The sequence below is a fragment of the Mus musculus genome, chromosome 1, assembly GCF_000001635.26.
Source record: "Mus musculus strain C57BL/6J chromosome 1, GRCm38.p6 C57BL/6J".
NCBI classification, from domain to species: domain Eukaryota; kingdom Metazoa; phylum Chordata; class Mammalia; order Rodentia; family Muridae; genus Mus; species Mus musculus.
Window position 1 is genome coordinate 144,062,806 of NC_000067.6, and position 124,665 is coordinate 144,187,470.

Below are 124,665 nucleotides of genomic sequence, written 5' to 3' on the forward strand. Positions count from 1 at the left end.
GTATGGTGTGGGGTAAAGGCTGGAGCTGGCATTCATTCAGTGTTGTCTCATTAGACATGAGATTAAGTCTTTACATAGGCAGTATATGTAAAAGTCTGGAGAAAAGGTTTGGAATAAAGATAAGTGTTTGTGAGGGATCCCTCATGTGTGGGTTGTATTCAAAGTTCTTATCAAGAGACTGAGTATAAGAAACAAACAGGTGACTTGAGGCTAAAAGAGCAGAGAAGGAGTTTATAGAAACTGAAGAAGGTGTCCACAAAGTAGGAGGAAACTAGGAAGATGGGTGAGATAGTTCAAACACCAAGTAATTACCCATGTCCTGTGCTGAACTTCTATAAAGTAACATGAGGATAGAGAATCACATATGGGCTCAACTTCATGATTATTAGCAGTCTTTAAAGGAGCCATTTCAGGAACAGATTTAAGACAGAATGAGAGGTAAGAGAAGATGCATTGGAGGTGGTGACTATTGTCTTTAGAAATCTGCTATGAAGAAATCGGGCTATAGATGGCAGAAAATGGAGCAAAATGAAAAATAATAATGTTAGAATATGGATATGAAAAATTCAAAGATTTGCATAAAGGAGTATTGATAGTGGACGAGTGAGAGAGACAGGACACAAATGATTGGAGAAGTCATAAGGCATCCATGGAAAAGGTGGCTGTGACTAGGTATACAGCTATTTCTAGGTAACTGGAGAAAAAGAAGGGAACGTGAATCCAAACAGACTAATATAACCAGGTTACAGCGATGGATAGTATTTTCTTATTTTTAAAAGTATTTTATTATTTACTTATGTTATTGTTTTAATTTTAACTGATAAATAAAAATATAAAATGGCATACAATAATGGGATAATGTGATATTTCAGTGTGTGTGTATATATTGTGTAGTTATCTATCAGGTTAAAAATACTTGTTTAATCAGTCATATATCTGCATTTCTGTGACTTTTTTCTAGCTTTTTGAGATATTGAGCACATTCTCTCTCTCTCTCTCTCTCTCTCTCTCTCTCTCTCTCACACACACACACACACACACACACACTTATAGTCACTCTATCATTTATTGCTACACCCCAGTGTTATGCTTAAATCTGTTGAACTGGGAGGAAGAGTAGAATTTCCTTTAAAACTGGAATTTGGACCCGCTATATGAAATAGTAACTCTTCTGCTGAGAATATATCTATTGGAAATTAAATAAGAATATTGAAAAAACACTTGAGCTCCTGAGTTCTTTGTAGCACTATTAATGTAGACAACATATAGAATCAATCTTGGAAATCTTGGAATTGATCAGCTAGTGAGTGAAGGGCATACACATCAAACTAGTGTGAAGGCAGAAGAGAGAAGGAAGTCCCACCGCATGTGAAAGCACAGATGGAATTGGTGATCACTGTGTTAACTGAAGTAAGCGAGACACAGGAATAATAACTATCGCCCGATCTTACCATAATGCAAATCTAAACAATCTGCTTGATCTTCAAAGAAATCAGGATGGAATGACAGTCTACAGAAGTTGGGGCAAGAAGAAGAAGACAAGGGGAAAGGTGAGAAGTGGGACACTTTCCCTTGTAAGGGAAATAGAGAATGAGAGTCTCAGGTGGGAAAAATTGTTAGAAACTTTGAGAGCAAAGTAGGTATGAATTAGGAAAATGGGCAAATAGGAAACACTATTGGGCTGAGCAGCCTAGAGTGCAAAGCCAGGTAGTACCTGGCTGGTTTACATTAGCATTCAAACCATTTATTTATTTATTTATTTATTTATTTATTTATTTATTGCTGCTGGGGAAGGAACCTGCGGCTTTGCTGTGCCAAGGGCACAGTCTCTCACTTAGTTATCTACTACCTGTAGCTTTATTCTGATGTCAAGAATTTCATTAAAAAAACCAAATAAGGTTTATAGACTCATGCCTACAGTTTATTCAAGTTCTAAATGTATAAGGATATTCTAAGATTGATACACTCATTTCAAAGTTGAATTTCTAGGAATTTAAGAGTTTACTCTCAGTCTTCATTTGAAAGATGAGTCAGTAATGTTAATTCAAATGGCTTCTAAAGTAAGTTCAAGAAACATACCTACAAAAATTTAAAGATGATTGATACTCAAGTGTGACTCATCTGTCAAGTTGTGTTTTTATTTTCTGTGGAAAGATCTTAAATTCTTCAAAAATCTATTGTTCTACTGACAGCAGAGCCTTTAAGCGATGGAAAAGAATCCAGCTTTCTGCTGCCAGTGATTGATCTACACACCTTCTCAACCTGAATATCTGTATTACTTTTTGAACAAATCAACACTTCAATTCTCTCTATTGCTTGAAATTCAGTGCACTCAGATCTCAGTCATGTTAATCTGAAAGTATGGCTGAATAATCACTCATTATCCCAAACTGCTTTTCACAAAATCATTTTCTTCATATAACCCGGTAATTAAGATTAAAACATCTTTTTTGACAAGTCCCTTCCGCTCGACTCGTGACTCGAGCCCCGGGCTACCTTGCCAGCAGAGTCTTGCCCAACACCCGCTGCAAGGGTCCACACAGGACTCCCCACGGGACCCTAAGACCTCTGGTGAGTGGATCACAGTGCCTGCCCCAATCCAATCGCGCGGAACTTGAGACTGCGGTACATAGGGAAGCAGGCTACCCGGGCCTGATCTGGGGCACAAGTCCCTTCCGCTCGACTCGAGACTCGAGCCCCGGGCTACCTTGACAGCAGAGTCTTGCCCAACACCCGCAAGGGCCCACACGGGACTCCCCACGGGACCCTAAGACCTCTGGTGAGTGGAACACAGCGCCTACCCCAATCCAATCGCGTGGAACTTGAGACTGCGGTACATAGGGAAGCAGGCTACCCGGGCTTGATCTGGGGCACAAACCCCTTCCACTCCACTCGAGCCCCGGCTACCTTGCCAGCTGAGTCGCCTGACACCCGCAAGGGCCCACACAGGATTCCACACGTGATCCTAAGACCTCTAGTGAGTGGAACACAACTTCTGCCAGGAGTCTGGTTCGAACACCAGATATCTGGGTACCTGCCTTGCAAGAAGAGAGCTTGCCTGCAGAGAATACTCTGCCCACTGAAACTAAGGAGAGTGCTACCCTCCAGGTCTGCTCATAGAGGCTAACAGAGTCACCTGAAGAACAAGCTCTTAACAGTGACAACTAAAACAGCTAGCTTCAGAGATTACCAGATGGCGAAAGGCAAACGTAAGAATCCTACTAACAGAAATCAAGACCACTCACCATCATCAGAACGCAGCACTCCCACCCCACCTAGTCCTGGGCACCCCAACACAACCGAAAATCTAGACCCAGATTTAAAAACATTTCTCATGATGATGATAGAGGACATCAAGAAGGACTTTCATAAGTCACTTAAAGAATTACAGGAGAGCACTGCTAAAGAGTTACAGGCCCTTAAAGAAAAGCAGGAAAACACAGCCAAACAGGTGATGGAAATGAACAAAACCATACTAGAACTAAAAGGGGAAGTAGACACAATAAAGAAAACCCAAAGCGAGGCAATGCTGGAGATAGAAACCCTAGGAAAGAGATCTGGAACCATAGATGCGAGCATCAGCAACAGAATACAAGAAATGGAAGAGAGAATCTCAGGTGCAGAAGATTCCATAGAGAACATCGACACAACAGTCAAAGAAAATACAAAATGCAAAAGGATCCTAACTCAAAACATCCAGGTAATCCAGGACACAATGAGAAGACCAAACCTACGGATAATAGGAATTGATGAGAATGAAGATTTTCAACTTAAAGGGCCAGCTAATATCTTCAACAAAATAATAGAAGAAAACTTCCCAAACATAAAAAAAGAGATGCCCATGATCATACAAGAAGCATACAGAACTCCAAATAGACTGGACCAGAAAAGAAATTCCTCCCGACACATAATAATCAGAACAACAAATGCACTAAATAAAGATAGAATATTAAAAGCAGTAAGGGAGAAAGGTCAAGTAACATATAAAGGAAGGCCTATCAGAATTACACCAGACTTTTCACCAGAGACTATGAAAGCCAGAAGAGCCTGGACAGATGTTATACAGACACTAAGAGAACACAAATGCCAGCCCAGGCTACTATACCCGGCCAAACTCTCAATTACCATAGATGGAGAAACCAAAGTATTCCACGACAAAACCAAGTTCACACAATATCTTTCCACGAATCCAGCCCTTCAAAGGATAATAACAGAAAAGAAGCAATACAAGGACGGAAATCACGCCCTAGAACAACCAAGAAAGTAATCATTCAACAAACCAAAAAGAAGACAGCCACAAGAACAGAATGCCAACTCTAACAACAAAAATAAAAGGGAGCAACAATTACTTTTCCTTAATATCTCTTAATATCAATGGACTCAATTCCCCAATAAAAAGACATAGACTAACAGACTGGCTACACAAACAGGACCCAACATTCTGCTGCTTACAGGAAACCCATCTCAGGGAAAAAGACAGACACTACCTCAGAGTGAAAGGCTGGAAAACAATTTTCCAAGCAAATGGACTGAAGAAACAAGCTGGAGTAGCCATTTTAATATCGGATAAAATCGACTTCCAACCCAAAGTTATCAAAAAAGACAAGGAGGGACACTTCATACTCATCAAAGGTAAAATCCTCCAAGAGGAACTCTCAATTCTGAATATCTACGCACCAAATGCAAGGGCAGCCACATTCATTAGAGACACTTTAGTAAAGCTCAAAGCATACATTGCACCTCACACAATAATAGTGGGAGACTTCAACACACCACTTTCTTCAAAGGACAGACCGTGGAAACAGAAACTAAACAGGGACACAGTGAAACTAACAGAAGTTATGAAACAAATGGACCTGACAGATATCTACAGAACATTTTATCCTAAAACAAAAGGATATACCTTCTTCTCAGCACCTCACGGGACCTTCTCCAAAATTGACCATATAATTGGTCACAAAACAGGCCTCAATAGATACAAAAATATTGAAATTGTCCCATGTATCCTATCAGACCACCATGGCCTAAGACTGATCTTCAATAACAACATAAATAATGGAAAGCCAACATTCACGTGGAAACTGAATAACACTCTTCTCAATGATACCTTGGTCAAGGAAGGAATAAAGAAAGAAATTAAAGACTTTTTAGAGTTTAATGAAAATGAAGCCACAACGTACCCAAACCTATGGGACACAATGAAAGCATTTCTAAGAGGGAAACTCATAGCGCTGAGTGCCTCCAAGAAGAAACGGGAGACAGCACATACTAGCAGCTTGACAACACATCTAAAAGCCCTAGAAAAAAAGGAAGCAAATTCACCCAAGAGGAGTAGACGGCAGGAAATAATCAAACTCAGGGGTGAAATCAACCAAGTGGAAACAAGAAGAACTATTCAAAGAATTAACCAAACGAGGAGTTGGTTCTTTGAGAAAATCAACAAGATAGATAAACCCTTAGCTAGACTCACTAAAGGGCACAGGGACAAAATCCTAATTAACAAAATCAGAAATGAAAAGGGAGACATAACAACAGATCCTGAAGAAATCCAAAACACCATCAGATCCTTCTACAAAAGGCTATACTCAACAAAACTGGAAAACCTGGACGAAATGGACAAATTTCTGGACAGATACCAGGTACCAAAGTTGAATCAGGATCAAGTTGACCATCTAAACAGTCCCATATCACCTAAAGAAATAGAAGCAGTTATTAATAGTCTCCCAACCAAAAAAAGCCCAGGACCAGATGGGTTTAGTGCAGAGTTCTATCAGACCTTCAAAGAAGATCTAATTCCAATTCTGCACAAACTATTTCACAAAATAGAAGTAGAAGGTACTCTACCCAACTCATTTTATGAAGCCACTATTACTCTGATACCTAAACCACAGAAAGATCCAACAAAGATAGAGAACTTCAGACCAATTTCTCTTATGAATATCGATGCAAAAATCCTCAATAAAATTCTCGCTAACCGAATCCAAGAACACATTAAAGCAATCATCCATCCTGACCAAGTAGGTTTTATTCCAGGGATGCAGGGATGGTTTAATATACGAAAATCCATCAATATAATCCATTATATAAACAAACTCAAAGACAAAAACCACATGATCATCTCGTTAGATGCAGAAAAAGCATTTGACAAGATCCAACACCCATTCATGATAAAAGTTTTGGAAAGATCAGGAATTCAAGGCCCATACCTAAACATGATAAAAGCAATCTACAGCAAACCAGTAGCCAACATCAAAGTAAATGGAGAGAAGCTGGAAGCAATCCCACTAAAATCAGGGACTAGACAAGGCTGCCCACTTTCTCCCTACCTTTTCAACATAGTACTTGAAGTATTAGCCAGAGCAATTCGACAACAAAAGGAGATCAAGGGGATACAAATTGGAAAAGAGGAAGTCAAAATATCACTTTTTGCAGATGATATGATAGTATATATAAGTGACCCTAAAAATTCTACCAGAGAACTCCTAAACCTGATAAACAGCTTCGGTGAAGTAGCTGGATATAAAATAAACTCAAACAAGTCAATGGCCTTTCTCTATACAAAGAATAAACAGGCTGAGAAAGAAATTAGGGAAACAACACCCTTCTCAATAGTCACAAATAATATAAAATATCTTGGCGTGACTCTAACTAAGGAGGTGAAAGATCTGTATGATAAAAACTTCAAATCTCTGAAGAAAGAAATTAAGGAAGTTCTCAGAAGATGGAAAGATCTCCCATGCTCATGGATTGGCAGGATCAACATTGTAAAAATGGCTATCTTGCCAAAAGCAATCTACAGATTCAATGCAATCCCCATCAAAATTCCAACTCAATTCTTCAACGAATTGGAAGGAGCAATTTGCAAATTTGTCTGGAATAACAAAAAACCTAGGATAGCAAAAAGTCTTCTCAAGGATAAAAGAACTTCTGGCGGAATCACCATGCCAGACCTAAAGCTTTACTACAGAGCAATTGTGATAAAAACTGCATGGTACTGGTATAGAGACAGACAAGTAGACCAATGGAATAGAATTGAAGATCCAGAAATGAACCCACACACCTATGGTCACTTGATCTTCGACAAGGGAGCTAAAACCATCCAGTGGAAGAAAGACAGCATTTTCAACAATTGGTGCTGGCACAACTGGTTGTTATCATGTAGAAGAATACGAATCGATCCATACTTATCTCCTTGTACTAAGGTCAAATCTAAGTGGATCAAGGAACTTCACATAAAACCAGAGACACTGAAACTTATAGAGGAGAAAGTGGGGAAAAGCCTTGAAGATATGGGCACAGGGGAAAAATTCCTGAACAGAACAGCAATGGCTTGTGCTGTAAGATCGAGAATCGACAAATGGGACCTAATGAAACTCCAAAGTTTCTGCAAGGCAAAAGACACCGTCAATAAGACAAAAAGACCACCAACAGATTGGGAAAGGATCTTTACCTATCCTAAATCAGATAGGGGACTAATATCCAACATATATAAAGAACTCAAGAAGGTGGACTTCAGAAAATCAAATAACCCCATTAAAAAATGGGGCTCAGAACTGAACAAAGAATTCTCACCTGAGGAATACCGAATGGCAGAGAAGCACTTGAAAAAATGTTCAACATCCTTAATCATCAGGGAAATGCAAATCAAAACAACCCTGAGATTCCACCTCACACCAGTCAGAATGGCTAAGATCAAAAATTCAGGTGACAGCAGATGCTGGCGAGGATGTGGAGAAAGAGGAACACTCCTCCATTGTTGGTGGGATTGCAGGCTTGTACAACCACTCTGGAAATCAGTCTGGCAGTTCCTCAGAAAACTGGACATAGTACTACCGGAGGATCCAGCAATACCTCTCCTGGGCATATATCCAGAAGATGCCCCAACAGGTAAGAAGGACACATGCTCCACTATGTTCATAGCAGCCTTATTTATAATAGCCAGAAGCTGGAAAGAACCTAGATGCTCCTCAACAGAGGAATGGATACAGAAAATGTGGTACATCTACACAATGGAGTACTACTCAGCTATTAAAAAGAATGAATTTATGAAATTCCTAGCCAAATGGATGGACCTGGAGGGCATCATCCTGAGTGAGGTAACACATTCACAAAGAAACTCACACAATATGTATTCACTGATAAGTGGATATTAGCCCCAAACCTAGGATACCCAAGATATAAGATATAATTTGCTAAACACATGAAACTCAAGGAGAATGAAGACTGAAGTGTGGACACTATGCCCCTCCTTAGATTTGGGAACAAAACACCCATGGAAGGAGTTACAGAGACGGAGTTTGGAGCTGAGATGAAAGGATGGACCATGTAGAGACTGCCATATCCAGGGATCCACCCCATAATCAGCATCCAAACGCTGACACCATTGCATACACTAGCAAGATTTTATTGAAAGGACGCAGATGTAGCTGTCTCTTGTGAGACTATGCCGGGGCCCAGCAAACACAGAAGTGGATGCTCACAGTCAGCTAATGGATGGATCATAGGGCTCCCAATGGAGGAGCTAGAGAAAGTAGCCAAGGAGCTAAAGGGATCTGCAACCCTATAGGTGGAACAACATTATGAGCTAACCAGTACCCCGGAGCTCTTGACTCTAGCTGCATATATATCAAAAGATGGCCTAGTCGGCCATCACTGGAAAGAGAGGCCCATTGGACTTGCAAACTTTATATGCCCCAGTACAGGGGAATACCAGGGCCAAAAAGGGGGAGTGGGTGGGCAGGGGAGTGGGGGTGGGTGGATATGGGGGACTTTTGGTATAGCATTGGAAATGTAAATGAGTTAAATACCTAATAAAAAATGGGAAAAAAAAAACATCTTTTTTTAGAAAAACGAAAAAAGAATAAAATATTTGACTGCAGAGGCAGCTTAGTGAGTTTCCCAATAAATTTATACCTAGTATCATTCTGTATGTATTCAATCTCATTGTCTACAATGGCTAAGATATGGATCCAGCCTAGATGCCCATCTACAGTTGAGTGAATACCACAAGTACTCCCCCCTCTCTGTTTCTCAGTTTTATTAGGTCAAACGAATAGCTGGGTAAGAAAAAGTCATTTAATTTTCAGCAGAAGACACGCATCCACTGAAAATCATATTTACTGCAGGAGGTCAAAAGAAAACTTGTAGGTTCTGGAAGCTGAATTTGTGTCATTGTATATGATGAGAGATACCTTTATCCACAGAGTAATCTCATTGGTCATCTTTCTTTTTTTAATTTAAAAGTAACTTTATATAATGGAATAAATTGGCCACTATTCAATTTATTCATGCCAGTACCTATGGCGAGATCACCCAGGTACATTTTATTGTTATAGAATTTGAGCTGACATTTCCCTAGGTAACCTGCTCCTGGAGAGATGGTGAGGGCCTCAGAGTAAGCCTAAAGGAGGTCACCTGTTTTAGAAAATGCTTCAGGAGGATGTGGAGTTCTCCAGTGTAATCACCAGTCCTTCCTCTGTTTTATCTACTTGGCTACCATAGATGATGTCAGTCTCATTAGAGGTCCTAATGCACAGCTAGATTAAAACTAACAGCTAAATTGCTCCTCAAGTCCTATCTATCACAGTCTCTTTAAGTTTTCTCTGATTGGTTTAATGGACACTAGATATCCGGGTGGTGCTGAACACTACAGTGGATTATAAAAATACAGTCACTGCACTCAAAAGGGACTTTAATCCAGCAGCAATGTTTAGTGGTTCTAACTGCCATATAAGTCAATGGTGTTGGGATCATTCTTACTAGCTTGCCGACACACAGTGAGCCCTTTTCGTAATTTCTGCTACTGAATTAGATAGTGTGCTCCTCAGCCAGCAGAGAGATTCCTTTTTGTTCTCCAGTCAGTGGTATTGAAACTTTGACATGTGGCTCCTATTCCAGAGATAATAAATGTGCCAAGCACTTTCTGAGATTCTATCTATCAGAATGAAGATGAAACCAGTTTGTAAGGATGAAAAGTGTTTCCACTACTGTCCACGGTTGACTGTGGAAGGTCACTGTTTCTGAGCTCTGTTCTGAGACCGGTGCTTTACCACTTGTAGTGCTGTGTTTACTGCTCTTCAGTGCTGGGTCAGGGCTTTTTGGAACCAGAATGAACAGAAACTGAGTCTTTCTTTAGCCTTGGGCTGTTTATAGAGCTGTCCAGAGTGGAGTGATTGCTGCTACCCTTGACGCAGTCCCCCCACTAAAGGTAGGGATAGAATGTTCTCATTCCCTCTAATAAACAAACAAACAAATAAATGGTAGTAGTATTTTTTTTAAATTAGCTTCAAGTAGATTTGACTCTTTTTAGATAGAATGAAAGTGGGGAGTTAATTATAAACGATATGATTTGAAGAATTCTTCCAGAGTTTATCTGTGTTCACCCTACAGTTTTTAAGGCAGCAATCAATTTTCTCACCCAATGGTTAAATCAACTTGTCTCAAAACATATCTATTGAAACTCGGATTCTTCATGCTCATGCTATCCCAGGTACAGGTTATATTTTCATTATAGATTTCAATCTTGTGACTATTATTTAATTTATTTGACAGGATCTTGAGAGCTAGGACAGAGTGAGTGGGAAGCAGAAAATTGATTCTGAGCACAAAGCTGTGTGTATCAGGACATGAGGATATTGAGAGCATACATAATGACATGTAAATCATTTTTTATTTTGAATTTTATACAATGTGTCTTGATCATGTTCACTTCCCTCTTCCAACTCCTCTCAGATTCAACCCCTTTCTCTACCTGCCCAAATGTAGTTGTAGACCTGAAGGTGTTGTAAAATGCAGCCTTACTCTGTCAGGCAGTGGCAGGTGAATGGGCATACAGGTGACAACAACATATACTTTATTTTTAGTTTCTTTTATGGTCAGTGCTAAGCATACTTGTTACAGCTTTCAGTTGTAAGACACTGTAATTTCACTGGTAAAAGTTAACGAATGTTTTCTTACCTCCATATTTAGGGGCATTTTGTATGAATTTCTATTTCTTTTTATTGTTATTATCATTAGATAGATCAGGATGGCTTTAGGATCTAGGAGCTCTTATTTAAGCCCCTCCAGTGCTAGGATAACAGGTGTGTGTCTCCATCCCACATCATATTAATTTTAAGGTGTGGTCCTGAATCCTTTTTATCCTGATAACGACTTTCTTTATCCTGAAGGAAAAATAATAAATTCAGGATCAAGAGGATGTATGAGAAATTCCTGCATGTTTACTATTAAAACTTATTATACTATAAAAAGAAATTTCTACTAAAGTAAAAACTGATTTTTCAACATCTGTTGAAGTCAGTAGTTGAACTGAAGTATCATTCTTTAATGTTTCAGCAGTAATCATAGATTACAGAAGAAATGTCAAATTTGAAATTGATCAGTAATTATTTAAAGCAAAATATTTCCATTATGTCTTAAAAGTTGGACCACAGAAGACATTAAATATATAAGAATCTTTGTAATGTCTTACAGGTCATGTTGTTAAATATTAACAATTATTGCTTCACGGGTTCTTCTAATTGATGAGTTTTGATGAACGGTTGGTTTATAACCAGAGTGATATAATACCGTAGACAATCTGTTTTAGAAACTAGACACACAACTCATTAAGTAATATCTGATTACTGTTGCATCTTGTGATCCTACATTTGCATATCTCAGTTGGTCAAACACATTTAGTATGCTAAGTAAAAACAGATTAACTATAACATCTTGTACTGAAAGTTAAAGTTTTGTACATCTCTGAAATGGAGTGTGACATGTCAGAGCCATGCCTTAAGTGTAAACATGCTTCTAAATCCATTGGCTACTCTTATTACACTATCTTGGGTTGTTTTTACTTTTTTACTTAGATCCCATGAACTTGTATGAACACTTTTGATAATATGCAAAATTATCAGCCCCATTTTTATTCCCTGCTACTTAGTGCAGATTATGTAGGTTTTTAGTCAAGTGTTTTTTTTTTTTTTTTGTCCTCTTTTTTTCCAGTTTTACATCATGGTCAACTGAAAGCCACACCTTCGCTTCAGTTATGGTTGAGCATACGTGATAAGTGTATCCTTCAACTGCTCCATCCAAGTAGCCTGTCCGACTACACCATTCACCCTGTACATTCATACCCTAACCATCTCTCAGGTCTCACTGAAGTTCTGCCTCATGCCTGAAGTTTCCTTTGGCTGCTCTTTTGTATATTTCCTCTGCCTCATTTCTAATTGTCATCAGCTTGTTTGCACCACTCTTTAGGCATCTATCTACTCCCACTAGACATCTCCTAAATTTAAACATTGTGCTTAGAAGGCCTGGAGTGATGGCTCAGATGTTAAGAGCACAGACTGCTCTTCCAAACCAGAATACTTTCCCCCTCCCAGAACTCCAAGGGTCTAAACCACCAAGCAAAGAGTGCACAGGGAGCAACCCAAGGCTGCATGTGTAGCAGAGGATGGCCTTGTTGCACATCAATGGGAGGAGAGGCCCTTTGTCCTGTGAAGGCTCCATGCTCCAGTGTAAGGGAATGCCAGGGCAGGGAGGTGGGAGTGGGTGGGTGGGGGTGGGGTGAGACCCACATAGAAGCAGGGTGGGGGGATGGGATATGTGGTTTCTGGAGGGGAAACTGGGAAAGGGGGTAACATTTGAAATGTAAATAAATAAAATATCCAATAAAAAAGAAAATGTAAAAAAAGCATTGTGCTTAGAACACAATTTCTCTCATATAGTAATAAAATTTCACAGGCAAGGTGTTATTCTTCTCCTCATTTTGTAGATATAACTATGCCTGTCTCTCAAATGTGTTTTCCTAATCACGTATTTATATCTCACTTCTTCATCATTTTGGAAACAAAATCCTCTCTCTAATAAGTAACTATTCATTAAGACACCATACATGCCATATTCAGCCTATAAGTATCTTATAAATAATACTATTACAGACTTCACACATTGCTATATTCTCTTTTGTGGGACATTGTCTAGATGCAGTCATAAGGATACTGTAGGAAGAAGCTTAGGCAAAATTTCTTTTAATTTACATTATCATGACTGATTATAACTGATGGGAAATACAAATGGATGAATAAAACCCAAGACCACAGAAGCACACGTCTACCAACCACTGAGAACAATGAGAACGGCTGCATGTATAGTGATATTTAACATCTGATGCTAAAAAATAACCTTTGGTAGCATGCTGATATAACGGCTTTAAAACCTTTTTAAATGAAAAAAAAATACTTCTACTGTTGTTACATCATCTGATTCATCAATACTATGTATCAGTGTTGACACACAACCTGAAAGTTCATGACACATCTGTAGTAGCACTGACTATTCTGTAATAGCACGTCAGCATTTCACCACAAATGATGAATCTTATCGCACTTCTCAGGGGCCACTGTGGCTTCATGTGTCCATGGTGATTATCAACAAAACACTGGAGAAAACAGAAGCACACTGCATTGTCTTGGCAGTACTCTCACTACGTAGGTAGTAGGTCTGATTTTGAAACTGAGTCACTCAGAAGTCAAATGGTTATGAATTGAGTGGGTAGGAAGAACTTTTGCTAAAATACATTTGCAAATTAAAAACATGTCTTAGGTTGTTGGGTGCATGTAAAAGTCTAGCTTTTAAAGATTAGACGGGAGATGAGAGATGATTCATGCATGGGTAATATGCCTAAATTCAGTCCCAGAATCAAAACACTGAAGTTCTTAAAGATTCTCATGTAACAATTTTTCTGTTGTTGTTGAAATACTTTCTGGCTCTTAGGCCAAATAGTATGCATATTATTTGTAGCTGTGCCATCAGTGCACATAGGTTAGTGACTCTTCAGATGTCTGAGTGTTGTGTTGGATTCCTTCTAGGAATGTTTGCATAGTTGTTGACCATCACAGAAGAAAAAACTAGCTTGGATCTTATTGGATATGACTTAAGTGTTATGAGTTAAACTAAAACACCTCCAGTAGCGAAGGAAATCATGCGTTCTGTGAGCACAAATGGATGTCTCATTTATAGTCATTGGAAGTAGCTAGTCTCAGAATGTCATCTCTGGCTTATATCTCTAGCCATATCTATTTTACCACTGTAGAGGAAATCCTGTTCCTTTGTTGGGGTTACTAGGATAGCTAGAGGTGTGATGATGATTCAACCCAAGAACCCCATGCATAATGTTAAGTTAGGTGTACTCAAAAACTGCGGGAAGTCAAAATGGGCCAGCACAAGTTAGCTCATGGAGGGAACTGCTCTTATGTCTTACCTGGTGCTCTTATACTGTTCTATGCATTTGCTGTTATTTCTTCATCTATGAATTGTACAAACAAATTTTATATCAATGGTGGCCTCTGAGTTTAAAGATTTCTTTTGGTTGAAATAGTTGTGGTTACTAGACTGAGATGAGGTTTATAAAGAATAATGAAAATATACAAGGCATGCAAGGAGAGATAGTATTTATTATTTAGAGAATACATTTGTTGAGCACAATTGGATATTAAACATGTTTCTGTAATATAAGATGTCAGTAGAATTTCTTTCCTGACTTAAGCCTTTTAAATATTTTCACTTATAGTATTACGGAGAGAGAAGCTGAACACTTGGTAACACACATGCTGGTGATGTAGAACCTGATGTGACTTTTGCTTAAATGAGCATCAGAAGCAACCGCGTCACTGGGACACTGTCATCTCATCATTTATTCTATTCAAAATTTAATCTCATTATCACCTGTTTCTCTGTTCCCACCTTGCCACTTCCTTTTTAAAACAATCTTATGTTAGAGGTGGCCCGAACCATCAAGCCTTTTAATGAACAGCAGTAGAGACAAGGCATAATCTGACTTCAGCCACAGCCAGTTTAGTGGCCACTTTAGGAAACCGATGTCCTAGAGGATTGCTTACATAATGTCATTAAACATGTTCTGAGAAATACCTTGTGCTCAGAGCAGGTAATTCACTCGTTGTTTTCTCACAGTGTCCTCATTACCTGATGATTTATTTCCTTGAATCTAGAAGGGCTTCCCACTTTAACAGCTAATATTGAGATGCAGATATTCCTGGAGGTTGATAGTTTGTCTATTTTTGCAACACCGATTCTTTTGGCCTTCCGGAGCTGAGCAAAGGACTTTCTAAGTGTTAACAGAATCCCAGAGGAGAGGTAAGTACCTCAAGGGACTATTCGTTATGTTTCTTCTATGAATGTAGTAATTGGGAATGCGCTTTTATGTAGATTTTATTTCAGTAGCTGAGAAAGTGCTGTAATGTGCTTATACATTCAGAACAGGTTTCTGTATTTACTTTAAGGTGGTTATCTCACAAGAATAAAGGATGCCACGTGGCAGGAAATAAGATGGGTATAGTCAATGTGATTTCTGTATTGCCTTTCTATGCTATGCTACACAATGTTAAAGTTACTTGCACTTAATTCTACTTTATTTGTATCTAACACCCTTATTAGTTTAACTTACATCAAGGAATAATAGGACTGATATTTTTTCTTCCAGAAAATCAATCGCTTTGATTTTTCCTTAGAGCCTACTGGACCCAGAAACGTAACCAGCAGATTTCCAAGGCATTCTTTGGTGAGTTACATCACTTTCTCCAGCCATTTCTTTATGGAAATAAAACTATTTGCTTAATATACAAATTATTTCCCAGACCATCTGTCTCACAGGTTTGAAAATAAAAGAAAAGGTGGCTCCCTCATTTTGGGAACTGTGTAGACAGAAACTGTGCTATGTGTGAATTAGGAAACTATTTACCTAAAGAAATAAACTTACCTTGGCACAGTTTCTGACTCCCATGAATAATCTATTCTAGGAAATGTAGATTTAGCAATAGCCTTAGGACAGGTGGCATTTCGCCATCTGGATTTGCATAGGGTACTACAGCCCCCCAAAGCCAATTTCAGGCAGCTTTATTGCCTATAATTGGCTTTTCAAAGAGGACTACAATTTATTATTCTAAAAATAGTCTTCTATTCCTTGACAATAATCTTTCTTTTGATTTTATCTTTTCTCATAGGATGACTCATGATTAAGAGTGGAATTTAAGAATCCAAATGAAAATACTTTTGAATCTTGGCTTTAGAAGTTACTTTTATAGACAAGTTAAATTGTAGGGTTTTCTCATTTATTGAATTGATTGACAGTGGTATCCATTTCATAGGCTACTTTTGAGGACTAACTCCATTAATCAGAATCAACACATCTGTTCTAAGTTCTTTAAGTAGCTTACAAATCATTGTTTAATTTTCAGAAACATATTAGCAAATGATGCTCAGGTCAGTGACATGTGTGTTTAATTTAAATTTTACATATTAAATTCAACGGCATTGAGCTATGTGTAGTGATGCGTGCACTCAGTGCATGATGTGGGAGGATTGGCCCGACTTCAGTCTGGCCTGGGTTACAGTATGAGACCTTGTCTCAAAACCAACCCAACCCAATCCAACCCAACCCCCAAACTAAAGGTTAATTGAGTGACATTGAACAAATTAGCCTACTAGAATCTTAATATTCCCTTTTTAATATTGTTGTATAGATAAACTATTTCACATCATTTATTAAAATGTATTTTGGTATTATTAGATGTGTAATTATAGTTTAGAAAAAGTATGTACTTACTATCAGAGAAGTAAAATGTTAACAAAAGAATTATAAAATCACATGATGAAAAAAAATCTATGTAAAGACAGGAGAAAGCATTAAAAACAAACAGAAATATTTGAGAGGAGGTTTTGTGAACTTGCAGTTGAAATGGCTTTGAATTGTACATTTTCAGATTATGGCTCAAGGGTGATATGATGCTCAATGCTCACAGACATGACTGAAAAATGGCACCATAAATAAACTGCACTGTTGCCAGATATGGTGCCAATTTCAGCATTTAGGGTGCAAGAAGTGGCTAGAGTTGTTTAAAAAAAATTGGCTATGTAAGACCCTCAGAAGTAATATACAAACTCTGAGCCTAAATTGCTACCATCCATGGCCATTGTAACACACACACACACACACACACACACACACACACACACACACACAAAGAGAGAGAGAGAGAGAGAGAGAGAGAGAGAGAGAGAGAGAGAAACAGAGACAGAGAGACAGAGAAACAGAGACAAACACACACACACACACACACACACACACAAAGAGAGAGAGAGAGAGAAACAGAGACAGAGAGACAGAGAAACAGAGACAGAGACAGAGACAGAGCATGAAGTAACAAGGGAACTTAGCAAAAAGGATTTTCTGAGAGGAGGAAAAGAATAAAAATAAATAGGGGACTGGAAAGACGGCTCAGCAGCTAAGAGCATTTCAGAGGATCTGGAATTCCCAACACCCACATGGCAGTTCACAATTGTCTGTGACTCCAGATCCAGGAGATCCAACACCAATATCCACACTAATGCACATAAAATAAAAAAAAGAAATCATTAAAAGAAAGAATAATTGGGGGTTTTGATGAAAGTATATATACACCTATAAAATTACAAAAGAAAAACATAAATTTTAAAAATAAAAATTGACAATTTCTGGGATACTGAGAAAGCGTTTTAATGTATCTGTAAATAGAATTCCAGAGTAAGAAAGGAGTCAGAAGAAAGATGTTGAAAGAAACAATGGTCCAGGACTCTCCAATTTCATGCAGAATAGCAAATTACAGTTTCAAAAACTCACTAAACTGTAAGAAGGCTAAATAGTGAATATTACTTCTAGATATATCATAGTCAAAACGCTCATAGATAAAACAAGTATTTGACTACTGGAAAATGTGGGAGGCAGAAATGGAAAACGGATGACATGATAGATAAATGGAGACTTTTCACTGTGAACTGTAGAACTCGGAAGACTTTGGACCATGATCACAAAGTGCTGAAGGAAAGTGAAAACAACCACCAGACAAGAATCAGCAAAGCTCTTCTGCAAAGACAAAGGTAAAATGGAAAGGACTGCAAACAATTGTAAATTAAGAGGGGGCAGGGAGGGGAAAGGGGGGGACATAATCAGGCATGGGGGGGGCAGGACTGAAGCCCTGAGGGCCAGCAGAATGTATGGAAACAGGCAATCTCAGGAGGTAGGGGGACCTTTTTTTTTTTTTTTTTTTTTTTTAGTTATTAGATAGTTTATTTACATTTCAAATGTTATCCTCTTTCCTGGTTTTCCCTCCAAAACCTCCTCCCCCCCTATACTCCCCCCTCCCCCTGCTCACCAACCCATCCACTCCCACTTCCTGGCCCTGGCATTCTTTTATACTAGGGCATAGAGCCTTCACAGGAGCAAGGGCCTCTCCTCCCATTGATGACCAACAAGGCCATCCTTTGGTACACATGCAGCTGGAGCCATGTGTACCACATGTGTACCAGCTGGAGTCCCACCATGTGTTTTCTTTGGTTGGTGGTTTAGTCCCTGGGAGCTCTGGAGGTACTGGTTAGTTCATATTGTTGTTCCTCCTATGGGGCTGCAAACCCCTTCAGCTCCTTGGGTTCTTTCTCTAGCTCCTTCATTGGTGACCCTGTGCTCAGTCCAATGGATGGCTGTGAGTATCCACTTCTGTATTTGTCAGGCACTAGCAGAGCCTCTCAGGAGACAGCTATATTAGGCTCCTGTCAGCAAGCACTTGTTGCATCTACAATAGTGACCGGGTATGGTGGTTGTATATGGGATGGATCCCTAAGTGGCACAGTCTCTGGATGGTCATTCCTCCAGTCTCTAGTCCACACTTTATATCTGTAACTCCTTCCATGGATATTTTGTTCCCTCTTCTAAGAAGCATCGAAGTATCCACACTTTGGTTTTCCTTCTTCTTGAGTTTCATGTGGTTTGTCAATTATATCTTGGGTATTCCAAGCTTCTGGGCTAATATCCACTTATCAGTGAGTACATATCATGTGTGTTCTTTTGTGATTGGGTTACCTCACTCAGGATGATATCCTCCAGATCCATCCATTTGCCTAAGAATTTCATAAATTCATTGTTTTTAATAGCTGAACATATGGGCACAGGGGAAAAAAACTCCTGAACAGAACAGCAATAACTTGTGCTATAAGATCAAGAATCGACAAATGGGACCTCATAAAATTGCAAGTTTCTATAAAGCAAAGGACACTGTCAACAAGACAAAAAGGCCACCAACAGATTGCGAAAAGATCTTTACCAATCCTATATCCGATAGAGGGCTAATACCCAATATATACAAAGAACTCAAGAAGTTAGACTACAGAGAAACAACCCTATTTAAAAATGGGGTACAGAGCTAAACAAAGAATTCTCAACTGAGGAATACCGAATGGCTGAGAAGCACCTAAAAAAGATGTCCAACATCCTTAGTCATCAGGGAAATGCAAATCAAAATAACCCTGAGATTCCACTTCACACCAATCAGAATGGCTAAGATCAAAAACTCAGGTGACAACAGATGATGGTGAGGATTCAGAGAAAGAGGAGCACTCCTCCATTGCTGGTGGGATTGCAAGCTTGTACAACCACTCTGGAAATCAGTTTGGTGGTTCCTCAGAAAATTGGACATAGTACCTCCTGAGGACCCAGAAATACCTCTCCTGGGCATGTACCCAGAAGATGATCCAACATATAAAAAGGACACATGCTCCAGTATGTTCATAGCCGCCATATTTATAATAGCCAGAAGCTGGAAAGAACCCAGATGTCCCTCTTCAGAGGAATGGATACAGAAAATGTGGTATATTTATACAGTGGAATACTACTCAGTTATTAAAAACAATGACTTCATGAAATTCACAGGCAAATGGATGGAACTAGAAAATATCCTCCTGAGGTATTGAGGTAACTCAGTCACAAAGGAACACACATGATATGCACTCATAGATAAGTGGATATTAGCCCCAAAGCTCCAAAAAACCCAAGCTACAATTCACAGACCATATGAAGCCCAAGAAGGAGGACCAAAGTGTGGATGCTTCAGTGATTCTTAGCAGGGGGAACAAAATACTCATACTCAAAATACAAAGACAAAGTGTGGAGCAGAGACTGAAGGAATGACCATCCGGAGACTGCCCCACCTGGGGATCCATCCCATATACAGTCACTAAACCTGGATGCGATTGTGGATGCCAGGAAGAGCTTCCTGATGGGAGCCTGATATGGCTGTCTCCCGAGAGGCTCCACTACAGCCTGACCAATACAGAAGTGGATGCTTGCAGCCAAGCATTGGAATGAGTGCGGGGCCCCCAATGGAGAAGTTGGAGAAGGGACTGAAGGAGCTGAGGGGGTTTGCAGACCCATGAGGTGGGAGCAACAGTGTCAACCGGCAAGACCCCCTAGAGCTCCCTGGGACTGGACCACCAACCAGAGTATACATGGAGGGACCCATGTTTCCGGCTGCATATGTGGCAGAGGATGGCCTTGTTGGACATCAGTGGGAGGAGAGGCCCTTGGGCCTGAGGTTGTTTGATGGCAAGGGAATGCCAGGCATGGAAGGCAGGAGGGGGGTGGGTGGGTGGGGCACCCTCTTAGAGGCAGGGGAACAAGGGATGGGATAAGGGGTTTCTGAAGAGGAGACCTGGAAAGGGGACAACATTTGAAATGTAAATAAAGAAAATATCCGAAAAAAAAAATAAAGAGAAAAAAGAAAGAAAGATGGACATCAAGTGTAAGGATGATAACGGGGTTGACATCCCAAGTCAAAAACTGTGACCCAGAGTTATTCCTGTCTAAAAGAACTTCAGGGACAAAAATGGAGAAGAGACTGAGGGAAAGGTGGCACAGCGACAGGCTCAAATTGAAATCCAGCTCAAGGGGATGCTCCAAGCCCTGATACTATTACTGTTGCTAGGGTGTGCTTATAGACAGGAGCCTAGCATGGCTGCCCTCCAAGAGGCCCAACACTTACACCTAACCAAGGAACAGAAGACGGGGACCCTTGTGGCTGAATTATCAAAAAGATGGAGGAAGCTGAGGAGGAGGGTGAACCCATAGGAAGACCAGCAGTCTCAACTAACCTAGATCCCTGAGATCTCTCAGACACTGAGCCACCAACCAAGGAGCATACATCAGCTGATATGAGGCCCCCACCACATAAACAGCAGAGGACTGCCTGCCTGGTCTGGGTTCAGTCGGAGAAGATGCACCCAACCCTTGATAGACTTGAGGCCTTAGGTCTGGTGGGGTGAGGGTGGGGGTGGGGACAACTCTCTTGGAGATGGGGGGCAGGGAGGGGGAGGAGGAGGTATGGGATGAGGAAAAGTCAGAGGGCTGACTGGGAGAGGGATAACAACTGGAATGTAAACAAAACAAAACAAAACAAAACACGATTAAAGAATAGTTAACATGATTTCTCTGTGTTTTGTCCCAACCTGGACTGACAGCAAGGATAGAAAGCAAAGCTCCTGGTTCTCACCATGCTTGTTGGTCCCATCTGTAGGACTTTGGAGCCAAAGAGGTCAACATTACCCACCCCAGGTGATTCAACTGCTCCCTCCAATGATCTGCTTCTGGGGCGAGCAAGGCACAGAGTGATGCCCATGCCATTGTTTCCTAGAGGAGGCTGTGCTGCTCACGGACCCTGAATTGTGGGCATGATTTTTAAGGGTTGGATGAGAACAGATGTTACAAGCAGGGACAGAAGTGCAGTCACTCTTGCATTTTATTGCTCAAGACTGAGTATTTCGATTTTTGATTCTAGTGTATTATAAAGTTAAAAATGTTTAAAAGTTCTTCAGAGAAATTATATTGGTATCAGTTTCAGTATGTTCTTTTTTTCCTCCATGGATTCAAATGAAGAAAAGGAGTACTGTTACCCACACCAACAACAGACCTTCAGCATCATGAAGTAACTTTAGCACTAGTTAAGTGCCTCTGTTTCTAATATCCTCTTTGCTGCATGCACACCATGACCTTTTGACATTTAAAAAAAAAAATATGTGTAGGATTCCTCAGAATTGGAGTTACAGACAGCACTGTGAGCTGCCTCATGGATGCTGGGAATTGAACCCGGGTTTTCTAGAAGAATAGCTGGTGCTCTTAAAGACTGAGCAGTCATCTTCAGCCCCCTCTTGACGTATTTTCTTTCTTTCTGAAAGACACGTACAAATAAACCGTGGGGCTGGAGGTGGAGTTCAGTGATCCTATGCTTACAAAGCTTGCACAAGGCGCTCTGTGCAATTTGCATTGCAGATGTGAAGCAAATACACTCAACACCCCATTTTCATCTCAAAACCCATCATGTGTACTTGGAAAGAAAGGTTACTGCCTTAGAGAGTATTTGCATGGTTAGCAAGCTCCTCAACACTAAGACAGTTGTTTTGAATTGTCCTATACTCAGTCCACATTTATGTCCCATATTGTTTTACCCAGCTGCCTTTTTCTAAACCAAGATCCAGTTTATCTCACTACTGGACATTAGCCTCTAACGCCCTCTTTTATCTTTGGCCTTACTTTCCTTGGTCAACATCATTCTCCTTACTTTCTTCTTTACCTTTATCTTTGCATTGCAACTTTTGAATCAGAACTAATCCAATTAGACAGATTCTATTTTTCTATTCTTTTACTCACCTCCTCAATTTTAGAAGGTTCTCGAACCACTTTTGTATACTGGGCACGGCACGCAAAGCTGAAATATAATAACAGTGCCCTCTGTGTACTGTATCCAAAGGTAATTTTGGAGGAAACCCATTGTTTTTCTGATGGAAATGAAAGTTGTGTGATTGTCATTAAAATGGACACATAGATGTTTCCTCCCCCCTCCCTCCCTCCCTCCCTCCCTCCCTCCCTCCTTCACTTCCTCCCTCTCTCATCAGCCCTTCAAACTACATTGTCTTTTATTTATTTATCTCCAAATATTAGATGTTGAATATAAATTAATGCAGAGGAAATATCAGGCCAATAACAGCAGAAACTAGTGTCCCACGATGTTCTTTGCACTAAGTCCAGCTGTGCTGTGTCCTAACCACGGTGTCACTGGCTTCGATTGGCATGCTTCCTTGAGTCCTTGCCATGCTCCTGGTCCTCTGTGACCACAGTGTTATGCACTATTATTAAATAAGCAAACAAAACAACATCGCTGGCTCTGGAAGTCAGAGTGCTGTTTCACAAATGTATATGTTTGTATTCACCAAGGGGTCTTTTCTACACTCATTAATTCTGTCAGGTGACCAACAAAAATGCTGTGCATATTGGGAAGTGCAAGGCCCAGGAACTAGCTGTGAAATCAGCACCAACAGCTGGAGTGCCCTCACATTAGTGAGGTAAGATCATCATCTAGCAATTAGAGTCTAACAGAAGAGAATGTTCTCAGAACACCTGTTCCTGAATAAATAAGCTCTCTACTTACTTAAAAAACCTTTAGTCTCAAAAAGCGCATAGATAACCTCCTCTCTCTTTTACACACACACACACACACACACACACACACACACACACACACACACACACACTCTACCCCTTTGGGGTATGGCATTTGGGGCTTGCCATAATCCAGGCATCACCAGACATTTGCTATGATGTCACTCACTACCATCATCCAGTAATACAATATACTGGATGATGTCTATACCCTGTGGCTTGTGGCATGACCTTTGTGGCTTGCTGAGTCATGCCAGCATGATGTGTTTTTGGTAAGACATTCTTGCAAGAGCCTTTGTTTTTAGAACTACGATCATAAAAGATTTGTTTCCAACAAACTTGTTCCTTGGATATAAAGTTTTTAGACTCTAAGTACATACTCTATCTTGGTGCATTTGGAAGATATAATTGCCAAGAAGGTTTATTTATTTATTTATTTATTTATTTTTAAGGTAGATGATCTTCAAGATAGGACATGCCCCAAAGATGGAATTTGTCCTGTGGTGTTGATGAGAATTACATATTTGTTGATTCATTTTATGACTTATTAAGGAAAAGGCCTGATTTTCTAGGAACTCATGTTTCATTAAATATTTATCAAATTATTTCCTTTCTGCTCTAAAATGTCATGGTAAAAACAGAGTGCATGCCTATGGGTGGGTATTTATAGACTCTTTAACTATAAAGAGTTTAGTAAGCCATGTTGAAACTAAGGATTTGTTTTTCCTTTTGTTGAAATAGTTTTTTTTCCCCCTCAGGACACACACACACAACAACAACACACACACACACACACACACACACACACACGCACATAAGTGCAGATAACCAGGCATAAATGTAAAAAAGACAAGAAGAAGTGTATGGATAAATGTGTGTGTGTGTGTGTGTGTGTGTGTGTGTGTATGTGTGTGTGTATTATCCTGATCAGTTCTCCCCTATTTTCCCCTCCCATCCAATTCCACTCCTTTTTTGTCTTCAAAAAACAAATAGGCTTCAAGGGGATAATAATAAAATAAACATGATAAAACATAATAAGATAAAACAATTTATCATATCAGAGTTAAGCAAACAGAAGGAAAAGAGTCCAAAAGAAGGCATAAGAATCAGAGACTCGCCTATTCATACACTTATGAATCTTATAAAAAAAATAAGCTGGAAGCCATGTTATACATGCAAAATTAAGCCTGACATTTTACCATAGGCTATGTTAGCACTCTTTATGGTGTGAGAAGATAGTCATAGGATTGATTATGGAGGGGAAAAAGAATAATGAAACTCATATGGACTAAGATGACACTTAATCAGTGGTGAAAGAGGAAAGAGTTCCTGAAATTTAATTAAGATAATCCCTGTGGACTGATATAATCAAGTGTTATTTCCAGATGGCAACTTTGTGGCCACCTGACTGAAAGAAGAAGGTGAAAACACAAGGATTACAAAGAAGAACAAGGAAGCTTATGGAGGATGTGCAAGTTCATTGTCTTGGATGACTCAGTGGTATGTTTCTTTTACATAAATATTTCAAGACATTGAATTATATAATTTAAGTGCAATTTACTGCAATCAATTGTATATCTATAAAGTTGTCAAAAAGAAAAAAAACCATACCTGATTCATTTAAAAAATTTATTCTTTAATCTTTGTTTTTTACAGCTCAGTTTTTATCCCCCTCCCAGTCCACCCTCTGACTGTTCCTCATCCCATACCTCTGCCCCTTCCTCCATCTCCAGGAGGATGTCCCTGCCCCCCACCCCCTAGTCCCACCCCACCAGCCCTCCCCACTCCTTGGGGCCTCAAGTCTATCAAGGGTTGGGTGCATCTTCTCTCACTGAGACCAGACCAGGCAGTATATGTGTTGGGGGCCTCATATCAGCTGGTGTATGCTGCTTGGTTGGTGGCTCAGTGTCTGAGAGATCTCAGGGATCCAGGTTAGTTGAGACAGCTGGTTGTCCTATGGGGTTGCCTTCCTCCTCAGTTTCTTCCAGCTTTTCCCTAATTCAACCACAGGGGTCTCTGGCTTCTGTCCATTGGTTGGGTATAAGTATCTGCATTTGACTCTTTGAGCTGCTTGTTAGGCCTCTCAGAGGGCAGTCATATTTAAGGCTCCTGTTTGTAAGCACACCATAGTATCAGTAATAGTGTCAGGCCTTGGGGCCTCCCCTTGAGCTGGATCCTAATTTGAGCCTGTCACTGGACCTCCTTTCCCTCAGGCTCTTCTCCATTTTTGTCCCTGCAGTTCTTTCTGACAGGAACAATTCTGGGTCAGAGTTTTTGACTTGGTATGGCAACCCCATCCCTCCATCTGATGTCCTATCTTTCTACTGGAAGTGGACTCTACAAGTTCCTTCTACCCACTGTAGAGCATTTCTTCTAAGGTCCCTCCCTTCGAGTCCTGAGAGTCTCTCACCTCCCAGGTCTCTGGTACATTCTGCAGGGTCCCCACACCTCCTACCTCCTGGAGTTGCCTGTTACCATTCTTTCTGCTGGCCCACAGGGTTTCAGTCCTGTTTCTGCCCCCAACCCCCAATACCTGATCAAGTTTCCCTTTTCCTCTCTGTCCCCTTTCTTATCTAGATCCCTTCTTCCCTTTGCACCTCTCCCCCCCCCCGCCCCCCGTAATTGCTTTCTCCTCCCTTCCATGTGGGATTGAGGTGCCCTCACTTGGGCCCTTTGGTTTGTTAACCTTCTTAAGTTCTGTGGATTCTATCCTGGCTAATATCCACTTATTAGTAAGTACATATCATGCATGTTCTTTTGAGTCTGAGTAACCTCACTCAGAATATTTTTTAGTTCTATCCATTTGCCTGCAAAACTCAGGATGTCCTCATTCTTAATAGCTGAATAGTATTCCACTGTGTAAATAAAAATCATATTTTCTATATCTATTCTTCTGTGTGAGACATCTGGGTTGTTTCCAGCTTCTGGCTATCACAAATAAAGCCGCTATGAACAAAGTGGAACATGTGCCCCTGTGGCATGGTGGGGCATCTTTTGGCTATATGCCCATGATTCTTTGGTATAGCTGGGTCTTCAGGTAGATCTATTTCTAATTTTCTGAGGAACCTTCAGATTGATTTCCAGAGTGGTTATACCAGTTTGCAATCCTACCAGCAATGGAGGAGTGTTCCTCTTCTCCACATCCTTGCCAGCATGTGCTGTCACCTGAGTTTTTGATCTTAGCTATTCTGATTGGTGCAAGGTGGAATTTCAGGGTCATTTGATTTGCATTTCCCTAATCACTAAGAACATTGAACATTTCTTTAAGTGCTTCTCAGCCATTCAAGATTCTTCTGTTGTGACTTCTCTGTTTAGTACTATACCCCGTTTTTTGATTGAGTTGTTTGGTTTCTTGGTGGTTAGCTTCTTGAGTTCTTTATATATTTTAGATATCAGCCCTTTATCAGATGTGGGGTTAGTGAAGATTTTTTTCCCCAATCTGTAAGTTGCTGATTTGTCCTATTGACTATGTCCTTTGCCTTACAGAAGCTTTGCAGATTTAGGATGACCCATTTATCAATTATTGATCTTAGAGCCTGAGCCATTGGAGTTCTGTTTAGGACTTTTTTCCCCCATGCCAATAAGTTTGAGGCTCTTTTCCACTTTCTCTTCTATTAGATTCAGTGTATCTGATTTTATGTTGAGGTCCTTGATCCACTTGGACTTGAGAGCACCTGATTCTTATTGAAGTCCTCCTGTGTTCATCTGTGAATGCTGATCCACCTGTAGGTGGCTTTCAGTCCAGGAGGTGGGTATAACCATCTCTCATATGGAGGGTGGTTGTAAAAACTTAGATCCACAATTAGAAGCATGTGCAATTTGGTGAGAGATTCTTTATGTCACTGAATAGGAGCCAATATCTAACTCTGTGTGAAAATAGATTTAATTTTTTAAAATAAATTATTCCAGAAAGTCAGAGATTTCAGAGAAGTCACTACTTTGATAGGTTTACAGGCTTCCAGGTGTGTTGCTGTGAGAATGTACCTCACAGCACCCTGTAGAGGCTGGTAACCAGGCATACATTGAAAAAAAAATGACAAGAAGTGTATGGACAACAACAGAACTTCTAGTGAAAAACAGACAACACAAGGTAAGTGGAATTGCTGATTAAAATGAAACACATTGCTAGAGAAACTTTGCATGATCTTCAAGGCATAAACCAGGAATGTCTCATCGTAATGTTGACTTCTCATAAATCTGTATCACTTACAGACCTCTTGATTTGACATTTTCTTTCTATAACAAAACAAAGTGACCATATATCATCTGCTTATCTGTAAATGTCCCATTTCCCATTGGAATTATCCTGGGGAATATGAAGCATCTATAAAGTTGGGTAGAAATTGAGTAGTGTACATTGCATTTGGATTCCCACAGTCTGCTACACTACATTTTAGATTGAGCTCAGAGTTGTCACTGTTTATACATCTGTGGATAATCCCAAAATACTTTTTTATCATCATTTGTTCAGAAACAGGAGACATCTGGTAGTGGACTGTGCTGAAATCATTAGACTGGGAAAAAAGAAAAAAAATATTCATCTAATGGCTTGCCAGATGGTTGACAAAGAATGCCTTTACTAAATTGTGGGGCAATTTTTGCTAAGTACTGAGATGTTTTTGACAACATAATGCTCAAATGAATAGAGCATTTCTGACAAAATCGCAGCCACATAGCAGGCACTCAACAACAGTTTACTGATCTTAGTTTCCTATCAGAGCATAAGGTTTGGGGTGCAGGGCAAAAAGGGTATGTTAGTGTTCACATTCAAAATATTTTAAATATTCATTACTAAAATTAGGGCCTCAAGACATTATTAGCTTTCACATTTATTTGAAAGGGAATATGATATAGGATTAGGTGACTCAGATAAAAGGTCACCTGTCCAAGCCTCCATCAAAATCGAGATTGGCAGCAATATCCATGTGTGAGTGATTTTCCCCCCACAGGAGTTACGTCGAAAGGACTGAGAGCCTTTGTCTTAGTAGGACCTTAAAAGAGCCCCCCTTTCCAGTGGAAGAAAGACAGCATTTTCAACAATTGGTGCTGGCACAACTGGTTGTTATCATGTAGAAGAATGCGAATCGATCCATACTTATCTCCTTGTACTAAGGTCAAATCTAAATGGATCAAAGAACTTCACATAAAACCAGAGACACTGAAACTTATAGAGGAGAAAGTGGGGAAAAGCCTTGAAGATATGGGCACAGGGGAAAAATTCCTGAACAGAACAGCAATGGCTTGTGCTGTAAGATCGAGAATTGACAAATGGGACCTAATGAAACTCCAAAGTTTCTGCAAGGCAAAAGACACCGTCAATAAGACAAAGAGACCACCAACAGATTGGGAAAGGATCTTTACCTATCCTAAATCAGATAGGGGACTAATATCCAACATATATAAAGAACTCAAGAAGGTGGACTTCAGAAAATCAAATAACCCCATTAAAAAATGGGGCTCAGAACTGAACAAAGAATTCTCACCTGAGGAATACCGAATGGCAGAGAAGCACCTGAAAAGATGTTCAACATCCTTAATCATCAGGGAAATGCAAATCAAAACAACCCTGAGATTCCACCTCACACCAGTCAGAATGTCTAAGATCAAAAATTCAGGTGACAGCAGATGCTGGCGAGGATGTGGAGAAAGAGGAACACTCCTCCATTGTTGGTGGGATTGCAGGCTTGTACAACCACTCTGGAAATCAGTCTGGCGGTTCCTCAGAAAATTGGACATAGTACTACCGGAGGATCCAGCAATACCTCTCCTGGGCATATATCCAGAAGATGCCCCAACTGGTAAGAAGGACACATGCTCCACTATGTTCATAGCAGCCTTATTTATAATAGCCAGAAGCTGGAAAGAACCGAGATGCCCCTCAACAGAGGAATGGATACAGAAAATGTGGTACATCTACACAATGGAGTACTACTCAGCTATTAAAAAGAATGAATTTATGAAATTCCTAGACAAATGGATGGACCTGGAGGGCATCATCCTGAGTGAGGTAACACATTCACAAAGGAACTCACACAATATGTACTCACTGATAAGTGGATATTAGCCCAAAACCTAGGATACCCAAGATATAAGATACAATTTCCTAAACACATGAAACTCAAGAAAAATGAAGACTGAAGTGTGGACACTATGCCCCTCCTTAGAAGTGGGAACAAAACACCCTGGGAAGGAGTTACAGAGACAAAGTTTGGAGCTGAGATGAAAGGATGGACCATGTAGAGACTGCCATATCCAGGGATCCACCCCATAATCAGCATCCAAACGCTGACACCATTGCATACACTAGCAAGATTTTATCGAAAGGACCCAGATGTAGCTGTCTCTTGTGAGACTATGCCGGGGCCTAGCAAACACAGAAGTGGATGCTCACAGTCAGCTAATGGATGGATCACAGGGCTCCCAATGGAGGAGCTAGAGAAAGTAGCCAAGGAGCTAAAGGGATCTGCAACCCTATAGGTGGAACAACATTATGAACTAACCAGTACCCCGGAGCTCTTGACTCTAGCTGCATATATATCAAAAGATGGCCTAGTCGGCCATCACTGGAAAGAGAGGCCCATTGGACTTGCAAACTTTATATGCCCCAGAACAGGGGAACGCCAGGGCCAAAAAGGGGGAGTGGGCGGGTAGGGGAGTGGGGGTGGGTGGGTATGGGGGACTTTTGGTATAGCATTGGAAATGTAAATGAGCTAAATACCTAATAAAAAATGGAAAGAAAAAAAAAGAATGAAAATAAAAGAGCCCCCCTTTCTCTTCTTTTTAAACCATCTAACATTTATCATACACACAGTGCATTGTAACCACCTGGACCACCCAGAAGCCTTTATCATCCCCTACTCCTTCTCTTCGCCTTCTTCTTCCCAAATAATTTTTCTCCCTCTTTTCTTCCCCCACCATTCCTTTTCTCTCTCTTCTTTCTTCTTCCACGATGTCAGTCACAGCTGTCATGCCTTCATAAGTGCAAGGTCATGTAATATCCAGGTGATAGTGTTCCATTACGTTTCTCTCTGTCCTTTGCTCCCACAGTCCTTCCATTTCTCTTCTCTGATGTTCTCTGGACCTTGGAATGAGTGACACAGATGTCCCTGGGCCAATCACTCAGCAGTTACTTATTCCCAAGCCTTCAGTCAGTCAGGAGTCCCAGCTTTGACCATGGCTTACCAGCCAAAAAGGTTTCTTAGAGGAAACCTGCTCAAGTTCATGGGTAGAATATAAATGTTTATAAGGTATTTTAGTGACATGTCCTTTTGGCACAGTGTCAGTAGTAGGTTCTTCCAATGGGGCCCATGGAGTCCCTAGCCATAGGCTTTTGACCATTTCTACAGTCATGCTTACTCTCTGACAGAACAGGGGCTCAGCTTTTGACTCTAGGCCCTCCTTGCCAGATTTCCTCCATGCTATAGATCAGGACCTCTGAAGACTCCACTAGAAAAGCCTGTCTTCCTTTGTCACTTGCTGCATGATGCTGGGGTGGGATGGTGGGGTCTTTGCTTACAGTACTGCGGTTGAGACTGTCCAGCTAGGTGGTGCAGTGTGCTTTGGTGGAAATTTCTCTCATAAGAAATCACTTCTTATTGGAATATTTTGAGGAGTGAATGCTATGTTAAAATATTCAGAGAGCTAGTAGCAGTGACAGAATCATGCTGGTCTCCATGACAAACATCCATATTCTTTCTTTTCCTAAAAGATTTCTGGTAAAGGGAATAAAGATTTCTATTTCGAACTTCTTGCTCCTGCCTGAATCTCTTCCATGAACACAGCTGTACCATCAGTCTTGTTTATGTCACTAAACATTATTTGTATCTGCTGAAACAAAATGCCTAATACTGGACAACATAAACACATCTATAGAGACTGCAAAACCAGGGTCAATACACTGACACAGTCATTCATACTGAATTCTAAGTCTGTAGGTTAAGGACAGTCACCTTTGTTTTTCTTTTTGCTTGTTTGTTGTTTTTTTGTCTTTGTTTTTTTTTTTTTTTGTTCTAACAGCAAGAGGTTAGGGCCAGAAAAGGAGGGCTTTTTGTGCACATGCTCTCTCTCTTTCTCGCTCTCCCTCCCATTTTTAAATTTTTCTTTCATTGAAAATAGATTTTTTTCATACAATATGTTCATATTATGGTTTTCTTTCCTCTAACTTTCCCCAGATTCTCTCCACTTTTCTCATCCGAATTCACACCCATTTTTCTCTCTGCAATAAACAGGTATTTAGAGAACAATAATAAAATATAATCCAAAAACCACACAAATTGGGATAAGACAAAACAGCAAACAGAAGAAAAACAGCCAAAGAAAAAGAATGAGAAGCATACATTCAGAGACATACATTTACACACACAGGAATTCCATAAAAACACAAAAATGGAAGTAATGATACACACACACACACACACACACACACACACACACACAGGACCTGTAAGGTTAAAAAAAAAAAGTCCTGACAAAACATTAGGAGACAGACTCTAAAGGTGTCATTGAGTTTGTTTTGTGTTGGCTGTCTTCTCCTGGGCATGGGGCCTGCCCTTAAGTGTAGTTTGCATCCCCAATGAGTCTCTGTTAGACAAAACATTTTTTTTTTTCATTTGTGAATAGTTGTGCATTGGCGATAGCTTCTGCTTTAGGGATGGAGGTTTGTGTCCATTTCCACTCTCAGAGCCAGCATCCTATCTGTTGTCCTGTACAGGCCCTGCGCATACTGCCACATTCTCTGTGGGCTTGTATGTGTGCCATTCCTGCTGTGATTAGAAGCCCTTGTTTCCTTGCTGTCCTCTATCCATGTTGGCCCTTACAGTGTTTCCATCTCCTCTTCCTCAGGGTGAAATGGATTTGATGAGACATCACATTTAGGGCTGAGTATTCCAAGCTCTCTTACTCTCTGACTAATGTCAGGCTGTGCATTTCTGTATTTGTTCCCATCTATGGCAAGAGAAAGCTTCTATAATGCTGGTTGAGCAAGGCACTAATCTAAAAGTATAGCAGAATGTCATCAGGAGTCATTTTGTTGCTATGTTACTTTGGCAGAACAGTAGCATCTGGTTTTTCTCCTAGGTCCCTAGCTGATCTCATCTCAGCTTCTTGGATACCTGAGCAGTGTTGGGGATGCGTTCCTCCTCATGGAGTGGGCTTTACATCTAATCAGATATTGGTTGGTTACTCACACAAGTTTTGTAGTTGGCTTGGTGTTTACTTTTCTTCTTTGATAGCATGCCAAATAGATTTCAGTATCATCAGCACTAGTCTGTATGGGTAAAGGCTATAGGTAGCCACTAGCTTGACTTTACTGTGGTCAGTGAGTTGTGCAGGTATTGTCTTCAGCAACAGGCACCTTAGCATCAGTTTGAGGAGAGAACCAACAGTCTAGGGAACAGCCTAGCTCACACATGTGCACACTCACACATGCTGCATAGAGAATGCCTAGCATATAGTTACTGTTATATCAGTGTGAACTGCTATTGTTGTTACATTCTTGTAAATAGGACTATGAATGCACATTCTTGTTGCACATTCTGCTGTACATAAAAGAATGAATGAGAGTTTGATAGCGATGTTGGTCTAATTTCACCCAGTTGACCACATTATATTAAGTTTCTTTTATTTTCTGTTTGTTTGTTTGTTTGTTTTTACAAGGAAAAGGGACCATATCTCTAGAATCTAAAACTGAAGGGGTTATCCATTTATTTATTTATTTATTTTTATTTTCTCTGCTGTAAGGTGACTGTTGAGAGCATACACATAATTCAGAAATTTCTCCATGTGATAAGAATTGGTTTTCAGTTTCCCTTACTATTACAGGCTTGCTTATTCCATTTTGCATTTTCTGAGAAACTCTAGAGACAGGACCATTCTGGTTACTGATGAAAACACACTGCTATTTTATGTCATTAGTTAATGCGTTATGGTCATGTGCTTGCAAATGGAAAATTTAGAAATAGGGAAGATAGAGCTTGATCACAAAATAGAAGATAGAGCCATTACAAAAGTCTGTCTTGTACCAACCTCAGCTCTGAGTGTTTAATGACTCTGGGGACGGGGAAGGAAGCAAATGCTCTTGCTATCCCATGGGTCATTTCTGTGTGCAGTGGGGAAGCTTCCAGTAGAAATGACATATAACGTGTGCATGCTTTAAATGGAGTAGCCATCTGTTGTTCAATATCTCTACCATGTCAAGATGTTTTATTCATTATTTCTGAAAATGGCACTAGAACCTTGTCAAATTATCTGCTTAGAGTGTATGGGTGGTTTTAATCCACTTCTCTGGTACCTGCTAGAATACAGAGGTCTCTAGCCACTTAGGAGATATTAGGAGAAACTTCTATTCTAGAATTTGTCTGTGCTCATATATTTCAATGGTGTTGTTTATTTATTTTTTGTTTGTTTGTTTATTTAAAATGGCGTACAGTCCTATTGTGTAGTCACGAGCAGTCTGAAACCTACAATAGACTAGAATAGCCTCGAAAATTCAATGTTTATACTTCCATCTTTCTAATGCTGGGATTGTCGTGTATTTAGCTGGAAAAACCATCATCAAGAATTCTGTTTCTATCAGTATTATTGAGCACTGATAAGCATTCTGCTGGCATTAGTCCAAGACAAGACAGTCTTCTTTTTAACATTTAGAGGCCCCTAGTAGATAGGGAGCTTTGTTGTCTGCAAGAAGAGAGCACATTAGCTGGGCAGTGGTGGCACATGCCTTTAATCCCAGCACTTGGGAGGCAAAGGCAGGCAGATTTATGAGTTTGAGGCTAGCCTGATCTACAGAGTGAGTTTCAGGACAGCCCGGGCTATACAAAGAAACTCTGTCTTGAAAAACAAACAAACAAACAAACAAACAAACAAACAAAACCAAAGCCAAAACAACAACCCCCGAGAGAGAGAGAGAGAGAGAGAGAGAGAGAGAGAGAGAGAGAGAGAGAGAGAGAGAGAACGAACATTAATTAGTTTAAATCTGGGCAAATTTTGGACTCTTCCTATTTCTCACTGTAACCTGTTATAACATAACCTCGGTTATGTATCTTGGATTGTGTAGATTTTAAAGCAAGACTTACAGAATAAAAATGAAAAGAAACACTTAAATGTGGAAAACGATTGAAAAAAAAACTGGTATTTTAGACTTACTTGTATTGTTTTACCTAAACCAGGGATACTTAACAAATGATAAGAGGATAAGAGCAGAGTTTATTTTAATTTTAGTTTCTTTTTATGACTGCACCTATTGAAAAAATGAAAATCTTGGAACAATTAATTTGAAACATGAAAATGAACTACTGTTAAATAATGGAGAATAATTTTCATTTGGCTTTTGGGAATCTTAGCATGGAGGAAACAGAAGGTACTTTCCATAAACCTTATCATTTCCTTGAAGAGGGGTGCTTCATTGAACTTGCAAATGTCACAGCCCCTGGCCTGGTACACGGTGACATACAGTACCACCCCTATTCCATCATGGAATATGATTATGAATTGTTTGGCAGCAGTATTCCCTCAGTTACTGCAAGTGTGTTCACGCCTGCAATGTGCCAGGCAGATACTGTTACAGGGGTCAAGTACAAAGCCCCAGTTTTCATATCGACAATAAATAACAAATATGTAATGAAATATCAGATGCCATAAAGACAAGGATAAAGGGGTAGAGCATAATATAAGGCACAGTTTGAATGCAATGGTCACATTGCACATCTCTCTGAGATGGTCACATTTGAGGAGTGAAAGGGTGAAGTACTCATTTAGGGACAGCATTCTAGATAAAGGGAGCATCACACACAAGAGAATTTTTCTTATAAACTCAAAAGTATATAAGGAATTGAGTGCTGTGATTTGGATACAAACTGTCCGCCCCTTCCCTCCAAAAGGCTCTTATGTTAAAGGCTTAGTTGCCAGATGAACTGTAAGGACTTGAGGGCTTTAATGTGATCTGCGGTTCAGTCCTTGATGGAGTCATAATATGGTACCATAATTGGAATGTGGGTCCTCAGTGGAGAAAGTACGTCACTGGCGATGTGCCCTAGAAAACTACACTTTTTCCTCAGCAACATCCACCCCCTTGTAGTTTCCTAGCTTCCCTGAGCTATGCTGCTTAACTTTGTCAAACTCCCCACATGATGGTCTGTATCAAGTTAGATCAAAACAATGGACCTTGGACTGAAGCCTATGAAATCCCAAGTGAAATAACTCTTTTCATCTTGTAAATGCTTAGGTGGCTATTTATCACAGCAGCATCAGTGGCAGCAGCAGCAGCAACAGCAGCAGCAGCAACAACAAATGGTTTATTCAGTAAGTGTGGTGGAGGCAGATGATAATTTGTGTCAGTCATTCTTAACTCTTTAAAAGAGCCATATTAATTCTCTCAGATGTGTTGATTGTGCCTTTGCTGTGTGCTTTCTTGGAATGTTGCAAAGAGGGATGCCTGGACTCTACTCTGAATATGAATTCTGGATGAAAGTTTTAAGGCTAGATATTTTGAAGGCATCTTGCTCTGTTTCTGTAGGGGAATTAAATAGTCAACCATAAGGAGTAAATAAAAACATTGGATAATAGTTTTCAGCAAGGACTCTGGCCATAGTTCCATGTTGTATTTATGGGGTTGGATCATGACATAAGTAAACACCAGTTTGAATATTATTTGTATTCCTGGCATATTCTTGGGAATAAACCCACATGCCACTGTATGCAACATTTATTGTTATCCGTGGTGTTTACAGAGGATAATCAGCAGTTTTGGTAAAAACCAAGCATTGTCATGAATGCATCTTGAATCTGTCAGAGTAGAAATGCAGCTCAAGGAAAATTTAGCTCCTCTAACTTATAATGGCATGGCTCAGACTACACAGTTGGCAGCTCCTAAATCCACAGTGTTTATGATCAAATGTGTGCTGTTGAGAACTGACCTTGGGGGACTGTTGGTGTGATCCAAATTTCTTGTGCACATGGAAAGGTCAAGGAATAAATGAGGTGTAGATAACTCTGTTCTGACAGGTTCTCTCTGTTCTTGGGCTTTATGATGTCTGAGGCAGAGAACTGACTGGCAGCCTCACCAGATACTGGGAAATGTGCTCATATATTTTTTTCTTTCCAAAAAAGATGACTTATTTGAGGCAGCTATTTAATGCCATTTTCATTTTGTTTCCCTTCAAAGGAAATGATTAAATTTCAGTCTATTTCTAGATCAAGAGTGTCACACTGTAATTTTGTTCACTGATTTTGGCAAGTGTTCTCCTACTGTTAGGGTTTTCCATTTGTTTGGTACTTTCCAACTTAAAAATGAAAACACAGAAAGGTCTATTAATAAGTGGGCCTGTTTTTGAGCCATGTGCACAGAGAAAAAAATCAATGGAACTTTTAGATAAATGATGTTACATAATTAGCCTACTTAGAGCAGGTAATAGGTGAGACAACCTAAAAACAAGCTAATACCAAAGAGGAGACAGATTTATGTTGAAGATTCAAAGCAGGTTGTTTTATCTTCTTTGTTACCTGATGGTCATGATAAAAAGTGAGAAAAGAATCCATATACTAATCACAATCGTTGATGTTCATGGACTACTTGGAATTATACATACCCATTATTAGCTTGGAACTAGAGATAGTGCTTAGTTTAACATCTTGTTGTTGTGCTACTTTGATAGTTAATATCAATTGACAGTTTGACAGGATCTAGAATAATCCAAAAGACAAGCATGTGGCATGTCTGTAAGAGTATTCTAGATTTGGCCAATTGAGGTAGGAAGATCCATCCTAATTATGGACGGCATCATGATAATTCCTACAGTGTCACTTGTTTATCTTTTATTCTAGTAAATGTAAATATTATTAAATAACCTTTAATGTTTATGGCTCTTAAGATGTTTTAATTATGTTTTTATTTATTAAGTCTGTTCTCTGGCAATTCATTCCTGTATATAACTTATTTTGATTGTTCTTGCCCTGGCTTTATATCCCTTTCCCACACTCACCAGTCCTTCTTTTCCCTACAAGTTCCTTTGCCACCCTCATGATTTTTTTGTTCTGCGGGAAGTGTCTGCGTGAACATGGCTTTGAAACTCTCCATTGAAGCCTGGTAGCTATGCAACAGAAGGTACACAGCTAAAGAAAATAACCACTCTCTCCCAGAATCTTGTCAGTTGTCACTAGTTCAACAGGGAGGCACAGGCAGAAAAAAACATAAGAGCCAAGCTGGATGATAGGGAGAAAGGCTGCAAAATAGTATGTGCTGGTTATGGCACAGACATACCATATTCTGCAATCATATTCTCACAGACATTGCAACCATATCTTATAGTAGCTGTGCTTGCCTACACTTGGACTGCACAGAAGTGGGCCCTTTCAGTGATGTTTCCTGAGCCTTGGAGGGGGTGGTATAGATAGCTTGTTTGGTGCTGAGTATTCAACTCTCTTTCATTCTCAACACTGTGAGCTTCCATAAGTCTTTGTATTCATCACTATTTCCTGGAAAGAGCCTCTTCTTTGATTAAAGCTGAGAATAACATTTGTCTATGGAAATAAACATAAATATTTAGAAGGAAGCTTGATACTGTATCAATTTAGCTAAACAATAGTAATAAATTATCTGATAGGAACTGAAATCCAGAGATTTCTTTTTGATTTATACTACTTGCATATATATATATGCAAGATGGTTATCAGCAACAATGCAGATTAAAGCCAATTAGAGGTTTTAATCATTTCATTAATGGCCAGAGCAAGACTGGTCCTGCACCTCTGAAAAGTTTCTTGGTGACCAAGCTCAAGAATATAGCAATTTAAGAAGAAAACACTACCAAGACCATTATTTATACCCATGTTAGATTAGGTTCAGAGTAACCTTGAAATTTTCATTCCTGGCAAAGCAGAGTAATTATTTCAGACATAACAAGAAAATTATTTTTGAGTTATATGTTTTTAGTTATTATAGTTTATTTTAATTATTTTGGTTAATACACCTGGATCATGGTCAAGGCCATGGAAATCTCAGATGGGCTGCCAAGGCAGATATGACCATTTGGGGAGGGATTAGCTGGCTGAAAGCCTTATAAGCAAATACAAAATGAAGTCTTGACCATTTCAATTCTTTATTATTTTCCGTTCTGCATAAAGAAAAATGATTCAGAAAACATCAATAAACTTTCAGGAAATGATTCCTGTATGTTATAATTGTAAAGGATTCAACTTCTAAATTAATTCATTAAAAAAGGAAAAGTCTTGACATGACATTATGAGACCTTCCACAGATGTGGTTGGGTTCATTTTCTGCTAGCCATCTAGTGCTGGGCATACATCCTACCCTTAAGAGTAGTTTGTTTCCTCAGTGAGACTCCCACAGAGGAAACTGAATTTTAGTTTGCAATGGTTATCAGTTAGTGATACCTTCTGGGTTAGGGATGAGGGCATGTGTCCCTTCGCCTTTCAGCAGACTGTGCAGGTGCTCTGCCCGCTGCTTCAGTTTCTGAGTTTCTATGTGCTTCACACTTGTGGATTCCTTCAGAGGGCCTTGTTTTCTTGGTGTACTCCAGCCCTTTCAGCTTTTCTACTCCTTTGTCCTTCTCTTCTATGGGGCTCCCTGACCCCTCAGGGAAGGGATTTGGTCGACACATTTATGTCCTAATGTTCCAATGAAGGTCTTTCGCTCTCTACTCAATGTCTGGTTGTGGGTCTCTATATCTGTTCCTATCTGCTGCAGGAGGAAGCTCCTGATCTATGAGTATAGTAGAATGTCTTTTAAATGTTTATCTCATTTTTTATTTTCATTCTCATTCTCTTTTTTTTTTTAACCCTATAGGTATTTTTTATGAGATTCCTGAGTGTGCAAATGAATGTGTCTTTGTTTCTTGTGCCTTCTCTTGGGCTTCCCCCCTTCTGTTTGTTTTGTCTTATTCTGATATGTTAGTTTTATCATATGATCATATTGTATATTATTATAATCTCTTAAAAGCGTGTTTGCTTTCTAATGTGAGACAGAAAGGGGGTAGATTCAGTTGGGAAAGGAGGTGGGGAGGAACTGGGAGGAGAAGAGAAAGCAGAAACCATAACATACATTCTGTGAGAAAAAAAATCTATTTTCAATTAAAAAAATAAATTAAATTTTACATCTACTAATATGGGGTTTATTATTGAGATCCCAAATGTCTTCTTCATAGAGAGCCTTGATAGAAGGAAGGTGGGACCAGTGGACTGATAGTCACTCAGTTGTTCTATCTACTTACTTGTTGGTTCACTTCAAAGTGCTGGAAAATTGAAGGCAGAGGAAATTGCTTTAATTTTAAGATAATCTTGAGGTAATTATATTTGTCACTGAGATGACTTATCATCAAATTGCCTATCTTGCCTACAAATCTGTGAAATCAAGTATTTTCATTTTATATTTTGCAACATATCTGTAGTCTTTGCAAAATGATCATCACGTATGTGTTAAAATGATATTCATTTGTTGATCCCACTAAGAACATCCTCTAAAAGGAATCCCTGAGTAACATTGTACTTAGGCATTTGTTAGGGTGGATTCTGAGAACATGTGAAAATTTTAGCATAATTCAGTTTAAGAAATTAATATCTGCCTTGCAACCATGAGAGCTCACAGGGCCCGTTTGTCTGAATTAGTCATAGCTCATCTGATCTCTTGCAGGCCTGGAGATCCATAACATAAAGTGTTAGCTTAGGCGGCCTTTTAGCCCTAACTTACTAAGCTGGCATTGTGCCTACATGCAGAAAGCAGCCCATAGACCCTTGGATTGGCTCCCATGAAGGGTCTTATGTGGCAGTGGAGAAATGTGTACCCTGGGCTAGGTTTTCTCACTACTACTTGACTGCTTAACCAAAAGAGTCACTATTATTTAAAAAAAAATAGCTGCTGGGTAGAGCCTTTCCAAGGACAGTTATGCTAAGCATCTGTCTGCAAGCATAGCAGAGTACTATTAATAGCATCAGGGACTGGTTCTTGCCCCATGGGATAGATTTCAAGTTGGGCCATTCGATCATTGGTTTGCCACTCCTCAGTTTCTGTGACATCTTTGTCCCTGTACTTCTTGTGTTTTACATGGGTTGTTGTCCTTATCTCTTTACTGGGAGTCCTGTTTGGCTACAGGAGGTGGCCACTTCGGGTTCCGTATCCCCACTGTTAGGTGTCTCAGCTAGAGTCACCCTAGTAGACTCTCTAAGCCTCCCTCATCTCAGGTTTCTGGCACATCTTAGAGATGCTTTCCCCAACCCTGCCAATTTCAAGTCACTCTCCAAGCCCCCTCTTTATGTACATCTGATTCCCCCATTTCCTTCTCCATTCACTTTCCTACCCATCCTCTCCCTCCATCTACCTCCAAAGACAACTTTATTTCCCCTTCTGAGTGAGATTCAAGCATCCTACCTTAGGCCCTCCTTATTATCTAGTTTCTTTGGGTCTGTAGACTGTAGGGTGGGTAATCCTGAACTTTGTGGCTAATGTCCACTTACAGTGAGTACCATGCATGTCCTTTTGGTTCTGAGTTACCACACTCAGGATGATAATTTTTAGTTCTGTCCATTTGCCTGCCAATTGACAATGTCCTTGTTTTTAACAGCTGAGTAGTATTCCATTGTGTAAATGAATCACATTTTCTTTATCCACTCTTCTGTTCAGGTCCATCTGAGTTTCCAGTTTCTGGCTATTACAAATAAAGCTTCTATGAATGTAGCGGAAAAATTTTCCTTGTATATGGTGGAATATCTTTTGGGTATATCTAGGAATGGTATAGATGAATCTTGAGGTAGAACTATATCCAAATTTCTGAGAAACCATCACATTTATTTCTAGAGTGGTTGTACAAGTTTGCATTTCCACTACAATGAAGGTTCTGTGAGACAGATCAGGAGTGTGCTTCCAGCCCTTGCCACAATGGGGGTGCGTGACAAGATGGAACCAATGGCTACTCCTGCTTCTCTGTGCCTGGATACCAAGGCAGGCATTGTGACTTGGGAGTGGATGAATGTGTTTCTGATCCCTACACATCTGATCTGATGTGTGTCTGTCGTCAAGAGTATTCTGATGGGAGTTGTGAGTTAGAATGTGGAATGTTCCAGCCAGGTCTACATCGTGCCAGGTGTCAGGATACTTTTCGGGGCTTACTTCTGTGAATATGTACCTGGATTCCTTGGAGACCACTGTGAACTCATCTTTGATGAATGTTCCAGTCAGCCATGTCTCCATGGATCTCTGTCTGGATGGAGACAACTCCTACTGTGACCGCATGGGTAGTGGGTTCACAGGAGCACACTGTGAGATTTGAATTGGCTTCTTTATTTGTCAAAGCCTTGTCACAATGATACATGTGAAGACACTGTTGTCATCTATATTTGTCACTTCTGGCCTGGATATACAGGTGCCCTGTATGAGACGGACAGAAATGACTGCAGTAGCAACCCTTGTTAGTTTGGAGGTGGGGAGGGGAGACCTAATATGCTGAGCTGTCCTCAGAGGATCAAAAGGTACAAATTGCAGGCCCGCCATCCTCCTTCAACTACATTGGAGCCTCAGGTTATGTTTGTATCTGTTAGTCTAGAACAGATGAAGAGACCCACAGTCAAACATTAGACTGAGGTCAGGAAGTCTTGTTGGGGGAAGGACTGAGGAACCCAGAGGGGACAGGGACTCCACAGGAAGACCAACAGAGTCAACTAATCTTGCCGCTCAGGGCCTTCCATAGACATAAACACCAACCAAAGGCTGGACCTAGCCTGTACCCCGCACATATGTAACAGATATACAACTTGGTCTTCATGTGGGTCCACCAACAATGAGCAGAGGCTTACCCTGACTCTGTGCCTGCCTGTTGATCCTGCTCCTCTAACTGTACTGCTTGTCTGGCCTTAGTGGGAGAGGATGTGCCTAGTCCTGCAGTGACTTGAGGTACCCAGTGGGTAGGACCTCCCCTTCTCCCACCTCCAATGATTAGGCAGGACTCCCAATGGAAAAATAAAGACATCAACCCACCTACCCCTTGAGGTGAAGGGGAGAGATGATGGGGGGAGGGGTATGAGAAGGGGAACTGGGTGGGGGGAGGAGAGGGGAACTGCAATCAGGATGTAAAATGAATAAATTAATTAATGAAAAACCCCATAAATATTAACCATTTAGATATTTTTACTTGCATTGTTTCCATGTGGAAGGCTGGTGAGTGATGTGGCAATTAAGTCAGTTGCTTAATGCACAGCTGCTGTTATCAATCATATCTGTGGTCTTAGGTTTTACTTAGCACTGTTCTTTCGAAGATTTATCATATGAACTTACCAATTTACAAAATCAATTAAGAATTTTGACAGTGGTCCTCACCCATATCTATGTTCCTTGAGACTAGAACATGGCACTAGGAAGTTCTGGCCTTTGGCTTGAGCCTAGTGTTAGTGAGTAGCTTTAATATTTTTAGTGATTATCTACTGAGAGTCTAGAGGTAGAGGAAAGGTAGACATAGAGGTAGAGATAGAGAGAATTTGTTCTTCTGTGAAGGATAAGGCATAATCAAGATTTATTTCCCTTCATCCTCTACAGCACCTTGTTTGTATCTTTTGATGATACAGGCTGCATGCTGTCTTTCGTTGTTTACACTGTACATTTTTGAGGAGAGACACTGACTCATTTGGTTTCTCCTAGTATCCCTCTTAATAAATATTTATTAGGTTGAGCTGAACCTAATATAATTTAAAAGAGAAACTTAATAGGTTTCAGAGCAGAGATCCACATGGGTTGGAATGAGAAGAGGAGGAAGGCTCCCATTCTGACTCAGACATTTTACAGGACATTACAGTTAGCTTGTATTTTGATGTCAATAGGGCAGAAAGGAATAAGTATAAACACATATAAATGCACGTATCTTTATGTCTTCTGATTATGTCTATGGACAGCCTTGACGAATCCACTTTACGTGTCCTTCTTAATGCCATATCCATATATCTGATTTTCAGCTCTATCTTTGTATATTAGTTTTCCCAGAAGCAGATGGCATATTTAAACTTAGCTTATTCTCAAATTTAACACCTCAGTTGATTTTATTTTGTCATCAGTAAGTCACACGTATCTGAAGTCTCAGGATCTCATGTTTTGAATCTTCTTCTGTGTTTGTCTAGTTAATATTTAGTTACAGTATTTCCGCACTACGACATTCCTTATGGCATTTTCCCACTTGTTACTGCATTTTCTATTTTTTTAAAATTTAATTTAATTTTAAATTTTATTTATTTTATTATTTTTTTATTTTTAATTCATTTTTTACACTCCATATTCCACCCCACCCCCACCCTCATCCACCTTCTGATTGCACCACGTTCCACATCTCCTCCCCATCTCCAGGTGTATGCCTCCACCCCCACACCACATGACCTCTAAACTCCCTGGGTCTTCCAGTCTCTTGAGGGTTAGGTGCATCATTTCTGAATAAACACAGACCCAGAAGTCCTCTACTGTCTCTGTGTTGGGAGCCTTATATCAGCTGGTGTATGCTGTCTGTTTGGTGGTCCAGTGTTTAAAAGATCTCAGGGGTCCAGATTAATTAAGACTGCTGGTCCTCCTACAGGGTCACCCTTCTCTTCAGCTTCTTTCAGCCTTCCCTAATTCAACAACAGGGGTCAACTGCTTCTGTCTATTGGTTGGGTGCAAATGTCTGCATCTGACTATTTCAGTTGCTTGTTGGGTCTTTTGGAGGGCAGTCATGATAGATCCCTTTTCGTGAGTGCTTCATAGCCTCAGTAATAGTGTCCGGCCTTGGGACCTCCCCTTGAGCTGGATCCCACTTTGGACTTTTTTTCCTCAGGCTCCTCTCCATTTCCATCCCTGTAATTCTTTCAGACAGGAACAATTAAGGGTCAGAGGTGTGACTGTGGTATGGCAACCCCATCCCTCACTTGAAGTACTGTCTCCCTGCTGGAGGTGGGCTCTCTAAGTTCCCTCTCCCTACTATCAGGCATTTCATCTAAGGTTCCTCCCTTTGAGTCCTGGGAGTCTCTCACCTCCCAGGTCTCTGGTGCATTCTGGAGGCTCCCCCCAACCTCCTATTTCCTGAGGTTGCCTGTTTACATTCTTTCTGCTGGCCCTCAGGGCTTCAGTTCTTTTCCCTTACCCAATATCAGATCAGGTTCCCCTCTCCCCCCACTCCCCCCTCTTCCTCTTTCTCTCCCAGGTCCCTCCAACCCTCTCAACTTGTGATTGCTTTCTTCTCTCTCCCAAGTGGGACTGAGGCGTCCTCACTTGGATACTTCAGTTTGTTGAGTTTTTTGAGTTCTGTGGACTGTATCTTGTTTCTTTTTCTCCTCCTCCTCCTCCTCCTCCTCCTCCTCCTCCTCCTCCTCCTCCCCCTCCCCTCCCTCTCCTTCTCTCCCTCTCTCCCTCCCCCTCCCCCTTCCTTCCCTTCCCCTCCCTCTCCCTCTCTTTCTTCCTCCTCCTCCTCCTCCTCCTCCTCCTCCTCCTCCTTCTTCTTCTTCTTCTTCTTCTTCTTCTTCTTCTTCTTCCTAATATCCACTTATTAGTGAGTACAACTGGCTGTCTGTATGTAGAAGAATGAAAATAGACCCATATTTGTCACCTTGTACAAAGCTCAAGTCCAAGTGGATCAAGGACCTCAATATAAAACCAGATACACTGAATCTAATAGAAGAGAAAGTGGGAAAGAGCCTTGAACTCATTGGCACTGGGGGAAATTTCCTAAACAGAGTTTTCTATTTTTAATTCTCCTGTAAATTGAGCCTTATCTCCATTCTATTATCTTCTATAATGTCATGGTTACTTTCCTGAAACCATTATTTGGTTACTTTTACCCTTCCCAAATTTTGTAGTGGTCCCAGTTTTCAACAGTTAAGATTCAAACATCTTGACTTGGATATTTAAGATCCTTCTCTGAATGGATGCGAAGCAACTTTTCAGCACATCCCATAGCTCACTGATTTTTCTCTTGTTCTCCACTATGGAATATTCATTCTTTCAATTACATACTTTTTATTGCTTATTTCAGAAATTATCTTGTAAAGCATCAATTTGTTCTTTCTCTGCATATACATACATATTAATGTATATGCATACTGACTACCTGCATACCCTTTTAATGTAAATACACACATATGTTAGGGTATATACCCTCTCATATACATATATTCTCTCTCATATACATATGATTGATACTATAGGAATAGCTCATGCGATTTTGGAGACTAAAAACTCCTATAGTCTGTCATCTGTAAGCAGAGATAGGAGTACAAATTCAGTCTGAGTTTGAAGGCCTGAGAGCCTGGCACTCTGATGGTTGTATGTTCAGTTCTGAGGTCAGGAAGATCAATGTCTATTGGCTTCTGAGCCAGTCAAGAAAGCACAATCAATATTTCTCTGTATATTTAATGGATTGGATGATGCCTACTGTCTTAGTCATGTAGTTCACTTCTGTGAAGACCATGACCAAGGAAACTCTTATCAGAGATAGCACTGAATTGGTAGCTTGTTTTCAGTGTAGAAGTTTAGTCCATTATCATCATGGTGGGGAGCATGGTTGCAAGAACATGGAAGAAGGTATGTTCTCTGGTTGATGGTTCAGTCTCTGTGAGCACCTATGTTCCCAGGTTGATTGATTCTGTAGGTTTTCTTAGTGTCCTTTACATCTTGTGGTACTGAGGAAGTAGCCAAGTGCGACATCTTGATCTGTTAATAGACAGAATTGATGGAGGGAGGGAGGGATAGAGGGAGAGAAGGAGAGAGAAGGAGAGAGGGGGGAGAGAGAGGGAAAAAGAGAAGGGAAGAGAGGGGGGGAAGGAGGTGAGAGGGGGAGAGAAGAGGAGAGGGGAGAGAGAGAGGTTGGACCTGGACCAGGGTTTGGGATTTTGAAACCTCAAAACTTACACAGTGACAGACCTTCTTCAAAAAGGCCACACCTCCTCCAACAAGGTCACACCTCTGAATTCTTCCCTCACTGCTCTTCAATGGGGGATCAAGCCTGTAAATATATAAGCCCATGGGGGCCATTCTTTTTCAAATAGCCACACCCACCCACAATGAGGAGTGCCACATGCTTTACTCAGTGCATCAGAGCAAGAGCCCTTCTCTTGGGAAAACGTGTGCTTAGGCACACCCACTGTACTAGTCAAATCTCTTTTCCTGTGACCAATGTATAACTTAATTTAAAATGTGAAAAAAGCTCAATTTAGCTTATATTTAAGAGGGTCTAGTCTATGAGAGTTTCTATTGCTCTTAGGCATATATGGTGGAAAGGTGTGATAGAGGAAAGATGCTCATTGAAGACATTAGGGACCAATATCATCTTCAAAAGGACATGCCCAGTAGCTTCCTCCCTGCTAAGTACCAGTTTCTAGTAACCCATTCAGCTATGAACTCATCAGTAAATTCATTTTTCTTTTTTTTTAATTAATTAATTTACTTTACACCATGATGAGAGCTTCCTTTCTGTCCTTTCCTCCTAGTCTCTTCCTCTCATCTCCTCTGTCCCTATGCCCCCTTCCTTTCTCCACAGAGAAGCAGAGATCTCTCATTGATATCAACCCACCTTGGCATATCAAGTTGTAGTAGGACTGTGTGCATCTTCTTCTATTGAGGCTAGATAAGCCTGTCCAGTTGTGAGAAAGGGATCCAAAGGCAGGCAACAGAGTCAGAGACAGCTCCTACTCATCCTGTTAGAACTCTCACATGAGGACCAAGCTGTTCACCTAGTTGTTACTTTTTTTTTCTTTTTTTCTTTTTTTTTTGGAAGTATTCCTTTTTTTTTTTTTTTTTTTTTTTTTTTTTTTTTTTTTTTTTTTTAGATTTGCCCCTTCTTAGAATTGGGAACAAAACACCCATGGAAGGAGTTACAGAGACAAAGTTTGGAGCTGTGATGAAAGGATGGACCATCTAGAGACTGCCATATCCAGGGATCCATCCCATAATCAGCTTCCAACTGCTGACACCATTGCATAAACTAGCAAGATTTTGCTGAAAGGACCCAGATATAGCTGTCTCTTGTGAGACTATGCCGGGGCCTAGCAAACACAGAAGTGGATGCTCACAGTCAGCTATTGGATGGATCACAGGGCCCCCAATGGAGGAGCTAGAGAAAGTACCCAAGGAGCTAAAGGGATCTGCAACCTTATAGGTGGAACAACATTATGAACTAACCAGTACCCCGGAGCTCTTGACTCTAGCTGCATATGTATCAAAAGATGGCCTAGTCGGCCATCACTGGAAAGAGAGGCCCATTGGACTTGCAAACTGTATATGCCCCAGTACAGGGGAACGCCAGGGCCAAAAGGTGGGAGTGGGTGGGTAGGGGAGTGGGGGGGAGGGTATGGGGGACTTTTGGGATAGCATTGGAAATGTAAATGAGGAATATACCTAATAAAAAATATTTTTAAAAAAAGATATTTTCTTTATATACATTTCCAATGCTATCCCAAAAGTTCCCTATATCCTCCCCCCACCCTGCTCCCCTACTCACTCACTCCTGCTTCTTGGCCCTGGCATTCCCCTGTACTGGGGCATACAAAGTTTGCAATACCAAGGGGCCTCTCTTCCCAGTGATGGCTGACTAGGCCATCTTCTGCTACATATGCAGCTAGAGACATGAGCTCTGGGGGTACTGGGTAGTTCATAATGTTGTTCCACCTATAGGATTGCAGACCCCTTCAGCTCCTTGGGTGCTTTCTCTAGCTTCTCCATTGGGGGCCCTGTGTTCCATCTTATAGATGACTGTAAGCATCCACTTCTGTATTTGCCAGGCACTGGCATAGCCTCAAAGGAGACAGCTATACCAAAGCCCAGTGGTCAGTTACGCTATAATCAACAATAAGAACCTCAAACTAGTAATAATTGCAAAATGGGCTAGGTTATAGCTTACTGTTAGAATGCCTGTCTAGCATGTGTTAGGTTCTACATATGTGTGGGGGCCAAGGTACATCCCATGTATGCTCTCTGGTTGATGGTTCAGTCTCTGTGAGCACCTACGTTCCCAGGTTGGTTGATTCTGTAGGTTTTCTTATAGTGTCCTTGACATCTTGGGCTCTATTCTTTAATTATTCAAGGTCAACCCACTGGTGAAGTTAGTCTCTACTAAGTCAGCCCTTTCTTAAAATACTACAAGATTCAAGCTTTAAACATAAACCTTCATATGAAAATTCATATTCAAACCGTAACAGCTAGCAATAATATTACACCTTGGCTCCATTTTCACATAAAAGAAGCTATCACACAGTGTAAAAGAATTAAATTTAAAAATTATTATGAAGATGTGATAATTAGAGATGAAATTACTCAGGAAAAGGGAAAATGCTGAAATTTTAAAATAAGGTGATTTTAGGCAATTAATACAGAATTATGTGTCTATGGGTGTACACACATGAGTTTATTGGAATATGTGAGAACATTATTACACAAGAGACTACAAAAGACCAAGGTGAGTACTTTCAAAAATTAATTTAGGATTTAGTCAAACTGTTTCAAGTGTAAAAAGAGAATAGATTCATCTTACTTTTTTTTGTAAAAAATAAGTCCAGTGGTCAGTTATGCTACAATCAACAAGAACCTCAAACTAGCAGTAATTGCAAAATGGGCTAGGTTGTAGCTTACTGTTAGACTGTCTAGCATGTACTAGGCTCTAGGTTTGATCGATAATACTGCAAATCGGGTAAAAGTAAATAAATATGGTTTGAGTTCAAAGTACTCTAAAAAGATCGGTGTGTAAAGTCTAAGTTCTATCACGTCACATTCATAAACTAAAAATTCAGGTACAATCTTAGCCTGATTTTAATGACAGATTTAGATGTATGAATGAGTTACTTTTCTGTTGCTGTGATAAAACACCACTGTCAAGGTAAATTAGAAGAAAGTTTATTTGGGGTTTTGGTTCCAGAGGATTCTAAATGCTACGGACAGCACGACAGTAGGTGGCAGAAACATGAAACTCAGAGCGCACAACTTTAATCTAAAACATGAAGCACAGAGTACAAACTGAAGCGTGAGAAACCTTAAGTTCCCCAAGCCAGCCCCCAGGGACATGCCTGCTCCAGTAAGGCCATACCACCTACATCTTCCCAAACAGCTCCACCAGCCGGGGATTAACTGTTCAAATGCCAAGACTGTGGGGGACATTTCTCATTCAAACAACTGCCATTTTATATTGTTCTTTGTATATACCCAAATTGTATTGTTCTTTGTATATATCCAAATTGTATTGTTCTTTGTATATACCCAAAGACACAAACACACACACACACACAAAACATTCACATAGGTACACAAGCACATATGCACACACACATTCAAATGCATATGCACACACACTTGCACACACATATGCACACACATACACATGTATTTTTGCAACAAATTTTAGGTCCATTTAGAAAACAACTTGTCCACTTTAAAATATTTTTCTGAAACTAGCAACTTACAGATGCAAGCAAACATCTTTATTATTGAGACTAACATCTGTGAGTTGTGGGTATGATATTTATATCATTTATTAGTATCAGAGAAGATAAGATTATTATATTTTGCATAAAATAGAGGTTATGGCAATGCTCTCTGCAGGGAGGACAATAATAACAAAAATAAATCCCTGGATGACAATGATGAAGTAATGCTGTGGAGAACATTAAGGGCTAGAAGTATTTATGGTGCATGATTTAGCAAATGGTTTGAAACCTCAGCGAGAATTCTCATTTTGTTCTCCATTGGAATACTCTGTGCTTTTCTTCTATGCTGCATTTCTACTTGTAGGTAGAGAATTAATGTGCCTGATGTTTATCAAGGAATCCAAATAGCAAAGATGTGAGAATTAGGGATGTATGCGAAGCAATTGGTTATAGAAGTGCCCTACGAAATGATAGGAAGAGACTCTAGAGTCTTGTCCAGCTTGTGAAGGGTTGCTATGACTTTATACAGGTTGTTTAATTTCTCTTGAAGGTGTCCCTCCATCTATTTTTAGCACTTGTTTTCTGCCTGGCGGGGATGTTAGATGGTTACCATTTACTCATCAGGTTTTAAAAATAAGAGATTAGTACTCTGTGTTCCAAAAATGCCTCTCAGAACAGGAATTGCCCCAGGTAGTGGAAATATTTAACCATAAATAGTAGAGCCACTCAACCTAGCCAAGTATGTGGTTTTGGACTAAATTCATCTACACATATATTAAACATTTTATTATGGTAGATCCCTGATATGTGTCTTCTAACTTACTGCTTTATAAATACTTTAGAAATTTGACTCAATAACCACGAGGTAAATTAACACCACAAAGTGGTGTAAGCTTAGATTGTTCTCAGCCTGGTTTTAATGATGGTTTTTAAATGCTTTAAACTTCTTTCTAGCCCATCACCCACCAGAGGTAATGGAAAAGAAAGGTCATTAGGATACAGAGCAAGTGGATCTGTTTAGAAATTGTTCTTTGGAGCAAATCCCATTTGCATTGTCAGGAAGTCAGTAGTTGAGTGCACAGGAATCAGCAGTGGCAGCTCAATCTGCTTGCAAACACTTCACGAATATACCAGCAGTCCAGTCTGGTAATGATGTAGCAAACAAGAACCAGCAGGGGTGGCACAACTTGGCAGAGACAGCCAGGCCTCAGCTTAATTGGCACAAGCGAGCAGGAGTGACCAGAACCACCAAGGATACCAGGAGAAGGTCTCTGCCATGCTTCTCTCAGCAAAGCCAAGATCAGCAAAGACTTGAGACCAAGAAGCATGACAGAGCTAGCTATGCAAGCTCCTCTCACAGTCCATTGAGGTTTTTTTAATACTCCCTCCAAACATCATGTGTCCTCCACTTGTCTTCTCTCACCATGTGTCTTGCCTCAATGTGAGTCAGCAAAACTCCACGTGAGTCTGTATCAGCTCACATCACTCTGCCAAACAGCCTGAGTCTGTGCGGCAAAAAGCCACCAGCACTACCAGAAGTTTTTGGTGCATATCTCTCTATGGAGTCACAACAAATCGAACTCAACAACGGACTCCCCCCACCCCCTTTGGGGTGGTGGTTTCTCTGTTGTAGCCCTGGCTGTCCTGGAACTCACTCTGTAGACCAGGCTGTCCTCAAACTCAGAAATCTGCCTGCCTTTGCCTCTTAAGTGCTGGGATTAAAGGCATGCGCCACCACTGCCCGGCTTCAAATACGAAATGTAAGGGCAACTAATACATGCATGTCATTAGGGAGAATCCTTCATCATGTGTCCTTTCACATGCTTGCTTTAGGATGCATGCATCCTTTCACTTGTATCTCCTTCATCAAAACGTTCCTTCACATGTCTGCCTTAGCAAAACATCGTTTCATCTGTGTCAGCTTCAGGAAAACATCCTTCACATATTGGTCCCAGCAAAACACCATCATGCACAACTGACTTTCGAAAGAACTCTCAAGTTTTCACTTCAAAATGATTTACTCTCGATAATTTAAAATTGAATTTAACTAAAGCAAAACCAGAAAATATTGGGGGGATGATTCCACTGAATATGTGTATTGTTTTGGCTTGGGAGTCTAGCTGGCTTTAGTGCATTATCAAGAAAACCAAGAGTGTGGGCTTCAGCTCTTGCCCGCTGGTTTTCCAATATTCAGGTATAAGGTGAAAAATGTATATGCTAATAAAACTGTGACACTGTTTAGGTAGAATTAACTCAGTGTCTCCTTTAAACACTGCTGTGTAGTTGGATACTGTGGGGTAGAAAATGCTTGCCCAGTGAATGATTCATTCTTAAATCAATCATTACTTTTAAAGTTTTATTTTTATGTATCAAAAATAGCATTCAAGTTGGGTGTGGTACTTTATTTCTATAATCCCAGTCTCAGAAAGGCAAGGCAAGAGGATTGCCATGAGTTTGAAGGCAGCTTGGGCTATAGAATGAGTTTCTGGCTAGCTGTGGCTATAAAGTAAGACCTGCCTCAGAGCCAAAATCAAAGCCCAAACCAAACCAAACCAAACCAAACCAAACCAAACCAAACCAAACCAAACCAAACCAATACAGAATAAAACAAAACAAGCTAGAGTAATGCAAGTGACACAAGTAAGCAGGCAGGCTGACGAACCTTTCTCTTCCTTTTCTCCTCTGAGGAGAATTGAAAAAAAAATATGGAAATTTCCATTCCCTTGGCAGGAGAGTGATTGTCTCACCCCAAACTTAAACAGAAAAAGGGACCATGTCTGAGTCCCCATGTGAAGCATATAGCTGACATTTTGCAAAGTTTATTGTTAGAGCAGAATTCCCTCCAATGAAACCACAGCATGATTGCAAAGACTGCTTAGCTTGAGAGCTCTGCATCTGAATTCCTGTCTGTGACTTGCCACCATGTGACACTGGAATATCAAAGTGCTGTAGGCTGCAATCTTTCTAACCACAAAGGGAATATAAAAATGCAATACAAGCCTCCATAAGTATGACATAAAGTATAACATATTGAGTATAACGATTGACAAATATTTGTCAGTCTGCATGGAATACAACGATAGTTCTCATTTTTGAATGTTCAGCACATGAAAAACTAGATTTAAAATACAAGCTCCTAACACCCAGGAACCTTTCTTATGGTAGATTGGGAAGACACAAAAACAATAAAGTTACCACTAAACAAAAGACCTAGAAGGAGGAGTAGGAGAAAAAAAATACAGAATGTCTTTTATCTTAGCCATACTAGCTTGTGTTTTACCTATTCGATTGTGAGAAGGGTGTAGACTTTTATCCAGCTCCTAATTTTTTACTTAGGGTAATATTATGTTATCTACTTGGATAATACATTCACATATGTTCTAATAGCATTTACATATCCATATGTATTTACTCAACTTGTGATAATTTATCCTTAAATTCTCAAAGTCTTGATTGCCTTATGAAATACTGAAAGAGGAAAAACATTAGCATGGTTTCACATAAAGAGCTGCACTACATTCCTTTGCTCAACAAGAAAAATCAGGGAGCATAGAATATTGCAGAGCCTTAGGCTTGCGGTCAGATACACCTGCATTTGGGATTTTCATTACCTCAGTAAGATTAGATAGTGTTCTTATTTTCACTGAGATTTCATTTTTTTTCATCTATGAACTGAATAGAACGTTCCCTCCTTTGTGTACACATTTTAAAGAATTGATCGTCTGTAGGGAAAACTAGACTCTTCCATCTGGATTCGGGTAGAGTCTCTTAGCCTGTAATGGTTGTTACATGCACAGCTGTATCACTGTTTCCACAGTGTTCTGTTAATCATTACCATGCTGAACCTCTTATTATGTTTGTTATACCTCAGTGAGAACAGCCACTGCCCATCTATCTTTATGTTTTGTCAACATTTATTCTTATGATGTTCTTGATCATGATAAGATTTATTTTTAGGTACCAAGAAGCAGAGAGAGACAAATTGTGGTCCTTGGCTCACATTCATCTTTTCCCTCTTTGTTCAGTCTGGGAACATGGTCCGCGGGCTATCACCACCCACATTCAGGGTGGGTCTTTCATGGCCATTTAATCTTTTTTGCAAAGGCTTTTGTAGTTGACACACCTAAAGCTGTGTCTTTACTTTGGAAAGTATTTCTTTTTATCTTTTGAGATTATAATATAATTGCATCATTTCTCTCTCCCCTTTCCTCCTCCCAAACCTTCCAAAAATATTCCTCCTTTCTCAACTTCAAATTCATAGTTTCATTTTTCATTAATTGTTGTTACTATAAATACAACCTGCTCAGTGTGTATAATGTTAGTTGTAAGTTTTCAATGCTGTTCATTTGGTATTGAATAGCCAACTGGTGTGTGCTTCCCTGATAGCATGTTCTCAGTATTTCTTACTTGCTTGTATTTGTTTGAAGAGAAGAGAAGAGGGGAGGGGAGTGGAGGGCAGGGAAGAGAAGAGGAGTAGAGGCTGGCCATGAACATGTGGAGAGACAGGGGAGAGAAGGGACAGAATGGGGAGAGAGGAAGAGAGGAAAAGAAGAGCTGTATTTGGTAGTAATAGTAGTGGTAGTGGTAGTGGTAGTAGTAGTTTTTTTTTTGTGTGTGTGTGTGTTTGTGTGTATGTGTGTGTGTGTTTGTGTGTAGGATTGAGGCCTCATGGGCTCTCACTCCATCTACTTTAACATGTTTATCGGCATCTTTCTTGTTCAGCTTATGTTTAGGCAAATACGTTGGTGAGACCTTATGGGTGAAGTTTCTGACCTTCCTTTGAGATACACTCTCGTAGCAAAAACCTTAATCATCTGGTATAATCTTTCTGTCATTTCTTTGGCAATCCTCAAATCTAGATATAGAAGTTGTATTGTAGATGTATCCATTGGACTGGGCTGCACAACTGTTCATTTTGATTGGTTGTCATTTTTCATAATTTTCTCTGTTGCCAAGAGAGTTTCCTTGTTGAAAGGTGAGGACTACACTTATCTGTGGGTAGGACAGATATTTAGAATATAGTTAGGGATTATGCTGCTTTAATAAAGTAGAGATTTAGGTTCTTCTCCAAGATCCATGACTTCATTATCTCTGGGCAATTGGCTGGATTTCTGTACTAGGTATGGGTTCTCTCTTGATGAGAGAAATTCAATTAGGAAGCTGTTGTTTACTGCCAAGTTATGCATGTCATTATTGTACCCTCACCTTTATCATGCTGTGCTTCTTCTTGTGATTCATAAGTGTCACAGATGGTAAGAATTGTTGGTTGCTTACATTTTTGAAAACCTGCATGATGCTTTCTGATACCATAAGAGCTAGTCTTAAAGGGAAGAGAACTTGCAGGTCAAATACAGCCTAGGGACCTCTGGGCCTTGTGTCTGAAATATGTGGTGTCTTTAGCAATAAATCCTTATTTTTAACCTTGCAAACAAGGTCAATAGCAGTAGCTTGTGATGTTTTGGGAATGTCTTGGACAACCTTGACTCAAAAGAGGGCCTTTATACCTTATGTTGGAATGTTTTTTCAAGATGGTCTTTATTTCTTGGCAGGAGCACTGTCAGCTCAGTTGGAGAAATCTTACTTAAACTATATATATGCACATTTTATTCAGACTTATGTGTATTATATTATTCTTTGGTAGATAATTAATGTAATATTAACTGTTCCATAATTAATTCCTTATGGATTTTTCAGACATCCTTACTGCTATTTGACCCAACTCCCTCCCTTTGTATTTATCTTGCTATTTCCTTCTCTATTGCTTCCCTCCTCCCTCACCCTGAAATGGTCTTTCATACTTTCCTTGTCCTTGCAGTTACTCAAGGATATATCAGAAGACTTGGAGCTAGAAGCCTCAAATGAGAGAGAACACAAAGATCACACTGAGTGAGGTAACCTAGACCCAGAAAGGTGTCTCTTCTAATAGATTCCACATCCAGCAGTGCTGACACTGAAGATTAACCACCACAGCTAACAGCCTGTTACGCCCAGGTCATGGTCATCCTCTCATCAGAGTTATCCAGTCCAAATTGCCAGTGGAGCTAAGGTTAAGAAACATTGTTCTGTCTAGATAAACGTGTGTGCTGGAGGAACTGGAGGTGGTAAAATTTCATTACATTCTACAATTTGCCATCAAAACATTTGGGAACATTAGGTGCCTTTAGTTTTATTTAGACCCCAAAGTCAATTACTTAATTAAATCAAGACCTTCCACTTCAGAGCTTGTATGTGAATGTTCCAGGCCGAAGAAGAGGCAGTCCTAGGACTTTGGAATCTGTTGTTAATATGAATTGCATTTGAATTAATAAAGTGGGTGTAACGATTCATTTATTTTAATCTGAAAAAAATGTACCCGATTAGGCATAGGTTCATGGGATCTGGTTTATAAGCAAGGTACAGGAATCCAGTGTGTCCAATACACTCCATGCTTTAGAAGACATTCTAGGTTTAGGACACTACAGTGCCACCAAGAGTTTAAGTGACATGCATAGCAATGGTCCAGTGAGGGTGACCTCTAGAATGAGTATGTTACAGATGGTGTCAGTTTCCTAGTTAAGGGAGAAGAGAACAGGTGGACATCCCAGGTCTCAGATGAATGGGGCAGAACTTTGGGAATGTGTTGACTTGCGAACAGCTACTCACAGTGTCTACTAAAGTTGAGACAGGAAAGACAGAGCCAAAGCCCTAATTGCATTAAATTAAATTGTATTTTCTTTGATTGTGTGTTTTCTTAAAAGTATATTTTCTTAACTTTCAGTGCTTCAGTAATACTAGAGAACAGCTGTTAAGTTTTGTTTTTTTGCACAAACTGTGTGGGAGTCAGATCCTTTAAAACTTTGAACAAATTACATCATTTTAAGCAGGATTTTTAAACACACATCTCTGATAATTAGCTGTATTAAAATACAATGTTTGTGGAAATGAAGGCATGACTTTCAGATGACTATAATTCCAGGAAATTTAGGTTATATGGAACTAGTGGTTTTTAGGTGTATAGTCTAGGTACACTTTTTATTCCCCTATTTCACATTTGTCACAACCTCAGAGGATGAGTCAGAGCCTTCCCAAGAATGTTGTGAAAGACTGTTTTATCTCCTCACGAAGATTAAAAGATTTTTTTTTTTTTTAAGTTCAGGGCATCCATCCTTCCTGTGTTGCCATGGCAAATGGGTAAGCCTGTCTAATTCTGGCCTTTGTCCTGGGGCCCAGGTGGCCAGACCCAGCACTGGACTCCAGTGGACAGGCTCACAATCACTCCTGCTGTTTCCTGGAGCCTCCACTAGATATTTTCAGGATGACATTGTCCTTATTTTCTTGCTTAATGTCGTGATCACATTGCCATCCACTTCTTTAGCAGCCTCCACTTTTTCTGTACATTGATGTCTTGGAGTGGGTCTCTCGTTCTGCTATTTGGGCCTCAGGCATTAAACTCAGGTTGCCAGCTTTGTGTGCTTTACCTATTGGACCATCTTGATAGTCCTAAGATGTATTCTAACACAGACGATAATGTAAATACTGGATTTTTTTTTTTTTTGGTGCCTCTGTAGGTTTAGCCTTACATGACGGGTGTGTTAGGGCTGTCAGGAGGATAGCAGGGTAAGTGGGAAAATCATCCAACTCGCTTGACTTGAGGCTGCCACTGGACTCTCAATGTGAAATTCACTTGGGGAAAAAAGGGATTACTTGAATCTTTCAGCACATTGTCAGTTTGTAGAAAGAGCTACAAATGAGGCACGTCATTAGTGAGCATGACTTCCTTGCTCAGAAAGAAAATAACAGACTAATATTTACTGTACTCCATAACATTACAAGATGTACCAGTCAAAATTAATCAATCACAGCCACTAGAGAGCAAATAATTAACATATCTCATCATCATTCATCCTGCTAGCGGGCATTTGAAAATGTGCGCTCTGTGACACAACTGTTTGCATTTAATTTGGAGTGTAATCAGAAAATACTCAAAGATTCTTAAAACATTAGATGGCAAAGACACCATCCTGGCCTTATTGACATAACACCTGCTCTTTTTTTTCCCCTAAATGTTTGGTTTTCAGGAAATATTAAAAGCAAAAGGATATGCCACTATATAAACATATTTACTGAAATGAAATTATCCTAAAAATTGATCCTTTAAACACCTTGACATCATGTAGGTGTGATGTGGGAGAGAAGAGTTAGTTTGTAATGTAATCAAAATATCAACCAGGATGTTCTTGAATCAGAGATCCACCTGCCTCAGCCTCCCAAGTGCTTCGATTAAAGGAATGGATTACCAAAAATTGGCTTAAACAACCAACTCCTTTATGAGGTTATTTGCTTATTCTATGTTGCTCTACAAGTACAGATGAACATCTGAAGTTATTACTCATAAAAATGCAGACCAACAAGCCAACACGTCTCTCACTTTTCAGACTAACAATTATTGTGTTTGATGTGTTACATTTATAATGTTGAATAAGCTTATCCTGGGCAGCTGTATTTTTCCATTTATAAACAACAGAAAGGTGCAGTAGAAATAAAATGTGTGTTTATCAAAATTTATGGAGAACTCCTGTAGACTGGTTGATTTGTTGGTTCCTTTACATGGTCTACCAGTCACCTTTTTGTAACTATGACAAAATAAGTAATTTAAAAGATGAAGGGTTTATATTGGTTCCTGATTCCTTGGTTTTAATTGTATGCTCTCTTGCCCCCATTGTTGTAGACATACGGGGAATATGGGTGGAGTAAGGCTGCCTATTTCATGGTGGGAAGGTACAGAGAGACATATTGTAAGGGCTACAGAAACAAGACATGGCCATCAAAGCCTGCAGTGACATACTCCCTCTAACATTGTTACACTTCTTCATAATCTTTTGAGCTAGGAATTCATAATAGATTAATCCATTGATGGTATCAGAGCTTTCTTTATTCATTTGTCCCTCAAAAGTTGCCAACTAAGACTTTAAGACATTTTAAGGTTAAGTCATAAAATGTACACTTCACTACAACTTTGGGAAGTGACTTTCTACTTATTAAGTGAATTTCACTGTAAGTCTCTTTTCCCCTGGTAATCATTTCTTCTATTGTGTCTTTCAATCTTTTGAAATCTTTTATCTTACAACCTATGAGAAAATGGAGACTCACAGATATCAACTTCCCTAAGTATGACAATCTTAAAAGAAATAGTAGATTCTACAAGTGATTATTATGAAATGTTTTCTTTCTTTTATCTTACTCATTTTGCATAATACAAGTGGGATATTGTGCTGGTTTGTATATGCTCAGCTGAGGGAGTGGCACTATTAGAAGGTGTGGCTCTGAAAGGGTAGATGTGGCATTGTTTGAATAGGTGTGGCATTATGGAAGTCATCCATAGCTGCCTGGAAGGCAGTATTCTGCTAGCAGCCTTCAGATAAAGATGTAGAACTCTCAACTCCTCCTGTGCCATGCTTGGCTGGATGCTGCCATGTTCCCACTTTGACGTTAATGGACTGAACCTCTGAACCTGTAAGTCAGCCCCAATAAAATGTTTTTATAAGAGTTGCCTTGGTCATGGTGTTTTTTTCACATAAGTAAAACCCTAGCCAAGAAATTGGTAGTAGGTACTAGGATATTGCTGTGATAGGCTTGACCATGGTTTTGTTTGGAAGAATGTGGATTTGGTGATTTTGGATTTGGAAAGCAGTAGAATGTTTTAAGTGGGGCTTATTGAGATATCCTAATAGGAATATGAAAGACTTTGTTGCTGTGAGTGATTTGAACTGTGCAAACCTGGCCCAAGAGATTTCAGTGGAGAAGAATCTCAGTATGTGGCCTAGAGACTGTTTTTATAGTATTTTGGTGAAGAACATGGCTGTGTTCTGCCGTTGTCTGAAGAGTCTGTCTAAGGTGAAGGGACTCAGATTAATTGCATTGACAAAGGAAGTCTCAGAAATGCCCATCATATACTTTGTTCTGGTTAAGTCTCATGAAGAACATTTTGAGTAAGTATAGAAAGCTTAGAAAGGAAATGCATAAAGTATATAGATGGTATATTAAAGAAGCATGAGGAAGTGGAATACTGTGTTCAAAGATATTAAATTGTCCCAGGACAGCTGAGCTAGGCAGTGAAGGAGTTAGAGAACAGAAAGCTGGTGATGATGTAATAGAACAGGGGTAGGGGTGGGGGTGGGGTGGGGTGGGGGCATGTTCCAGCCCCAGCAAGCAGCAGAACTTTGGCAGCTTCAGCCATGTGTTTCTGGCTTTATCATCATTAGGAAGAGGAGACTACTGCGACATTTGATTCTGGTTAGCTGGACATAAGAAATTAAGAAGAGATCAGCATCACTGAGGTGAAAATTTCTGGGAAGTATTTTCTGATTGCACAAAGAAGCTGTGTTCCAGAGATAGCCAAGATTGTACCTCATGCTGCAGCTATACTGCATAATGTGTAAGAGTCACCTAGGTGGTACTGGTTTTGAAGGCATGAAGGAGTGAGTCATGAAAAACAGCTGAGGGTTGGCACTGTGAGAGGCCATGGAAGGCCACTGGTGAAGGTATAGCCTCAGTTGCAGTTGACTGCCCAAGACTGAAGGAGTCATACAAAGAAGTTGAGGCTTGGCACCATAAAGAGAACCTATGAGAGGTTATTGGTGAAGCCTAGTTGCAGCAGAAGACTCCAGTATATTGGAGATTCCAGTACCATGGGGTGATCAGCAGCAGCAGCAGTGGAGTGGATCAACCTGAGCTTAGAGTGCTACAGAGGGCAGAGCTGGAGAAGTGATGCCAGTACTTTGGAGGAGCCCAGAAGATTATATGTGGATCCCAGACACTGGAACAAGAAGCTGTGAAGTTGAGGTTGTCTTGGAGACCCCAAGATGTTTGAGCCATAGGATATCTGCTGAGGAAAGCTGCTAATAGGAAGTAGAACCAGTCCAGGAGAAAAAAGTGTGTTGTAGTCAACAAAGATGAAAAATGACTTGGAGATCTGAGGACCTCTTTGACATCAGACAATGGAGATGAAGGGTTTGGAGTTTGCCCAGCTGGTTTCCTGTCTTGCTTTGGGGATTACAGTTAAGTGACTGGATGAATTTCAGAAGAGACCTTGAACTTTGGACTATTAACATTGTTGAGACTGCTATAGACTATGAGCGCTCAAGTTGGGCTAAATGTATTTTGCATTATGCTATGTTTAGGTATGGTCCCCATAGACTCATATGTTTGAACAAGTCTCTGGGGGTCAGGGAGTGGAATGTGATGGTTTGTATATACTTGACCCAGGGAGTGGCACTATTGCAAGGTGTGGCCTTGTTGGATTAAGTATGTCACTGTGGGTGCAGGCTTTAATACCCTTGTCCTTGGTGCCTGGAAGCCAGTAATTTGTTAGCAGCCTTCAGATGAAGATGTAGAATTCTCAGCTCCTCCTGCACCATGCTTGGCTGGATGCTGCCATGTTCCCACCTTGATGGTAATGCATTGAACCTCTGAACCTGTAAGCCATCCCCAATAAATTTCTGTCTTTATAAGAGTTGCCTAGGTCATGGTGTCTGTTCACAGCAGTAAGACCTTAACTAAGACATATATTAAACAAAAAGTCCAAGTATTTAGGTTGAGAGTAACATATTGATCATTAGGCAGCACAATAATTATAGTTCAAATGATACAAAGTCACAGATATGTAAGGTGAATAAGGGTAGAGTTCTTAACCTGAAACAGAGATAAAATAAAATTGTATGGCATTAGGGATTTTTATGAAATTAATATATTTTTAACTGTTCTTGCCCTGGGTTGAAATTTTAGATTCTTCTGTTGCCAAAAAAATTGGATAGAATTTGTTAATTTGTTTCAATTTAGCAATATTTTATGACCTACCTTTTATCTGCATTGTAAACTTCTTTTATAAAAAGAGGTGGGTTAAAGGGAAATGTTCAAGTCTTAAACTATTTTCATATAATATACGATATTGGAAAATAAGGTAATTTTTAAAATATAGACTTGGTCTTTTGAATACAAGTCCTTCCTCTTTGGAGGAGAGTGGGTGGGACTTGTAGACAACAGAGATTGACAGAAAGCAAACAAAATATGTGAAAATTGTGAAGAAGAATAAAGGCAGAGACTAGAAAAAGTGGGTGCAGCAGCATTATCTTAAATGGAGTCATCCAAGGGTGTTTGGGACTTTTGAGCAGAGGACAGTCACAAGCAGGGCAAGAGTATGCACCTTGGGTAGTGAAGGAGAGCAAGAACTGAATACGACACGGTGAATGTGAGAGGGTGATTACATTGTTTATTGTGGTTTGAGGGTGGTTATGGCGGTAAATGAGAGGAAAACAAAAGGTCATGTTATTGCTGGGGAACTAAGATCCCTGTAGAACATGCAAGGATTTGGGTTATTTTTCGGTAATGTGGGATAGAAATTACTTGAGAATTTTGAAGAGTGTGACACATTTTAAAATGATCACTGTGGTGTGTGTGTGTGTGTGTGTGTGTGTTTGTGTTTGTGTGTGTGTGTGTGTGTGTGTGGTCTATGTGTGTGTGTGAGTTGTTGGACACAGAAATGAAGTGAGATTGGGAAGATAGAAGAGGGAAGGCCACTTAGGAGCCTATTGTAATAATCCAGGCACAATGAATAGGGAGGAAATTTTAGGAAGAGTCTGTATTTGGGTATTGAAGTGGTATGTTCTGCAACCAGGTAATATGGGGTAAAAGAGGTTTGGACATGATAAAATTTATTTTTGGCATGTGAATTTAGAAATATTTTCTTAGAACCCTTATTATTTACTGCTATTCCTTAGACATTTCATAGTCCCTTTGCTGGTAAGGATTTTTTTGTTTTGTTTTGTTTTGTTCCTATCTGGAACAGTAAACCAAGAACAAACAGTGCTGCACTCAGAGTGTCTTATAATCTCCCTGTTCTTATTTTCATTATTTCTGATTCATAGAGATGATTATTTTTGCCAAATTCAAATTCTATTAGGAAGAGTTTATTGAAAAAGAAACCACTTCACTCTGTCTTGGTGCATTAGGTGACAGCAACTTTTTCATGGAGCTTCAGTCTTTGATGACCTCATTGTTCTTTGTGATCACCATCAGCTTGGTACTTTAATGACAATTAGCTAATATTTGTGAAATTACAATTATTCGGTTTTCTGATGCACTTTATACTTTGCTAGGGTGATTTAGTTTTTCCATAACATTTTTCTTTCTTCATTAAAGCCATGAGCCAATTTTACCATCATCTGTGGTTTAGTTTATGGAGTCTGTGATGGAGGGCTGTTTCTTTGTTCCTGGATGACAGAGCTACTTCAACAGGCATTTGTTGCTAATAAACAATGTAGTTCCAAAACTATTTTTTTTCCAGACTGTTTCTGGTCATACAAAGATAACAGTTTTCGATGGTTTGTTTATTTTTGCACCAGGGAATGGTACCATTTAGAGGTGTGGACTTGTTGGAATAGGTGTGACCTGGTTGGAGTAGGTGTGTCACCGTGGGTGTGGGCATAAGATGCTCACCCTAGTTGCCTGGAAGTCAGTCTTCCACTAGCAGCCTTTGGATGAAGACTTAGAACTCTCAGGTCTGCCTGTGCCATGCCTGCCTGGACACTGCCATGCTCCCACCTTGATGATAATGGACTGAACCTCTGAACCTATAAGCCAGCCCCAATTAAATGTTGTTTTTATAAGACTTGCCTTGGTCATGGTGTTTGTTTACAGCAGTAAAACCCTAACTAAGACACAGTTTAATGGAAAATACAGACAAATAGACATATAGTTATTTTAACAATACTATTTTTTTTCTTTTTTGAGACAGGGTCTCGCTATGTAGCTCTGGCTGTCCAGGAACTCAAACTATGTATGTAGACCACTCTGATCTTAAACTCACAGAGATCCACCTGCCTTGCCTCCTGAGTGATGAGATTGAAGGCATGTGCCACTACTCCAGGCAGTTCCCATTACGGAAAGAAAGCAGACACTGAGAATAGAGAATGAACACATTCAGTTTTGGGTATAAAATCCACTGAGAGGTATTTAGAACAAACTGGGATTGTGGTTGTGGTGTGAGGGGAAATGGGGAATGTGGAAATGAAAACTAGCCTGGGCTTCACGGCCTGGATCATCACCTGTGAGGGCATGACTTCACACATGTGCATTGCATCCATAAAAAATGGGAGCCAGATTACTGGTGCTGCAGAGTTCCTGAGAAGTGACAGGAACACATCACATGTACTTCACAGGGAGAGAAGCTACATCAATCTTTAAAATATTTAAAATAAAATATTTAAAAATATTTTAAAATATTTTTAAAGCTAGGCCTTTATGATTTTTTTTTCTTAGATGACACCTATTGATTTTTCAAAGAATTTTCTAGTATGTCTATCTTCAAGATGATGAGTGCAAACATACTCAGGATATCACTGGAACACCAGCAATAGCCATCTTGGGATTTATTTAGAAAACTGACAGAAGGCCAATACCCAAAATATGTAAAAAAAAAAAAAACCCAAAAAACTCAAGTTAGACACCGACAGTCCAAATAACACAACTAGAAATGGGGTGCAGAGCTAAACAGAGAATTCTCAACAGAAGCATTTCTAATGTCTGAGAAACACTTAAAGAAATGTTCCCAGAAGGTATGTGTAAATACTTGTGTAAGCAGTGTTTTGGGAATGTAATTAGTATTTGTAATACAAGCAGGTACACAGGTACTCCACAGGAAGAGCAACAGAGTCAACTAAACTGAACACTTGTGGGTTCCCATAGTCCAAACCGTCAGGCAAAGAGGCCCCCCGTACATATGTAGCAGAAGTGCAACTTGGTGTTCAGGCAGATTTCCAATAACTGGAGCAGGGACTGTCACTGAATTTGTTGCCTGCCTGTGAATCCAGTTCCCATGATTGGACTGCCTTGTCTAGCCTCAGTGAGAGAGGATGTGACTAGTTGGTCAGTGAGTGATGTGCCTGGGGTAGGGGTGAGTGGGTGGGGGGTGGAAGTGTGTGTGTGTGGTGTAGGTGGGTGATACCCAGAGTGGCTCCCCTTCTCAGAGGAGGAGAGGGTAGAATGGGGGGGGGATCCACAAGAGGCTATGAGGAGAGGGGGTGCTGATATTGGGGTGTAAAGTGAATAAATAAAAATAAAATTTAAAAAATGAAAAGGAATCAGTATTAGAGACTGTTCTCCATGCAGTGATTCAGCAGGGCTGCACTTTAGTCTTGTATCTATCTGTACTGCGCTATCTTGTATTTGATTTATGAGAAAGAATAAGTTAGACAGTCCAGTGACTTACTTAGTCTTGGCTTGACTTTTTATATTCTTGAATGAGTTTGGATAAGTTTTAAATTTCTGTCCCCAGTGTTCTCAACATTAAAGTGTAGTTAATAATAACATTGTTATACATTTATTACCAGGCAGGTGATGGGAACAGTGAAGTGACCATCTGAGGTGCCTGGCATCTAATACCATCCAAGCTTTTCCTGGAAATGAGATTTCAGAATCGTTTTTTTTTTTTTTTCTTCTCATTCTTTTCTCAAAAATAAGCTCTCGTGACATGTTTCACCAAACCTTTCTGCTAATAATAAAACACATCGTGGCAAGTCTAGATGCACAACTGCCAAAATGAGGCATAAAAACTCCTCACACATACTCTCCAATTTTAGATTGAGTTGCTTGGGATGGGCTCTGCTTATGAATCACTTATATGGCAGCGGGTGCTGCCAACTCAAGGCAGACTATATTTACCTTAGCCGTCACGGATCCTTCTCACTTGCAGAGTCTTGTGAGATAGAACTCGCTGGTGAGGGCTGCTTGAGGAGCACATCTATGTGTGCAGTCGCATAGCAAGTACATTATGAGAAAGAGCAGCTCATGCTCTGGTCTTGTCCAGAAGTCAGGTCATACCTGCTTCTTTCTGCATGTTGCTTATTTTATTTTATTTTAGCCCACTAATACAATTTTTTTCTTTTTCTTTTTTATTGAATATTTTATTTATTTACATTTCAAATGTTATCCCCTTTCCCAGTTTTCCCCCTCCCAGAGACCCCCATCCTCCCTCCCCCTGCTTCTTTGAGGGTGTTCCTCCACTTACTCACTCACTCCCACCTTCCCACCCTCAACTCCTCTACTCTGGGGCATCTATCTAACCTTCATAGGACCAAGGACCTGTCCTCCCACTGATGTCTGGCAGGGCCATACTCTGCTAAATATGCAGCTGGAGCCATGTGTACTCCTTGATTGATGGCTGAGTCCCTGAGAGCTCTGGGGGGGGGGGTCTGGTTGGTTGATATTGTTGTTCTTAATATTAGTTTGCAAACCCCTTTAACTCCTTCAGTCCTTTCTCTAACTCCTCTATTGGGAACCATGTGCTCAGTCCAATGGTTGGCCTCTGTATTCGTAAGGCTCTGGCAGGGCCTCTCAGGAGACAGGCTCCTTTCAGCAAGCACTTCTTGGCATCCACAATAGTGTCTGGGTTTGGTAATTCTATATGGGATGAATCCCCAGGTGGGACAGTCTGTGGATGGCCTTTCCTTCAGCCACTGCTCTAAAGTTTATCTCCATATTTGCTCTGGTGAGTATTTTTTTTTCCTTCTAAGAAGGACTGAAGCACCCACACTTTGGTCTTCCTTCTTCTTGATCTTCATGTGGTCTGTGAATTGTCCCTTGAGTATTTGGAGTTTTTGAGCTAATATCCACTTATCAGTGAGTGCATACCATGTGTGTTCTTTTGTGATTGGGTTACCTCACTCAGAAGCACCTAAAGAAATGTTCAACATGTTTAGCCATGAGGGAAATGCAAATCAAAATAACCCTGAGATTCCACCTCATACCAATCAGAATGGCTAAAATAAAAATTATATACAATTTATATTTATAAAAATAAAATCTGGTGACTGCAGATACTGGTGAGGATGTGGAGAAAGGAACACTCCTCCATTGCTGGTGGGATTGTAATCTGGTACAACCACTCTGGAAATCAGTCTGGCGGTTCCTCAGAAGAGTGGACATAGTACTACCTGAGGACCTAGCTATACCACTCCTGGGCATATACCCAGAAGATACTCCAAAATGTAATAAGGACACATGCTCCACTATGTTCATAGCAGCCTTATTTATAGTAGCCAGAAGCTGGAAAGAACCCAGATGTCCTTCAACAGAGAAATGGATACAGAAAGTGTGGTGCATTTACATATTGGAGTACTACTCAAGTATTAAAAATGAATTCATGAAATTCTTAGACAAATAGATAGAACTAGAAAATATAATCCTGAGTGATGTTGCTTATTTTAAAGGAAACATTTCATGTTTGATGTTCATACATCTGCTGTAATTCCTCCTTGCCTTCAGGTTTCTTTTCCTTGCTGGATCTAGATGTTCTCTAAAGATGGATGTTTAGTAATATTTACTTGTTTGCCATTAGTACATTTGTGCTTTTTTAACTATTCATCTATCATTCCTTCTTTTTTCTCTCATCTTAAATATTTGGACCCAATTTCATTTATCTCCTGCATACCAGAGAGTCAAGTATTCAACCTGTATTAGATGTTAATGAAGCAACTGGTGAGTTTGAGCTCATAGAGACCCACTGGCTCTGGGCATACTGTCTGATACCCGAGGATGCTGCTCCCTCAGCCCTCTACCTCTCTGGTTTCTTTTCATATATTTCATTGTTTTATTTTCTCTTGTAACAAATGCTGTAATCCACTTTGATTTTCATTAGACATCTCTCTCTATCCACATGCTTTCCTTTAATAAACTGTGCTTTTAGGATCTTTGAGGATCATAATTCTCTGTTGCATACTGGGTACCTAATGCCCTGTGTCTAGTACCTAGTTCTCTTTGCTCCAGCTTTCTTCCCATCATGAACTGCTTATAATAATGGATAAGGTTGTTTGTTAATGATTAATATGATTGTATGTTAACTTGTCTGTTACCTGCTGTATTTATATCCTTCACCTTACTTATTTATACAGAACCCTGAAGAACAGGTTCCATGAACACAGAGTGGCTTGTGTCCCACCACTTAACTACTGGCCCACAGAGCATCAAGCTTTCTGTCTCTTGAGACAGCTCTATAGCTCTTCTACATATGTTATGGATAAAGATGCATTTATAATGGATTTGGTTTGAGACTGAAATAAAGAGGCCGCTAAAGGCATTCTGTCCATAAAGTGTTAAGTATATATTTGTACATTTATACATATAAGGTCATTGTATACTTTGTCTACAATTTGCTTGTTTGTGGGAAGCTGCACTTGTAATGGATAAGGAACTAAAAACCAGTAAACAATCTTGGATCTAGTGAGAGCACACAGAAGAAAAGTGCATTCGTGGCACATCTGTCAAATCACTTGACTCAATATGGGTACACTTACTTGTAGTATTTGTGTTAGGTTCCATTTGTTCATGCATTTTTTTTGGTGTAAGTTCTATATTGTAAAGAAGATATATGCATAGCAGGAAGTTATACAAAAAAGTTACATTAATAATCATTAGGAAAATGCAAGCAAAAAAGAACACAGACATGACATGAATGTTTGGATGTATTAAATATGTTCTGTTCTCACTATATAATATTATTCAACGTAAAGTCCTATATTTTGTAACAATATAGATAAGTGTTCAAAACATAATGCTAAACAAAAGAAGCATGTCAAAGAAGGACATATATTTCATGAGTCTAGGAACATGAGCTGTCTACCTATAGTAATTAAACTTGAATAGCATGGTGCTTTCTAGGATTGAAGGGAAAAAGGAATTGTAGACTTGCTAATCAATGGGCATGAATTTTCAGTTGTGTAGGATGAATAAAAATTGATTTGCCGTATAAAATTTTATTTATATCGAGCTTTAAAGACATACTTAAAATATGCTAAGAGAGTAGAGCATTGCTCAATGTTCTTAACATACACATGCTTATATATACGTGTTAAATAATCTCTTAAAGCCTTAGATTCTTCGCTTTTGGTTAGTATTGTCAGTGTGTGTGTGAATTATGTAAAGATGAGCACAACTTTGTCCAGTATATCTATCTGCTCTTCTGTTACTGTATTATCTCATTTTTACTTTGTTTATAGAACTTTTTTGTAATCTTATATGTTTTTTATGCCTTTTATTAATGCCATTCTAAGGTTCATGAAGGCATTTTCTGATTGGTTTGTTGGTGGTAGGTTTTTTTCCTATGTCTAATCACCCTATTGGTACACATAACACTTAGTTGTTGAATGAATGAATGTGCCAAAACACATTCTATTCTTTAAAACACAACAAATTATCTTGATTTAACATTGTAATGAGCCTACAAAGAAAATCTAGGAATTATTAGACTGTTGAACATTGTTTCCTGTGAGTTTCTGATTACTCTCATGAACTGCTTCCTTCTAAGATCCAAGTACTTGGCTCCTTGGTCCTACAAATGGTTCCAGTTTCATTTCTGCTGCTTTTATACAGCACTGAGACCTTTAAACACTGGACCACCAAACAGACAATATACAGATGATATGAGGACCCCAACACACTTACAGTAGAGGACTTCCGGGTCTGTGTTCATTCAGAGATGATGCACCTAATCATCAAGAGACTAGAGGTCCCAGGGAGTTTAGAGGTCAGGTGGGGTGGGGATAGGGGCATTCACATGGAGATGGGGTGGGGTGGGGAGGAGGTGTGGGACGTGGAGCAGTCAGAGGGTGGATGGGGAGGGAAAGGGAATGGAATATGGAGTGTAAAAAATTAATTACAAATTAAATTAAATTAAAAAAAAAGCCACTTAGGGGAAAAGAAACTTATTTCAGCTCCCAATTACATGTTATAGTCTATGACAGCAAGGAGGTCAAGGTGGCAAAAAGTTAAAATATCTAGTTGTATTGTATCTACAGCCAAGAGCAAAAGCAAATGAATGCATGTGCGCCTGCTTGTTTGTTTCTGCTTACCTTCAGTTCTCTTCTTACACACTTCAGAATCCCTTCTGTTATCCCCACGTAGGGAATGGTGATACCTACTGAGGGCTGGCTCTTCCTACATCAACTATGACGTCATTAAGACTCTCCTTTTTTTTCCATTTTTTATTAGGTATTTAGCTCATTTACATTTCCAATGCTATACCAAAAGTCCCCCATACCCACCCACCCCCACTCCCCTACCCACCCACTCCCACTTTTTGGCCCTGGCGTTCCCCTGTTCTGGGGCATATAAAGTTTGGAAGTCCAATGGGCCTCTCTGTGATGGCCGACTAGGCCATCTTTTGATACATATGCAGCTAGAGTCAAGAGCTCCGGGGTACTGGTTAGTTCATAATGTTGTTCCACCTATAGGGTTGCAGATCCCTTTAGCTCCTTGGGTTCTTCCTCTAGCTCCTCCATTGGGAGCCCTGTGATCCATCCATTAGCTGACTGTGAGCATCCACTTCTGTGTTTGCTAGGCCCCGGCATAGTCTCACAAGAGACAGCTACATCTGGGTCCTTTCGATAAAATCTTGCTAGTGTATGCAATGGTGTCAGCGTTTGGATGCTGATTATGGGGTGGATCCCTGGATATGGCAGTCTCTACATGGTCCATCCTTTCATCTCAGCTCCAAACTTTGTCTCTGTAACTCCTTCCATGGGTGTTTTGTTCCCAATTCTAAGGAGGGGCAGTGTCCACACTTCAGTCTTCATTCTTCTTGAGTTTCATGTGTTTAGCAAATTGTATCTTATATATTGGGTATCCTAGGTTTGGGGCTAATATCCACTTATCAGTGAGTACATATTGTGTGAGTTCCTTTGTGAATGTGTTACCTCACTCAGGATGATGCCCTCCAGGTCCATTCATTTGGCTAGGAATTTCATAAATTCATTCTTTTTAATAGCTGAGTAGTACTCCATTGTGTAGATGTACCACATTTTCTGTATCCATTCCTCTGTTGAGGGGCATCTCGGTTCTTTCCAGCTTCTGGCTATTATAAATAAGGCTGCTATGAACATAGTGGAGCATGTGTCCTTCTTACCAGATGGAACATCTTCTGGATATATGCCCAGGAGAGGTATTGCTGGATCCTCCGGTAGTACTATGTCCAATTTCTGAGGAACCGCCAGACTGATTTCCAGAGTGGTTGTACAAGCCTGCAATCCCACCAACAATGGAGGAGTGTTCCTCTTTCTCCACATCTTCACCAGTATCTGCTGTCACCTGAATTTTTGATCTTAGCCATTCTGACTGGTGTGAGGTAGAATCTCAGGGTTGTTTTGATTTGCATTTCCCTGATGATTAAGGATGTTGAACATTTTTTCAGGTGCTTCTCTGCCATTCGGTATTCCTCAGGTGAGAATTCTTTGTTCAGTTCTGAGCCCCATTTTTTAATGGGGTTATTTGATTTTCTGAAGTCCACCTTCTTGAGTTCTTTATATATGTTGGATATTAGTCCCCTATCTGATTTAGGATAGGTAAAGATCCTTTCCCAATCTGTTGGTGGTCTTTTTGTCTTATTGACGGTGTCTTTTGCCTTGCAGAAACTTTGGAGTTTCATTAGGTCCCATTTGTCAATTCTCGATATTACAGTACAAGCCATTGCTGTTCTGTTCAGGAATTTTTCCCCTGTGCCCATATCTTCAAGGCTTTTCCCCAGTTTCTCCTCTATAAGTTTCAGTGTCTCTGGTTTTATGTGAAGTTCCTTGATCCACTTAGATTTGACCTTAGTACAAGGAGATAAGTATGGATCGATTCTCATTCTTCTATACGATAACAACCAGTTGTGCCAGCACCAATTGTTGAAAATGCTGTCTTTCTTCCACTGGATGATGGTTTTAGCTCCCTTGTCGAAGATCAAGTGACCATAGGTGTGTGGGTTCATTTCTGGGTCTTCAATTCTATTCCATTGGTCTACTTGTCTGTCTCTATACCAGTACCATGCAGTTTTTAATCACAATTGCTCTGTAGTAAAGCTTTAGGTCAGGCATGGTGATTCCACCAGAGGTTCTTTTATCCTTGAGAAGACTTTTTGCTATCCTAGGTTTTTTGTTATTCCAGATGCATTTGCAAATTGCTCCTTCTAATTCGTTGAAGAATTGAGTTGGAATTTTGATGGGGATTGCATTGAATCTGTAGATTGCTTTTGGCAAGATAGCCATTTTTACAATGTTGATCCTGCCAATCCATGAGCATGGGAGATCTTTCCGTCTTCTGAGATCTTCTTTAATTTCTTTCTTCAGAGATTTGAAGTTTTTATCATACAGATCTTTCACTTCCTTAGTTAGAGTCACGCCAAGATATTTTATATTATTTGTGACTATTGAGAAGGGTGTTGTTTCCCTAATTTCTTTCTCAGCCTGTTTATTCTTTGTATAGAGAAAGGCCTTTGACTTGTTTGAGTTTATTTTATATCCAGCTACTTCACCGAAGCTGTTTATCAGGTTTAGGAGTTCTCTGGTAGAATTTTTAGGGTCACTTATATATACTATCATATCATCTGCAAAAAGTGATATTTTGACTTCCTCTTTTCCAATTTGTATCCCCTTGATCTCCTTTTGTTGTCGAATTGCTCTGGCTAATACTTCAAGTACTATGTTGAAAAGGTAGGGAGAAAGTGGGCAGCCTTTTCTAGTCCCTGATTTTAGTGGGATTGCTTCCAGCTTCTCTCCATTTACTTTGATGTTGGCTACTGGTTTGCTGTAGATTGCTTTTATCATGTTTAGGTATGGGCCTTGAATTCCTTATCTTTCCAAAACTTTTATCATGAATGGGTGTTGGATCTTGTCAAATGCTTTTTCTGCATCTAACGAGATGATCATGTGGTTTTTGTCTTTGAGTTTGTTTATATAATGGATTACATTGATGGATTTTTGTATATTAAACCATCCCTGCATCCCTGGAATAAAACCTACTTGGTCAGGATGGATGATTGCTTTAATATGTTCTTGGATTCGGTTAGCGAGAATTTTATTGAGGATTTTTGCATCGATATTCATAAGAGAAATTGGTCTGAAGTTCTCTATCTTTGTTGGGTCTTTCTGTGGTTTAGGTATCAGAGTAATAGTGGCTTCATAAAATGAGTTGGGTAGAGTACCTTCTACTTCTATCTTGTGATTCTATCTTATTTTGCCTCTTTAATTTTTCTATTAACAACACTGGGAAACTTTCATAAATAAAATATTTTGCCCCCCTCTCTTGTTCCCAAGTCCAGAGTTTTCCTAATTAATGTCTTTGTTCCCCGAGCCTAGATATATTCCTATGCTATACTATACTATACTATACTATACTATATTTCTATACTATATTTCTGTACTTTATTTTTACAGGTTTTGTTTTCTGCTAGGCAACAGCTAATGTGTTAGAATTAGTGACTCATTCTTCTTGTGTGAGTTTAGATGCTATTTTTCATCTATGATCAGTGGTGGGAATTTCAAGCCCTAGATAGGTAAAACATACTTTTTAGGCAGTGGGGACTTAACATTTTCTCTAAATTATAATCTTTTATGCCTTTGAAGAAAGCCTGTGTATGTCTTTTCTATATTATTCCAAAATTAATAGAAAGTCCTTTGTAAAGAAATTGTGTGTGTGTGTGTGTGTGTGTTTAAGTATAAATAGAAAAATGGTCATCTGTGCTAGGATACATGAATTCTGAGACATTTCTTTATCACTATTTTCTTATTGAGAAGCTTGCATCTTTACACAGAGATAATGAAGTCTTGTGTGTGTGTGTGTTTGTGAATACATTTGCATGTGTATATGGGTGTTCAAGCATATGTATGTATGTGGCAGCCAGAGGTGTCAGGCTCCTTTCTTGATCACTCTTCACTTTATAGTTTAAATTTCTTATATGTTTAAGAAAATATCTGAGTGCTTTGCCAGAACATATTGGTATGTCATGTGCATGCCCAGTGGGTGCAGAGGTTAGAAGAAGGCATCAGAGCTACTGGAACTAGAGTCACCAGGAGAGTTTTGTGTACTGAATGTATGTACTCTTCAAGAGCAGAAAGTGCTCTTAATTTCTAAGCATCTCTACAGTCATCATCATCTTAATTTTTGAGATAGGGTCTCTCACTGAGCCTGGACATCATCTATTTAGCTGTGATATATGGCTAGTGATATGGCAGCTAGTTTTATCTGTAGTTTTATACATCTTCATTGCCCCTTTACATACTGTGAGAGCTTATTCCTTAAGGAGGCACTTCTAGGTTAGTTCCAGCTTGGTGCCTCCAAGTTCTGTGTCTGAAGCCTTTGGTGTCTTCAGTAGTAAGGTCTTATCTTCAAGTTCTGGGAGACAACTAAGGACAATGTCAATAATCTATATAGTTTTGGGAGTCTCTTGGATGCTCATGGTCAGCCACTCAAAGGGAGATTTGCCCTGCCCAGCACAGGATTTTTGTTAGATAGTTTATAGTTCTTGTGGAGAAGAGCCTCACTCCCAAGTGGCACAATTTCATTTAAATACACACACACACACACATACATATACCCATACACATACGTATACATGTTTATGTAAACAGTAGTTTTCTTTATGATATTTCAATCATCCTTAATGTCTATCATCCATTTACTTTTTCTGTCTCTGTCTCTCTGTCTCTGTCTGTCTCTGACTCTCTCTGTATCTCTGTCTGTCTCTCTTCCTCTCTGTCTATCTCTTCCTCTCTGTTTCCCTTTTCCTCTCTCTCTCTCTCTCTCTCTCTCTCTCTCTCTCTCTCTCTGTATTTCTTTCCCACCTGTCTCCCATTTTTCACATTCCCTTCACAGCACCTGTGTCCTACCATATCTCCCTTCTAGAGCTCTCTAGACTTCCTTCTTATCTCTGGTTCCTTTTGATTTTTTTCTGGTTCCTGTGGTTACTTCAGGTTACATACTCATTTCTAAAGATTCATAGCTAGGGCCTACAAATAAGAGGCATTTGTCTTTCTGTGTGGGAGTTACTTTACTCAGTGTAATGTTTCCTAGTGGCATCCATTTACCCACAAATTTCATGATTTTAACAGATGGATAGAATTACACTGTGTCTATGTACCACATTTTCATTATCTATCTTTCTGTTGAAGGGCATTTACATTGCAAACAGAGCAGCAATGAACACGGCTGAGCAATGAAATCCAACATGCCTTCAATGATAAATCCTAGAGAAAACAGGATTGGAGGGAATATACTTCAACATGCAAGAAGATGCATATAACAAACTTATGGATCCAAATAGCTTTGAAGACTGAGGCAGGAGATGTATGAGTTCAAAGTCTGCCTTGGTTTGAGAGTGAGTAGAAGACTAGGGGGAGTGGCTTAGAAAGTAAAGAGAGGGCATAGAAAGGGAAACTTGGTCCTAAGAGATGACTTAATGAACAAAGGTGCTTGCCATTAAACCTGATGGCCTGGTAGTAATTCCTGGGACCCACAAGGTAGTGAGAACTGACTCCTCTCTACAAGTTGTCCTTTGACTTCTGTACATGCAATGTTGCATGTATGTACCTACAATCCTCCCAATAAATAAAATGTAAAGTAAATTTTAAAAAGAAAAGTAAGGAAACTGAAGAGCAGAGACATTGTGACATTTTTTTTCTAACCTCTATAGTATACACAGATCTAAATAAGTTCATATAATTGTTAGTTTGGGAAACCCACAAGTGAAACTTAAGTATCTTATAATACATTTAGTATTCTTTCCATATGTGGAGTCAAAGCATACATTTCCCTACTATATTACCAGTGATTCTACACTTATTCATTTACTGTTTGGCTGGCTTCTCTGGGGCTGGAGGCAGGTGGTTTTGTGCCTTAGCATTTCTCAGCATCTGAATAGACTGTGGTTTGCTGTGAAGTCACTCCTGGTGCCCCCTTTGAACGTAGAAAGCAGTAATTAAAATGCCTGGAACCTTGTGAACCATGGACTCAGCAGACTACTTTTTTAGTTTCAATAGAACACAATAGCTCCAGGAGTAAGGACCATGGTTCTATGAGAACTCAGAGTTCCTTGGAAGAGTGGGAGCTTGGCTATACCAGAAGGGTAAAAATCTATTTTAAGGTGCTTTCAAAACCAAGACAAAACAAGAGGATGGAAAAGTGAATCTGGAATACGGTGAGGGTCAGTTTCAATACTTTCTGTCCATCGGCAACACAATGTCATTTTTTACAGAATAAAAATGTCAAGGCACACTTGACATTTTTTACAGTACAAAAGGTAACAGTTCAAATTTTGTGTCTGTGTATGTTTTGTTGGTCCTCCAGAACTCCAGATCTGAGGGTTGAGTCTAAATTCTTTTAAAGTTTAAGTGACAGTGGGTGACATCAAACAAGCAAGTTAAACTGCTTTATTTTATTTTTTTCACTTTTGCAAACTTTGGGCCTTTTGAAATGTTCATAGTAAGGTACAATAAGGTGTCTTTGAAAAATATGCACACAGCTTTTAGTTTCTACTGATTGATTTCCAACACTATGGTGAGTCCATATTATGAAGAAATTAATCTCAATAAAAGACCAATTTTATAGTCCAATGACATTGTAAATGTAAAAAAAATCCACATATCTTAAAAGCTTACAATTATCCCAAAGATTTAACATGTAGAAGACGTATGTGATATAGGTTAAGTGACCTTCTAAGGTCAATCATGGACATGCTGCTGGGAAAATTTTATAGCTAAATTTCTTCTTAATATCATATTAATACACTATGATTAATATATACTGATTATGTTAAAATTCAACAAATTATAATATGACTTATATGTTTATATACTAATTCAAGATATTCTGAGCATATCTATAGAATATATAAAGACAAAATTCATGGAGCAATGGTTTCAAAACCCGTTATTTGTGCTATGACTGCCAATTTTTTTAATGAAAAATATCATTAGTTGCCTACTATAGCAAAAATGTTATAGTGCTTATATGATAAGAGGAAGCTGATTTTTTTCTTCTCTGTTAATTCCTCTCTGTAAGGATGCTATAAATTGTGTCACAGCATCTGGGAGCTTTTTAGGTTTGGAATGACTTTCCCTTGGGAACTAGAGATCAACTCAGGACTTGGTTTCTGTTTCCTTTCTCCCTTCATTCTCATCTTGTGTCTTTTTCTAAATTCCATTAGCACTTGCAACATGCCATCTTCCATTTAAACTTCTGTGTAGTAATCAAGAGCTTTGGGATTGAACAGTTTTCAGGAGTTGTTGGTACATTTCAGACTTTAAAAATCTGGGGTAAGAATCCATTTCCATGTGCATGTATACAATCTTCTGAGCTTCTTCAAAGCATGTTTGAGTGGGTTCACGAATGCTTTTGATGATAGCTTCCCGTGTTGTACTGTCGATGTTAATCTGAAAAATAAAATTGTAGGTTAAGCACAACAAATGCCTATGCCCGCAATGGAATGCTTTCATCTACTACCCTCTTTCTCAGAGTAACAGGATAGTTTAGGCTCAATTTTCCAGAGGTATTTAAAAAGACTTTTAAGAAATGAAGTCCTCACTCTTTTTAAAAGTAAAAATCTATAATTAGCACCCAGGGAAAGAATGAAAGCATGAAGTCTGTGACCAGGGAACTCTAGAAACCTCTGCTTCCTTGGGACATGCCAGTGGTTTGCTAGTGGTAGTCTGCAAACATGGAAGTCTATGGACTGGAGGGATCTTCTTTAAAGAAAAAAAGGAAGTTGGTGGCTGTTTTAAAATTTACTCTACTTAGTAGTCACAAATGCTGTGTTAGCCAACCAAGTCCTGAAATAGGAAGCAAATGAGGAGAAGTGAAGACATAGAGGGGAGAAGTGGTTATCTCAGAAAACTAAAAATTTCCAGAAGGGTTTTTGGGAATCGTTGAATAATATAGGGTTATGCTGAGAAATAGATATCTCCTGTGCTATCCTCCACCCTTGCATTTAACATGAATTGTAAGTTTGGGAAGTCTCTCTGTCAGGAGCCTTGGGGTTAGGCAGTGTGAGAGTAGTAACGGCAACTTGGATGTCAGCTGTGGTGGCTGGATTATGCTAACGTGAAATGACTCAGAGGACCAACCTCACTGGGGTGCTCATTCATGGCATTTCAAGTTTATGATGCCCGAGAATTCTTTCCACAACCCCTTTGCTCTTTTTAACTGTTCAGGCCAGTAAGATAGGCTATTGGGTAGAGGATTGTGGACTAAACAGCTCACCTTTGAATTCTATGGTTACTACTTGATGACTCTACCACACAGGGGGATTTCATAGGTTTTGTGACTGAAAAATAACAATGGTAATTCTTAATTTATATAATTTTAGGAGATATTGGGAATGGACTATGATTAGCATGTAATGGTCTTCAAGTTAATAGTGTCTTCCAAGTGATGCCCCAACTGCCATGTCCCATTGTTACCTCTCTAGGAGACTGTGGCTGGATGTAGATATTGTAAAGCTTTTTTGCCCTAGAAATTCTGCCCCTTCGTGAAGCAATTTTCTTGTAGGTTTCACATGCCATCCAGAATTTAATGTTCTCATCACTGTGCTCCAATTTTAAATATGCTGTGTACACTATTGGGCCATCTAAAAGTAGAAAAAAATGTGATTGTTTTTATGGGTTAACAGAATTTAAACAACAATTCATACAGTTTAATACAGAAGCCCAAAGAAGAGCTCTAAAGATACAGAACAACTGGATACTCTCTAAGGTCCACACTCTCAGGTCTCTGTACATCTGAAGCATGTTCAAGGATGCCATGAGTTGGTGAAGTTACCCCTTTGTTCTGAGTCACTCAGTGGAAATTATTTGTCAGTTTAGATGTACCTGTGACAGAAAGGCCACAAGATGTCATAAGAAAGATGGCCTAGTCAGCCATCAGTGGAAAGAGAGGTGCCACAGACCCTCTGGGCCCCTTTGTCTGCGTGGAACGGGTCTCTAGTCGCGGGTGTGCAAAGCGTCAGATGAATTGACAGACAGATGCACACAGGAGAGGTTGTGTAGTATCTGAATGTAATGTCAAATCGAGCATCAGACTTTTTATACAGAAGACAATAAGGAAGTTGGGTGACACACTCGAAAGGTACAAAGAGGTTTCTGGATTCTTACATAAAACAGAGGAATGCAAACACAGAAGGTCTAACAGGAACCACCTGGGATAGAATTCATTGTTAACAACTGGGATCAACAAGGGCTCCACCTAAGATTCACTTAATCTTAGAAGCCAGGGTCAAGGGCTTCATGCCCTTGCCATAGTCTATTTTAGTCTATTGTATAGTCCACCTTCCCCTTAGGCCATTGTAATTGCGTGTGTATGAGTGTAACTCAGCTATAATCTTAGAAGCCAGGTGTGAGGTCTTTATTCTCCTAGGGCAAGGGCTTTCACACCCAAGTCCTGGTTCTAACTAGGGAGTTCCGTTCTAGCTAACCATCTCATGAATAATGCAATACTCTAAAACCACAGCCTGATCTACTTCCTAAACCATTGTAAATTCCTGTATATGGGAGCGACTTGGCTTTTATTCTAAGTGATAGTGTAATACCAGAGGCTATTCTGAATGTCACTGTCTAGCTCAAGGACATTCTACCACTGTTGGAACACTGGCTTTAGCTATGTCAGAATTCAATCTTAAAAGGCATGTATAATAGGGTAATACTAAAAGAGAGCATGTGGATCCATACACTAGACTAACTCGGGAATGGAAAATTAATGTATGGGTTAGAGAGAACGCCAGACTCCAGGAGTGAGTTTCCATGAAACTCTTTTGCCTTGTGAGTGAGTAGCTTCCAAGCCTCTCGGCTTGTCAAACTGACTCGACTGGAGTGCGTGGCAGAGAGGCCCATTGGTCTTGCAAACTTTATATGCCTTAGTACAGGGGAATGCCAGGGCCAAGAAGTGGGAGTGTGGGGGGGGGGGAGTGGGGGGGAGCGTTTGGGGGACTTTTGGGATAGCATTGGAATGTAAATGAAGAAAATACCTAATTAAAAAAAAAAGAAAGAAGATCTTTCAGGACACATTAAAAAAAAAAAAAAGAATGCACACAAATGAGTTAAGCTACATAGGCAGACAGAACTCTCCTCATAAAGTTATATAAAATATTTAAGACCTCACAATAAAGTGATAGGTAAGAACTAGGTTAGCAATCTGGCAAGTCAGGGTTGGGAGGAAACTATCCAAGCTATGTATGAGTGATACTTTGATGAGCTAGAGTTGTCTGGAGTGTTTCTCAATGTCCAATCAACAGGAGAACAGAAAGATGAAGACTTGAACATCATAATCATAGTTTATGGATCAAGCCAGAAATAGGGACCAAGTAAGGAATGGAATCCAGGGGGATGTTGCACACCTTCTCAGAACCTAACACAAGGCATGTATTGTGTTGAACATAACCAGGAGATGGCACTTGGTGCTTAGATGGTTAACTTCAGTTCTGATCTTGAACAGCCACTGGGGTGAGAGGATGAGTACAGAATGGGAGGACTTTTATTCTGACCCCTATTTGTGGGAGCTTGTGCTCACAGATTAATCATGCTTTCATAAGTTCAGCTTGTTACTCATCATCCCTGGGACCATCTAGCATCAAGGTTCGAGATGAATACATTGAGATTGGCACTAATCTCCTTTTGGTGACTGTGAAGTCTTTTAGTACATATGAGACATTTAATTGCTAAATGCTAAAATGACAAAGCAACTTTCAATTAATGTTAATAGAATGATATTTAGTCAGACTGAATATGAGACCACTTACAGACTAACAGTATAACATTTTTTCTTTTACAAACACTCACTGCATCATTTAATGTTTGCAAGTTGATGAGTTTTAAGGCTAATACCTATCAGTGAAATTGTTAACCATAAGTCGTGCCATTATTTCCTAAGGTATAGAATTTTGCTAACAAAAATGTTGCTTAGTATCATTAACTGTTGAAGGAAATAGTGGTAATCAAATGGAATAGAAGTGACGAATAAAGACATATTTCCCTGCATCTTCATAGAAGACACTATTAAATCATTTCTTAGCATTATAAAATCAAGCTACTTGGTCTTCATGTGGGTTTGGAACGACTGGAACAGAGACTATCCCAAAAGCTTTTGCCTGTATGTGGGATCTGATTTTCTAGCTGGGCTGCCTTGTCTGGCCTCAGTGGGAGGGAAGCTCCTAGCTTCTCAGAGACTTGAAGTGACAGGTTTGGGGGATCCCAGGGGGAGGGCACCTCTCAGAAGAGAAGGAGGGATAGGGGAAGGATTGTGTGGGAAGGGGTGAGTGGGAGAGGGACAGTGATTAGGATGTAAAGTGAATAAGTAAAAAAAAAAATTAATTAACACACACACACACACACACACACACACACACACACACAGGTAAAGAACTAACTCTAATTCTAACCCTAGCACCATTGGAGACATCAGGACAGTTAGACATATGCATGTTCATTGCAATTAGGCCATAGGAAATTGTATTGCATTCTTTGAAGTGCATATGTCAAGGAACACATAAGTAATCAACTTAAGACCGTTGAAGAGATTAAGGTGAACTATTACATATATGCAGTGTCATTGTATATGTGCCATAGGAAATTGTATTGCATTTTGTGAAATGCCTATGTAAAAGTACAGGAAAGTATAAAAGAAGAGTGTTCCCTCACTAAAGCAAGTCACATCCATAGCAAAGATGACTACATTCAGTTGAATGTGAAAAAACACAGGATTCTCTGGGAGAAAAGACCTTGCCTTTCTTTTTTAAAACACATATGTGTAAGGAAAGAAACCTAACCATAATTCTAACCCTGACCCTAACCCTAACCATAACTCTAACCCTAATCCTAACCCTAAACCTAATAGTAACCATAACATTAACCTTAAATATAATGCCATTAGAGAGATTAGGACAATCAGTTACACATATGCATCCTCATTGCCTTAATGCCATAGGAAGTTGTATTGAATTCTGTGAAACGCATGTTTTGGAAGAGATAACATTTTGGAAGAAAAAAATCTTGCCGTTCTTCTTTAAAACACGTGGGTGTTGAGGTTTGCTCTGTGGCTATGAATTGTAATGTTAATTTCTAGACCAGAAGAAGGTTTGGGCCTAAGAATGACTTCCCATGCTTACAAGCTTCTGTTCTACAAACCTTGTTCCTTTAAAACTATTGGTTAAATAAAATTGGCTACAGCCAATTACTGGAGGGATTAGAGGTAGGTGGGTTTGGGGTTGAGATCAGGAGGAGAAGGTGAAAGAAAGGAGTGGAGAGAGGAAGCCACCATGAGAAGAATGAAGGATGAGCACATGGCCAGGAGAAAGAGCAAGAATCTTGGGTACAGTGCTGGGGAAGTAACCAGGTCAGCAGTTAGAGGAGTAGATTAGGCATTATCTCCTGTAATTGTCAAAGCCAAATAAAATAAAAAAACAAAAAAGAAAAGAAAATCAAGCTACATGCTCTTTGATTTTCACTGATTATATCAGCAGTGAAATAAGAAGAGAGACAACATTTTATATTCAGGGAAAATAATAGAGATGGGGTATATACCTCTTATGAAACTCTCAGGGTTGGGGAACGTTGGTAATCTGCCAATGTGGCATGGGAATACAGAGGCCTAGGGCATGGCTCACGGTTATGTGGCCAGTTGCAGCCTGTAGTCAATGAATGGAAGAGACCTTCACCTTGGCTGACAGTACAAATCATATGAGGTCACAGTGTACATAGATATGTAGGCTAGGAAGTGACAGAGTTAGACATTATTACCCAATGGGAAATATATTGTAGCATATTTCTTTTTTTATTATTAGATATTTTCTTAATTTACATTTCAAATGCTATCCAGAAAGCCCCCTATACCCTCTCCTGCCCTGCTTCCCAACCCACCCACTCCCACTTCCTGGCTCTGGCATGCCCCTGTAACTGGGGCATATGATCTTCACAAGATCAAAGGCCTCTCCTCCCATTGATGGCCGACTAGACCATCCTCTGCTACATATGCAACTAGAGACACAATAAGAAGTTTGGTTTCCCATTGACATCACTTAATGATAATCTGTGCCTCACCATATGCATTGAAAATTAGGAGCTAAGAAATACAGTTGTGGTTATTAATGCATGTTGGAGAAATAGCTAAAGCTGTGGGCAAAGTAACACACACAGAAAAATCATTACTTCTTTAATAAGAAAAATTGAAAGCCCCAAATTCCCAGCATGCATTGAAATAAAGTCTTATTAACATGAATAAAATTATATAATTGGTACTTAGAGCAATGTTCACTGGAGACTTAAGTAGAAATAGGAAACAAGGATGTTGAAATGGAAAAATAAGCTATAAACCAGAAAATAGATATTGGTAAAGTTCATAGGTCGTTGAATGAGATGACTTCTGGCCAGTTAGAGTTAGTTGACTGAGGTGAGAATATGGTCTGGAATCCAATATTAGATTTTGTTTACATTTAAATGTGTGTCCTTCCTTCCTTCCTTCTCCCTCTCCCTCTCCCTCTCCCTCTCCCTCTCCCTCTCCCTCTCCCTCTCCCTCTCCCTCTCCCTCTCCCTCTCCCTCTCCCTCTCCCTCTCCCTCTCCCTCTCCCTCTCTTTTTAAAACTTGAGATTTTATTCCCTCCAACTGTTCTACATCACATACCTCCTCTCTGCCCCACTGTCTTCATGAGGATGTCCCTACCTCCCAACCTCCACCCCACCAGAACTTTAAACTCCCCGGGGCCTCCAGTCTCTTGAGGGTTAGGTGCATCACCTCTGACTAAATTGAGACCTGGCAGACCTCTGCTGTATATGTGTTGTGGGCCTCATATCAACTGGTATATACTGCCTGGTTGGTGTTCCAGTGTCTGAGAGGTCTCCAGGATCCAGGTTAATTGAAACTGCTGGTCCTCCTACAGGGTTGTCTTCCTTCTAATCTTCTTTCAGCTTTCTCCTAATTCAACCACAGGGGTCAGCAGCTTCTGTCCATTGGTCAAGTGCAAATATCTGCATCCGACTCTTTCAGCTGCTTGTTCGGTATTTCAGACAGCAGTCATGATAGATCCCTTTTTGTGAGCACTCCATAGCCTCAGTAATAGTGTCAGGTATTGGGACCTCCCCTTGAGCTGGATCCCACTTTGGGCCTTTCTCTGGACCTTCTTTTCCTCAGGCTCTTCTTCATTTCCATCCTTGCAGTTCTTTCAGACAGGAACAATTATGGGTCAGAGTTTTGACTGTGGGAGGGCAACTCCATCCCTCACTTGATGCCTTGTCTTTCTGCTGGAGGTAGGCTCTACAAGTTTCCTCTCCCTACTGTAGGGCATTTCATCTAAGGATCCTCCCTTTGAGTCCTGAGAGTCTCTCACCTCCCAGGTCTCTGGTACATTCTGGAGGGTCCCCCCCCCCCCCAACCTCCTACCTCCTGTGGTTGCTTTGTTTCCATTCTTTCTGCTGGAACTCAGGGCTTCAGTCCTTTTCTCCCACCCAATACCAGATCATGTTTATGTCTAGCCCCCATCTCCTTTCCCTTCCAGGTCCCTCCCTCTCTCCCCACCTGTGGTTGCTTTCTTCTACCTCACAAGTGGGACTGAGGCATCCTCACTTGTGCCCTTCAGTTTGTTGACTTTTTTGAGTTCTGTAGACTGTATCTAGGGCATTCTGTACTTTTTTTGGGGGGGGGGGGCTAATATCCACTTATTAGTGAGTGCATACCATGCATGTCTTTTGGGGCCTGAGTTACCTTACTCAGGATGGTATTTTCTAGTTCCATCTATTAGCCTGAAAAACTCAGTATGTCCTCATTCTTAATAGCTGAGTAGTATTCCATTGTGTAAATGAACTACATTTTCTGTATCCATTCTTCTGTCTTGGGACATCTGGGTTGTTTCCAGCTTCAGGGTATCTATCACAAATGAGACTGCTATGAACATAGTGGAACATGTGCCCCTGTGGCATGGTGGGGCATCTATTGGGCGTATTCCCAAGAGTGGTATTGCTGGGTCTTCAGGTAGATCTATTTCCAATTATCTGAGAAACCTCCAGATTGATTTCCAGAGTTGTCTGTACCAGTTTGAAATCCCACCAACAATGGAGTAGTGTTCTTCTTTCTCCCCATCCTCCCCAACATGTGCTGTCACCTGAGACTTTCATTTTAGCTATTCTGATTGGTGTAAGGTGGAATCTCAGGGTCATTTGGGTTTGCATTTCTCTGATCACTAAGGACTTTGAAGATTTCCTTAGGTATTTCTCAGCCATTCAAGATTCCTTTGTTGTGGATTCTGGGTTTAGTTCTATACTCCATGCTTTGATTGTGTTGTTTGGTGTTTTTAGTAGTTAGCTTCTTGAATTCTTTATATATTTTGGGTATTAGCTCTTTATTGAATGTGGGGTTAGTAAAGATTTTTTTCCCAATCTGTAGGTTGCTGATTTGTTTTATTGGCTACATGTTTTGCCATTTATTCCATTGATCAACATGTCTGTCTCTGTACCAATACCATGCAGTTTTTATCACTATTGCTCTGTAGTGAACCTTGAGGTCAGGGATGGTGATTCCTCCAGCTACTCTGTTTTTTTCCTTTTCCATATGAATTTGAGAATTGCTCTTTCCATGTCTTTGAAGAATTGTGCTGGAATTTTGATGAGGATTGCACTGAATCTGTACAGATTGGTAGAATGGCCATTTTTACTATGCTAATTCTGCCATCCCATCAGCATGGGAGATCTTCTTTGATTTCTTTCTAGAGAGACTTAAAGTTATTGTCATACAGATCTTTCTCTTGTTTGCTTAAAGTTATCCCAAGATGTTTCATATTATTTGTGGCTATTGTAAAGGAAATTGTTTCCCTAATTTCTTTTTCAGCCTGATTATCATTTGTATAAAGGAAGGCTGCTAATTTATTTGAGTTAATTTTATATCCAGCTACTTTGCTAAAGCTGCTTATCACCTGAAGTTCTCTGGTAGACATTTTGGTATCACTTATGTATACTATCATATAGTCTGCAAATAATGATACCTTTATTTCTTCTTTACCAATTTGTGTGCCTTTGATTTCTTTTTGTTGTCTTATTGTTCTAGCCAGAACTTCCAATACTCTATTGAATAGATATGGGGAGAGTGGGCATCCTTGTCTTGTCCCTGATTTTAGTGGAATTGCTTCAAGTATCTCTCCATTTAATTTGATATTGGCTGTCGGTTTGCTGTTTATTGCTTTTTCTATGTTTTAGGTATGGGTCTTGAATTCCTGATCTCTCCAATATTTTTAATGTGAAGGGATGTTGTATTTTGTCAAATGCTTTTTCTGCACCTATGGAGATGATCATTAGATTTTTTTCTTTGAGTTTGTTTATATAGTAGATTATGTTTATGAATTTTTGTATATTGAACCAACCTTGCATCCCTGGGATGAAGCCTACTTGATTGTGGTGAATGATGGTTTTAATGTGTTCTTGGATTCGGTTTGAAAGAATTTTATTGAGTATTTCTTTTTTTTTTATTATTGAGTATTTCTGCATCGATATTCATAAGCATGTTTGGTATGAAGTTCTTATTTTTGGTTGAGTCCTTATGTGACTTAGGTATCAGAGTAATTGTTGCTTCTTAAAATGAATTAGGTAGTGTTCCTTCTGTTTCTATTTTATGGAATAATTTGAGGAATATTGGTATCAGGTCTTTTTTGAAGGACTGGTAGAATTCTGCATTAAATCTATCAGGCCCTGGAATTTTCTTTTTTTGGTTGTGAGGTTTTTAATGATTTCTTCTATTTCCTTCTGGGATATGGGCCTGTTTAGATAGTTTACCTGCTTTTGATTTAACTTTGATATATGGTATCTGTCTAGAAAAACCATCCATTTCATCTAGATTTCCCAGTTTTGTTGAGTATAGGCTTTTGCAGTAGAGTCTGATGATTTTTTTTTTTTTTAATTTTCTTTGTTTAGGTTGTTATGTCCTGGGAGGCCAGACTGGGGAGTGGTAGGGGGTGGGGGATCTATGGACTGTGGTTTCTGTTTCCCAATGCTCTGAGTGCAACAGATCTTTTGGGCTGGCTCAGGATATGGTGTTTCCAGGGAGCAGACTAGCTAGCAGTGTGCTCCAGCAGAAAGGACAGGGTAGAAAGGGAAGGTATTTGGAAGGGGGGAAGAGGAGTGGCTTTGGGTGGTGATGGGTCCTCAATGTACTGGGCTCCCAGCAGCAGCTGTGGGACTTCCAGAGAGTTCTTACTTATTTCTCTGAGTGCAGCAGATCTCCTAGACTAGCACAGGGTATGGTGTCTCCAGGGGAGCAGACTAGCTAGCCGTGTATTTATTTTTAATCTTAAACTTGTACTAAAATGTTTCTAAATTCTTACTCCAGAATCTACCTGTACCTATCCCTGCTTTCTTTAGCTTCCCTTTTATGAGAGATGAATAAAATATCTTTTTCTCCTTGGCTGGAGTAATGGTTTTATAACTCCTGACATAGCCACATGCTTGCTAATGAAACTTTTTCTGAACTGATTTTTTTTTTTTTTTGTATTTTCCACATTACAGTATCCTGTAGGTGGTAGGTGAAATGTACTGTGGGTAGTTGTTGCAGTAGACCTACTATTCTTTTCTTTTTTATGAGGATTGATTTAACTTCATTAATTTATTCTGGTGAATCAAAGTCTATTATCAATATACAAAAAAATTTAATTAAAGGAGAAAATGTATGATTAAAAGCCACACATTGTTTTGATAAGATAATTAGTTACTTATAACACACACACACACACACACACACACACACAAACTCTTCAGAGTCAAATTGGAAAACAAGAAACACAGAGAGATGTAGGAGGCTGATTATCCCCAATGCAGCCTTCTTATTGTTCTTCTAAATGTTTTTAATTCTTTCTCTCTGCAATATAGGAAATGGCTATCGCTGCTACCTTTTTGCCCCACATGAAAACACTTATTATCTGATTTTGTATGTGATTTAGGAAAAAAATAAACTCGACATCTTATTTTAATGATTTCATGGTTTTTTTTTTTTTTTTTTTTTTTTTTTTTTTTTTTGTACAGGGCATTATTTTCAGTTCTATTCTTTAAGAGGTCCATAGTTCCTTGTCCCACTCACCGGTTTACTGGCCACTGGTTTTCATGAGTCTGTAAAAGTTATGCAAAAGTGCATTTTAAGGTGGAGGCAGAAGACTTTTTACTTTTCTTCCCTCGTCACAAGGTGAATACATCTAGAAGAAACCTACTCTTTTATCCCAATGCCAGAATTAAGGCATGGGACAGAGTTGCAACTGACCTCAGTTGTTATATATGATGAATGAGAAGAAACCCTCCTTTATTATGATCAAGTTGGATTTTAATGGTACTTATTATTTCATTATAATTTTGCAAAAGCTGACCTAGACTACTGGAATCTGTATAATGTTTCAGACACGCTCTAGTGTGCAGAATGACTATGCGTACGTATTTTTTTTTTTTACAGACATTTGTGTAAATCCTAGCTACCTAAGAAAGCAGATAGAACAGCATCTGTGCAGAAAAATTTCAGGAATCTTAGTAAATGTTAAATGGAAAATCAATTTGCTGAGTTTATAGTTCTGGTGACTCATACCACAAATGAATTACAAGGTGAAATGTTTTTCCTAAATTAGGTAGTACTGCTCCAAATAGCCCATTTTTGAAGTTTGAAATGGTGCTCAGGAGACTTGATGCTGCTTAGAAGAGCCAATGAAGGAAAGACCAGGACTGATTATTTGAGAGGATAAAAAAATAAGTTTATATTATATTTTGTACATGCATTTTCCTTTAAAAATGTGGGTGGTACCTTTAATAATCTCTATATTGCTCTTTAAAAAGTACTGAGATTAGTACACAAAGAGACATGTAACAGTTACCTTGATGGGAAGGAACATGTGAGATTTTTTTGAACTGAGTCAGATTAGTGTCCTATTTTTCCGATTTTGTGCTTTCTGCATAAGGCAAGTCTTAATCATGCATTAAGTTTGGCATGTAAGACGTGGCCATGCTGAACATATACATGCTAAAGTATGTGCAAAATAATTTTTAATTCTTGCACTCTCAATATACATCACTGAGCACATTAAAGTTTATAATTCTACTAGAATTCCTGTAATCTTTTATAACACATCTTCGGTTTTTATTAAAATTTGTGTTTTATAGTTAAGAATTTTTCTTTCTTTTCTATTCTCTTTAAATTTTGTTAGTTGACAACCACACTTAAAACAAGAGAGTCTATAATGCCAAGAAGTATATTATGTTCTATTATATTTATCGATTTCCTTTGTTCAACTGAGAAGCTATGAGAACCAGGACTGCAGGTTATTGTCTACTGTATGTAGAATTGCTATTCACTGTTAAATGGCTGGTCCTGGTGCTTAAAACATTTATAAATCTATGCTTCTGTATCCTTCATGCTTTTACATTTTAATAACCTTCTTATACATTTTAAAAAGTAAAATAGTCTCTAGTCATTCCCGATGCAGGAGGTACTGAAGACCCAGCGATTATAATAGTATATTATTGCTTTTCATTTTCTGACAGTGGGGAAGAAAGGGCTAGCTGAACAACAATGTCTATAAAAGGCCATTTCTTTTCTCACTTTGGCAGGTGAAAAAGTGCATGAGAAATTAGAGAGGACAAAAAAGTGCTAAATGGAAAGGGCTGAGGCAAAGTTGTACAGTAATATAAGGTGTGATGAAGGTAACCATGACAACAGCAATGGTTAGCAGACATTAGGATAAATGGTAGTGTGGGAAGCTGCCAATCCCGAGTGGGAGGCAGGAAATCTCTCACAGATGCAGAGAGCTGAGAAAATGCACATTGGGAGCAACAAAATCCAGCAGTCATGTCTCATGTCAGCCCCGTGCCACTACTCCAATAAAGATGCTCCACCAGCCTGATGGTTTATTAGTAGGGAGAGATTTCATTGCCTTGTGCAGGTTGCCAATCCTACACTGTTAAATTCAGTACTCTAAATGATTATCTACCTATAATTATCATACATTAGAAGGGGGAGTATAAAGTACATTTAGGTATAATTTTGACCCAAAGTAAAGGACTAATGCTAGCTTTTATTCAGAACTCCTACCTATCCAGAATACCAGTGCTGGGCAGCTGAGCAGGACACAGGAAAGCCCTCAGCTGTGCTTTCTGAGTTAAAATGATCTCTGCAATCATTTCAAATATCACTCAACAATGTGCAGTTGTCAATTGCTATTTCTCCGATACCATAGGCCTAGAATTTTCCCAAAGAATTATTTTGGCTCCTTTTGTACTGGCTAAACATTTTCCAGGTTCTCTTCTGCCTTTGCTCTCTTTAGTACTTTACATCTCCTAGTTGCTTTTACCCCATTATTCCCTCTCCTGTCTGTCATCATCACTGTTAGCTGTCGTCATCAGATGAGCATGTTGATGTGTTTCCCAACTGTGATTAAAACAACTATTGACCCCACACCTCCTTCCTGCTCCTGGCCAGATGTCTCTTTCCTGTCTCTGTTATTTGCATTTGTGTGTGTGCCTCTTACTAGTCTGGAACTGGCAAAGTAGGCTAGGCTGGGTTGTCCACAGGCTCTCTCACTCTACCTGTCTCTGCCTTACCTAACCTGGGATTGTAAGTCATGAATGAGAGGAAGATTTTACAGAACAGGATCTGCCCAACTTTCTCCAGAGGAAGGAGGAAAGGGAAGCTACTTAAGAAAGAGCAGTACAGAGAGGGAGAGAGGAAGTTTTACCAGGAGAGTTTTACAGAGACAGATGGAAGAAAGAAAAATCTAGACACAGGTAAAGACAGAATGAACCAGAGAGTGAGAAGGAGCCAGAAGATTAGAACAGATTCCTAGAGATAGTTTGAGGTCAAGCAGCGAAATTCAGTCAAAAACCTAAAGAGAAGCAAGATTGAATCAATCAGCTTGGAGAGGAGTTTGAGCCGGAACAGCTAGGTTGAATCATCCAGCCTGAGTTCAGAAAGAACAAGAAAGAGTGAGCTTATTCCACAGTAAGTCTCAGAGGCTGAAAACACTCGAGGCAGAGGTAAGTTTGTACAGAGGCTAGAAGCTCCCAAGAGTAGGCCGAGATTAGCAGATGGAGGCAGTATGCTTTAGAGATTAAATCAGTGGAATAAAAAATATTTTTACACCCACTTGACTTTTTTTCATAATTATCTTCAGATGCACCTGTGTCCCCACAACCAACAAAATTTTATTATTTTGTGATTAAAATATTTTATCATGACTATGTTCACACATATATGTCAGCCACATTTTCTTTAGCAATTTAAGCACCTTGATACTAGTGTTGATTCCACATCTGGCTGACTGAGAATAGTGTGAAAAAGTTCAAGTACCGATGGTTTCTTCACATTCACGTGTTAATTGCTTTGGCTATGTAGATAATAGTGAGAATACCAGATCATAGGGTAGTTTTATTTTTTATTTTTTGCTTTTGTTTTTGAATCTCTAGACATGCTTGAATTAATCTATATTACCATCAATCATGTACAAGCAGTTCCCTGTCTTCAGATTCTTGTAGGACCTTTTATTTATTGTCCTTTGATAGTGGTTACAGTGATAAGTTGTATGATAATAGTCCATTATCATTTGATTTGCATCCTCTTGATATGTAGTGATGGTGAGCCTTTTTTCATATCATGACTAATGATTTGTGCATTCTATTCTGGGAAATTTCTACACAAACTTTATCAATTTTAAATTGGATTGCTGGTGTTGTTATTACTGTTTTAGTGCTGAATTGTTTTAATCTCTTGTATATCCTGGAAATCAATCCCTGTTTGAATGAATCGTTTGTAAGTATTTATCCCATCCTTTAGGATGCATTTTTACTTTCTTTCCTGTTCCTTTGGCTGTACTGAAGCCATTCAGATTGATACAATCCTGTTCATCAGTTTTTTTTCTTTCTCTCTTTTTTAATCTGTGTGTATATGGGGTCTACCCATACATTTTTGTTTATATCAAAATTCAAAAGTATTTTTCCTATGTCTTGTTCTAGTACTTTTATGGTTGAGTTACACTCATGTCTTGGTACACTTTGAGTTGTTATTTGTACATGATGATGATGGTGATGGTGATGGTGATGGTATGTGTGTGAGTGGGTGGGTGGAAGAGAGAGACAGACAGAGAGAGAGAGAAAGAGAGAGAGGGAGAGAGAGAGAGAGGTTGTTCAGTTTTCTTCTGCATTTAGATATCTGTTTTTAAATTTCCTGAGAAGAACCAATTTATTTCTAAAATGTTCCATTCTGTTCTATAAGATTCTGACCTGTTCTTTATATTAGTCCATCTTTGTTTTGGATGCAAGAAATCCCTCTGAAGTATGTTTTGAGTCTGGTGTTATAATGATTTGCCTTTTGATTATTTCCTTTTCGTTCCTGGTTGATTTGATAATTTGGGTCTTTTATGGTTCCATAGAAATTCTAGAAGAGTTTCTATTTAGTTATGTGAAATATAGTTGATAATTTGAAAAGGAGCTTTATAAAAGTTTCTATGCATCTATTTATACAATTTCCAAAATGCCAAATGTTATAGGTATCTAGTTTTACTCCACTGTGATCAGAGAAGTTAAATGTTATAATTTCAAGGTTTTTATTATTATTAATTAATTGTTTTATTTATTTACATCCTAAATGTTGCTCCCCCTTTCTGGACTCCCCTTGAAGAGTTTTTCGTCCATCCTCCCTCTCCTGCACCTCTGAGAGAATGGCCCCATGAGCATCCCCCCTCCTTGGGGCATCAAGTCTCTACAGAATAAGGTGCGTCTTCTCCCACTGAAGTCAGACAAAGCAGGCCTCTGCTACATATGTGCTACGGACTCTGTCCAGCCCATGTATGCTCTTTGGTTGGTGACTTAGTCTCTGGGAGTATCCAAGTTTTCAGGTTAGTTGACACTGTAGGTTTTTTTTTATGGGGTTGAAATCCCATTTGGTTTCATTCAATCTTTCCCCTAACTCTTCCATTGGAGTCCCACACGGGAGTACTCCTCCGTGGCTGATGGGATTGAAAACTGGTACAACCACTCTGGAAATCTATATGATGGTTCCTATATTGAAAATGGTTCTACCTGAAGACTCAGATATACTGCTTCTGGGTATAGACCCAAAAGATACTCCAAAATATCACAAGCACACATGCTCCACTATGTTCATAGCAACATTATATGTTATAGACAGAAACTTATAGAGGAGAAAGTGGGGAAAAGCCTTGAAGATATGGGCACAGGGGAAAAATTCCTGAACAGAACAGCAATGGCTTGTGCTGTAAGATCGAGAATTGACAAATGGGACCTAATGAAACTCCAAAGTTTCTGCAAGGCAAAAGACACCGTCAATAAGACAAAAAGACCACCAACAGATTGGGAAAGGATCTTTACCTATCCTAAATCAGATAGGGGACTAATATCCAACATATATAAAGAACTCAAGAAGGTGGACTTCAGAAAATCAAATAACCCCATTAAAAAATGGGGCTCAGAACTGAACAAAGAATTCTCACCTGAGGAATACCGAATGGCAGAGAAGCACCTGAAAAAATGTTCAACATCCTTAATCATCAGGGAAATGCAAATCAAAACAACCCTGAGATTCCACCTCACACCAGTCAGAATGGCTAAGATCAAAAATTCAGGTGACAGCAGATGCTGGCGTGGATGTGGAGAAAGAGGAACACTCCTCCATTGTTGGTGGGATTGCAGGCTTGTACAACCACTCTGGAAATCAGTCTGGCGGTTCCTCAGAAAATTGGACATAGTACTACCGGAGGATTCAGCAATACCTCTCCTGGGCATATATCCAGAAGATGCCCCAACTGGTAAGAAGGACACATGCTCCACTATGTTCATAGCAGCCTTATTTATAATAGCCAGAAGCTGGAAAGAACCCAGATGCCCCTCAACAGAGGAATGGATACAGAAAATGTGGTACATCTATACAATGGAGTACTACTCAGCTATTAAAAAGAATGAATTTATGAAATTCCTAGCCAAATGGATGGACCTGGAGGGCATCATCCTGAGTGAGGTAACACATTCACAAAGGAACTCACACAATATGTACTCACTGATAAGTGGATATTAGCCCCAAACCTAGGATACCCAAGATATAAGATACAATTTCCTAAACACATGAAACTCAAGAAAAATGAAGACTGAAGTGTGGACACTATGCCCCTCCTTAGAAGTGGGAACAAAACACCCTGGGAAGGAGTTACAGAGACAAATTTTGGAGCTGAGATGAAAGGATGGTCCATGTAGAGACTGCCATACCTGGGGATCCACCCCATAATCAGCATCCAAACGCTGACACCATTGCATACACTAGCAAGATTTTATCGAAAGGACCCAGATGTAGCTGTCTCTTGTGAGACTATGCCGGGGCCTAGCAAACACAGAAGTGGATGCTCACAGTCAGCTAATGGATGGATCACAGGGCTCCCAATGGAGGAGCTAGAGAAAGTACCCAAGGAGCTAAAGGGATCTGCAACCCTATAGGCGGAACAACATAATGAACTAACCAGTATCCCGGAGCTCTTGACTCTAGCTGCATATGTATCAAAAGATGGCCTAGTCGGCCATCACTGGAAAGAGAGGCCCATTGGACACGCAAACTTTATGTGCCCCAGTACAGGGGAACGCCAGGGCCAAAAAGAGGGAGTGGGCGGGTAGGGGAGTGGGGGTGGGTGGGTATGGGGGACTTTTGGTATAGCATTGGAAATGTAAATGAGCTAAATACCTAATAAAAAATGGAAAAAAAAAAAAGAAAATGTAAGTAACCCAGATGTCTCTCAAATGAAGAATGGAAATAGAAAATGTGATTCATTTATACAATGAAATACTACTCAGCTATTAAAAACAAGGATATCATTTTGCCGGCAAATGAATGGAACTAGAAAATATCCTGAGTGAAGTAACACAGAACCAAAATAATTCATGATATGTACTCACTGATAAATGGATATTAGCCAAAAAGTACAGAATACCCATGATACATTCCATTTAGAAGGGGGAATGAAATGATCATGGGAGGCAGAAGGAGGGACCTGAGTGAGAGACAGGAGGGAGAGGGGCAAATGGGGCAAGATTATGTATGGGAGGGGAGATAGGAGAGGAGTTCAGAGGGCCATGAGAATGAATGGAAGTATGTAGCTGCTGGGAATGAGGGAATCACTAGAAAGTCCCAGAGTCCTGGAATTGGGGAGGCTCCCAGGGCTCAATGTGGATACCTTATTTGAAATGCCCAACAGTAAGGAGATGGAATCTGAAGAGACCACCACCAATAGTTATACAGAGCCCCTAGAGGAGGAATGGGGACATGAACGTGCCTTCAAATATTTCTACCCCAAATTGTTCCTGCCTAAAAGAAATGCAGGGACAAAAATGGAGCAGAGACTGAACAAATGGCTGACCACTGATTGGCCCAAATTGGGACCCATCCCATGGGGGCTGGGTGCCAAACCCTGACTCTATTACTGATGGTATGTTGTGCTTGTAGACAGGAGACTAGCATGACTGTCCTCTGAGAGGCTCTACCAGGAGCTGACTGAGACACATACACAGCCAAGAGGTGGACTAAGGATTTTAATTTGTTGAGAATTGGTTATGCAGGTAAATATATAAAATATTCTGGAGATTGCCGTATGCTATAGTGAGAACTGTGTGTTTTGCAGCACTTTGATGCAATTACCTATAAACTGCTGTTCACCAGTCTGTGTTGTAGTCTAATGCCAATGATTGTTTGTTAATTTTTGTCTATTTGATGAAAGTGAAGCACAGTAGAGTCCAGCTCTTCAAGTAAAACTTCATACATTCAATGTGTGTACCTTTGGGTACACACATTTGCATTTTTCTTTTTGCTAAATCGACTTAGACTTAATACAAGAAGATGCTTTATACAGCAACCCTAAATATCTCCTAAGACCAAAAATTACCCTCGCTGACACTCTTCTCCCTCTGCTGCCTCAAAAAAAAACCAGAAAAAGAAATAAGAACTGCCTTTTGGTATTATTGACAGTGTCCTTTGCCTTACAGAAGGTTTGCAATTTTATGAGGTCCCATTTGTCAATTCTTGATCTTACAGCACAAGCCATTGGTGCTCTGGTCAGGAATTTTCCCCCTGTGCTCATATCTCTTTACCAATCCTAAATCCAATAGAGGGCTAATATCCAATATATACAAAGACCTCAAGAAGTTAGACTCCAGAAAAACAAAAAACCATATTAAAAAATGGGGGTACAGAGCTAAACAAAGAACTCTCAACTAAGGAATACTGAATGACTGAGAAGCACCTAAAAAGTGTTTAACATCCTTAGTCACCAGGGAAATGCAAATCAAAACAACCCTGAGATTCCACCTCACACCAGTCAGAATGGCTAAGATAAAAAACTCCAATGACAGCAGATGCTGGTGAGGATGTGGAGAAAGAGGAACACTCCTCCATTGCTGGTGGGGTTGCAAGCTGGTACAACCACTTTGGAAATCAGTCTGGCGGTTCCTCAGAAGATTGGACATAGTACTACCTGAGGACCCAGCCATACCATTCCTGGGCATATATCCAAAAGATTCTCCAACAGGTAATAAGGACACATGCTCCACTATGTTTATAGCAGCCTTATTTATAATAGCCAGAAGCTGGAAAGAACCCAGATGCCCCTCAATAGAGGAATGGATAAAAAAAAAATATGGTACATTTACACAATGGAGTACCACTTAGTTATTAAAAACAATGAATTTATGAAATTCCTAGGCAAATGGATTGATCTGGAGGATATCATCCTGAGTGAGGTAACCCAATCACAAAAGAACACACATGATACACACTTACTGATAAGTGGATACTAGCCAGAAGCTCGAAATACCCAAGATACAATTCACAAACCACATGAAACTCAAGAGGAAGGAAGACCAAAGTGTGGATACTTCGATCCTTCCTAGAAGTGGGAACAAAATACCCATGGAAGGAGTTACAGAGACAAAATGGGGAGCAGAGACTGAAAGAATGACCATCCAGAGACTGTGCCACCTGGGGATCCATCCAAACCCAGACACTATTGTAGCTGCCAACAAGTGCTTGCTGGCAGGAGCCTGATATAGCTTTCCCCTGAGAGGCTTTGCCAGTGCCTGACAAATACAGAAGTGGATGTTCACAGCCATCCATTGGACTGAGTACAGGGTCCCCATTGAAGGAGCTGGAGAAAGGACCAAAGGAGTTGAAGGGGTTTACAGCTCCATAGGAGGAACAACAATATGAACTAAGCACTATCCACAGAGCTCCCAGGGACTAAACCAACAACCAAAGAATACACATGGTGGGGCTCATGGCTCCAGCTACATATGCAGCAGAGGATGGCCTAGTTGGTTATCAATGGGAGGAGAGGCCCTTCATCCTGTGAAGGCTCCATGCTCCAGTGTAGGGGAATGCTAGGGACAGGAAGTTGGAGTGGGTGGGTTGGTGAGCAGGGGGAGAGGGAAGGAGTTAAGGGAAAGGGATTTTCAGAGGGGAAACCAGGAAAGGGGATAACATTTGAAATGTAATTGGAGAAACTATCTAATAAAATAAAAAAAAAAGAGAAGAACTGCCAGTGCAATATTTAACATTATTAACAATGAATAGTCAGTACTGTCATTTTTTTCTGGTTTTGTGTATCCTTTTTTTGTTCCCACCTTTCTTGTTCATTTTTGTGCCTTGGTGATTTCTTTGTACAAATAGAGTTAGATTCCTCATTCACCTGCATATTTTAGCACTATTTTGCACATTTTTTTGTAGTTTTGTGCATTTGTATATTGGTAGTCATCCTTCAATTTCTATAAACTGCTCCCTTGGGCATCTCTTGTAGAGCTGATAAAATGCTGACAAATGTCTTGAGTTTTTGTTTTCTTTAGGAAAGTTTTCACTTCTCTTTCATCCTTGGGGGATAGCTTTTCTAGGTATATTTTGATTGAAAAATTATTTTTTACAGCTTTGAGTATATAATGCCATCCTCCGCTTGTCTGTAAGATAACTACTGATAAATCTGCTGTTATTCTGATGGGACTTATTTTTACATGACTTGCTGCTTTTCTTTTGCTGCTTTAAGAAAGAACTATTTATTTATTTACTTGCTCACAAAAAACACAATTAACACACATACTTACACACATGCACACACATACACATGCACACTTACATTCATATATACACATACTTTCACGTGCACATGTGTAAGCACAAATACACACACATACACACACACACACAAATGCACATGCGCGCATGTACACACACATACACACACACACACACACCAAACGGTGCTGGGAACTATATTTATAGACTCATGTATGATATGCCAAGGCTCTGCTACTGATCTTTAGAGCCAGACTTCTTTAATTTATGGAATTTATTTCTTCTAATTTTCACAGTTTGACTGTAGCATAGTTTATTACAGAGAAACACACAAAGACTTCCTAGCCAGCCACCATTCAATCTGTTCTTTTATCTTATTTTTACATCAAAATTTACGTACTTTATATATTCTACCTTGTTTCCATCATGCCCTTGTAAATGCTTCTGTTTAGCTATAAAAATGGGCTCTGATTTCTTTCCAGTCTTCAGCACAGTTCATGGCACTTTCCTGAAAGAACTTTATCATTTGGCTTATATGCTAACATACTACCTTTGTTCATCTTTAATTTACCTGATGTTTCTTTGTATTCACTGGTTCTCCTTCCTGAACTCTGAAATATCACCTTGTTCCCAAGCACCATCTCTTTTTCTTTCCTTTTTATCTTAACTCTTCTAGTAATCCTTGGCTCTCAATGCTAATTATTTTCAAGTTTGTCTTTTCTCAGGTTCTGGTCTTAGGCCGGCTTATTGCATTATCTTTATAACTAGTTTCCTTTTGTTTTTCTTCAGAAAAAGCTGGGGGATCTTTTAAAAATATATTTACTTGCTTATAAAAATTTTGGTTAATATTCAGGGTGAGGTGATTCACATGGCCTCATAAGGTCTTAGGCAGCTGAAATATTAAAATGTCTTTCAGTTATTTTCAGGCACCACTCTCACATCTTTGGACCATTTCGATATGTTTTCCTTGGGTTCATATCCAAAGACCTCAGCACAGATGTCTGCGTCTTATGACTAATCACTTTGCTCAAATCTTATCCCTTCTGACAGTTTTATTCTCTCTCAGAGATTCTGGCAGTTCTACGCCTTCTAACAGCTTTTCTTTCCTGTTAACAATTCTCAGTTGAATTATTGTAGCCTTGCACCTTCTTTCCACATCACTTGATTTTTATTTTTTTCAAAGCACTTAAAACTTTATGGAATTATCTGTGCATTTGTTTTCTTGTTCCTTGTCTCCTCCGTTTAAGTGGAATACATGGTCTGAGTATATATACTTCTTTCATTTCTTCTCCATCCTCATGTTGTCTTCCACATACTTGGTAGGATTTCTTGAGTCATCTAAGTGGTCTTTTTATTTTCATAAAACAAGATATACCAGAAAATATCTTCTATTGTTATCTTTGGAAAATTGGTTGGCTCCCAGAGGTAGGTTGCTGAAGACACTATGAACTACAGACACAGGACCTCCCTGAGGACAGGCTTTCATGGTACAAGAAGGCACCATGAAGCTTCCATAAGAGGGACACATCCAATAGTACTACCTAGCCATGTCATCTATGAACCACAACAATGAGCAGTGCAGCACGACAATTCTAAGGGTGCAGTAGTAGGATGCATATCATGGCAATATATCCAATAGCTTTCTAATTGAACTTAATACCCACACAATAAAAGTGAATCATGCCTGGTACGGGAACCTAGCCAGTTATCCAGGGCTAATGAAGTCATGAATCGTAGAGAAGAACCTACAACTGCTACTTTATTAAACTACCATACTCTGTATCTACATTGTAAATATTTGTACTTATACCCACAGATTAAGTATATTCCTCAGCCCTCCTCATGGAAACTTCTTTTTGGAACAGGCAGATACCACTGTAGAAACCACAATCAATCTAAATACAGAGTTCTGGAGCCCAGTCCTTGTGGACAGTACAATTGCCACACTTAAGGCTCAGATATCATTTCAAAAGAGGGGCAGACAGGACCAAGAAGTGGGAGTGGGTGGGTAGGGGAGTGGCGGGGGGAGGGTCTGGGGGACTTTTGGGGTAGCATTTGAAATGCAAATGAAGGAAATACCTAATTAAAAAATAAATAAATAAAAAAAGATACAAGGTCCAAAAGTTAAAAGCAACAAGATTAATGGTCCAAGCAGTGTAGAAATTAAAGTTGTAAGCCATGGGGAAGTTGAGAACCAGGATTCAAACCATCCCTGATTCTGTCCTTTTTCTCTTTTCCTTTTGACGAGTCTTCTCGAACTTTAGCAATTGAGTCCTTTACTATTCCTGAATGATCGATGTAAAAGTAACATTCTTTATGGAGGGCTGTACATAGCCCTTCTTGTTGAAGGAATAAAAGATCAAGTACTCTCCTGTTTTGAAGGACTACCTCAGACAAGGAGGTTAGAGATTCTTGTAAATGGGAAATAGGGGTTTCTATCTTTTCTATATCTGTTTCTATTGCCATTCTAAGGAGCTCATAATTTTTTACATGCAAAACCAAAGCAGAAGCACCAGTAGCTGCTCCTCCTACACTCAGAGACTTCCTTGGCATCAAAATTTCAAATTTAAAATAAAAAGCATGATTTAAAACAAAACAAAACAAAAGAGGGGCAGAAAGATTGTAAGAGCTAGAGAAACAGCGAGTTTGCAGTGATTTTTGGGTTTCCTAGGGATTTCAGAAGCTGCATCCAAAAAGTATCATCCTATGATTGCTGAAAAAATGATGACAACAGACATGCTAAAGTGAATGAAGAAAAGCCTATGTGTCTTCATCTCTAGGCAAAGAACTACAGGCAACAAAGAGTGCGGAAAGGTGGAGAAATATCCTTCCCCAAGGAATAACAAACAAATTGGTCATGCCTAAGACATATACACATGTTTCACTGTACAAATTGAGCAGTTTGTACTTATGAGCTCAGGAATATGTGTGTGTATATAACAACAATTACTAAAAAGAAAGAGATCCTGAATTTGAAAGAAATAAAGGGGGCAGGTAATATGGCTTTGGGGAAGAAAGGGAAGGGAAAATGATATAACTATGTTATAACCCACCCAAAAGAAGAAACAGGTAATAAAGGGAAGGGAAAATGACATAACTATGTTATAATCCACCCAAAAGAAGAAATCGGCAATAAAGCATCTGCCACTAAAATAGAGAAATGGAAAATTGGTTATGTATTTCCTGGCATTATAGATTCTGATTATCTTAAAAGTTTTGACCTTTCTCCTTTGAAGACTTCTTAGACTTAAGTGATTGTGGTCTTCTACAATTTCAAATGTATCTTTCTGTATCTTTTTTGCTTTTGCTTATCTCATTTAGTGTTCAGTTACCAAAAACACCTACAGAACTACTTTTCTCATATTCATGTTTGTGAAGTCTGATGCCTTGATAGCAAGTTTGACTTTAGTAACATAATCTGGATTCCTCTGATTTGAGGGAAAATCTTAGATAATTTTTCAATATTTTGTTGGATAGATGAAAAGTTTTTTTTTCCTGACACATTTATATTCTTGCCACTTCTAAAAAATAATTTCTAAATATTTAGATATTTGAAAAGACAAAGAATTTTCAGTCACCTGTAGACTTTTTAAAAAGAATAGGGCGTTTCCTGCTTCATTCACTATGGACGATCTTTAAATGACACTCACTTTCATATCAAACACCAAGGAAGCAATGCACTGCATTTCTCCATTTAAAAGACACAGTTTGTCTTAGGTTTTTTTTTTTTTGGTTTTTTGAGACAGGGTTTCTCTGTAGCCATGGCTGTCCTGGAACTCATTTTTGTAGACCAGGCTGGCCTCGAACTCAGAAATCTGCCTGCCTCTGCCTCCCGAGTGCTGGGATTAAAGGCGTGCGCCACCACGCCCGGCCAGCCTTAGTTCTTAAATAATTTATTGTATTTAAACTACTGCCATTCAATCTTTTATGTAGCCTTAGGAAAGACATTTGCTCAAATGATATCATTTTTGGAATTCCATTTGTGTTGCTTTAAAAATTGGTGTAATCACTATTTTTTATCTTTCCATAGTCTACCATAAATGATGGTTCTTTCATTATTTTAAAAGAACTTTTAGATTTTAGAAAATAACTTTTGTTTCCTGTGAAATTTATGTGTGATGGGTTCATAAGCATGCTGCCTAATAACTAAACAGGCTTAGTATCTAGTCACTAAGTGAAAATGCACACGTTGTTTTTAAAAAGTATCTTCAATGTTTTGAAAACTTGTTTGCCAGCAGTATATCATCCTATAACATCTAGAATGTATCTAGGTTACAAATATTATTTTTTAAAAAATTTTATTTTATTGGTTATTTTATTTATTTACATTTCAAATGTTATACACTTTCCTAGTTAAAACCCCTATTCTCTCCCCATCCCTCCTGTTTCTATGAGGGCGCTCCCTACCCACCTCAGTGCCCTAGCATTCCTCTATGCTAGGGTTACAAACATTTTTAATTTTGAATTAACATCTGATTTTGCCATAGCTCTGTCAACTTGGATTTTTCTACTCTTCTTCCTCATCCTCCTCATACTTCTTCACCATCTACCCCTTTCTTTTCCTCCTCCTTCTCCTCCTCCTCTTCCTTCACCTCTTCTTTTTCCTCTCCCCCTCTTCCTCTCCTCCCCTCATTTTCTCCTTTTCTTTTTTTCTTCTCCCTTGTTTTGCTTTATTAAGAACAGTGTGATGCTTTCTTGCCCTCACCTTTTTTATAAACTTTGCTTATTCTTATGATACTATATCTCTAAATTACCGAATCTAGCTAAGCAAGTGCCCAATTGATATTTATATCAAATGATTAACTATATTTAGTCCATCTATTTTGTCAGGTTTTCAGCACTGGCACATAAATTGACATAATAAATATAGCTTGATATATTTCTCCTTCCTTACTAATATTTATCTTTCATTGAACAATAGTACATGCCTACTAGGTACAAATGACACTTTTAGTCTCTCAGTGGAATGTGAAATACATAAATAACATCTATTCTTTAAAGAGTTTCACAATTTATTGAGCAAGTGCCTTTGGAAATAAATTCATTACCCCAACTAGTTATAATTAAAAGAGGAATAATTAATGTACTAACAAAATAGAACAGAAGAATATTTCTAAATAATTTCATAGAAAAGGTGGAACTTGAGTTTTAATTTTAAGGGTGTGCAGGATTGGTTGAGAACAAAATGGACAATGAGCAAACGCCTGTAGCAGGAGAGTTGCTGATGTGTAAGTAAGGGATGGAACAGTTGCCACATTGGTGTAAGTTGTGTTTCATAAGCAACTTATCTAGATATAAATTTCAGAAAACAAATTGGGTTAGGGTATCGTGGATCCTGAATACTAAGAGTTTGGTCTTTTGGTAGAAAAAAGAGGAAAAAATGATTGTACTCAACAGATGTGTACATTATTACTAATAAGAGCAGATGGCAATTAGTTTTGTACTCAAGGGGTACCATGCATTGAACTATGTCTTTTATGTTCAACCTGTACAATAGTGCTGAATAGAGAGATGATGTTATTATCACTTTACAAAAGAGATGTCTGTAACTCTGAAAGTGAGATTAACCCGGCAATGCTGTGAACATGTGTTAGAGCTGATATTAAAACTGTTTGGGAAAGAATCAATACAACTGACCTAACAGGCAAGTTTCTGTTCTTCCATTTAAGTGACCAAAATTTTAGTGCAAAGATTCATAACCATGCTGGTAAGTTATGTCAGAGAACTATGAGTAACACTTGATAAGTAAAAGGCATAGCTCAAACTTCTTTTCAAATGAATGAAAGAAAGAAATTATGACACACATATTTTCAATGGAGTGGCTTACAACTCAAGATAGGTGATTAGGTGGTGCCCCAGATCTGGAGATGTACAACATGAGGAGCAGAGCCTCAGAGTCTGAGTTAGAGGGACTAAGGGACTCTAATAGAAAAAGCCAAGAGTCTAAATTTCAACCCCCCCACCATTGCCTTGTGAGTCAGAAATAACAGATGTTGTATTAAAGAATGTTCCTGAGGCTGTGAGAGTAGGTAGTGTCCTAGGAACACAGAGGTCCCCAGGAGTGACAGGATGTAGTGTCTAGAATAACCCTGCACACCCACTAATTTAAATACCATAGTACTACAGCTATCTCTTGTTCACAGTCAGGAGATCTGAACAATTCATTATTCGCGGAGAGCCTCACATGGGAAAGTCCCTAATAAGGAGGTAAGTTCATAGATAAGAATTAGCAGATAGTTAATAGGGATGCTAACACTATGAGAAAGGAACTAAGTTCAGTGGAATTTTGAGTATCCTCTACTTTTTAAAAACTTGTCTTCTTGTTATTATCATTTTCTATCATCTACCACTTTTTTTTTGTTCCAAATATAATAGACAGTTATCCCGAGTACCCCTCATTCTTTATATTAACTGCACTGAGCTTCTAAAGTTATGTTTTCGCCTACATAGCTATGACTTTTTCTTTGTATTGCTTAGATTCGGATGTTGGCGCCATTATACCCCGAACCACTAGAATTAAAGACTGAAGAGCTTCACACAGTTTTAGAATGAGGCTCGAATGGTTGTTAGTTTTGACAGCACTTAGAACAGCAACTTTTTTTTTTAAAAATAGTTTCCAAGCACTAACTTTAGCAAGTTATGGGAAGGCAGTATATTTCAGTATGTGTTACTATTTAAGCATATTCCCAATGGGTTTTATACATATACTTGTGAAGAATAGAGACCCACAGTGACTAATCTTGTTTTAATTAACACCAAAGAAAATAACAGTGGTTGGCATGACAAACTATTTTCAGGTTTTCCTTTTTTAACTGTGTCAGTTGCCATTTAGAAGGCAGCGAGCAGAGCCACACTTGTCATCTGGTACCCCTCCCCCACAGCTATGAACGTGAAACAGGCCACTCATTAAAAGATGACGCGAACATCATACTCACATTTTGTAGCCATCAGACTTTCCAAAGATTGGGCCCATTTTAAAACTTCATCCAAAGTAAGGCTTTGAAAAGAAACAAAAGCACTGATTGGGCTAAATAACTATCAAAGTTTTGCTGAACGAAATAAACTTAGGCTATATTGAGAAGAATATAATTTACATTGCTCATTATCCTTTGACCTTTTATGTTTTATTTTTCACTGAATTTTAAACTGTGAAAACTATAAGAGGTATATACTTGAGATTATAAAATAAATATTAAAGATAGTTGTATAATCTCATTTCCTATTTCCTGTTAGAATTGTGATAGATGTAGCTTTTGTTATATATATGTTTGTGTTTTTAACCAAGAAATTATATTTTCCATGCTTAGTGTCCATGTCTGTGTTCTCCTTGTACCCATTTTATATGTGATTACCGTGATCTTAGTCTTTAACTTATAATTACAAACTAATCATACATAGAACATCTTGGTGACAGTGTGAAATTCTACAAGGGGCCTTTCAGAACTTATTTAGTTAATCTAAACAATTCTGAGTATTTTTTATTTTTCCCCCACGAATACTACATATGGTCAGACTTATATGGCAATGTAGCTGTGGTAATTTTGTGGGGAGCAGAAACAGACTGAAAACTGATAGAAGGCACACACTTTGAACATTCCAGGCACAGACTCCCACATTGTCTCCCTAGGATTGCCTCATGTTTTTCTACCACTGTCACACATGCACCCACTCACATAATGAAAACAGAGATTATCTACAAAGCTTATGTGCATATTTTCACATACTGTCTTGTTTATTATGTTTGCAGCTTCTTATTTGATGTGTAGGTACTTAGGAATTGAATTTTGAAGGTCAGATGACATTGGACCTAACAGAATGAACAAAGCTGTCCTTGAAGGGGTTGGCTTGAATGCTTCATTTCAGTTTCTGTTGGTAAGATTCATGAGGTGACTGGAAAGGGATCTTGCTTTCTTACATGAAATAACTTTATTTTCCTATATTGGGATCTCTAATATAATCACCAGCATCCAGCTCCTTCCTGTGTGTCATCCCCGGATGGACCATGTAGAGACTGCCATACCTGGGGATCCACCCCATAATCAGCATCCAAACGCTGACACCATTGCATACACTAGCAAGATTTTATCGAAAGGACCCAGATGTAGCTGTCTCTTGTGAGACTATGCCGGGGCCTAGCAAACACAGAAGTGGATGCTCACAGTCAGCTAATGGATGGATCACAGGGCTCCCAATGGAGGAGCTAGAGAAAGTACCCAAGGAGCTAAAGGGATCTGCAACCCTATAGGTGGAACAACATTATGAACTACTAACCAGTACCCCGGAGCTCTTGACTCTAGCTGCATATGTATCAAAAGATGGCCTAGTTGGCCATCACTGGAAAGAGAGGCCCATTGGACACGCAAACTTTATATGCCCCAGTACAGGGGAACGCCAGGGCCAAAAAGGGGGAGTGGGTGGGTAGGGAAGTGGGGGTGGGTGGGTATGGGGGACTTTTGGTATAGCATTGGAAATGTAAATGAGCTAAATACCTAATAAAAAATTAAAAAAAAAAAAAAGAAAACTGAAGATGCCATCCAGGCCTCCTTGCTGCATGGTAGTCAGCCTGAATGTTGATTCTTTAAGACTGAGCGTCAGCATTAACTGGTTATGAACATAACAAAAGCTTAAAGAAGTTAAGTGATCCAGAACCTGGAACACTATTAGCCCTGTAACAACTCTGATGGTCCTGCCAGCTCCACGGTGACTTTCACATCAGCTTCTAGGCTGAACAGTGCACTGTGCTGAGTGCTCTCAAAAACATTTGCATGAAATGATTTCTGACTCATTTGTCCTTTTCACTCACTAGAACTTCAGAGGAATAAGCTAAAACAGTGCTGTCAATTGATTGAAGCGGGAAGTGGGAGGCGGGTTTCTTGCATACTTTTCTACCTCACAGATTTCCTTGTAGAGGAAAGACTTAAAATCTCCAGTGAGGGGACAAAATACCACTGTGTTGGGAAAAGGTTGTGAAGAGAATGTCTTTGCCTGTGAGATTTATGGGTCTTACAGATGCAGACCATGGTTGGAGAAATTGTCTTATTTGAACTTCATTTTTACCCTTGCTTATTTTCTGTGTCACAGATTTTGTGCGGGCCCATGATGAAGATGATTTCCTCAGATTATTTAAAGGTTATTTTAAGTACTTTTGCCAATCAACCTGAGTTTTCTGATTTGAGTTCTCTGGTTTTGTGCCTTTTCTTTTTCTGGGCAGAAGAGGCAGCAAAAAGCAATCGACATGGGGGCTTTATGAAACTCGGCATTGATGTTTAGAGTCTGAGGGTTGGGGGAATACAATCCTTATGCAGGACTTAACACATCTCTACACCTTAGTTTTGTTATTATCTCTATATCTAACAGAGTTATTTTTTTATTAGATACTTTCTTTATTTATATTTCAAATGTTATTCCCTTTCCTGGTTTCCCCTCCGAAAACCCCCGATCTCTTACCCCCTACCCCTGCTTACAAACCCACTCACTCCTGCTTCCTGGCCCTGGCATTCCCATATACTGGGGCATAGAACCTTCACAGGACCAAGGGCCTCTCCTCCCATTGATGACTGACTAGGCCATCCTCTGCTACATATGAATCTGGAGCAATGAGTCACACCATGTGTTTTCTTTGGTTGGTGATTTAGTCCCAGGGAGCTCTGGGGGTATAAGTTAGTTCATATGTTGTTCCTCTTATGGGGCTGCAATCTCCTTCAGCTCCTTGGGTCCTTCCTTTCTCTAGCTCCTTCATTGGGGACCCTATGCTCAGTCCAATGGATGAATGTGAGCATCCACTTCTGTATTCATCAGGCACTGGCAGAGCCTCCCAGGAGACAGCTATATCAGACTCCCTGACAGAGTTATTTTGATTAATATCATAATTATTATCAGAGTTATTATCATTAATATGAAATGACATTAAGCAGCCTTATAAATATGAATTCTCTCTTCCTCGACTCCTCCTTTCTGTTGAAGATATACAAGGCAGAGAAGAAGAAACCCAAATTCTGATTATAATAAGCCTTAGGGATAATGAATAGAAGACAGTTATTTTCAGTCATTCAGTTATATCTTTCTCCATGGGTATGCATGCATGGTTCACAAACCTTCAACTGGCCACTAGAATTTTGAGCACTGGGATTTATCACCCACCACTACATCTACCTTTCTTCACCAAGCCATAGTTTATGACTTTTTGAGATCGTCCTTAGTTTACTGGGAGGTCAGACAGGTCAAGAGTTCTGATCCACAAGGATGTGTTCAGAACTGAGGCCTTCAGTGTGACCTAGGGTAGTTTAACAGGGCCAATCTACAATCTGTTAATTCTTTGTGATAATCCCAACTGTTGGCTATCCTTTTAGTCACCCTTTACATTTTAATCTACCAGGTCACAGGGAAATTGGAGGAAGGCTGGATCTTTACAATAAAGTGTATCCCAGATCAGGAGGCTTAGGCAGTAAGATCACAAGGCTGGGGATGGCCTGGCCTGTAAGGACAGACACTGTAAAAAGCAAGGAAACAAACAAATAATAAATTTGCCTGCATTCAGAGAAGATCAAGAACTTGATAGGCTTCCATTCCCATCAACCCCAGGAAGGAATGAAGATTTCTGCTGTGTCTTATGAAGGGTTTAATTATGAGAATATGTTACATTAAAAAAATAAACCTTTAATAAAAACACCACAAGACTGTATTGTAAAGAATGTTTGTGCCCCAGTAAGGGGAATGCCAGAGCCAGAAAGCAGGAGTAGGTGGGTTGGAGAGCAGGGCACGGGGAAGGCTATAGGGAACTTTCAGGATAGCATTTGAAATGTAAATGAAGAAAATATTTAATAAAAAAGAACGTTTGTAACATATCTCTAAAGCATTAAAGCTACCAAAATTTCAGGTGTACACTATGAAGTATGGAAATCGTGACACATGATTGCTTCTCTGATGGAGTTTCTCATGTGTAAATGAAAATTTTATTTTCTTAGAAATATATATTTAGAGCAAAATATATTAAAGAAGATATGTACCTATTTATCATGTGACTAAGAATTCTTTTAAGTGGCCATGACATTTAAAAGCTACTTACTTTGAAGGGAGCCTCTTAGATTCATCTCTGCATAGCTTACAAATCCAACAGATATGCCTGCTCATTTTTTCTAAAAAAAAAAAAGTATATAGGTATATAATTTAGTCATATAAAATAATTTCTTGAGAGAGTCAATTTTCAAAGAACATATAAAATCTTAAATCACGAACCATGAATTCTTAAAGCTACTAGACGTTACTGTGGGTCATGAAGAAAAAAAACAGGGGAAATGACTCACTTCATACATATTCCATAAGAATATAAGTCTCAGTGACGATGGAATTCCTCTTTCCCATCTACTCATTAATAACAGTTTCCCCCCCCCTAAATGTAGAACTCTGAGAGCTGTATTTTAATTAGAAGTCACTGACAACTTCTAAAGCTTCCTTTTTGGGACAATTCTTATTTTTAGAGTGCTCCCTAAATATATGAAGGGAAACTTGCCTCTTTGTAATTAGTCAAATTAAATAGCGTAAGCAGCCAAATTAAAAACTCCTTAAGAATGCATTCCGAGAAGAGTAATTGCTACATAAATTTGGGCAGTTTTGGACATTGTAACTTTGAAATTCTGACAGAGTTGACTTAGTCTAGGCTAAGTATATATATATATATATATATATATATATATATATATATATAGCAATGGGTGTCATGGTAGGCTTTTTTAAACTTGGGACTTTGAAAGAAACAGCTAAAAACATGCTAGGGGTAATTGAATCCATGTTTTACATAAAATCTGGAGATAGTTTAGTAACTATCTATCTATCTATCTATCTATCTATCTATCTATCTATATATATATATATACACACACACACCTGACAATGAACTCATCAACTTCTAAAGCTTCCTTCCTTTTTGGGACAATTCTTATTTTTAGAGTGCTCCCTAAATATATGAAGGAAAACTTGCCTCTTTATTTGAAGTTATATGAAGTAAACACAGGATCAATAGTGAGTGTCTATGACTTTATTGCCTCATTCAAAGTGTCTTGAACTCCTGTTCTCTGCCAAGCTTTCAATGGCAGTGAGTGATCTACATAGACCTACCTCACTTCTCCTCTTCCTGTCCTTTTGGGCAAGATAAAAAACATGGGATTTTCTTAGAGGGGCTATATACCTGCAGGAGGAGAACTGAGTCAGGGTTAAGAATAGTCAGTGAAGCCATCTTAGCAGGAGCCAATGGGATATGCTGACATGGAGAATGGAGGTGGGCTTGCTTAGGTAAAGGTTAGGAGGTAAATGGTAGTTGAATGCAGGAAAGGAAGATGCTGCCAGATCTGTTAGAATGCCATTCATGAGCAACGTGGATCAGATTAGGCAGCAACAAGGTGGAGAAAGTAGTAAGATGGAGTGCCAATCCCTTCATCCCCATCTGTTGTGAAAGCTGTTAAAGAATGATACAGCAGGGATACAGAGGCAGGACTCTCTCTCAACTTCTCTATCTTGTATGCTGGTAGTGTGTGCCAGTGAATTTGTTAATGTGACAAGGGTGAATTTGCTAAACAATATCCATGGGTAGAAGACATGAGAGAAGTGGGAAAAGTAATAGAGTAAACATTGTGCAGCTAAATAGATGTGCATGAGGGAACACATGGGAGGAAGGAAGGCTAATGGATTAAGGTTCTTTTTATTTTAAATATTGTAACATATGTAGACAGAAAAGTTTATTATGTAGCTATGTGTATATGCAACTAGAGTTTAGATGACCTTAAATCCCGGCAAAAAAATCATTGCATTTTAAAGTGTGGTTAATAATAATTTACCAAAGTTTTAAGATAGCAAAGCAGTGAAAATAGAAGTCTTTTTTTTTAAATCAGACTAAAGATGATTATAATGAAATAACTTGAGGCTAAGTGAACTGAGACATTGACCGGCTATTTATAATGATGCTTTATATATTCGGCAAAGCTGAACTCTATTGGTGAAGCTGAGTTTCCATGCCTAGTGCCTCTTGTTTATTCTTGAACATTCTCACTGTTAACATAACTGCTCATCCTTGTCTCCTGCAAGGACTCAGGATTTCTTCTTCAATAATTGATTTTGTCTCATTGTCTTTTCAGTCCATCTACTAGAGCCATGTGTACATATTTTCATATTTTTATGATCTCTGTAGCACTAATATATATCTGTTGTAGATTATAATATTCTTAATAGATAATAATGGAATCAGAAAAAAAAACCACAGCAGTCAGTGTGCTGTGGTCACTGAGGTCAGATGCACAGTGGAGGTACTTCCACTAGGCTTTAGGGGTTTCCCAGAGCCCCTTAGAGTGGTATATTCAGATAGCTCAGAGTTCTGAAACTAGAATAATACATGCTTGAATTGAGGCTTTTCTTAGCTGTGTGCCATTGGGCGTATTAATTTACCTCTCAGATGATCTATTTCCTTTTCTCTGAAGTGGAACAATGAAGATTAGAAAAATAGATGCATGCAAAAGGTTTCTGTTCCGGTTTATCTGACCTTTAGCTCCTTGTACTCTGTCACTTAGGAAGTATTTCCCCAGCCCATTTGTAGGCAGGAAGTATGCATACTATCAGACTATAGTCCTTCCTCCTTTTAAAATTTCACCTCAGATGACTACTTTTCCTAATATTGATCATTCTTCTGCATGTGAATATACTCTCTGTAAATCCTGTTTCTTTCCCACCTCCCACCCCACATTTTTTTCTGCTACCTCATTTTCTTTACTGTTTTAGAGATTAGTTCAAAGATGGAGTTGGGTAAGTCAGCTCCAGGTATTTAGAATCCTCCAGGAATACATGTCATACTGAAGGACAGAAACCACACGATTTTGTATGGCCAGAAGTTTAAATGCTAGAGTAGAAAGGTTAGAGAGAACAGTTCCCCAAATTTGTCCTCTTGAAGATAATTGTGCAGGTTGTCTCTTCTATGTAGATGCACAGTACAAAGGGAACCAAGAGAGTGAGATCCATATAGGCACCCTTGCCAAGCTACAGGACCTCAAGAAGCTACAAGAACCCATGTGTGGTTCTAATTTTTCTAATCCCATCAAAGCTCTGTCTAGATCAACTGTACCCTGTGCTCAGTAACATGATTGATATAGAACAATGTTCTGTGCTACAAGCTGTTCATTACTTGGGCAACATTTACAAGATTGCTATATAGCTATAAATATACATACATTAAATGCATATACATGCTATTTAAAGTTCTAACTTATCAACTACTATTTTAAATAATTTCACATATCATTCAATATACATATGTAGCAGGTGTTTCCATATTATTTATGTGTTCCAAGTCAGAATCAGAGATTTTTTAGATTACAGAATATAAGGAAAATACAATTTCATAAAATTACCAATGATTACAATTGCAGAAAATATTTAGATGTATTATACATAGAATACATAGAGCACAGAAAGAATTGTGTTCTAAGATATTCTCTGGCTTTCGTCAAGGTAGGACTTGACGGATATTGTCCTAACATTGCAAGTCTGTTTCCAGGTCTGCCCGGGACCTTCAGCCCTGTTTTGCACATTAAGATTTCTAGAACTAAATGCCCACTCACATGCCTGTGTGCCTTCATATTGTTTGTTATTGGATTCATGAGCGTGCACCATATTTTGCTGGAATGAAGGAGAACACTTTTATATCTCATCATGTTCTCTAGATTAAAATAAAGAGGCAAGTCACAAATATTTAATTTTAAATGAAAAGGTCAGAGCGACCAATTGAGTTCACACGTTCTTCCAACCAAAACACTGGTAAAATGAGAGATAAAGAACATACAAGACTTAAACACGAAGGGGAAGGAAAAGAGTAAAGAAAAAGGAAAAAAATAATGAAATATTTTTAAGTTGTTTTGGAAGCTTGGAAGCAGATGGAGGGTAAAGTTAAAATTCTGAGACCTCTAAAGTGAGAGGAAACACAGACTTTGGAATTTCATTTGACCAAATGAAGAACACATAACTCATAGTTTGTGGACAAAGAATTGCTAAAAGAAGTATTCTCTAAATACCTCTAATTTAAAAATAAAAAGAAATCGCGGCCATTCCACATCTTACAGTCTTTGGTCATTAAATCGTACATCTTCATCATTACTCTCCACCAAAATATGAAATGGCAGGGTCAAGTGGTCTCAAACTTACAGTAGAGGAACTTTAGTTAGTAGTTTTTTAAAAAAAAAGTGAATTCTATTTTTTAAAAGAAGTATAATAAACATTTAAATTAATGTACCCAATTCATAAACTTAAATTGGTTTTATTGGATAAATGCAGCTAAGCACAATGTTAGTTAAATTATATTTTTCAAATTCGAGCACAAATGAAAAATAAAAGGTAACCTCCAGTCCTCCTAGAACTTGAACTCTATTTTGGTAAAAAGGAGAGTTCCCAGGTTAGGACGACCTAAGTTGTTGTGATGTGACAGTGGATTAAACTTACCAGGCTTCAAATCAGCAATGATCCTGTTTTTCTCATGCTGGTACAATGGTGTAGAAACACTCCATTAACCTAAGAAAAAAGTAATGATAAAAATAAGTGGAAGTAGAAAGATGAGTGTGAAAGTACAACATTTTGCAAGGATTTCTATAAGTACTTTACCTTTTTTTTCAACCAATAACTTTTACGTTATTTCATAGATTATTATAAAATACATGAAATAAACTTTATCTGTCTCTTCATTGGTTTTTATTTAACGCTCTTTTGATTGTTTTAATTACATGTTATTTTGCTGATGTTTTTTTCTATACTCTGTTGGTAAAATTAGTGTGTAATTTAATAACTCTATTTTACTTTTCAGAGCTGAGGACTGAACCCAGGGCCTTGTGCTCGCTAGGAAAGTGCTCTGCCACTGAGTTAAATCCCAACCTCACTATTCTAACTCTTTAAGCATAGTATATTTAGGGTAAATATCATTCTTCATACTTTTTCAATATTTTCTTTGGATAACTAATTTTTTTAAAGGAGCACAGTTCATCAATAAGACTACTAATAAATACACCGCTAATAGTATGGCATAAATAGATTCACATGTCCTCCTGCCTTTAAATTAAGTCTTAAAGTATAATAAAGACAAATCTAAAATTTTGTCTTTTAGTCCTGACAGGTAATCAATAAATTCTTTCTGTCCATATTCAAACAAACAACCAAACAACATATCTCCACCCCGTTCTCTTATATTAGTGGGTTGAATGCAGTTTAGAAAAACTTGGACTGATTTTCATGTTGACCAACTCTTTTTTGCAATAGTACAAAAATTCCTGCCCTTAAAAGACAGTAATTTTGTGAAGTTGTCCTTAGGCACAGCATAAGGAAAGAAGACATTATATATGCCACATTTAACAGGGCTTCTGACAGACCTTACCAAAATAAAACCCACTGGAATTAGCAGATTTAATAAACTGATAGAAGCAATCAGTGATTTGAATACTAAATTTTCTGATTTTTATATCTCTATCATACACATAAAAACCACATGAAAAGAACATATTCTAAAATGCAATATATATTCTGCTGTCTTATTTAATTTTTATAGAAAGCAATTCTTAGTTTGAGGTACAGAAAATCTAAGCCAAGAATGAAATATGTATTTACAATTTTGTTTATTTCCTGGAAAAAAAATACCTTACATGCACTGCTACAGCTCAGGTACTGAAGTCAGTACCCATTAGGAATTATATCAAGACAACATTCTTCTATTTTACCAACTCTTCTACTGAATCTCATACTCACAAATATATCCCGTGGAGCAGTCTACCAAACTACATTTTATTTTCTCCTTGTTACGATCCTTTTGAAATCAGGCTCTGAAATTGCACGAGACACCAAGTACTTTATTTTTCCTGGCATAAAAACACGCCACTGTCTGTATAATTACCTTCTATGGCACTCCGGGTCCCTGTGCTATGAAATTCTAGTTTTACAGACACGTATCTATGCAAAGAGAGGTTTTTTGAATATGGAAAGTAGTGCTGTGGCATTGCAATGCCTTGCTGATAAAAGAGGTTTTTATCTAAACTTATCAGAACATCTGACATGTCCAGATGGCTGGAAGCAGCAGCTCTGGAGAATTTTCAACTGTTGTAGTCAAAACTTCTCCTCTGAATAATTAGTTTTTCCAGCTTTTGTCAATGTGCAGCCTAAAGGAAAATCCCTTAAAAAAAAAAAAGACCTGAATACAAATGAACTACCATTGCAAACACTATTATCAAGTCATGGGAACTATTGACAGCAACCTGTTCATAATAGTCAATTGATTAAAGACCTGAAACAAACTAAGGGCTCTCTCTTTATTTTTTGGCTCAACCTTGTAGCTCTTTCTGCTGTTCCTTTGAGCCAGTATTTTGACTGTTATTGTTTGTTGACCTGATTGTTATTTAGTCAGTTGACATGCCTGCTAAACTTTGAACTGAACACCACACTTCAGACATGATCTACTAAATACAAACTGTAGGGAGATGTTTAATGCCCTTGTCTTATGCCTAGTATTTGAGTGTGTGTGTGTTTGTGTGTGTGTGTGAACTCTCAGAACTCTCTCATAGAAATGCTGGCATAAAATAAGAAAATAGCAAGAAGGAACAGGATGTCATTGAGCACTTCTTGAAATATTTAGGAACCTGTATCTCACCACACTTCTTGCTCCATTATCCCTTTTTGTTTTCTTGCACTCTGTGGTTACTCCAAATTTATACTCAAATCTAAAGATTTTGAGAGATGATCCACAAATAAGACATATTTGTCTTTCTGGATCTGAGTTACTCACTCAGTATAATAGTTTCCAGTTCTGCCCATTTACCTGCATCTCGTATTTCCAGCTTCTCTTTAGAGTTGAATAGAATTACATTGTCTGTGTGTCCAGATTTTATTATTAATTCATCAATTCAAGGACATTGAGATTATTTCCATTGTTCCACTTATTATAGCGATTGTTCACAAAGTGATCACTGACAAATGACACTGAAGAATGACATATAACTTCGTGTGTCCCATATCTTACTAGCATCTTACCTCTCTACCCAGGGCTAGGTGTTTCAGTGTTACATAGAGCCATGGGTTCCCTTGAGACTCTCAAGAGCACTCTGAGACTGTCAATAGCTGAATTTACTCAACCTTGGCAGAGGGGTTTTCCAGCCTTCCTCCTTGCCATCTTGTTTATTTAATATGTTAATTTTGTAAGGCTTCATGTAAGGCCTTCTGACCTCACTCTTGGTCCCATTTTTCTGCCCCAGTACATTTTAACGGATTCTGCGAGCACTATAAGCTCTTAGACACTAGAGAAGTCTTAGTGAACTATACCCAGCAGGCAGCTGTTGCTGTCGTTTGGAGGGAGATTGCTATCTGCTGCTTTCGTGAACTCTGGGTCCTTGCTTCTTAGCCTTCTATTAATCTTGGCTCCTTCTGCTGAATTTCTTTCCAGTGTCTTATCTCCCAGAACAACTACTGCTTGTCTACATTGACACACTGCCCAGATGACCAGAAATGTGGCCCAAACAATTGCCACTGAAAGTCTGGACCCAGGACAGTACAGACCTGTTTCTCGAGTTGTCCGGTCTGCTTTGTTGATAAACAGACGTGTAACTTATTTTGGCTTTTGACTTGTATAAATATCAAGTATAGTGGCAACAATAGTTAGATTATTGGGTATTCAACAATTCAACACTGTTAACTACACAAAAGGCATACAGACAGCATGCAAGCTAACAGCCAGCTTTATCTGTATTAAAGGTGCCTTTAATTATAACCATTATCATACCATTCCATAAAGATCAGTCACCAACTCCAGTCATTCTTAATTTCTCCTGAAGCTGCTACAAATCTGTTCTCTTGGCTTTCCTCTGGAGTCAGCAGTTATACTGTTGGCCTTCGGACCTATAGCCCGGAATTGCAAAGAATGATGGTAGTACTTAATTACCACATTCTCTAGAGCATGCAGTAGAGCACCCAGTCCTAACTGATTAGTTAGGATCTCACTGTTCTCTCAGATGTGGTAGCGACAAAGACTTCCTTTGAGAGGTAGAGTACTTTGAGGACTGGGTCATGGATGCACCCTTATGGAGATTACTTGCATCGGCTTAGCTAGGGAGATAGGCATTACCATGGTAGCTCTGTTTTTCTGCTTTTTATTTTTATGTTTGCAGTAGAGTTTCTGGACCACATGGGAAGGGTAGGTTTCAATTATAAATTCAGAAGATCACAGAGTTGCGTCTTTGACATCAATATTGGCCAGTTAGTTTCCTATTTTTCTCTGTCTTTCTTTCACTAAATGCAGAGCAGTTTAAGGACTTTTAAAAAATGAAAATAAAAATTCTCTCTCCTCTCACCAATCTTGGTGATATGTACATGTGAGTGCAAATGCCCGTGGATGCCAGAAGAGGGCAGTAGATACTCTGGAGCTTTCATGACAATGGGTGGGAGCCGCCAGATGTAGGTTCTGAGAACTGAACTTTGGTTCTCTGCTGGAGCAGTGTGTGCAGAGCTATCTCTCCGGCCTAGTTTAAGAATCTTACATATGTATGTATGTATGTATGTATGTATGTATGTATGTATGTTTATTGCAATCTATCTATCTATCTATTTATTTATCATGCTTTGATATTTTACTTGCATATGTGAGAGTATCAGATACCCTGTAATTGAAAGCTACAGACTGTTGTGAGATGCTATGTAGGTACTGGGAATTGAATGAGGCTCCTCTGAAAGAGCAGCCAGTGCTTTTAACCTTTGAGACATCTCGTCAGCCCCCTAGTTCAAGGATATTAAAGTCAGCTTTTTCCATACTTAGGTCAAATTCTGCGGATTGCAAGGAATTATTTTTATTAATATACTTTGACATGATCTTTTACTATACTGGCTTTGAATATTATGGCTTAAATGAAACTGTAGCCTCAACTTCTACAGTAGAGGGAGCATGAGATTACATTACTGGGCCTAGGGGCGTACAAAAAGATTCTTAAAATGTGGGTTTCTAGTCACTGAGATTATCAAATACTGGACTCATCTGTATTTTAAATCTAGGTTACCATTTTGGATTAGGAGTGCTGATTCTTAGGGTATTTCCTTTTCGCAAATTTCACTATACATTTAACAGATGTTTACTATTTTGTGTGGGTATGTGGTGTGCATATGTGTATGTGTGTTCATATGCATGTGGGCACAAGAACATGTATGTGTGCAGTACATTTTACATATATGTAAAATTGCATATTTTTGTATGTTTGTATAAAATACAATATATTTTTACATATATGTAAAAATGTGTGCAGTACACTTTACATATCTGTACATGTGTAGGCCAGAGGTTGACATTGGTTGCCCTTCTTTGTCATACTTCACCTTACATACTGAGGCAGAATTTCTCATTTGAACACAGAGCTCTTGATTCAGTTACTTTATTTAGCCACCTTGCTCTGGGGATCTTGTTTTTGCCTCTTTCATGCTAGGATTACAGTTACATCACCATGCCCCCTGACATTTACATTAGGACCCAAACTCAGGTCCTCACGCTCACTGAACATGTGTTTTATCTTGAGTCATCTCCTAGCCCTTACTTTTTTCCCCCTAGTATTTTAGGTGTTTGGTAGTCAGATGTCACAAGATATGCTAAGCCTTCTAAACTCTGGCTTTCACTATATGCACTAATGTTCTATATGTACTTTTAAATAAAACCAAAGGCTGTGAAGTATAAAGGATAGTGGAGCGTCAGCACTTCCTGCGTGTCACAGGTGAAAGTAGCACTCTATGCTTCTTCAAGTGAGGAATGTCCTGAGTATGTAGGGCTCAGTTATGTATAGCTAGAAGCTTAGGCCTATTGACTTTCACATCACCTAATCAATTCAGTGTCCCTTCTGTACATTATTAACATCTTACCTTTTAATGGGCAATGTAGAACAAGGCTGCAAAACACATGCTACATTTTCTGGTTTTTTTTTTTTTTGTTTGTTTGTTTGTTTGTTTGTTTTTTGTTTTTGTAGGTCACTATTTAAGAGTCTACTGACTTAAACTTGAAAGAAATTCACCCTCAGTGCAAAGAAAAGTGGTGATGGGCACCCAATCCTTTCTAGGAATCCCAGATGGTGTCCAATCACTCAGGGAGGTGGAGAGCAAAAAGTAAGTCTTTGGGGGAATGTAATTGGAGAAGGAATCTCCCACTTCTGATGAATGTGATGTGTCAGTGCACATGTGGAGATGATGAGACTGGTATAGTCAAGTCACAATAACCATTTCAACGATGAATAAGTGCATTTCTACTCTACAGGTTTCACCTATGATAAGTGATAAAAGCATCCTTTGTAGCTCATTTTACTTATATAAAAACTTAGGAGTGAGGTTTGAGAAGGATTATGTATCTATATTTCTTCCCCTCCTAAAGGATATTCTTGCTTTTATGCTCCAATCTTTCATGCCCAGTAATTAGTATAGTCTTTATGATGCACATTTGGAAATACTAAACTTTGTAAGTATAATTTACACAAATAATATATTTTCATAACGCATGCAAATTTGAACAACGGAGTTCTTGCAACTATCAAATAAGGAAACACAATGAAACACAAAGCCAATGTTTGTCTGAAAATAACAGACTGAAATTCTATCTTGAAACCTCTGGAGGGACATGATGGGCAAACAAAAAATCAGATAAACAACTTTAGTACTTAGAAAAGGCAAGAAATAACAACAAAAAACATTCTAGTCCTCAAAACTTGAGAGACTTACTTGGAATTTACACTAAAATTTACACGATTTTCCCTCTAGTTTGAATAGCTGGGGACTTGCCCCTTAGCAACTCTAAAGCTAAAGCTAACCATCAAGTAAATGTTTTTTTTTTCTTTTTTTTTAAGTATAATTTTCTAGTAAAAATGTAGTCTTACAACATTTTTATGTGGAGGAAAAACCATTTTGCCCAGATAAAATTATATCCAAAGAAAAATGAATACTGAGTGCTATGTGAGTAGACATGATCCTGGATGCCCTGGGGCCAACTAAGACATTCCAAATGCACAGTGTGGCCAGGGCAGATGCAAGAGTTACTGTTACAGATGAAGCTGAGGAGAAGAGCAGAGCGAATATAGAGTGAGAGAACTGAGACATAAAAAAAGGATGATTTTGATTTAAAAAGTAAAAACATCTACCTTTTCTAGACACATTCAAAAATTCTACAGAAAGCAATTTGTAACAAGAGATATAATTAGTTTAACTTTATTAAAAATTTCCATCCGTCTATGGAAGTTTAGAACCCCCCACCTCTTTTTTTTTCAGGTAGGTGGACAGTTACCCCAGTTTACCCCCAAGTGAGTGGGCAGAAGGCAAATAGAAATGAAAATTCATAAAAGTTATCTGCTTTCATTGCATCTTTGTGAAACTGGTTTCTGGAGGTGACTATTACAACAATGAAAGTATTTTTATACTTAAATATTGGTTGTACAAACAAGAAACAGGAGACGATATTTCAGAAACAGCTTTCCTAACCCTATTAAAGTAGAATTTTTTCTCCTTAAAATTTAGAATTTGAAGAAAGTTTAAAAGGCTTTAAAGGCTCAATGCAACTGGATAAAGAAACCAGCCTATGTGTTGCCCTGCTGCTCATGGGAGCTGTGGTGGAAGTGAGGCTAATGTTAGACTCCCTAAAACCAAGATACTCTAATAACTTTTTAATACAAGGTTTGTCATTTTGCGTTGAATATCAAACAAACACATCTTTCCTTCCCTGTGTGTCCCTATGTTCATATATGTTCTCTCTTCTTTTCTTACCAGTGAGACATGACACCAATTTTAGGTTTCTTTGAATTCTGCCTCCTTTTCTGAGTCATATGTAGCTATTTAATTTCACACTGAGACAATGAATAATATCTTCACCTGTGTGCTGTTGCTTTGACTCTGTTGAATTGAATGAAGGGTCTATACTTTCAATTATAACTTGTCAGGCAAGAAGATTGGAGCACTGTTCTTAAAAGGAATGCAACACTAACAGCAGAATATAATAGACTACATTAGAGAAAAAAATAGAGATTCCAGAATGGTTATTATAAACAACATATGATTTATTTTAGAATAGATTCCCATGAAGATTCCTTAATGAATTCTTGCTTAAAGTTATGAATCAGTTGATGCTCAGTATTTTAATTACGTGATATAAAGAACACATATTTAAATTGGATACTGTATAAATACTACTCAGACTTCTAAGTAACTCTAGCACTTCAAAACACTAGTTGCATCTGATAGTAGAACACGAATATATGTAGTATAGTTCTCTTTATTTTATTTTTACTTTCTGCTGAGGACCAGAGTTTTTTTTTGGTAGAAGAAATGATGCTATCAGCAGATTGGAAGCAGGCTTAAATTACTAAGTACAATGCCTAGAAATACCCTGGGGAGCCACAACATGCCTGAGCAGAAGGGGTCAAATAGTATTACAAAACAGCAGTAATTAAGGAATATTCCACTTGGGTCTGTTTTAAGTCAAGCACTTTCCCAAAAGGATCATGTGGCTTTATTTTTAGGCTCCACTTATTGATTCAGGCTGTAGCCCCTGTTAACTGGCAGAGCAAGCTCTAGCCTACAGACATGTTATTGGCTCTAGAATTTGAAAGTTTTGTCTGCTATGAAATCAATCACTTAGCTGAAGAGTCTGTGTCCAGGGTCAAGCCTTATTTCCAGCAGGACCACCTGCAAGGTAACTTAACAATTAATTGAGAGTCACATTGCCCATGTGCACAGCAATTCCCTGGTTAACTAGGGATGGGGGTCATCAGTTAAGAATGTAGCTAAGGTTTTAGAAATCAGACTTGAATGGGATTGTAGGGATTAAACTTCCCAGGTCTCATTAGAGTCATTTGGTTCAGTGAATCATCTTGTTCATGGCATTATCTCTGAGAATTTGACAGAGAAAACTAGCAAATAGCAATAGACTACAACATAAAACTATGGAGCCAAAATATTGGTGAAAACATTATTGTCGTTTGTTTTGGGACAGAGATAGTGCTTTATAGCTGAGAAAGATACCAGAGCTTATGCTTAAAGAGGTGTCATAGAAATGAGACACTGCCTCTCTGAGTGCTTGGCACTTCTTACACATATCCCACATGGTCCAGAGGGTCAATGCCCTGTTGTCTGTCTCTTACAATTCTCAATATATTTTTAAACAGAGTCCTCCTCATTTTCATTATCATTTGCATTGAACGCCACATACTATCTCACAGATATTTCTGGAAGAAGTCATAAAAGATTAGGAGGTAGAAGATAGAAGGCAAACATAGTGTTTACTTAAATTTGGGATGTGGAAAATTCCTTATTATTATAGGCCTTAAAGGTAAATCATTTAAATAATATGCCTAGTGATTTAGTTGTGAAAAATATCAAGAAAGCATTTGATTATGTGTCAGTGTGTGGAAGGCAAACACAGTGCTAGTGCTAGTGATGCTTCTGCGGATGAAGGGCAGTAAAATGGGAGCAAGCGGAGGATGCACAGCCAGAAACTGGGGCCTCAGAGTAAGACCCCTGCATCAGCCACCAGGAGAAAGGTTCATAACAACAGTCATTGGTCTGGATAGCAACAATTGACTTAATTAGCAGGCTCAAAGAGTGCATAGGGAACAGACATCTACTTTGATCACTGGCACTGAAGAGAAAGTCACTTGACTGCTCATGCTTCAGACTACTCATATGTAGACTTTTCGTGCTAGCTGCCCTGAACGACCAAGAGTTGGGCTGTGATAGCATCTGGGAAGCACAGAGGGCCCCCACGAGATAAGTTCATCATCTACTTGCACATTAGCCTGTTCCTCACAAGAGAAACAAATGAACTTGAGGTTGGGCCAAACTGCCTAGGAGGATGTGGTTTGAAGAAGGTTAGTTCAAGTGGTCTTGCTGGCAGTTCTCTAGGGAGAGATCATGTGTTGTAACCACCATTGTCTATAAGAATCTGTATCATCTAGCTATTTCCTTACAAAGTTAAGTTTTGGGTCACACACAAGACATTAGATGTCTTGGATGTTGTTTGAGAGCCATGATTGATTTAGAGGATCTATAAAATTGATTTGATGTGAGCTCTTGGTATACATTATAGTCTATTAAGGTTGACTCTTTAAAGCTGTAAATGAGGAAGCCAGAGAGAGACAGGGAGTAAGCACTGCAATGCTTAGGGCCAGCTGTTAGAACACATCTGGTGATGAGACAGGATTGGTGTTTTCCTATTTTATATCGTCTAGCAGTCCAGTTCAGTATGGGTGTGTGTGAAGATCTCAGCTGCATCATGTGTGCTGCAGATTCCTCATGGTTATTATACTGCATTTCTTAATCCTAATGTTGTTAATTCTGTTTATATAAGAACTGCAGGATACATAGGTAGCCAATAACTTGAATTTGTCCTTTCAGTAACCTCAAGAAGCAGATATGACCAGCTTCATTTTTTGTAGAAGAGAAAATTGAGAGTCACATGGCTACTAGTGAGAGGGGCATTAGGATTTCTTCAACCTTCCAGAAAGTTTTGAGAACTATTCTAATCTGAAAAGAATCCAGTGCATTTAGGGTTTTTTTTTTTTTTTCATTTTATACCCCCTGAGCAAAAATTAGAACACATGAACATTTATGTTGTAACATTTGGTCAATATTCATCATGGTCCCAGCCATAGCTTACCTTATGCTAATTCCTCAGAAAATCCACAATTATGTATATTTATGACAAAGTTGTGGATAACCAAAGTGAAATGAAGAGAAAGAATTTAATTTAAATCCATCAATACTTTATTGAATTTATTTTCTGTTAATGATTTAGAAGACTTGCATACCATAATCACATTTCTCAGTTGCAAAGTGTCCTTTGTATGTATGTGCATGTATGTATACATGTGTGTGTGTATGTGCATGTATGTGAGTAGTCCAGATGTTGAAGTTAGTGTTTTTATTTATCTATCTCCTCTTTATTTTATCAAAAAAGACCTCTCACTGAACTTGAAGCTTACTAATTCAGTTAGATTGGTTGGCGTGCAAGCCCTAGTAATCCTCTAGTATCTACCTCTCTAGTGACCAGCATGTACTATTCCTGTATTATTATTATTATTATGTATTATTCCTGCTTTTTTACATGGTGTTGAGGATCCAATTTCAGGTTCACAGGCATTTACAGCAAGCAGCTTACTGACAGTAATGTAAAGTAAGGTATGCAGAACTGACTAGAAATGGAGGAAATAAAAAACTGTTTCTAAGATGCTCTTACTAAAGACATTTCCAGTTTACATTAAAAGCATGCAATGGTGAAACTGCATATTTTCTGTGCATATTCTTGGGTGCAATGAAGAGCCAGGGGAGTTCAGAGGAAGTCAAAGCACAAGCTGAGGAGGAAGCTGTCTCCTTAGCTTTCTTCCTTCTGCCATTCATGCCAACCCTCTTCAGAGGCAGAGAATAAGGCACCTCCGAGTGAATCAAGGACTGCTGCCGACGTCATTCTTGTTAAACAGTAAAGCCATTAGACTCCATTTACCTAAAATTGTGTGATTTATTTCCCCGTGGTTCTCTGGGTCCCCTAAGGTTACAGAACACAGGTTCCTCTTTAAAAGGCAGTGTACCCATTTCTCCTCACTCCCCAAAGGCTGTTCCGAGGGGAAACGGCATTGTTAGTGCTGAAACTTTTCCATTTGCCACCCCAAATGTCTTTTATTATTTTGCTTTTTAAAATTAGCATGCTATTTCAGAAAATGAGGAAAACAGGCTTTAGAAGCACGGGGGGGGGGGGAGGGCATCTGCTTTGCAGAAAGAGCTAATCAGTCCCTGTCTCTTCACACTGAGTTTTGTTATTATTCAAAATAGGAAAGTATGCAAATACACAACACATGTATTGATTATATTTTTATCCCAAGGGTATTCTCCATATCTAAGGGATGGATACTTATATGCACATTTGATTCCTAGTTCTCTACCATACTTGCTTAAATACCTGTTTCTGGATTCTAGAAGTCAGTGTGACCCAGAAGGCATAAACCAATCTCTAATGTGGTGCCTTGCATGTTTCAGCACAGGGACAGCAAATGGACTTGCTTGCTGATAATGACTGCAGTGTGCAGGTGCTGAGTTGTGTGTCTCAGCTCCAGGAC

At 39.1% G+C, this 124,665-nt stretch overlaps 1 protein-coding gene, 1 long non-coding RNA gene and 1 pseudogene across 3 annotated transcripts; 2 read left to right on the forward strand and 1 right to left on the reverse strand.

Moving 5' to 3' along the window:
• Nucleotides 1-17,833: 17,833 nt before the first annotated feature.
• Nucleotides 17,834-55,871, forward strand: Gm35356. Its single transcript, XR_387455.2, has 4 exons — nt 17,834-17,919; nt 23,109-23,205; nt 24,688-24,802; nt 55,482-55,871. It is a non-coding gene; the product is annotated as a predicted gene, 35356 (long non-coding RNA).
• On the forward strand, nt 41,141-42,044 carry Gm18449 (predicted gene, 18449; annotated as a pseudogene).
• An 18,709-nt stretch (nt 55,872-74,580) lies between the features above and the next one.
• On the reverse strand, nt 74,581-114,567 carry Rgs13 (regulator of G-protein signaling 13). Of its 2 annotated transcripts, none has more exons than XM_006529613.2 (6): nt 114,311-114,470; nt 113,021-113,089; nt 108,612-108,681; nt 104,482-104,543; nt 77,905-78,071; nt 74,581-76,878 (listed from the first exon to the last, which is right to left on the reverse strand). In XM_006529613.2, the coding sequence occupies exons 3-6, from the start codon at nt 108,674-108,676 to the stop codon at nt 76,696-76,698; spliced, it is 477 nt and encodes a 158-aa protein (XP_006529676.1). In that variant the 5' UTR covers nt 108,677-108,681; nt 113,021-113,089; nt 114,311-114,470; the 3' UTR covers nt 74,581-76,695. The 2 variants fall into 2 exon arrangements, with proteins under 2 accessions (XP_006529676.1, NP_694811.1); NM_153171.4 differs by having other exon boundaries at nt 75,862-76,878; nt 114,456-114,567.
• Between the last annotated feature and the right edge of the window lie 10,098 nt (nt 114,568-124,665).

Bases quoted from the DNA above. Each gene is read 5' to 3' on its own strand.
- Rgs13 (XM_006529613.2), bottom strand. From the start codon at position 108,676: ATGAGCAGGCATATCTGTTGGATTTGTAAGCTATGCAGAGATGAATCT. The intron at 104,544-108,611 runs GTAAGTAGCTTT...TTCTTTTCAAAG, and splicing joins TCTAAGAGGCTCCCTTCAAA to CCTTACTTTGGATGAAGTTT. The intron at 78,072-104,481 runs GTGAGTATGATG...TTCTACTTTTAG, and splicing joins AAGTCTGATGGCTACAAAAT to ATGGCCCAATAGTGTACACA.